This window comes from Salmo trutta, chromosome 13 (assembly GCF_901001165.1).
Source record: "Salmo trutta chromosome 13, fSalTru1.1, whole genome shotgun sequence".
Lineage (NCBI taxonomy): Eukaryota > Metazoa > Chordata > Actinopteri > Salmoniformes > Salmonidae > Salmo > Salmo trutta.
In genome coordinates, this window is record NC_042969.1 from 53438907 (window position 1) to 53559259 (window position 120353).

General features: G+C 43.5%; 6 protein-coding genes and 1 non-coding gene across 12 annotated transcripts; all 7 read left to right on the forward strand.

Moving 5' to 3' along the window:
* Window positions 1–1450: 1450 nt before the first annotated feature.
* LOC115206783 (calpain-3-like) lies at window positions 1451–15015 on the forward strand. Its single transcript, XM_029773983.1, has 5 exons — window positions 1451–1647; window positions 10040–10158; window positions 14310–14426; window positions 14531–14589; window positions 14732–15015. Exons 1-5 carry the CDS (start codon window positions 1451–1453, stop codon window positions 14756–14758), a joined length of 519 nt encoding a protein of 172 aa, XP_029629843.1. The 3' UTR covers window positions 14759–15015.
* A 1679-nt stretch (window positions 15016–16694) lies between these two features.
* On the forward strand, window positions 16695–26523 carry LOC115206018 (synaptosomal-associated protein 25-like). Of its 2 annotated transcripts, XM_029772541.1 has the most exons (9): window positions 16695–17575; window positions 20826–20900; window positions 21674–21853; window positions 22689–22730; window positions 22967–23015; window positions 23853–23964; window positions 24254–24391; window positions 25326–25470; window positions 25566–26523. In XM_029772541.1, exons 3-9 carry the CDS (start codon window positions 21770–21772, stop codon window positions 25629–25631), a joined length of 636 nt encoding a protein of 211 aa, XP_029628401.1. In that variant the 5' UTR covers window positions 16695–17575; window positions 20826–20900; window positions 21674–21769; the 3' UTR covers window positions 25632–26523. The 2 variants fall into 2 exon arrangements, with proteins under 2 accessions (XP_029628401.1, XP_029628402.1); XM_029772542.1 differs by lacking the exon at window positions 20826–20900.
* Window positions 26524–26589: 66 nt separating this feature from the next.
* trnar-ucg (transfer RNA arginine (anticodon UCG)) lies at window positions 26590–26662 on the forward strand. Its single transcript has one exon. It is a non-coding gene; the product is annotated as a tRNA-Arg (tRNA).
* A 310-nt stretch (window positions 26663–26972) lies between these two features.
* LOC115206017 (uncharacterized) lies at window positions 26973–30677 on the forward strand. Of its 3 annotated transcripts, XM_029772540.1 has the most exons (6): window positions 26973–27159; window positions 27479–27607; window positions 28101–28314; window positions 28527–28991; window positions 29113–29166; window positions 29258–30677. In XM_029772540.1, exons 3-6 carry the CDS (start codon window positions 28176–28178, stop codon window positions 29731–29733), a joined length of 1134 nt encoding a protein of 377 aa, XP_029628400.1. In that variant the 5' UTR covers window positions 26973–27159; window positions 27479–27607; window positions 28101–28175; the 3' UTR covers window positions 29734–30677. The 3 variants fall into 3 exon arrangements, with proteins under 3 accessions (XP_029628400.1, XP_029628397.1, XP_029628398.1); XM_029772537.1 differs by lacking the exon at window positions 27479–27607 and having other exon boundaries at window positions 26974–27159; XM_029772538.1 differs by lacking the exon at window positions 26973–27159 and having other exon boundaries at window positions 27253–27607.
* A 59-nt stretch (window positions 30678–30736) lies between these two features.
* Window positions 30737–33275, forward strand: LOC115206019 (ras-related protein Rab-1A-like). Its single transcript, XM_029772543.1, has 6 exons — window positions 30737–30967; window positions 31413–31485; window positions 31765–31860; window positions 31980–32075; window positions 32191–32322; window positions 32509–33275. Exons 1-6 carry the CDS (start codon window positions 30954–30956, stop codon window positions 32731–32733), a joined length of 636 nt encoding a protein of 211 aa, XP_029628403.1. The 5' UTR covers window positions 30737–30953; the 3' UTR covers window positions 32734–33275.
* A 721-nt stretch (window positions 33276–33996) lies between these two features.
* On the forward strand, window positions 33997–62025 carry LOC115206020 (mitochondrial import inner membrane translocase subunit TIM50). Of its 3 annotated transcripts, XM_029772544.1 has the most exons (11): window positions 33998–34270; window positions 35318–35477; window positions 35806–35837; window positions 43829–43850; window positions 48644–48702; window positions 49683–49802; window positions 50695–50799; window positions 51996–52094; window positions 60468–60624; window positions 60742–60848; window positions 61096–62025. In XM_029772544.1, exons 1-11 carry the CDS (start codon window positions 34034–34036, stop codon window positions 61192–61194), a joined length of 1197 nt encoding a protein of 398 aa, XP_029628404.1. In that variant the 5' UTR covers window positions 33998–34033; the 3' UTR covers window positions 61195–62025. The 3 variants fall into 3 exon arrangements, with proteins under 3 accessions (XP_029628405.1, XP_029628404.1, XP_029628406.1); XM_029772545.1 differs by lacking the exon at window positions 51996–52094 and having other exon boundaries at window positions 33997–34270; XM_029772546.1 differs by lacking the exons at window positions 33998–34270; window positions 43829–43850 and having other exon boundaries at window positions 35387–35477.
* Window positions 62026–71415: 9390 nt separating this feature from the next.
* dlc (deltaC) lies at window positions 71416–77429 on the forward strand. The gene is made up of 9 exons (XM_029772547.1): window positions 71416–71710; window positions 71809–72048; window positions 72621–72681; window positions 72916–73173; window positions 73577–73938; window positions 74047–74263; window positions 74875–75577; window positions 75812–75929; window positions 76052–77429. Exons 1-9 carry the CDS (start codon window positions 71660–71662, stop codon window positions 76055–76057), a joined length of 2016 nt encoding a protein of 671 aa, XP_029628407.1. The 5' UTR covers window positions 71416–71659; the 3' UTR covers window positions 76058–77429.
* Window positions 77430–120353: the final 42924 nt, after the last annotated feature.

The following is a 120353-nucleotide window of genomic DNA, read 5'->3' on the forward strand; positions in this document are numbered from 1 at the left end:
GGGGAAACCGAGGTGCTGCTCCCTGAGCTCCCTCAGATAGTGACCACTCGCAGGTAAGTTCTCCATTAGTGTCAACATAGATGTCTGTATCCTCCATCAGTTCCCCATCTGTTTTTATAATGCACACCAGATGTGCATTGAAGACTGCAAAAAAATGGCATAATAACTTGTAACAGGTTATAGTGTATTACAGTGCAATAATTGTATCCTTTATGAATATTTCAGACAGTGAGTGATCACCACGAGGTAGCCAAGCATTACATTAAACTAACATTGCTTCTGTAACCATTCCCTTCAGTAAACATTCAAATCATTGATTCTTAAGTTTTATTTCGGAAGTTTATATAGTCGGGTGCCAGACACACACAGTCCTACTTGGCCTCTGCTTAATTAATGATCCTATGGATGTGGAACCTGACAGCTGCTTTTTTGACAATGGTCAGCCTTTTCATGGACGGGAGTAAGCTTTAAAAATGTAACTTATTTTTTTTTAAATAAGCTTGTCCTCATCCAGAGGGGCCTGGATAGGGTCCTGGCTGGGTGGTGTTGATGGTTGACCCTCCGATGCCTTCCTTGCTACAACAAGGACCCCATTTCTCGAAAAGAGTAATTGGTTTCTGGGGTGGGACTCGTCTCTTGACAGAGGCTTGTGGCTCAGAACTGGGAGGGAGCACTGAGTTGCTTGTGGTTGACCACGTCCCTCACCATCACTATCCTCACTATCTGATGCTGCGGCTTCTCCACCGCTCATCCTCCTCCTGCCGCTGCTACTCCTGCTTCTCCTCTTCCGTGCTTCTACACCTGCATTGCTTGCTGTTTGGGGTTTTAGGCTGGGTTTCTGTACAGCACTTTGAGATATCAGCTGATGTAAGAAGGGCTTTATAAATAAATTAGATGTGATTCCTGCTGCTGCCAATGCTGCTCCTCCTCTCCCTGCCACTGCTACTCTTACTTGTCCTCCTCCTGACGCTCCATGGCTGTCCGTTGCTCCCCTAACCCCTTCAGCAATGTTGGAAGTGGTCTGGCGGGACTCAAAGAAGAGGTTGAGGAAACTCATGACAGCCATGAAGCGCCATGACTGGTGTTGCACTGTGGCACAGCAATCTAAGAAAAATATCACTGTTGGTGCTGACAGTCGACGCAGCAGTTCGTTTCTGTACAATCTTCCAAACCTGAGCGGTTCTGCACAACAGGTATGCAAAGTGTTTTTTCTGACAACATTGGGCTACCACCCCAAAAATGACAGGCTAATTGTCACGATGATGGGCAAGTCAATCACCACCAAACTGATTCCACCAAAGGATCAGAGGGGAAAGAAAGCTTCAGCGAGCAAATTGAACATGAATCCAATCCTGCAACACATTGAGTCCTTCCATCCCAAACCAGCCACTACAGACGAGAGCATGCCCCACGTCTCCTCTACCTCCCTAGTTACATCAAGATTCGGTTCATGCATAATGACTACAAGGAGAAGAACAAAGATGCCAGCTGCGGTTACGAAATCTATCGCAAGGCGGTAAAGGGAAGGAACATCAGCTTTGTGAAGCTTGGAGAGGAGGAGTGCGAGCTCTGTTTGGTGCAGGGTCATCATCTGAACATGGAGCACAGGGAGAATGAGGCCAAGCCTGCCAAGACAACAGCCATGCGGCACCTGAATTCACCATCACCAACTGCATGCGATGTAGGGAATATGAGGAACATAAGAAGTCTGCAGGGCAGAGCAGAAGCCACTATCAGGCTGATGCTGTCACGCTCTGACCTATGAAAGCTGTTTTTTCTCTGGTTAGTTAGGTCAGGGTGTGATATGGGTGGGCAGTCTGTTTTGTTCTTGTTTTTCTATTTCTAGGTTGAGTTTTGGATGAGCTCCAATTAGAGGCAGCTGGTTCGTGTTGTCTCTAATTGTAGATCATATTTAAGTTGGGGTTTGTCTATGGGGTTTTGTGGGTAGTTGTTTTCCGTTTTGTGAGTATCGCCTGACGGAACTGTTGGCTGTCGTTTTGTTGTTTTTGGTATACGTGTTATCATTAAAGTAAATATGAGCACTCTACACGCCACACCTTGGTCCCCATTATACGACCCACGTTACAGATGCACAGAAAGATTGGCCTGAGGACTGGTCTGTGAGGAGTGTTGATATGCAAAAAGTCATCATGCTCCCTCGCATGCCAGGTGTGAAAACAGCATTGTTCACAAGAATCGTTGCCTATCATGAGACATTCGCCACCATTGGAAAGAAATCTCAAAAGAAGAAAACAATCTCAGTGGTATAGCATGAAGGAACAGCTGGTCGGAAGGTAGAGGAGATTACTTCATCTTACGTAACAGCACTGGAGAGGGAGAGAGATGTGGATAACTGCACTTCAACAAAAAAAGCAGGTGCCTCCTAACATCACTGGTGAGTGTTGTCAATGCTGACTCAACTTTGATGGAGGACATCACCCACAAGTTCTTCGAGCCAGGACACACCTTCATGAGTGCAGACAGTTTCCACCATGGCGTGGAACAGGAAATGAAAGCTTGACCTGGAGGTGTAGTGTACGACTTCGGCAAGGTGGAGGTGGTAGAAATGAAAAAGGAAAACATCCTGCCATGGAAAGCTGGCCATTCCATTGTCAAGCTGAAGAAGGCAGCAGCACCAAAGCTAGCAGAGATGGCTGAGATCCAGTTGAGGCGTGGATCCAGGAGCCTCGTCTACAAAGTCTCCCATGAAGAAAAGGACTTCACAGAGCATGAATTTATCATGAAGAAAGTCACTCTAGAGACACCCTCGACACTATGTACACAGGATAGAAGAGTCCAAGAAGATGGACATAATCACCAAGCTGTGTCCTCTGATGCCTACCAAGGCAGTTCTGGAATGCCTTGGCTGTGAACAGCATTGCTGAGGATGAGGAGTGATATGGAAGAGCACTGAAGAAGTTTTACTTAAAAATGAAATGTAACTACTCAGCATTTTATCAATTGTAGCTAAATGTCATTTGGGTCCTCTTATGAATATGTAAATATGTTTAAAATGTATTCTTAAAGCTGTTATTTATTCATTCAAAAGTATAATTTGAAAAAATACATTTTATTTTATTAGCAATCTCATGGTCATTTTTTATCATTTGTATTACCCTACGTCATACTTCTATCATGTTCCATCATTATATATTACAAGACAGGTAATCATTTCATGTAATTCAAACTATTGCAGTGCTGCTTTTCACATTTTTTCTTATAACAAGACATGGGCTACTTGTCAAACACAGTATGTAATGTGACTGACGCAGAACATACATCTCTATGTAAATGCAACTGGTATCTTAGTTGAAGACACAAAGGATGCTGTTTCAACTCTTTTACACTGTCAGTAATTACACTGCTCTTGTATTAATAGCGTAAATGAGAAGTATAGTAAACTAACTAATGAAAATGGCAGATACTGCTCTTCGCTTTGGTATTACCCTGCAATTTATAACATATCATGCCAAGGAAGAAGGCAGTAACTGCCATTTAAGGGTCAAAGGTCATGTCAGAGGTCAGGGTCAACATGAATAAAAAAATGTACTCATAGTAAGGCAACAGATCATTACATCTCCAATGATCTCTCTAGAACTCATTTGGCTGGACAAATAAAACACTTTGAAGCCATTTTCTCAGTTCCACTCTGAGCAGTTACTGCCTTTTTGCTTGGGTGGGCAGTATGAAGAACAATTAAACAATTTTGTTAGTTTTCTAACAAGATCATAATTTTCATGTCCTTTGCACATTAACTAAGCCACGCCTCGAATGAGGTCAGAAGAGTGTGTCAGTGTGATGGAACTGCCCTTTTAGACCAGAGTGCTTTAAAGGACTAAGAATTAACATACCAGACCAGCAGACTTGAAGCATGAGCTAACCATTACAAATGGTTGAATCTCCAAGACCAGAAAGCGTGCAGCCATGGTCCACACGTTGAAATGGTTGGAAACTCTGAAACTCTTAGCCTCAACACGATGCGAAGAAGATAAAGACTAGACCTTAACATTGCCAGTCTGCAGCTGGGCAGTAAAAGTGGTCCTAGAACTTTGACTAAAGACAACCATTGGTACAACCGAAGACCTGTTCTATTTCAACCCTCCACTACAAGACCAGGACAACTATGAAGAAAGAAAATGGTGGCCTCTGGATGTAAGCCTTTGGTTGTGCACCATCGAGCCATTCCCCATAGAAGGATCGATTGGTTTCAACAGAGAGACGACGAACAAAGACATCTACACGTAAATACATTACATTTCTTACCCAAACGGGTTCTTGAGCAAAGTATTACTACTTTGAGGGTAGTTTCCAAATGTACGATACCCTTTGTCTCTCCTTCTCTTTATCTACCCTACCCTCTCCATATGTGTAATAAGCCCTCATATCTTGTCAGTCCACTAGGGAATTCTGTCTCTTGTAAGTGTGTAGGTGTATTCTGTGTTATTATTAGTTAGTAAATAACTATTTAAATACATTAGTGTAGTACTGGATAATCATTAAAGGCTGGGGTTCTTTCGGATTCAAGAAGTCTGCAACGTTCAGAATGAGACTGATATGAGATAATGATTAATAAGTGACTGTTATCGATAGATAAATATCTTTTAGAGTTGAATTTGGGAGATTGTAACTCTATAAAACAACTTATTCTGTGGTGCCCCAAAATCCTAATAAGTGTTAAGATTAATTTAATATGGTAACAATTAAACATAGTTTGTTATTTATCAAATCAACTGTCATCACATTAATGAAAGTATGTCACGACAGCACCATAAAATTAAATTACTTTCTACTCAATCCATAGGCTTCATTGATGCCATTCAGAGTGTCTTGAAGTCAATAAAACCGGCTATGCTAGCTGGGGTTTATAGCTAGCCAGCTAGCTAATATTGACATATTTAATATTGACATAAACGTTATGTTATTTTATGAAACCCACCAGGGACACCAACAACTTCTGCCACATTAATCCACGCTGCATTTTTGTGTGTGTCTCTACATAACAAGGGTGACAGAGTTCTGGCAACCACATCACAGCAATAATAAATTTCTCCTCCACTGTTCTTGTTAAATCTAGTGATGGACACGTGGAAACAACAGAACGTTGATTGATGGAACTAAACTTTATATTTTTGACAGAACGGAATATATTCTAGAAGGACCCCTACAACAACCCCTGTGGTAGGTCATCGCCCAGTTTTAGCTAGATGATTTACATCCAGTTTCACATCAAGACAGCCTGGTTTGCTGGTTCTCAAGAGTCCCTAAAACATTATTAAACAACATTAATTAAAATGTCTAACTCATGTCAAAATGCCCATAAAGCTACCTAGCTAATGTTAGCTAGTCAACTAGCTGGTTAAATAGCGATTTTTGTAAATGTATTTTATGACCAAAAAATATGCATAATCGTTTCTCTACATTAACTAACATATTCCTCTCAATCAGAATTGTTTTGGCATGATTCGCTATGACGTTATAATTACTTATAGAGGTCGACCGATTATAATTTTTCAACGCCGATACCGATTATTGGAGGACCCAAAAACCCCGCTACTGATTAAATCGGGTGATTTTTATTATTATTTATTTGTAATAATGACTTAACACTTATTTTAAGTTAATATAATACATCAATAAAATCAATTTAGCCTCAAATAAATGAAACATTCAATTTGGTTTAAATAATGCAAAAACAAAGTGTTGAAGAAAGTAAAAGTGCATTATGTGCCATGTAAGAAAGCTAACGTTTATGTTCCTTGCTCAGAACATGAGAACATATGAAAGCTGGTGGTTCCTTTTAACATGAGTCTTCAATATTCCCAGGTAAGAAGTTTTAGGTTGTAGTTACTATAGGACTATATCTCTCTATACGATTTGTATTTCATATACCTTTGACTATTGGATGTTCTTATAGGCACTTTACTATTGCCAGTGTAACAGTATAGCTTCCGTCCCTCTCCTCGCTCCTACCTGGGCTCAAACCAGGAACACACCAACAACAGCCACCCTCGAAGCAGTGTTACCCATGTAGAGGAAGGGAAACAACTACTCCAAGTCTCAGAGCGAGTGACGTTTGAAACGCTATTAGCGCGCACCCGCTAACTAGCTAGCCATTTCACATCGGTTACACCAGCCTAATCTTGGGAGTTGATACGCTTGAAATCATAAACAGCGCAATGCATTGCGAAGAGCTGCTGGCAAAACGCAGTAAAGTGCTGTTTGAATGAATGCTTACGAGCCTGCTGCTGCCTACCATCGCTCAGTCAGACTGCTCTATCAAATCATAGACTTAATTATAACATAATAACACACAGAAATACGAGCCTTAGGTCATTAATATGGTCGAATCCGGAAACTATCACATTTATTCTTTCAGTGGAATACGGAACCGTTCCGTATTTTATCTAAGGGGTGGCATCCATAAGTCTAAATATTCCTGTTACATCGCACAAGCTACAATGTTATTTCATAGTTACGTAAAATTCTGGCAAATTAGTTCGCAACGAGCCAGGCGGCCCAAACTGTTGCATATACCCTGATTCTGCGTGCAAGGAACGCAAGAGAACTAACACAATTTCACCTGGTTAATATTGCCTGCTAACCTGGATTTCTTTTAGCTAAATATGCAGGTTTAAAAATATATTGTATTGATTTTAAGAAAGGCTTTGATGTTTATGGTTAGGTACAGTCGTGCAACGATTGTGCTTTTTTCCGCAAATGCGCTTTTGTTAAATCCTCCCCCGTTTGGCGAAGTCGGTTGTCTTTGTTAGGAAAAAATAGTCTTCACAGTTCGCAACGAGCCAGGCGGCCCAAACTGCTGCATATACCCTGACTCTGTTTGCAAGAGAAGTGACACATTTTCCCTAGTTAAAATAAATTCATGTTAGCAGGCAATATTAACTAAATATGCAGGTTTAAAAATATATACTTGTGTATTGATTTTAAGAAAGACATTGATGTTTATGGTTAGGTACACGTTGGCGCAAAGAGAGTCCTTTTTCGCGAATGCGCACCGCATCGATTATATGCAACGCAGGACAGGCTAGATAAACTAGTAATATCAACCATGTGTAGTTAACTAGTGATTATGATTGATTGATTGTTTTTTATAAGATCAGTTTAATGCTAGCTAGCAACTTACCTTGGCTCCTTACTGCATTCGTGTAACAGGCAGGCTCCTCGTGGAGTGCAACGTAAAGCAGGTGGTTAGAGCGTTGGACTAGTTAACGTAAGGTTGCATCCCCAAGCTGACAAGGTAAAAATCTGTCATTCTGCCCCTGAACAAGGCAGTTAACCCACCGTTCCTAGGCCGTCATTGAAAATAAGAATGTGTTCTTAACTGACTTGCCTAGTTAAATAAAAGGTATAAAAAAAAAAGTTTTTCGCCAAATCGGTGGCCAAAAATACCGATCGTTATGAAAACTTGAAATCAGCCCTAATTAATCGGCCATTTCGATTAATCGGTCGACCTCTAATTACTTACAGTTGCTTCAATCCTAGTATTTTTGTCCGACATCTTTGCTGAAGAAAGTCTCCAGTGTTGAGTCTCATAGCGTCAAAATTTGTCATGGGGTCGCCGCTGGTGATTTGCATGAAGTTGGGAAATGTTTAACTTTTTGTCCTCCTCCCACGCCACCTTCGCACTGCCCAAAGGTCCCCGGCCTCTCACCGCTTTCCTTCCATTGAAAATGAATGGGAAGCTGTTTTACCGCGTTCTAGTGCGCTGTGAAATAATGCTCTCTCAACACACACACACACACACACCCTCCTCCGGCCCTCCCCACCATTCACTCATATGGGGGGTGATAAGTGCCAGAATTAAGTCTAATGAAGCTACTGATACCTCTCACCAAGTCACCTAACGTCTTCCTAGCGCCATAAATTAACATGGACTGTCAAAGAAGACAAGTTTTTTTTCTAAGGCGTCAAACTGCCGACGCATTCACGTCATGTGACACGTCATGTGGACATAATGTGGCACTGACGTCACGTGTCGGTTTGCTTGCAAGTTTATGAAAGCTCTTACCATGAACGTCTCAAAAATGTCTACCTGTGTTACGTGTTAGTTTAAGTGTCTGTTAAGTCTATTATCAAAGATCTCACCACGTACATGATTTTGTACAAAATATTTTCATTGCCCGAGTTATCTAATCAATTTCATTTGTCGATTTAGCTAAAATAGGCATATCAGCCCAATACAAAAATTATTAGGCTAGTTGATATCACAGCCAGCCACCATTACTGTGTAGATATGCCTATTTCTCACATCAATACAGATACAAGGGCTTCTTTGTTGGTGGTAGTCCTATTAAGAAAACAAGAGGTAGCCTAGGTCTCTAGTGGTGCAATCATAACAACTCGGAACTCGGCAATCGCTGACTTCTGAATTCAGTGCGTTCAAGACAACTGGGAACTCAGGGGGGAAAAACCAAGCTCAGACTAGGATTTTTTGGGGTTTGAACGGTCATCCAACTCGGAATTCCAATTCAGAAACTCTGGCATCTTTCTCTGACCTGAAAATCACTGCTGTCATGATTTGACCCCGTTTTTCCCTAGAGTTCCCAGTTTAACAGACAATCACTGTCACCATGCAATCCTTAGACTATACATTTCTGTGATGTCTTATGGTTAAAAGCAGGGCTCGAATTGAGGGGGTATGTGAAGATATAGGCCTAACCCTTGTTATAGAGACAGTAAAAAAGCATATGCTACCGCTTATTTGCTTAGCCTTAGAAAAAATAACGGTCCAGATTATATAAAGCGATCTAGGCTATAACAATGATTAACTCCACTATTATTTCCACATAGTCTAATAGCCTATCGAAGGTCTTGCTTAGCCTCAACATCACAGGAAAATTTTGTTGGTTTATTAAATGCGCCGCAATTTAGAATTGGATTGAATCAGGCTATTCATTTTAGTGCAGTTGCATTGTTACGCATAACCTTAGCTTAAACAGAACCCAAAACACCCCAGCCTGTTTTGATCACAGATCATGATGAAGCCTGAACAGGTCAGTTTTTTGTAATTGATTTAGCCCACAATCGCCTACAGATTTTATTCACACGAAGACCTATATTTAATCTGGATTTGACAAACAATAGCTTGACTAGGATCCTTACTAGGATCCTGACTCTTCCGGGTTAGAGTCCCGCTCGTTGAAAGCGGCAGCTCTAGCCTTTAGCTCAATGCGGATGCTGCCTGTAATACATGGTTTCTGGTTGGGGTATGTACGTACGGTCACTGTGGGGATGACGTCGTCGATGCACTTATTGATGAAGCCAATGACAATTGTGGTGTACTCCTCAATGCCATTGGAGGAATCCCGGAACATATCCCAGTCTGTGCTAGCAAAACAGACCTGTAGCTTAGCATTTGCTTCATCTGACCACTTTTTTTATTGATCTAGTCACTGGTGCTTCCTGCTTGAATTTTTGCTTGTAAGCAGGAATCAGGAGGATAGAACTATGGTCAGATTTACCAAATGGAGGGAGAGCTTTGTAGTCATCTCTGTGTGTGGAGTATAGGTGGTCCAGAGATCTTTTCCCTCTGGTTGCACATTTAACATGTTGATCGAAATGAGGTAAAACTGATTTAAGTTTCCCTGCATTAAAGTTCCTGACTACTAGGGGCGCCGCCTCTGGGTGAGCGTTTTCCTTGTTTGCTTATGGCGGAATACAGCTCATTCAATGCTATCTTGGTGCCAGCCTCTGACTGTGGTGGTATGTAAACAGCTACAAAGAATATAGACGAAAACTCTCTCAGTAGGTAATGTGGTCTGTAGCTTATCATGAGAAACTACCTCAGGCGAGCAATGGCTCAAGACTTCCTTAGATATCTGCACCAGTCGTTGTTTACAAAAATACATAGACCGCCACCCTGTTCTGTGAAGCATAAGATGTTACAGTTTTTAATGTCCCGTTGTTAGTTTAATCTTCCCAATAACTCATCCATTTTATTGTCCAAAGCAGAATTGAGGGGAGTGGGGGTTTATTTGATCGCCTCCTACTCCTCAGAAGGCAGCCCGCCCTCCGGCCTCTCTTTCTCCTCTTCACGCAGATCACTGGGGTCGGGCCTGTTCCCGAGGGAGCCAGCCTTATATCCTCCGGCCGGGCCTCATCAGAGTCATGAAAGAAGAAAAAGGATTCTGCTAGTCCGTGGTGAGTAATCGCAGTCCTGATGTCTAGAAGTTATTTTCGGTTATAAGAGACGGTAGCGGCAACATTATGTACAAAAACAGTTTAAAAAAAATAAAGTTAAACATCGCAGATAAACTAACAAAAAAAACACAATCGGTTGGGGCACGTAAAACGTCTGCTTCGGCGCCATTTTAGGTGGAGTTTCAGTGATAAAGTACGTTATGCAAAAATAGCAATAGACAAACACTAATTCAATCACACATTTTTTATACTACAGTATATGCAATGATTTGATATACAATTGCATTGTTTACCTCGGTAAATAGCTGCGGCTCCCGTCCGTACAACAGGGGATAGGGTGAGTACTCTGGAGGCTGCCTGTCCTCCCACCATTCATGGTACCCGTCAAGGCCAAGGGACTTGCCCATGGCAGTCCCGTTGGTCCGTACATCCAAACCTGGAGTCACCATACATCTACACATTCACATTATATAGAAAACTCACTGTCCTATCAATGTCAATTTAGAAAAAACTATAAATTACTGGAGGCCGATGTGAAACAATGCATCAACCACTACATTATTAACATGTAAGCTAACATTGACTGAAACAAACTAGCTTAGAGCTAACTAGCTCTTAGCCAGACTCAATTTGGTTAGCATCAAACTAGCGAACTGTTAAACACTATTTTCGTAAATTCAACGACATCTTAATCCCTTCTCTTATAACGTTAAAATTACATGTAAAACCATTAGCACTCTAGCCAAACTCCATTACTTACAATGGGGAAAATACCAACCAGTTTTTCACTTAACATTAACACTCCCTTCAATTGCCTTCCAACCTCATTGACTATGTAGTTAACCATGTTACCTCAATATTTTCAGAGTCATATTGCACTTTTGTAGGTTGCATCTGAATTAATAGGGTAAATTGATTGTTCGTTTTCAGTAGTAGTCAATCTCCAAGATTGAAGAAGAAACCTCCAAGACCTGACGATCTCACTATCGCACTCAATTGACGTCACAGCTCCCCCTAGCGGCAGTAATCATATACATACATTAAATGTAAATACCTGGGAGGCCTAGAAAATTATACAAGGGATGACGCCATAAAATAACAAACAAAATAAAACATAAAAAATATGACCATTTGTGTGTGTCACATATACACATGGCATATGCTTGGGTACCACCTTGACATCTCTGATATGTTTGCCTCAGTAAATGAATGCTAGAACAGTCAGGATTAGCTGTTTGTATCTAGTCTCTTAATAATTGCATAACGGTGCAAGTTAGACACATCTTATCTTTTGTTTGCATGTGAGCATGTCTTTTTTGTTGTCGGTCCTGTCAATGTTCAGTGATCACACATGCCTCAGCACACAAAGGTTACTTTGCCAGCTTGCAAATGTGTGCTAAAAGTGGGGATGTTTCATAGTATTTTTCGAATATCTTAACTCCCCACCACCAATGAACAATTTTTTTTAAATTTTTTTACAGAAAACCACAGAACCACCACTGCAATATAGGCCTACACTCCGATAAAAAGGTGCAACCTAAAAGGATTCTTCCACTGTCCCCATAGGAGATCCCTTTTTAGTTCCAGGTAGAGCCCCTTCTGTGTCTAGGTAGAACCCTTTTGGGCTCCATTCCACAGAGGGTTCTACATAGAACCAAATAGACCTTTGAAGGTTTTTGTCGACTTCTGCTCAGACTTAAACAGCAGCGTTCCAAGAACCTCCACCAGGGGTGACTGTAGTGTCCTCAAACGGACAAAAAGAAGACAAGAGGGCACCTCACACTCATTTTAGATCCCAACGGGTCTTTATTTTCATACTATATGCCCTCACTCATCACTATCTCCATTTGCCATCTTCTAATGTCTTTTCTTGGAACTCCATCCATACACATACACACAAAACACACACACACACATACACTACTGTAGCATCTTGTTTACATTTACCACATTTTAGGCATCCAGCTTTGGCCCTGGATGGATAATGTTGCAATGAGATGGGCACAGAGGTATGTATGTATGTGCAGTCCTTTTCAGTGTGGCGGGAAATTAATTGAACAGGAGAAGAGGATGTGGTTGCTTGTGGAGGAAGTGCTGTGTGGGTGATAGGTAGAACAGCTACAATGACGCTGATTGGTTGCTCTGACTCATCACTTCTTGACTAAAATAAATGTAGATTTTGAAATTAGTTCGACCTTGCCATAGTTCAACAGCTGAAAAGCCTTCGTTAACATACTTCCAGAGATAGGCAGAGTTGCAAAGAAAAGCCATATCTTAGACTGGCCAATAAAAAGAAAAGATTAAGAAGGGCAAAAAAACACAGACACTGGACAGAGGAACTCTGCCTAGAAGGCCAGCATCCCGGAGTCGCCTCTTCACTGTTGACGTTGAGACTGGTGTTTTGCGGGTACTATTTAATGAAGCTGCCTGTTGAGGACTTGTGAGGCGTCTGTTTCTCAAACTAGACACTCTAATGTACTTGTCCTCTTGCTCAGTTGTGCACTGGGGCCTCCCACTCCTCTTTGTATTATGGTTAGAGCCCGTTTACGCTGTTCTGTGAAGGGAGTAGTACCCAGCGTTGTACAAGATCTTCAGTTTCTTGGCAATTTCTCGCATGGAATAGCCTTCATTTCTCAGAACAAGAATAGACTGACGAGTTTCAGAAGAAAGTTCTTTGTTTCTGGCCATTTTGAGCCTGTAATCGAACCCAGAAATGCTGATTCTCCAGATCCTCAACTCGTCTAAAAAAGGACAGTTTTATTGCTTCTTTAATCAGGACAACAGTTTTCAGCTGTGCTAACATAATTGCAAAAGGGTTTTCTAATGATCAATTAGCCTTTTAAAATGATAAACTTGGATTAGCTAACACAACGTGCCATTGGAACACAGGAGTGATGGTTGCTGATAATGGGTCTCTGTACTCCTATGTAGATATTCCATAAAAAATCAGGCGTTTCCAGCTTCATTAGTCATTTACAACATTAACAATGTCTACACTGTATTTCTGATCAATTTTATGTTATTTTAATGGACCAAAAATTTGAATTTTTTTATTTTATTTTTTTAAACAAGGACATTTCTAAGTGACCCCAATCTTTTGAATGGTAGTGTACATTATTTACCTTCAGAGGTGAATGTATCAAACCAGTTGCCGTGTTAAAAGTGTTTTGTTGTTGTGCACTCTCCTCAAGCATGGTATTTTTTCACTGTAATAGCTACTGTAAATTGGACAGTGTAGTGAGATTAACAAGAATTTAAGCTTTCTGCCCATATCAGACATGTCTATGTGATGAGAATTTTTCTTGTTACTTACAACTTTATCCTAATCACAATAGCGCTCGTTAGCTCAACCGTCCCGTGGGGTGGGACACCGATCCCATAGTAGAGGTTTAGATGTGTCTGTTACTTGAACTCTGTGAAGCATTTATTTAGGCTGCAGTTTCTGAGGCTGGTAACTCTAATGCACTTATCCTCTGCAGCAGAGGTAACTCTGGGTCTTTCTTTCCTGTGGCGGTCCTCATGAGAGTCAGTTTCATCATAGCCCTTGATGGTTTTTCTGACTGCACTTGAAGAAACTTTCCAAGTTCTTTAAATTTTCCGGATTGACTGACGTTCATGTCTTAAAGTAATGATGGATTGTCATTTCTCTTTGCTTATTTGAGCTGTTCTTGCCATAATATGGTATTTTACCAAATAGGGCTATCTTCTGTATATCATCCCTACCCTGTCACAATACAACTGATTGGCTCAAATGCATTAAGAAGGAAAGAAATTCCATAAATTTACTTTTAACAAGGCACACCTGTTAATTTAAATGCATTCCAGGTGACTACCTCATGAAGCTGGTTAAGAGAATGGCAAAAGTGTGCAAAGCTGTCATCAAGGCAAAGGGTGGCTACTTTGAAGAATCTCAAATATAAAATATATTTTGACTTCTAAAAACAGTTTCTTTGGTTACTACATGATTCCATATGTGCTATTTCATAGTTTTGATGTCTTCACTGTTATTCTACAATGTAGAAAATGGTAAAAAAAAAAAAACAACAAAAAGAAAGAAAAACCCTTGAATGAGTACGTGTGTCCAAACTTTTGACTGGTACTGTATGTGTTTGGTCTCATTGGTTTTTCTCTCCTGTTATGTCCGTGTGCAGGCTTCCCTCTCAACGACCAGCTCTTCCAGTTGATCATTCGCAGATACAGTGACGAACAGGGCAACATGGACTTTGACAACTTCATTGGGTGCTTGGTCAGACTGGACGCCATGTGTCGTAAGTGAATCCTCAATACTCCCCTGCTCAGTTCGATTATGTTCTTGTTTTCAGACTATTTACTTTTCATTACCCTTCAGTAATAGTGTTTTGTGCATTTCCAGGAGCCTTCAAGACTCTGGACAAAGATAATAATGGAAGGATCAAAGTCAACATCCAGGAGGTAAATTAGTTTTCACTATTTCCTCTGCATTTAAACGGTGTGTTTAGGTTTAGGGTCCATTTTTAAGATTAATGACTGGATATATGCACTGAAATTAAACCTAAATAACCACACCTCTTATTGTGTTTTGCTTTCTCCCCAGTGGCTTCAGTTGACCATGCACTCATAAAGCATCAGGGAAAGCCTACAAAAAGTCTGCATTAATTTCTTCATTCATCTCTATCTCTCTCTCTCTCTCTCTCTCTCTCTCTCTCTCTCTCTCTCTCTCTCTCATTAAGATTTTTATTTCAAAGTACCATTGTTATTATTGTTTGCAGACATTCATACGTCGTTCAGTCATGAATGTTAATTACATTTATCACTAGATGGCAGCATTTGCAGCAACACCGGGAAAGCACAAATCTACTTTCTCTCCATTAGGCCAAATGAAACAAATATAGAAAGGTAGTTTAGTTTTGTGTTTTCCTTTTTTTCATCTCTCTCTCTCTAATTTAAAATGTGTATTTCATATTATTATTGTTTACAGATGTTCATACGTCATTCATTTGTAACAAAGCTAATCTGAGAACAAGGTTACCTAAATTCTACCAGCATATCGATTGCAGTACACGAGCGAGTAACACACTCGACCACTGCTACTCTAACTTCCATGATGCATACAAGGCCCTCCCCTGCCCTCCTTTTGGAAAATCTGACCATGACTCCATCTTGTTGCTCCCCTCCTATAGGCAGAAACTAAAATAGGAATCGCCTGTGCTTAGGTCTAGCCAACGCTGGTCTGACCAATCGTATTCCACGCTTCAAGATTGCTTCGATCACGTGGACTGGGATATGTTCCGGTTAGCCTCAGACAATAACTTTGACGTATATGCTGATTCGGTGAGCGAGTTTATAAGGAAGTGTGTAGGAGATGTTGTACCCACTGTGACTATTAAAACCTTCCCTAACCAGAAACCGTGGATTGATGGCAGCATTCGCGGAAAATTGAAAGCACGTACCACCGCATTTAATCATGGCAAGGCAACTGGAAAAATGGCAGAATACAAGCAGTGTAGTTATTCCCTCTGTAAGGCAATCAAACAAGCAAAGCATCAGTATAGATACAAAGCGGAGTCGCAATTCAACGGCTCAAACACGAGACATATGTGGCAGGGTCTACAGACAATCACGGATTACAAAAAGAAAACCAGCCCCGTCGCGGACATCGACATCTTGCTCCCAGACAAATTAAACAACTTCTTTGCACGCTTTGAGGACAAGGCCCGCTACCAAAGACTGTGGGCTCTCCTTCTCAGTGGCTGACGTGAGTATAGTATTTAAACGTGTTAACCCTCGCAAGGCTGCCGGCCCAGACGGCATCCCTTGCCGCGTCCTCAGAGCATGCGCAGACCAGCTGGCTGGTGTGTTTACCAGCCAATCTCTCCCTATCCCAGTTTGCTGTCCCCACATGCTTCAAGATGGTCAACATTGTTTCTGTTCCAAAGAAAGCAAACGGAACTGAACTAAATGACTATCGCCCCGTAGCACTCACTTCTTCATGAAGTGATATCACCTCCACCCTACCTGTCACGCTAGACCCACTCCAATTTGCTTACCGCCCCAATAGATCCACAGACAATGCAATCGCCATCACACTGCACACTGCCCTATCCCATCTGGACGAGAGGAATATCTATGTAAGAATGCTGTTCATTGACTACAGCTCAGCATTCAACACCATAGTACCCTCCAAATTCATCATTAAGCTTGAGACCCTGGGTCTCGACCCCGCCCTGTGTAACTGGGTCCTGAACTTCCTGACGGGCCGCCCCCAGGTGGTAAAGGTAGAAAACAACATCTCCAGTCCGCTGATCCTCAACACTGGGGCCCCAGAATGTTTACATATCTCGCATTACTCATCTCATATCTATATACTGTATCCTTCACTATCTATTCTTTACTATCTATTGCATCTTCGCCGCTCTGTCACTGCTCATCCATATATTTTGCACGAATATATCCTCATCCCATTCCTTTACTAGATTGTGTGTATTAGGTTTTGTGGAATTGTTAGATATTACCTGTTAGGTACTGCTGCACTGTCAGATCTAGAAGCATAAGTATTTCGCTACACTCGCAGTAACATCTGCTAACCATGTGTGTGTGACCAATAAGATTTGATTTGATTTGAATGTTAATTAAATTCGTCACTAGATGGCAGAATTGCAGCAACACAGGGAAAACACAAATCTACTTTCTCTCCAATTGGCCAACAACTCCCTTTTTAGATTTCAAATATTTTTAAGTTTTGTGTTTTCCTTTTTCTCCGGCAACACACTTTTGGTCAAACATTCCATACTGCTATGTAATGTAATATATAAATGATAGTGCTCAATATTGGTGTAATATTACCTAATACTTAAAGCTGTCATTTATTATAATTTAATTAAAGAAATGTTCTCTCATATGTTTGTAAATAACTTTAATATTTCTGTTTTATTGTACCTATTTGTTTGACTTTTACAAACCAAGTCAATAATAAAGCTGATTGTTATTATTCATCAGCACCACTCTTGACTTCCACCTCTGCCGACTAATAGCCAAATCTTGGCTGCCTGTTAACTTAATTTACACACTGCATGGGAAAAAAGGAGAATGACACTGAAGAACAGCGGCTGATGATTTGCACAGGTACCAGGGCCGTTTCCAGAGCAACTGTTCAAAAGGGCGTTATCGAAGAAGAAGGATTTGGAACAGAGCCAAGAGAATAAGAGCGTCCCTTGTCGGGGTGTAAAGTCGTCGACAGAGCCACCAATTGGGTGAGCGGATGGTAATCGGGGCGTGTCATCGGATTTACCTCCGGGCAGAGCCGACTTGGAAGGAAGGAACAAAAACCTCCGAGATGATGCTGAGGGACCTTGTAGATCAATGAATAAACAGGTGACGGATGTTCCAGTGGATTGTTGGGCAAATTCGAGGCCAACACGACCTCTCATTTAAGTTAAAGGTAAAGTTACAGGTTTGTTTAACTGTGTTTATCACTTTATAGACGTAGGCTTAAGTTTTGCGTGATTTCTATATTAAAATATAGGCTATGTGGAGGCTAAGATTGACCCATCGCATTGACACTGTTTAGCTATTTATTTATAGCCAAAAATAGTTACAACAAAGTATGGCAAAATCTATTGTTTGATAAAGGTTAAGTTATATTGAAAATCTAAAATATCAGTATCTAGTATTGATGTAAACAAACATGCAGGTTACTTGATATTATGGAAACATTACAGTTATAGGTCTTGCACAAGACAATGTGCTGAATCCTCCCATGCCTTGTAGCTGAATCCCTTCCTGTTATCAATGCTCTTCCTGAAAAAACAGGTTTTGAAAACATAATATTCTCTTATTAGTGTTTTAGTGTAGGAGGTAGATTATTATTCTAGTGGGGATGTACAATGAATGGTATTTACTCATCAGTAGTAATTACTGTGGCATAGCATTTTCAATGCGCCCTCCACCCGGCAGTCCTCTTCAGTGGGTAACCATGATCCATGATAGCATGACCTGTTTTCTGACGTGACCAATCATCTCTGCCCTTTTCAGGGGCCATGCAGGTTGACATTTACAGCAGGTTAACGTTAGATGAATATATCGCTCTGAGCATGTTGGCAAACAAACATATACTTTGTGATCAGAAACAGACACTGTATGATACTTTCACAAGTTTGTCAGCTGTTGAATTTGAGGGAAATCAAATATTCAGATATGTCCCTTCTGATAGGTTATGCATTGGTTCTGTAATGTACAGTCGTGGCCAAAAGTTTTAAATTACACATTAATTTCCACAAAGTTTGCTGCTTCAGTGTCTTTAGATATTTTTGTCAGATGTTACTATGGAATACTGAAGTATAATTACAAGCATTTCGTAAGTGTCAAAGGCTTTTATTGACAATTACATGAAGTTGATGCAAATAGTCAATAGTTGCAGTGTTAACCCTTCTTTTTCAAGACCTCTGCAATCCACCCTGGCATGCTGTCAATTAACTTCTGGGCAACATCCTGACTGATGGCAGCCCATTCTTGCATAATCAATGCTTGGAGTTTGTCAGAATTTGTGGGTTTTTCTTTGTCCACCCGCCTCTTGAGGATTGACCACAAGTTCTTAATGGGATTAAGGTCTGGGGAGTTTCCTGGCCATGGACCCAAAATATCGATGTTTTGTTCCCCGAGCCACTTAGTTATCACTCTTGCCTTATAGCAAGGTGCTCCATCATGCTGGAAAAGGCATTGTTCGTCACCAAACTGTTCCTGGATGGTTGGGAGAAGTTGCTCTCGGAGGATGTGTTGGTACCATTCTTTATTCATTGCTGTGTTCTTAGGCAAAATTGTGAGTGAGCCCACTCCCTTGGCTGAGAAGCAACCCCACACATGAATGGTCTCAGGATGCTTTACTGTTGGCATGACACAGGACTGATGGTAGCGCTCACCTTGTCTTCTCCGGACAAGCTTTTTTCCGGATGCCCCAAACAATCGGAAAGGGGATTCATCAGAGAAAATGACTTTACCCCAGTCCTCAGCAGTCCAATCCCAGTACCTTTTGCAGAATATCAGTCTGTCCCCTACATTCAGTAGGGCTACACAGCACAGTACCAAAAACAAAATCCCACAAACTAAAGGTGGGAAAAAAGGCTGCCTAAGTATGATCCCCAATCAGAGACAACGATAGACAGCTGCCTCTGATTGGGAACCATACCCGGGCCAACAAAGAAATAGAAAAACTAGAATGCCCACCCAAATCACACCCTGACCGAACCAAATAGAGAAATGAAAAGGCTCTCTAAGGTCAAGGCGTGACACTCAGTTTATAGAGCATGGCTAGGAGTCTCCTTTGGTGTTGGTTACAGGCGGATGGTGGGTGGGGATGGTGGGTGGTATGACAACTTGCACTTCATCAAGCAACTGTGCACTCATGGAAGATAATAATACACGCTACACTGGTCAATTATGAACATTTGAACATCTTGGCCATGTTCTGTTATAATCTCCACTCGGCACAGCCAGAAGAGGACTAGCCACCCCTCATAGCCTGGTTCCTCTCTAGGTTTCTTCCTAGGTTTTGGCCTTTCTATGGAGTTTTTCCTAGCCACCGTGCTTCTACACCTGCATTGCTTACTGTTTGGGGTTTTAGGCTGGGTTTCTGTACAGCACTTTGAGATATCAGCTGATGTAAGAAGGGCTATATAAATACATTTGATTTGATACACTACCAATGAATCAGCTTTTTAAAAGGCATCGAAAGCGTGCCCTCCCCACAGTACCAATTTTCCCATGGCTAAGCTATGAATCAGCGTGCTTGTCTCATTTCAATCCTTCTCTTTTATTCATTCATGGCTAAGCTATGAATCAGCGTGCTTGTCTCATTTCAATCCTTCTCTTTTATTCATTCATGGCTAAGCTATAAATCAGCGTGCTTGTCTCATTTCAATCCTTCTCTTTTATTCATTCGTCGAAAGTGTAATGAGGACACGCTAACTTTACACACTGTGCTGTTGTCTGTCCCAATAATGTTTGTACCATGGTTTTTGCCGCTACCATGTTGTGCTGCTGCCATGTTGTGTTGCTACCATGTTGTTGTCATGTTTTGCTGCCATGCTATGTTGTTGTCTTAGGTCTCTCTTTATGTAGTGTTGTGGTGGCTCTCTTGTTGTGATGTGTGTTTTGTCATATATTTCAATTTTTAATCCCAGCCCCCGTCCCGCAGGAGGCTTTTTGCCCTTTGGTAAGCCATCATTGTAAATAAGAATTTGATCTTAACTGACTTTCCTAGTTAAATAAAGGTTAAATAAAAAAAGAACTACCTCTGCTTGTCATATAACTGTGCTGCGTGCGACTGTGACTTTGTTTCTTTTATATTTGTTATTTTCTTCTATTTGAGCATAGAAAAACAGGCACGTTACACACAATACTTCACAGCTTATTTAGTAGAGTACGTTCTGTGTCTGAAAGATAGGCAACCCTGTTATGTCTCCTTCATGAGTTGTGGAAATGGCTGTCATTACCATCAATGACGTGATGCGTAGGTGGGGCAGTAGGAGTGCAACAGGAAGCCTTTGGTTAAGATGTATGTCTCATTCTCATCTGTCTATCTGGTACAGCAGATACCGTTCTCATTGAATCATGGCAGGAGACGGGGACTCTGCATTGAGATAAAAGAGCTCTGGTTTTTCTTTGGCAACTAAGTTCTCAAAGTCTCATTCCAGGTGTGACTCCCCAGAAAACCAGCTTTTCCTGTGGGTCTCCTTATACTACAACTTCTAGCCGTCATCATATATACAGTACGTGTTGCAATCTTTGCAGCCCTTCATTCCCAGACAAAACATACTCTTCTTACTTCTGGTTGTCTCTTTTCTTTCCTTCGGTCTTTCTTCCTCCCCCACCTCTCTCACTCTTTTTCTCCCTCCATTTCTTTCTCTCCCTCTCCTCTTGCCTTTCAGCGTGAGGCAGGTGGTGATTAATGATAATTATAAGGATGCTGCTCCATGGCGCACTGTCAACTCCCTCACAACAGAATGGAAGGAGTGTAGGTGGGATGCATGTAGGTGTGAGGGTCTGAGGAACAAGAGAGGTTTTGTGAAATGAGCAGTAATTATGTTAAGCAATGAATGGAATATGATCTGAAAGGATAGGCAGTAGAGGCACAGAGTCGAGTGGGGATGAGAGGGGTGAGGAGAAAACAAGCAGGGTAGAAAATTCACTAATCAAACTGACATGCCAGGTGAAAATGTTCAGGTTTTCAGAACTATGGGGCTCCAATTGCGCACGACAGAAAGACTGTGTAGCCACAGTGTTGAACCAACAGGCCATGTTGAAATCATGATTGATCCCATCTGTCCTTAATAGTATTGTTCCATGTCCTCAAGCTCACTCAAAGAGCAATGGGTAATTTAGAGGGCAAATTTCATTCAGTTAATGGCATTCCCTTCCTGAGTCAATGTTAAACCACATTACTGGGTGTAAGGTTACCATGTCAGAGTTTCTGGATGATACTGCCTAGATTTTCTATTTACTGCACTCTGTACTGTTTCACTGTTTTCATTGTCTTAACCAGGACTGTTGTCAAAGCCACCTGATGCACTAGCCTTGCGTCTTGGGAAAGAGGCTACTGAGCAAACCAGACTGTGCTGTCCTCCCGCGGCTGCTGTAGATGTCAGGAAGGATGGCTGCCGACACACCCGTGAGGACAGAGCATGAGGAGCTGCAGAGGAGGGCCAACCAGGTGACAGATGAGGTAATGTCACATATCGTCTAAAGAGCACAAACTTATTTAACTTTGAAATATCAACAACAGAAGATTCAGTTGAACTTTTAAGATCAATACACAATGTCCCCATAGCCGTTGGCTGTTGACCATTGGCCCCCACAATAAAGGGTAAATCATGCCAGGAGCTATAGAAAAGGTTACATGCCATACCCGGGCATTGTTTTGAGTTGGAACATTCAGAGATTACACAGTGACATCACCCTAAGCCTCTCTCCCAGAGGGTTTCCCCTTGGGTAAAGGTTACTTACTGCACATCACAGCCATTTCCCAGTCCCATTACCTCAGCATCAGGAAATACCTTGGAGAAAGTCCCCAGCTATCTGTACAAACACATTCTTGGCACACAGACCACTGAAATGAGTCTGTTTGTTTTATAGCCTAAGCCTTGTTGTGTGGAAATATAACAGGCCATTAGATCAGTACAGGATGTTTCAATCTCCATAGCAGTTCTATGAAAAACAGGAGAAGGGGCAGAAGTCAATGAGATGATGTCACAGTGTGTCTTCTAAGATTGATTATCAATGGAAATACTTTCACTGAGAGAATAGTGTTGTAATTTGTTTACTGTTCCATATTTGGGCAATACAAATACTGTTGTAGCTATAAAGACAGAGCCCTAAGACAGTGCAACATGTATAGTATTAAAGATGACTCACACTGAGTGACCTTGATTAGTGCCTTTCATCTGTGGAAGTGGACAGTTTTTCAGCCTCACCCTCAGGATTTGAAATGTTATTAGTCCTGTATCTAAGGTAACTAAATCCTCGAATGGTGTCCTGTCTCTCTGTCCCTCATCATCCAGTCCCTGGAGAGTACTCGTCGTATGATGCAGCTAGTAGAGGAGGTATGTGAGTCTCTGCACCTGTCACTCACTCTGCCTCGGTTGACCAAGCCCTAATAATGACATGTCGTCGTCATTATAATCACATCATCTCTGGTTGATTTTTTTTTTTTTGCAGGCGGCTGCCTATTGATAATGAACTACATTTTAACTTAAGAGTCTTCATTTGATTCAGTTGAAATGCAAAATCATGAACAGCAACATTATGGTGAATCTAATGCGATTTCTGATCTCAACAGAGCAAAGATTCAGGAATCCGGGCCCTGGTCATGCTGGACGAACAAGGAGGTAATGGAATGGATGTTATATAATTGTTTTCTCTCATTGGAAGATGTGGACATAACATCAATGTCAATCGTACAACCGCAACCTTCGATGGTCCTTGTTCTTGTATATTTATCCATAAGTGAGTGCTCGTGTTTTTGTCAGTATACTAGATGTGTGTAAGCTATGTGTGTGTTTGCTTTTGTGTGCATGTACTGTATGTGTGTGTTCCCTCCTGTGTCTCTCCTATCCACCCTGCCCATGCTCCCCACCTTCCCCATATGGGCAGAGCAACTGGACCGCATCGATGAGGGGATGGATCAAATCAACAAGGATATGAAAGAGGCTGAGAAAAACCTAACTGACATGGCCAAATGTTGTGGCCTGTGCGTCTGGCCCTGCATCAAGCAGGTCTGGCCTGCTCTGAGGACATCTGTCATCTGTGTGTCACCTGAGTGCCCACCAGGCCAACTGGCAACTAGACCGTCTGTCTGTCCATCCATCCTCTGCTCCAGGCCATGATTAATTTTGTTTTGTGTTTTGCTCCATTGTGAGATTGGGTGACTAGAAGTCTGCACCAAAGTTAACCACAGGAAAATGATGGTCATGTCCCAAAATATGTGTGTTTTACAAACGGTACATCTTCTACCCACACAATACCAGGCATTTTATGGACTTGTGCGGACCATTATTACATAATTTGTGTCCTGTTCTCAGTTTTGGAGTTTGCACCGCCGGCTTTTGTCAGTTGGGGGCTTTGGTGATATAACAGTTTTGTGTTATATTACGTTCTCCCTCATTCTCCCCCCTTTCCTCCACCTCTCCCATTCCTACCCTTCCCTCACGTTTTGCATTGTCCAGAGCAACTGGAGCGGATTGAGGAGGGCCTGGACCAGATCAACTCGGATATGAAGGAGGCTGAGAAGAACCTCACAGACCTGGGCCAATGCTGCGGTCTGTGTTCCTGTGATAAGTAGGTGGTGGGAGGGGTCATGAGCAGATTGGGAATACATGGTTCCTTCCTCAAGTATTAATGCGCATGTTGGTGTGCCAGTCTTTACACTTTGTTTGCCAGTTGCCACACATCAGACTCCTACTCGCTTTCCTTCCTCAACATGCCAGGGCTTAGATCAGGAATTTTGTTTATTTCATGCAGGTGACCCTTTGTTGTACTCTGAGTTAAAACAATGTACTGTGATATGAAGCTCTGTGTGTATGGCTGTGTGATGTGCTCTATCCTGTCTGACTCTGCATCTGCATAGGCTGAAGGACTTTGAGGAGAGTGGGGCCTATAAGAAGGTGTGGGGGAACAACCAGGATGGGGTGGTGTCCGGCCAGCCGTCCTCACGCGTGATGGATGAGAGAGAGCAGATGATCATGAGCGGAGGCTACATACGCAAGTAATAATGGTCAATGGCATGACAAACCCAATAGCAAGGCAACCAATCCCAACCAATGGAATATACTCAAAGACGTGCACGTGCCCTCACAATTCCTAAGAGAACGACAGCTTATTATTGTTGTACACACACAGTATATATCACACCATTATGGATATGGGCTAATAATTCCTGGGTTTCTTTGCATAGAAAAGTCTTGGGCGGGCTGCCTAATCCTTTTTTGGGACGCTAATTCCAAACAGTGTAAAGACAAAAACAATGAATTCAGGAGTATTGATTTTGTTGTAATGTTTGAGCATAAGAACACAAAAATATGCTTTAAATCAACTACATTTCTCTCAGCTCCATGGAAAAATGTGTATAATTGCTGGAAAGTGGCTTTAAAAACCCCAAATCCTTTCCGCCACCAAGATAGCCTAATAACAATTCTAGCCCAGGGCCTTGACCGATAGGCTGACCAAAGCCCCTTTTTGATGCAGAAAAAACCCTGAACTGTCTGCCTGCAGTCTGCACATATTCTTTTGGTTTACAAATATTTTCTGATGAATCTGGCCATTGCATTGATTTGAGATAATCCAGCTATGCCCAAAACAGGTTTGAATCCCTACAACTACTACTTTCTCATTTACTGTATAGCTTCAATGACTATGTACATAACAGAGGCTGTGTGTGGCAGCTAGTGGATATTTACTCTTGTCTATAACACATTGACATGTAGAACCAGTCACCGGTCATGTTCTGTAGGAGTACCTGGCCAAACAGAGGACATTTATAAAAACCTAGCGCACCTCCCTGGATGCAGGGAGAATACTCCTTGCAAAAACAACAATGTACCGTAAACTTCTGTTAAATGTACAAACTGACGACTGCAAATGATACTTTCTGTTGATGTGTTTTCTCTTTATAAATATCTGTCTGTCTGTCTGTCTATCAGGGTGACAAATGATGCACGCGAAGATGAGATGGAGGAGAATCTGGGACATGTAGGCAGCATCATAGGCAACCTGAAGAGCATGGCACTGGACATGGGCAATGAGATCGACACGCAGAATGTCCAGATTGACCGCATTCAGGGCAAGGTCAGTCCTATAGTACCTGCCATGCAGCCATTTATTCAATAACAATAGATGACCAATTCTGTATTGAACATTAATCTAATGTGTTGTTTTTACAGGCCATTCACAATGTATACCGCATTGATGCTGCCAATCAGAAAGCTAACAATCTAATGAAAAGATAAAGAGGAAGATTGTCCTTCTCTGCTGTGAGATCTTATCTACTCCCTGTCTGTCTTTCTGTGCCAATATGCATCCAGTGACCATCCACCCACATAGAAAACCTGCCAAATGATTGTGTATGCTGTATCATAAAGCCTGAGCAGCAGGGTACACATCATTATTCATGCCTGGCTCTAGATTGATCCTAGCCTGTTTTCCAGTCTGTGCCACATGAGGAAGAAGAGTACAAGGAGTGGAATGCTACCGAGACTTGTACCCAGATAGCCTGGAGACCACACTGCTGCCATCTGTTGGCTAGATTGTTTTCTAAAAACTAGATGCACATCCTCTCTGCTCTTTCACCATCCTCCCTATCCTTCCTCCGTCGATGCAGAATGGAGCACCAGTGGAATTGGGTTGCTATGCCTATTGTCACCAGGAAGACTAAAGTAAATAGGAAGGAATCAATATTCTGTGTCTGCTTTGCTTTTAACACTTGAATGAAGTTTGCCTGTCAATGATGACTATAGTTTTTAAAAGGCACTTTATAGCTCAGTTTTCGTTTTTATTTATTTAACTCAACAGTTGCATGATGGTCAACACATTCTCCCATGTAGGCTGTGTTGAGATTGTGGACTGGACTTAACATCTACATGTGTCTAGCAATTGATATGTTTTAGTTTTGGTTAGACTATATTAGCGCTTCAATATAGCTGATGTCAAACTTGGTTTCCATCACACAATTTCCTAACTGTCATAACATCAAGTAGACTCACATCACCTTCCCCCTATTACATCCCTCTGACGTTGTGGTGTTGAACTATATAATTCATACAATTTTGTATACAAGATAAATATGGACTTATATTGTAATTCTGTATATAAAATATTAAAATGCATAATTATTTATGTTAACGACTGTATGTTTTTGTTACATAGCTAGCTACGGTTAATTTGAGAGTAAAGAAACCAGAGGTCATAGACCGCGTGGCCTAATGGATAAGGCGTCTGACTTCGAATCAGAAGATTGAGGGTTCGAGTCCCTTCGTGGTCGGTTCATTTCTCAAGTCTTACTTATTGAAACAGGTTCCCACTGTGATTACATAGGTCATGTTTCTTGTAGCCAAGAAAATGTAGCATCTCTGACATGTAACGCATACTTTGTTTTAGATTGACTGGTGTACGATTTCCGCTCCTGTACGCTATTTTCTTATAATTAAGTAGCCTAGTATTTAAATCCTTCGTGTGTTTTAGTAGCAACATGACTTGGTTGAGAAATGTCACCACAGGTTGTGTACTCGTTCAACCAATGAATGTACGTTATTCTGTAACAATAGTAGCAGTGATTGATGCACGTTGAACTGTAACTTGGCCATTCCTGGCATCGTACCAAATTCCTATTCTGGTAAGATTTCGTACATGTTGCGCTCGTGGCCGCCGTGGGTCATGGAAAAAGCGCGATCAGAGTCTGCGCAACTCAGCGTTCTTCTCGTCTGTGCGAAGTTTATGAAGCGACACTGCAAGAGAAAAGAAAAACATTCGTCAATATTGGTAATGCCTACTATATCCAATGTAACACAACTTCACAATTGTTATTGTTAATTGCTATGCTAGTTAAAGTGTTTATATATATATATATATATATATATAAACAATCTGCAAACAAACGCGGACGACCTAGCTAGCCAGCCAACCAGCTAACGTTAGCTAGCGACCGACATTAGCCAACGTTCCTTCAAAATGTTAGCTACTATAGTTAGGCAGAATGCATAGAACGCTCGCAATTGTCTTATCAGTGTATCTCTAACACATTGGTAAAGATCTCCGTTCGTTTTCTAATTTGTATTTTGTCCCCTTCGTTGCATGGCAGGATGCACGTTTACCGTGGTTGAAAACACTGGCCTTCGACGTTGTTCCGCAAAATAGCTACTGTAGCTGGTTAGGAGGGGGCTCAACAAAGAACCAGGAAGCATAATGCTCATTGGCCTAGCAAGAGAGTGTGAGATTGAAGCTACTAATTATACAAATGGTTAATTTAAAGACAAATACCCACATTTAATTCCCATGCAGAGTTGTATTTTTATTTTTTACAATGAACTGTTGTCAGGTATTCTCGTCAATAGTAAATCATGGTGTCCTCACTACATTTTTTAATGTAAAGTGATTGATTCATTACAGAAGTATTGTTTTAGGCACACTTAGGGATGGATCCCTGGAATACCCATTGATTACTGCATATTATTTTCCCACAGAATAAAATCTCCCCCAAAACATTCTATATGCCATTTAGCAGATGCTTTTATCCATAGCAACTTAGTCATGTGTGCATACATTTTACAAAGGCATGGCCCTGGGAATCAAACCCACAACCCTGGCGTTGCAAGCACCTTGCTCTACCAACTGAGCTACACAGTCTCTTATAACCATAATGTCTTTACACAGGGATTCCTATCAGTGGAGTGCACTGAGGTTTACATTTTGTTCTCCTGCAGGCTGGCAGTGCCAGGGTGCCCTCACAGGTATAGGTGGCTATCTCTTGGGTGTGTAAACAGGCCTAGGGGTGCAACATGAATTTCAAATTCACCTATAGCGAAATAGAGGAACTTGGGGGCAAGTTGCCCATGAAGAAAAGGAAGTCACGCTTCACTTTCGATGAAGTCCATCTGCTGCTGTCTGAGGTCAAAAGAAACAGGCACATCCTCGTAAGTAAGTACCTCCACTCAGTGTGTACTGTGTGCACAAATTACATGGATTTGATCATTTATGAAGTTTATGCATGGTATTATGTGAGGCCTTTGGTCATGATCAGCATGAAGCACTCAATAGACATATGTTCACTTTGCATTTGTTTGTCTCTTTTATTCTCTGCTTGCCTTTTATTCCTTGGAGTGCTTTATCTGCATTTGTCACCGCCACAGGCAAGTTCAACCAAGGCGCCTCGTCAGACCTGAGGAAGCGAACATGGGCGGACATCGCGATTTGCATCAACAAAATCAGCGAGTGCCAAAGGGAGGTCATGGAGATCGTCAAGAAGTGGGCGGACCTAAAGTGCGACGCCAAGCGCAGGATGGTGGCCATGCGAGGGCCTAATGGTGTCCGTATCTCCCAGAACCTGTCGCCGGTGGAGAAAATGGTGCACGAAATATTAGCCACGTCCCCTCCGAACAAGGCCACCATGGGCAGTATGAATCATGAACCTGAGGAGAATGACTTTGGTGACATGTCAGAGATGTTGACTCGCTCCTCTGGCACTTCTAATGGTATGGCTGGCCTTCATCATATGGGTATGCCTGGCACCAGCCCCCACGCCATGGGCTCGTCTATGTCACCTTTCTCAACTCAAGATAAAGATATTGGCATGTTTTCTCGGATGCCATTTGGCCGTGAGTCTTTCCTGTATTCAGAACAACATTTCTCCTCTTCTCTTCGCACTCAACACAATATGTTGTATTGATTTTTATCATCTCCCTTGTCATATTTTTTATTTATTTTTTGTCCTTTTAGGGGATCCTTCTCAGTCGTCTCATGATTTTTCATTCATGACACCAGTCGATGAAGGTAAAACTATTTTCTCTCTCGCTTTATTGTTGGTAAATGTGTTTGCACCCATGTTTCTGTGTGTATCACATTGTTTGTGTATTACCCATAGACAACAGTCTGGGATTTGAGGACCTAGAAGAGGAGCCGCGGCACATGGGCTCCTTCCGCCCTCCTGCTGAGCCTCGTCGCACCTACTCCAGATTCGCCACCTCTTCCACCGCTGTGTCTTCCTCCATGGCTACTTCCTCGTCCTCCCTCCCAGCTCCCTCTTCCTTTCTCCCTGCTCCTCCCTCCTCTTCTACCTCTCCAGGGTCAGTCATGGGGCAGGGGGCAATCCGGAAGCAGCTAGCCCACAGTGCTTCCCTCAGTCTCAAGGAGCAGCAGGCCACTACTGCCCTGCTAGGGGCCGTGTCGGGGTCTCTGGGGGCCCTGGCCCAGTCTGTGCAGCAGCTGGTGGAGTCGCAGCAGGAGTTTGTACGCGACTCCCTGGAGATGCAGCGAGAGACTGTGAGTGTCCTGCGAGACTTCTCCACCAATGCCCTGGCTCTCCTGCGGGACAAGGTCAACGGCCACCCGCCTTCTTAACTCCCAGTTCACCTACAGAACCCAACACAACATACACACGGACCCAACCTGTGAAGTGCTTGCCCGTGGACTGAGATCATGTCATTAATACTGTTTGCGTATTCACCTTGAGAATGAGTATGCTGCCACTAGTATAGAGTACTGAATAGCAGGAAGCCAAAATAAAATTATGAATATCTTTATATACTGGAGATGAGCTTTCTAACTAGTGACTGTTTTGTGATACTTTTGATGATAAAGAGCAATGCATCCACGTGTCATGGTTCCAGAAATATGGTTAATACATTATTATAATTTTTTTTCTGAATGGAACAAGAGTGGACATTGCAAGGATGTCTGTCAAAGAAAAACTTGTGCAATACTCTAAAAAATATTTTCAAGGGTAAGCGAACTGTTTATCTGAGCCGGTTTTGTTTTACATGGCCTCATTTGTAGTATAAAAAGACTGGTCATCCACACACTTCAAGCATAACCAGCCACATTTCTAGATTAATTTGGGTCAAATCGATTAGATTACAAAAAAAGAGCAGCACATGTGGAAAGTATGAATGAGTTTTCGTCTGCCAACCTCTCATATTACTATCCGAAGGTTAGGTGGTTTGGTTTTTAAACTGGCAATAAATCCCACTACAACTACGAGACGACTAAATAGAAACTGGCCATATTTGTAGCATTTGCACTTCAATTTAATGTATTTTCATTTTATATTGAGTTTAAATTATATTGTGTCCAACTTTTTAGGAACGTTTTGAGAATGTTTTAGATATATTTTGTCAATGCTGAAGAAATGTTTTTATGAAAAACTAACCTTTTCACTGAACTTCAATTAACTTTTGTTCTTCCAGACTGAATGATTTTTAAAACATTCTCTAGACAACTGTACTGTAACATGTAATATGTGACTCCTTCAACCAAATCTTGAGAATAAAACAACCTGTTTTGAACTTATTTGTTCCTGGAGGCAGTGAATGAATGTATGGGTTGTGATCAGTCAGTTCCCAAGCTAAACCAGGCTACAGCTTTAAGACTCAGGTAATGACAGCATTGAAACATGATCTTAGGTTTTAATAAATGATAGGACTCCCGGCTCATCATACAAGGTGCTGTCTGAAGAACGTCAACACAACGCATCTGTGAAAGGCCCAAGATAACACAGGCATTCTGTTCACAGTTGTATTTTTTTCTGTTACATTCTGCCCTCTGGATCCAGCTATCTGGCCATGATTCCTGAATAGTAAGTAGTGATGAGTTGTGAGTGACAATGGTGTAGTATTATTTGTACGGTTGTCGAAGCGTGATGTGTCATGTTTAAGTAGGTTATTGTCTTGGATAACATTGTAGCTACATTTAAAGGCCCCTTTAGGTTTTTGGGACAATAAAAGGCTCTGAATTTGGGACACTTTTTCCCACTTAGGGCAATGGATGTGGTGCAATTGGAGTCAACCCAAACAAATGTTTTATTTTGTTGCTTTGGAAAAGCACAAAGAAACTCTGGCCCTCGATAACTTGGCCGAACCAACCAATACTAAAGAGATGGCAGGCCGACAGCTGTGTGTGTGTGTTTCTGCAGAGCTTGTATGTTATAACAATAGTGCATCTTCCATTTATCAATGGTGTGTTTCTTAATCCTACTTGATGATATATAATCAACCTAAATAATAATGTAATGTATTCCTCAGCGACTACCTGTTCAAACTTCTTCTTATTGGAGACTCTGGTGTCGGCAAGTCTTGCCTGCTCTTGCGGTTTGCGGTAGGCAAAGCTTTTCACTACACTCGCAATAACATCTGCTAAACGTGTATGTGACCAATAAAAATTGTAGTTGATTGTGTTAAAATAGAATACACACAATCCTTTGTGTTGTCCCATATGTCAAGGAGTCTAGAGTAAACAGAAAACGAAGGCCATTTCCTTTGTGGAAAGGACACTGCAAAACGTCATCCAACCCAGTAATTAACCACTGTTGGAATGTTTGTTCAGCCATTCTCCCATTGTAAATAATAACACTGCTAAGTTGTCTCTACACCTCAGGATGACACCTACACAGAGAGCTACATCAGCACAATTGGGGTCGACTTTAAGATCAGAACCATTGAAATGGATGGGAAGACTGTCAAACTACAAATTGTAAGTACATGTTTATAAGACAAACTGTATAGCTCTGTAAAATGTATAGTTGTACATTTTGGTAATGGGGATGTGGTAAGGCTTGTTTGTAATTTCTAACTGTTTGATCTCTCTGCTAGTGGGACACAGCCGGACAAGAGAGGTTCCGGACCATCACATCCAGCTACTACAGAGGAGCACATGGGATCATCATTGTGTATGATGTCACTGATCAGGTAATGCAGTGTATTTGAACTCCCCCTCTCTATGGGCTGGATTGACCATATTGCATCAAAATGTACTGGAGTTAGAGATAAAACTATATGTACGAGATTTCAACTATTTTGCCAGGAGTCCTTTAACAACGTGAAGCAGTGGTTGGAGGAGATTGACCGCTATGCGTGTGAAAATGTCTCCAAATTGCTTGTGGGAAACAAGTGTGACTTGGTCTCTAAAAAGGTAGTGGACTCTGCCACTGGTCAAGTAAGTGTCTGTTCTCACTCATAAAATGCTTGTGCCACCAATGCACAATCGATTCTTCATTAACTACAAATCACTGTTAACCATAGATAGACATGCTAATCACACGTTATTGTGCTTTTGTTCTGGTGTGTCGTGATAAATGTCATACAATTCTGCTCTCTCTCTTTCTTGGTACAATTGCTTCAGAAATTTGCTTCATCCCTAAAGATTCCATTCCTGGAGACAAGTGCGAAGAATGCTGATAATGTAGAGAAATCATTTTTAACCATGGCCTCTGAAATACAGAAGTGTGTTGGAAGTGATGGTGTTCAAAGTGAGGCTGCTAAAGTGGGTAACAAGATAAACAGTGCACCCCTTTGGCCCGGGGGGAAAGACGAGGCTGCTACAGAGGAGGGGAATTCTTGTTGCTAGTGCCATACACAAACTACAGCATATGACAATCAATGAGTTTGGACACTATATGCATTTCCTTTTGTTTTGTTCAGAGATGGTAATTGATCCTTGTGTGAACAGCTATGCAATAGTTATGCGGTAGCCTGTTCCAACAGTGCAGAGAATGTGACCCGCGGAAAGGCACCCTTTGAATTAGTCTGGGTACCAGTCTATGTAACATTCCACTCCTTGTGTTATTTTCCAAAGAGTGTTGGCAAGGAGTGGAATGTAATAGCTGAACAGAGACAGCAACCATGCTATCTTTGAATGGTCTGGGTATCGGACATGTGACAAAAAACAACAGTTGATTTACCCATGTGGAGATCCAGGATAGGTGAATGTTTGCTTGATGTTTTGAAATTGTAAGGTGAATTTAGGGTGTAATTTTATCTGTAACATTTGTGAAGAACTGATTGTTTTGGTTACCATCGGTGGTCAACAAGTATTTTTTTCTTATGTTAAACACTTTTTGATTAACGTTTGTTGTTTAATGATGACAATAAATTATATATTTGTCTTAATTTGTTTTCCTGATTGCTTTTATGCATAATGCACTGTTGTTCCATAATGAATGCACTGTTGTTACTTGAAACTTGTTGATGTATATGAACAATTTGATCAACTGAACACTTAATAAAATAATATGATGAGTAATGTGGAATGTCCACAAATAGAGTGGTGCACAGGTACAACTGTGGCAGGTCACTCTGGTACCGTCGGTGCAACCGTAGAAATAGAATCATTCTCGTCCTGCGGGTGCAACACCCAAAATCTGAAGCAGATGCTGTGTGTTGTTATGGCTACCCTCTAGTGGTCATTAATATTAGATATAGAAAAGCAAAATAACCAACATGAAAGGATGAAATTATGATAATGATTGTTGCTATGCTCTACGAAAATCATAATTAATTACATCATAGGGGCCTAAAGGTTTAACATTTGAAAGACAAATCAGTGCAAACTAAGTTTGCCATGTCTTATAAAATACCAAATGAATTTTATACAATTTAGACTGGTCGAAGTTGTGTGTATTAGGCTACAGTAAAAACCTACAGGGCAGGTGATATATTTTTAACATACTTTGGGCATTGCCATCAGTAATGATGGACATTTTGGGGTGCATTCGAAGGTCAATGAAATCTTTGTTTCGATTGGAGAAAAGCTGTAAGTACCGCCCTATTTTGTTCCACATGACCTTTAACGATTTTTATTGCACCTTATGGATGTTGCTCAGAGTAACATAAGCCAATCAGGCGCCTTTGTCCTTTTCACTCGCGCTATGGTCACCGGCTCTTTCCCATTCAAGATGTCGGCGACGTCGATGTTCCCCATGTGTGTCCGGGCGAGTAGGGGCCTCCTCACGCTCAGGAACTGGAGCAGACGTGGCTCAACCCCTGTAGTGGTGGACTTGATTCGGGCACTTTCCACGGAGAAGCCAACAGGAGAGGGCAGTGCTACAGGTGGACTCGCTCAAGCAATCTTGCAAGAGAGGCTTAAGCAGCAACAGAAGAGTCAGGTGAGTCAAGCAGGCTAGGTAACGTTAACTGACATTCCCCCTGCCTGGTTGGGTAATGTTAGCTAGACAGCCACAATTTTATCATGCAAGGCTACAGAAAAACCAGAGACATTCAATAAATCAGCTGGTTTGGTTTTCATGTTGTCATTTCCAGTTTGTTGAACCTCCGGGTCTCTCACGACACTTTTCCATTTACACCCTATTATGTGGCTGAATATATGAACTCGTCCGATTAGCACGTTGAGCTAGGCTAGTCTGTCATCCAGGTCAGTGCAATCCAGGTTCCTTGACCATACCCTAACCCTTAGCTAAGCCATTTGCATTTCACCTTCAATTGGGTAGTGACGTCTGGAGGATCCCAGATAGCACGGACCCTGTCAGTCAGCTAGCTAGCCTAGTGTCTTTGCTACTCGCCGTAATAATTCGCTAGTTAGCTAGCTGCATATCTTTTATCAATTGCCAGTGAGTTAGTGTTACGTAACTTGTTAGCTTACTTTCACATGTCACACACCGAGGCATATTCCAGGAGATATACTAGCCAGCCAGCTACCAAGGAGGTAGTGGATTCATCCCCTAGCCAAGTAGATAACTAGCTTTACCTAGATATCCAGCTAGCTAGCACTTATACTCCCACCGTCTATTTATTTATTTACACATCAAGGCTAACATTATATATATATGGTAACATTATCTGTCAAGGTTTTTCTAGATTTTTGAAGGTCAGGTAGACCCTCCGCCCCCAATGCATTTCCTGCAGACGCTCATTAATCTTATTGTCAAAGTTTAATAACAGTGCAGGATATTTTACTTTAAATTGAATCCCAATCTTTTGAATCTATGACCCCTGTCTTACATCACTGAGTTTGTTTTTATTGATTTGGCACTACCTATCTGTGTGTGTGCACCTGATCTCATTTCCCTTTAAAATACTTAAATTCCTTATTTTCCAAGCTATTCTGTATTATAGCTATGTATTCCCAATATAATGTCTAGCTGACTTGTGTGAGGAAGTAAAAAGGAATCTGATCTGGCTATTTGCTTTGACAGTGTCAGCCCCCTCCAGAAGGGGATGGGGACTCGGAGCAGAAGCGGGACCAGGGAGAGGACAAGAAACAGAAGGAGAACACAGCCTATGCCAAGAAGATGGTGATGCGGTTAGCAGGCCTGATGGGGATAGGGGGTGCGGTCGGCATGGTGTACGTATTTGGTGAGTCCGCCTGTTCCCTCCACTCTGTCAGAGCAGCAGCGTGTCAAGGGCTGACACTGAACCAGCAGCCATAGTGAAGGTCATGCTGAAGATAGTGGAGTGATTTGGGACACCCTCTCCGTGCTCGGTGGAATATTTGTCAAAAGGAATGGTTGAATGTTTCACGGGTCTCTCTTTTCTGAAACGCTTGACACTGCGGTGCCATATGCTTTTCAGAAGTCATTTGAATTGTGAATGCATGGCATCTGATGCAATAAATGTGCATGTTTTTTCAAAGAAAATAGATCTGTAATATTATCATAAGTAATGTTTTTCTCCCTGTCTACAGGTAGCAATTCAGTGGATGAACAAGGAAACACGGTATGTTTTAATGAAAACATGTTTCGGTGCTTGTGGTTTATTGCCTTGTAGGACCAATTATTGAAAGTAGAGGTGAAAGATTGCCAGATGAATTTCTGTAAAACTTCTAAGCAGACTGGCTTGTGCCAGTGGGTTTTAAAGTGTGCAAAATGAAAGGTGGTTACTTCAAGTGACACTCTTATCACACTTCTCTGGTAGATCCCGTGTAGCTCGTTAATTGGTTCAAGCTAGTGCTTGCGGTGTGAATTGTTTCCCACAAGGCACATCAGGGACGAGAGGTGTGAGTCTGGGAAGGTGGCTGCTTCAAAGAGCACACTTCTTTAAACTTTCAGGTGTGGTCCTGTTGTCCACTTCAAAGGGCACACTTGTCAGCCTACTGTAAATAGTCTGCTAACTGCCATGGGTTGAAGGTATGGGGTTGGGAAGGTGGGCATTTGAAAAAGCACACTTCTCTCACTTCAAAGGGCACACTTGTCAGGCTGCTGTGAGTGGCGTGTGCCAGACCTCTGCGTGCTGGATCCCACACTTGTTCCCCTCAGACTGGAGGAGCTGTGTTCATTTGAGGTGATTGGTTGTCACTGTGAGAAAAGGAGCTAGATCCTGTTCTCATCTCTATGGCTTCCTGTCAGGGACCAGAGGAGCCTAAGGTCTTGAACACCTTTCCAAGGCTCAGCCTTCATGATGTGAATTGTCAATCTCTGAGTGAATGATGTCCATTTACACGTTTTGAATGAAAACCTTATTATAGTACATGAGATGACTGGCTACTTACCTAATATAAAGTTTTTTTGTGCTTACAGCAATGTATCACAATTTTACTATAAGTTACACCCATAATAAGGGTAAAATATAATCCAAAAGCCACCAAAGGAGCCTGTCGCAAGGTGAATATGCTGTAGTTGGCTGAGATGACTCTTGTGGTCACTGTCTATTTTTCAGTGGCATTTGTTTAGCCAGGTTGTGTGGAATGAGAACAGGATTGGGGGCAACGTCCTCCGTAGGGCATATGTCTCAGGTAACTGTGATATGTGCAAGGGGTTAGAGCTGTGGGTTTGGGAACATGGACACTTCTTTTGGCTCACTACATCACCAAGACTCTAGTTTGGTCTTTCATAGTTAAATACCTGTGGCCACATCAAAGGGCACATTTCTCAGGCTGCTGTGATTTGAGGGATGTAGGCCTTACGTGATGTGTGGCCTTCTGCCACAGGTTAGAGGTGAGGGTTTGGGAAGGTGTGCACTTGAAAAAGCACACTTATCTTACTAATGTAAATGTACTTCAAAGGGCACACTTGTCAGGCTGTTGTGAGTGGAGTGTGCCAGGCCTCTGCGTGCTGGATCCCACACTTGTTCCCCTCAGACTGGAGGAGCTGTGTCAATTGGCGGTCTTTGGGTGTCACTGTGAGAGAAGGAGCTGGACCCTGTTCTCATCTCTATGGCTTCCTCTCAGGAACCAGAAGAGCCTAACGTGAACGTCTGGCCCACCTGTCCAATGGAATAGTCCTAACGTAGATTAAGACAGTTGCATACCAAGGCAATCTTGTACAGCAGCATATTTGGGCTTTGCATTCATCAGTAGGTTCTAAGGCTGATCGTGGTAGTGAAAACTTGACTTGTCATCTACCCTTGAGTTTCTGTGGGGAGGAAATGAGGTGTTCATTCTGCCTGTGTGACATCAGTAGCTCTACAGCCAAGTCTTAGGTTGTGGTCGCTTTGGATTTGGTCAGATGATATCCTGGTCTGTGGTTCTACAGCTCTGGCACACTTCCTCATGAAGTGTTGCCCATCATGTCCTGCCTTAAGTGAGACTAAGTCACCAAAGGGCACACTCCTCTTGAGATTGTGGTCTGTGTCAGTGGGAATAGGGCACTTCAAAGAGCACACTTATTTCACTTCTGATGCCCTGCTGTTCACTTTACAGTTGAAGCTTGTTCCCACTTAAAAGGCACACTTGTTAGGCTGCTGTGAGTTGTGGCCCTCTGCCAGTGGTTAGAGCTCTGGGTTTGGAACTTTGGGTAGGTGGGCACTTAAAAGAGTACACTTCTCACCCATCACCCACTTCAAAGGGCACTTGTGGGCACACTTGTTAGGCTGCTGTGAGTGGCGTGTGCCAGGCCTCTGCGTGCTGGATCCCACACTTGTTCCCCTCAGACTGGAGAAGCTGTGTTCGTTTGAGGTGTTTGGGTGTCACTGTGAGAAAAGGAGCTGGACCCTGTTCTCATCTCTATGGCTTCCTGTCAGGGACCAGAGGAGCCTAAGGTCTTGAACACCTGTCCGATGTTAGAGTGCAAAGGCTAGATTAATGCAGCTATATTTCAAGGCCAGTCTTGTACAACAGCATATTTTTGTCTTTGAATTAATGCAGTTGCCTCAAGGTTCTAAGGCTGAACATGCTAGTAAAGGCATGACTAGTCATCTACACTGAGTTTCTGGGGGGATAAAATAAGGAGGCACTCATTTTTGCACTGAGTGACATCAGTATCTAAAGCCTTCTCGTCAGTCAAGTAGAATTTCGATTGGGTTCTGTTTGGCTCCCTTTTACCCCTGTTCAAATTAGATTAAACTATTATCCTGGAATATGAGAACAATTTTGTCATTCCAGGGCAGTGGTCACCAACCGGTCAATCACGTTCTTCAAGGCATTCCTTGTATAAAATAAATAAGTAAAAATGATTAGGATCCCTGTTAGTCGAGGCCAATGACCAGAGAGTGTCAAATACAGCAAAGAGCTGCTGTTTTAATGAGTGAGTTCATGTCTAAGTTTTTATTCAGCACTGTCAACACTGTTTTTGTTCAACACTATTACAAAACATAAAAGTGCTTGTCCCTACTACAAGGGTAGCTCGTCGTGTCTTTTAATATCAAGGAATATTTCACTTTATCTGGTCATAGGAACGTGAATTTGTGCATGAGGCTGATGTGGTGCAATTCGAGTTTCGCCGTCAGGTGGAAGTCGGTGTCCCCTCTCTCTGGTCAGTCTACCTCTGCTTAGACTAATGCCATGTTCAAAACAACTGGGAAGTCGCAAATCTCCCACTTCAGTGCATTCAAGACAACTGGGTACTCCGGGGGAAAAAACAAGATCCGACTGGGGGAAAATCTTTTGGAACGGTCATCAACCTTGGAATTTCAAGTTTGAAACTCACGTCTTTCTAGAGCTCTGACTTTCCGACCTGAAGATCACGGACGTCCTGATTTGGCCTAGGATTTTTTATTTTTAAGAGTTCCCAGTTGTCTGGAAAGCACCATGACCATCAGCTGCAGGTACCATCAGTCCAGCAAATTATTTGCTGATTTCAATTTATCCTCAGCTGTGCCTCGCAAGTGCTACACCAACTAATCTACTTTATCCAAGCTTGAGTTTTGAAATATAATATGGTCTAAAATGAACAATATTGGTAGGCCAGGCATATAGCCACTATGCTGCAATGTATTAGGCCTACTGCACGAACCTCATGCCTACAGAACTGTTTTTATTAGGTTCATGTTAAGTCATGTTTTAAAAAAAAAATATATATATATATATATATATATATATATATATATATATATATATATATATATATATATATATAATTCTGAGCAGTAGATCTCTGCTTGCTTTTTGATTGCAAAAGTGATCATGACTTGATGACCACAGCTCTAGAGGTTGGACTAGGTTGTGCTGCATTTCCATAACAGATGAGTGCATTTTGGAACTTGGTAGTGACAACCAATTCTCATTCATTTCACTAGCTAGAGCAACATCTCTTATAATGGGATTTGCCCCTCACCAGTGTGTTGCTGTGAGGGTCTATGTTCTCATGCATCCATATTGTACACGGCTATTAGTGTGGGAACTATTTTCATCTCTCAGATCAATGAGTGGCCACCTCTGTCTGGTGAGAGTTCCCATGGCCATCCTGTAGCTGGTTTGGGAACAGGGCCTGCCCCTGGTCTCCCGGGCCTCTGCCCCATTGTTGTGACGAGGTGTGAATTACCCCTAAATGAGCATTCGCACACCTCGTACCCTGTCAACTTCCTCTGAAAGTCCAATTTGGAAGACCCAAGTCTTGTTATAAGTTAATTCACTGCTCTGTGTTATAAGAAGTGGTTCTTGAGAGCGATGTTTTGCCCATTAAACCAATCTGTTCTAGCAAGATTGTGTTTTTATAGTTCCATATTTAGCGCTTTGAGATTAACCATGACTATCATGCAATTAAATTAATTAGGCAAATTATATCTGAGACAGGGCACTGAAATAAGATCAATTAATTCATGATTTTTTTCATGAATTTCAACAAATTTCCTGAACCCTGACTAGCTTACGTGACACTATTGGTTTAGGAAAGGAGACCGGCGATGCTGGACACTGTACTAGACGATACGACTCAGTCATTTACCTGCCTTCCTTTTCTAAGCATAAGCTTATCTCTGACTGAGATGTCTAGTGTTTTTTAAGAGGATAGCACCCGATTCCAAGGTTGTCTGCCAGCAAAGTACATCTTAAGGGCTGTACATAGTCTATGCAAATGGCGCTGATGAAGGAGATCCGTTTCCGTCGCATTCCAAAAATTCTGTCAGCAGCCAACCTTGGAATCTGGGGGCGAGCCTCTTAAAACAACTCTAGGCCTATTTCATTCTCATTACAGAGCCACACTGGCCCATCCCCTTACCTTTGCCCTAATATACAGGTTTACCTGGCACATTATGAAACTAATCTGATAGGCAGTGTGCTTTATCAGCTGTTATCTTTTGTTAATTTAACCTTTATTTAACTAGGCAAGTCACTTAAGAACACATTCTTATTTACCAAAAGGCCTCCTGCGAGGACGGGGGCCTGGGATTAAAATAAATAACTAAATACAATATAAATATAGGACAAAACACATCACAACAAGAGAGACAACACAACACACGAGACCTAAGACAACATAGCAAGGCAGCAACACATGACAACACAGCTTGGTCACAACACAACAACAACATGGTACAAACATTATTGGGCACAGTCAACAGCACAAAGGTCAAGAAGGTAAAGACAACAATACATCACACAAAGCAGCCACAACTGTCAGTGTCTGTGATTGAGTCTTTGGAAGAAGAGATAAAACTGTCCAGTTTGTGTTTTTGTTGCAGCTCGTTCCAGTCGCTAGCTGCAGCGAACTGAAAAGAGCGACCCAGGGATGTGTGTGCTTTGGGGACATTTAACAGAATGTGACTGGCAGAACGGATGTTGTATGTGGAGGATGAGGGCTGCAGTAGATGAGGGTTGCAGTAGATATCTCAGATAAGGGGGAGTGAGGTCTAAGAGGGTTTTATAAACCAGTATCAACCAGTGGGTCTTGCAACGGGAATAAAGAGATACCAGTTTACAGAGGAGAATAGAGTGCAGTGATGTGTCCTATAAGGAGCATTGGTGGCAAATCTGATGGCCGAATGGTAAAGAACATCTAGCCGGTCGAGAGCACCCTTACCTGCCGATCTATAAATTACTTCTCCGTAATCTAGCATGGGTAGGATGGTCATCTGACTCAGGCTTAGTTTGGCAGCTGGGGTGAAAGAGGAGCGATTACGATAGAGGAAACCAAGTCTAGATTTAACTTTATTCAGCAGCTTTGATATGTGCTGAGAGAAGGACAGTGCACCGTCTAGCCATACTCCCAAGTACTTCTATGAGGTGACTACCTCAAGGTCTAAACCCTCAGAGGTAGTAATGACACCTGTGGGAGAGGGGCATTCTTCTTACAAAACCACATGACCTTTGTTTTGGAGGTGTTCAGAACAAGGTTAAGGGCAGAGAAAGCTTGTTCAACACTTAGAAAGCCTTGTTGTAGAGCATTTAACACAAAATCCTGGGAGGGGCCAGCTGAGTATAAGACTGTATCATCTGCATATAAATGGATGAGAGAAATTCCTACTGCCTAAGCTATGTTGGTGATGTAAATTGAAAAGATCGGGGGGGCCTAGGATTGAGCCTTGGGGTACTCCCTTGGTGACAGGCTGTGGCTGAGACAGCAGATTTGCTGACTTTATACACTGCACTCTGAGGTGTAGTTAGCAAACCAGGGCGAAGACCCCTCAGACACCAATACTCCTTAGCCGGCCCACAAGAATGGAATAGTCTACCGTATCAAAAGCTTTGGCCAAGTCAATAAAAATAGCAGCACAATGTTACTTAGAATCAAGGGCAATGGTGACATCATTTAGGACCTTTAAGGTTGCAGTGACGCGTCCATAACCTGAGCGGAAACCAGATTGCATACCCGAGAGAATACAATAGACATAAGAAAGCCAGTCAGAGGATTATTGACATGTTTTTCCAACACTTTTGATAAACGGGGCAGAATAGAAATTGGCCTATAACAGTTAGGATCAGCTTGATCTCCCCCTTGAAATAAAGGATGAACTGTGGCTGCCTTCCAATCAATGGGAACCTCCCCAGAAAGGAGAGGGGCTTGGCGATGGTAGAGGCAGCAACCTTAAAGAAAGGGTCTAAACCATCTGACCCAGATGTTTTTTGGGGGTCAAGTTTAAGGAGCTCCTTTAGCACCTCGGACTCAGTGACTTCCTGCAAGGAGGAACTTTGTAGCGGGGCAGGGGAAAAGAGGGAGAAGCATCGGGGATAGTCGATAGAAGGGGTGGGAGATGAGGAAATGTTGGATGGGCAAGGAGGCATGGCTGAGACCAAAAGGAATCCTGACTTAATAAAGTGCTGATTTAAAGAGCACAGCCATGTGCTTCTTGTCAGTATCAACCACATCAACATTAAGGGACATGGGGTCCTAGCCAGGCCAAACCCTAACCCGGATGACGCTGGGCCAATTGTGCGCAGCCCGATCACGGCCAGTTGTGATAGACTGGAATCGAACCAGGGTCTGTAGTGACAGCTCTAGCACTGAATCTCAGTGCTAGAGGTGTCGGCCTACCCCGACGCAGTAATGACCAACACAGTGAACTGTCACTGATCAAATGATCTACGTTATATAAGGAAAGTTCATAACCATGCACAGGCAGCAGAGAGCGTAGTTGAGCAGTGTCTCTTCAACCACTGCAACACATTCAGGACAGCCTTGATAGGGAGGGAGGGGTGTTGAGGGGGATGAAACAGCTCCAGCCTACCCCCTCGGTTCCCATGTAGTGGCTCAAGCGTGCAGCATGTGGTGTCCCACTCGACCCCCGGCTGGCTCTCTCTCTCTCTGTCTGCCTTCTGCCTGTCTTGGGCAGGCAGACCCCCAGGTGGGCCGGGCCAGGGACCTGCTGGCAGATGCAGCTGAATATTCATCAGCTGAGAGATGAATTGGTGGGCTGGAGAGTGTCACCGTGAGGGAGGGGCCAGGTCTAACACGTAGGCATGACAGCACGTAACGCACAGAGACAAGCAACAGGGCTCCTGAGTGGGGCAGCGGTCTAAGGCACTGAATCTCAGTGCTAGAGGTGTCACTACAGACCCTGGTTTGATTCCAGGCTGTATCACAACCGGCCATGATCAGGCGGCACAGTTGGCCCAGCGTCGTCCGGGTTAGGCCGTCCATTGTAAATAAGAATTTGTTCTTAACTGACTTGCTTAGTTAAATTAAAAAAATATATACTGGACACTACTACACAGTGCACAATGCCTGGACAGCCCAGCATCTGTGTGGAGAGTAGAATGTGAGTGGCCCCTTCGACCATTTGCACTGAGAAATCAACCTGCGTCTGAATCTATTTGCCTACCCCTGGTGTTGATGCATAGAGAGATGAAATGCTAACTAACCTGGAAGGCTATCGACTTCAATAAAGGAATATTCTGTAGTATTTGAGAGGTGTTGTGGCTATTTGGACCTAAACACCAACAGCTGACACTGACATTTGAACGTCAACACAACCACAAAATGTCACGTTATTTACCTTATGCATTAGGCCGTAGTGTAATTCATGTCAAGTTCTGTCAACAGTACCATCTGACACTGACCTGGCATACACAAGCCTGTGAAGTGGACTATTTCTCACCTTCCTTCTGTCTTTTACAGATTCCAGATGAGTTTGATAACGGTGAGTTGTTTTCCTTTTTTGTTTCCTCAACGACTGAGTCCCTATGGTATTTTGGAGAGGTTTTCTTTTCTCAAAGTTGAGTTAGCTTAGAGATGAGCGTTTTATTAATGCCCCCTTGGTCTCCGAGGCTTTTGGCACACCTCTGCCTTCCCATAAATCTGGTCCTGGGCTGTAAATGGATCTCGATTCACATAACTGATGTAATCTTTTATAGCTGATGCAAAGGCTATGTAAACATGGAATAACAAGGTTCAGACAGCTGTTGGTGGTTAACTTGTGAAGTCTTCGCCTCATTTAGGTTCACCTTAGATTTCTCAATAAAAAGGTGCTGTTTGTTTGCCCCCTCAGGCAGACCTCTAGCATTCTAATACCTAACATATCCATACCACGTTTACAACTTGACCACCCATTCACTGACAGTGATCCAGATGAGCCCGGCTTGCCTGTTCTGTCGTCAGCCTAGGACGACGGGCAGGAAGGTGGGCGTATGATCAATCAACCCACTGAGAAATGCCACCTTGCAACGTACAGGCAATGCCAACTGCCCCCCCCCATATGCCTCTGTCATCCCTATAAACTGCCAGGCTGACAACCTGGTGAAAAGGGCCTCATGATCAGACCGACACAGGAAATTGGCCATTTGATTGTTTCTCTCCATTTAAATTTAATAGTATTAAAACCCATTGGTTTCCCCAATAGATTTGTAGTCCTAGCTGTGTGTGTTTCATTGGTATTTTGATTGACATCCTCTCTCCCCTCTGAGTGCACGTTTGGCCAGTGTGGAGCTCAAAGGGAATGTGTAGTGTTCTCCTAGGACTGGCTCTGCTGTTGAAATGACAGAGCAGGGGGACTGAGTCGCGAGGTGCCTCCCCTCCCTGCTTCAAAGCTATGCTAATGCCGGGGACAGCTGTGGCCCTTTCCAGAAGTGTTGATTTTATAAACGCATAACAATCACCCTGTTATACCAATAATTGCTTCATTAATTCTTCACGCTGTCACGCTCCCCAAAGTCCTGTCTCTATCTGGCACTGCTGCTGCGTCCCTTTATTTCCGTCAGTATCCAGAGTGCTGCTTCGGCTGCTGCTGTTATTGGCCAGCCCTGATGCACCCACAGTGTTCAATACCCCTAATGAAGGCCATTGACGGTCTAAGGGGCCCACGGGGGAGCGTAGAGGGAGCATTCGAGCCCCCTGCCCACGCGCCCCTCCACCCCAAGTGGCAGAAGGCTAGTGGGGGGGATTGGGGTGGGGGGCAGCCTGGACGCCTCCGCTGGATGGGTCCTCAGGGACCTGGGGCGATGAGGTCAGGCGTGCTCGCCAGATCTGTGTCGCCATGCCAAGTGATGGTATTCAGAGCCAGGGGCGTTATGCGGAGGAGCGTTGGACGCTGTGGTGGTGATGACCTCCCCAAAGACCACGCTGTTGAGGTCACACTGGGGTGTAACAAGTGCAGGACTGCTTTTAAAGTACTCACTGAGGTTGGAAGTTGTTGCTTTCTAGTGTGTACTGTGGGTCTATTAAACGGTCTTGATGCAGTATGGAATCAATCAGTACACACACCAGATGTTTTAGAGGGAGAGAATGCATTTCTCTTCAAGCACTATTATTAGGCTTAAATAACTGACTTGTAATTTTTGGAGGCGTATCAAGACTTGGAAGACATCTTTCGGTCCATTTTATCACATCATTCATCCTCCCATGTGTCCCAGTTAGTATCCTGCAGCTAGGATCCTCAGAGCCGGTATTTGGCTTTGACTTGATGAGGGGCCGTTCTGTACGACCTCCATGTTTGCTCACTCTGACAGACTTACAGCCCCTAGGAGGATAGAGACCACCAGTGCTCCAAACAAACAAACAAACTAACCAATCCAGCCTGCCTCCTACACCTACCGGCCCAACCAATAGCATATGTCCCTAAACAGATACTCTAATAGAGCCCCACCGCAAAGAGCGAGGTCGGACGACTGTTTGTCACGGCCCAAGAAAGAAGCGATTGACAGCGCGGGCCAAAAGAGAAAAAGAAAAGCAAGAGCCCCCCCCCCCCCCCCCCCCCCCCCCCCCCAAATAAAAGAACAGGGAGAAGAAAGGCAATTGAGTAATAATGGCCTTAAGCAAACTAGCGGAGCATATGCCCCCCCGGTCGTGGATTAAAGGAGGCCTTTGTTGTGTCCGGAGGCACGGCCATCGATCTTTCTCGCCCTTCCTCCCTTGTTCCCTCCCTACTTCTTGCCTGTTTAAATGGACATCCCTTCCGAGAGCAACGTAGCCTTTCCACTGGCCGCAATGGCCTGCCTCTATTACATCGGCAAACAAGGTTAGGACAAGAGGCTGCCTGACCAGAGTGCTCTGCTGCTTGTCAAAGCCTTCTTTTCTGGGAGCCTTTGTTTTTTAGTTTGTAACGGTCTTCCTTTCAGAGTCGATGTCAGTCCCAACTGTTTTTGCCATAATGGGAGTTAATGTGATCACAGTCACTATGACATCCAACAGTTACCAACGGAGAAAATGGAATGCCTATGTCCCTGACTATATGGCTAGATCCTTTGCCCCTTAGAGGTAGCTTCCCCACCTCTCACATCATTGGAGGACCCACTGTGGCCTGGCTGACACATTAATCTCGTCACCATCCTTTACCTGTCATCCTCCTTTCAATCTCATCCCACCACTACTAACCCCCAGCCCCTTTTATTACCATAAAAGCGTGCCTTGATCCGTCCTATCCTCACAGTGACTCTGAGGCACAAACACAGGGGCACGCGCACAGACACGAACGTATTACACATTTTGTGCACACGTACTCGCATGCATACACACTCCTCGGCAACCCCCGTCCCTCTCCAGGGGGTTGTAACGATCACCACCCACCCCCAGCCTGGCTTGGCTCTGCTTTCCCAGGGGAGAGGTTTGTCAACAGGGCCGGTCACAGTCCCACGCTCTCTGGAAGAGTATGTTCCGCCCAGGCCTTATAAAACACACATACGCAGGCAGGCCGGAGGGGTAGGGGGGGTTTCACCAGCTCACCCACTCCCAGGCCTGCTATTACTCGGCTGGGGGACCCAGAGGGGCCTGCCTGGTTATACACACTGTCCGGATGCTATAGGCCCATAGAGAGCCACTCCATCTCTCTCACTCTGTCTCTGTCCCAAAGGACTTCACATCCCAGAGGCCCCTGGCTGCATGCTTTAGCTGAGTGGAGAACTAGCCTAGGAGCATCTGCCATCAAATTGCTGAGATGTTATCTGTTGGGACCAATGCTGTGGTCCCCTACAGAGATGCCTTTCTTAAAGCGGCAATCAGCTGTAGAAACAATAAAGCGGTCTCCCTGGTTCGTTTAAAAAGCTGGAGAAATTGAACCACTCTCAAATTCAGCTATGGATGCGAGGACTAACCATCCATGTTATTAAAATTATAGTTTTAACCATGTTTTAGATTTTGTTTACAAACATTGGAGTAAAACAAGCTTATTTTAGATTCTGATGGGAAATGACTGAACTAAGCTCATGACGTATTTGTTATATTCTTCAATAATCAATGGGTATATATTAATTTGTCTAAATGTATACTGAACAAATATAAACGCATCGATTTCATAGACTTTAACTGAGTTTCAGTTCATATGAGGAAATCAGTCAATTAAAAAAAAATTCATTATGCCCTAATCTACGGATTTCACATGACTGGGTAACACCCCCTGGGCTCCCGAGTGGCGCAGCGGTCTAAGGCACTGCATCTCCATGCTAGACGCGTCACTACAGACACCCTGGTTCGAATCCAGGCTGTATCACAACAACCGGCTGTGATTGTTAGTCCCATAGGGTGGCGCAGAACTGGCCCAGCGTTGTCTGGGTTTGGCCGGTGTAAGTCGTCATTGTAAATAAGAATTTGTTCTTAACTGACTTGCCTAGGTAAATAAATAAATACAAATCTGTTGGTAACAGATACTTAAAAGAAATGGGCCTCAGGATCTCGTCACTGTATTTTTGTGCATTCAAATTGCCATTGATCAAATGCTATTGTGTTCTTGTCCATAGCTTATGCATGCCAATACCATAACCCCACTTGCCATCATGGGACACTCTGTTCACAACATTGACATCAGCAAACCGCTCGCCCACATGTGGTCACATGTGAGGCCGGTTGGACATACTGCCAAATTCTCTAAAATGACGTTGGAGGCGGCTTATGGCAGAGAAATTAACTTTCAATTCTCCAGAAATAGCTCTGGTGGACATTCCTGCAATCAGCATGCCAACTGCACGCTCCCTCAACCTGAGACATCTGTGGCATTGTGTTTTGTGACAAATGCACATTTTAGTGGCCTTTTATTGTCCCCAGTTCAAGGTGCACTTGTGTAATGATCATGCTGTCTAGTCAGCTTCTTGATATACCACATCTGTGAGGTGGATGGATTATCTTGGCAAAGGAGAAATGCTCACTAACAGAGATGTAAACAAATTTGTGCACCAAATTTCAGAGAAATAAGCTTTGTGTGTATGGAACATTTTCTTTGATTTAAAAAAAAATGTCAGTACATGGGACCAACACTTTACATATTTTATATTTTGGTTCAGTGTATGTAGAAACTGCTGATTGCCCCCTTTTTTAAAAATGTAATTCATTAGGACTACAGCTATGTACAGTCTACCAACAACGGAGTTGGCTTGAGATGCTCAATAACTCCTATGTCCTATACATGCATGCACCACAACTCCCCTTAGGCTCAGTGTTCAGTCTTGAGTATGGCGTGTTGAGAAACGATGCTCACTCCACACTGTTTATAGCTGATCTCTCTTACAGACGCACCGGTTATCCAGCAGTTGAGAAGGACGTTGAAGTATTTCCAAGACTACAGACAGGTGGGTGATGATAAACGAACACAAGACGGTTAAAACGGCCTTTGCCACTCCTGCTGTTTAATGTAACCTGATCAGTGGATGGCTCCACTCTACAGTTGGTAGTATGTGCTATGTGGCTGATCTAGTCAGCCTTTTCCTCCTGTGGCTGGTTCAGGGTGGTAGAATAGAAGGTCCTTGTCCACTAAACCCCTGGGTTAACCGCTGGATTGGGATTTTTACACTGGGAGCCATGTTAGGCTGCTTGTCTGTCTTTACTGAAGCAGAGGCAGGTGCAGCCAGACTGCTTAGAGCAGGAAGGCCTCTCTGCATGGGCCTGCAGCTGCTGTTCAGTTAAACCCCCCACCCCTACACACACACACCAAAATCCATCTCCCTCATAGCGCTTTGATCTCTTCAATGGAGCGTGAACAGCCCCCTGTCTCCTTCGTGTGTGTGTGTACACACGAACGCCCACCCTTTTTCCACCCTGCATATTGACAACACACACACCCTCTCCTCCCTGGTCTCTTGAACATGTCAGTTCTCTCTTCCACGCGTCCCATCTCCCTCTTGCAGCTGGTTCTTATAGGATTCTGGTTTTCTGGGGTTTGCAGTGATAAGGCCAGCTAAGAGCCAACAAACGAAATAAGGAAGCAGACCACCATCTTTTAACGCTCCTGCAGCCAAATACAATCCCCTCCAATTTTACTCCTCCTGCGAGCCGGGAGTGATGGCCTCCGTGTGTTTTACTGCAACTTGCTTGTGACCATGTTGACATTAGACTAGTCTTCAACTCTTAGGAAAAACACCCTTATGAAGGACCTCAAGTATTAAAGGGATAGGCCTCGTTCACCACAAAATACAAATTGCATACTTTTTTTTTATTGGAGCTTGGCTGTTGTCAATTGACCCACATAGTTCTGATGTGTCACTTGTTCCTCCCACTGCAGAATCGTGTTTTTGTATAGTTGTGTGACGACGTCATATCTGTGCGTCCCCAGATGATCATTGAGCCCACAAGCCCCAAGCTGCTTCCTGACCCCCTGAGGGAGCCCTACTACCAGCCTCCCTACACCCTGGTCCTGGAGCTCACAGACGTCCTGCTGCACCCCGAGTGGTCGGTACGTACCTCTCACCCAGCACCTCACCCTGGCCTCCTGGTACCAGTGACTGGCTGGGTGACCTGGATGCCTTCTCTCAGTATCGCCAAGAACACAACAAGATAAAACATGTATCGTCTCATTCCTTGGGTTTGATTGTACATTAATCATTCATAAGTAGAATCGTTTTTTTTATTTGTTTACTTAGGATTTTACCTCGGCCTCCCCCGTCCCTCTGTGTGTGGCGGGCGGCCATCTGGCCTGTGGGTCGCTGGGGGCCCACCACCTGTTTACCTCCACTATCTCTAAAGACCATCCCATTACCTGTGGCTTCCACCTGGCCACCTCAAAGCCTGTCCCAACCCCTACTCTAACACCACCTGCCCCTCCTAGCTGAGACCCTCCTACCTGAGACACTACCTACTCGTCCTTCCCTGAGTGGTATCATGCTCCCTCCCCCTATGACTCCCCCCTACGAGTGGCGCGTGCATAGACAGGTGAGGTGTGGACGTAACCCGACACCAGCAGTCAGCCACCTGGCGGCCCTGCACAGGCTTTGATTTCTGATGAAAAGACTACAAGTGGCCCAAGAGGTCATCCAAACGCTTCATCTGCCATAAGCTGCTCAATTTAGGCCGTGGAAAAAGCAAAAAATGTGTACCTGTGAATATACCACTTGATAACGTGACGACAAACTGAGTCAATCATTCATTGGGTATTTGTGGATTGGATAGTGGCTCTCAAAAGATGCTCTATAACATAATAAACTGATTTTTAAATTGATTATTCACTGACTATTTTTGTGGATAGTTTTCAGTGAGTATTCCAGCCATAATACACGTATCCCATTGTAGTTGGGAGTAGTTAGTATGTCTTTATGCATGTGAAGTGGACTGGTTTGTTCTCCCCACAGCTGGCTACAGGCTGGCGCTTCAAGAAGAGGCCAGGCATCGACTACCTGTTCCAGCAGCTAGCCCCTCTCTACGAGATAGTGATCTTTACTGCAGAAACAGGCATGGTGAGTGACATCACTCTGCAACACGAGGGTTTGAACGCTGTTCTGGCACGGGCCAATGACGACTTTTACAAGATCTTGTCACAGTGTTATTGTACCGTCATTGTTTCAAGTAAAACTTTGCAAGTCCTATGTTGACAAATAGTCTTCTTTGAGACAGAATTTCCCTTAAATCCCCCACTCACCCTTTTGTACCTTTTTCTGAACTTGTCTCGTGCCAATCAACACTGCAATTCTATAGGTGTCGCAACGGACAAATCATTAACTGCTACCATATGTCACATTTCAGTGAAGAAGCATTTTGGATTGGTTAAGGCGTAGACCTGCCTGCCTCACTTACCTAACAACCACCTGCCACAGCTTCCCTCCACCACAGCCAATCAGGGCCGCTCTTACCGCTGGGTGAAGCTTAGAAAGTTTGTTGTGACTGCACCTGTCAGCACCTCGATTCCCCTGTAGACGTTTGTTCTAATGGTCACCTCAAAACAAATCCATGACGTTTGAATGTGTTATGCCACTCCAAACTCTCACTGATTCTTGATCTCAAACAACATCCCTAGTGTTGTTGCGTTTTGACTTTTTGTTGTTTTGGCACCAATACGCCTCGCCCCTATTGTTTGTCCTAATAACCTACGTCTTGGCCGACAGGCGAATTCAGAATGGGTTTCCTTTTGGGCTCCAAATGCCCCTTTTATTCATGGCAACATGTATATGCAAATGAGCCATGCTCCGCTCAAGGTCTAATTGGCCCCTTTTTTAGATGTGGACTGTTTTGTTTTCTCTCGGTGAAGGTCAGTGTTGTGTTGACCTGCAGCAGTGACTGTGCCAAGTCAAACTGAAGTCTGTCTGTAACGCTGCTAGCTGCAGATTGCCCTACGGAGTATGGATCATTAACCCATCAAAGTTTCCTGTGCTTCACATTGGCACACGTATTCTCCACCTACCCACTGCATTAGTGCTGACTAAACCATATAGTACTATGAGAAGCTGTTACTTCAGATTTTCTAATGCGAAGAGATTTTAAGTGGGCTTTTATGAGTCGTAACCAGGAAGCTAGACCCCATGCAAAACAATCAAAGGTCTGAGCCAATCCTCAGCCCAACTCTAGCCATGTAACCGATGGCCATCATGCATATGCAGAAGCATCTAGCATGTCAATGCTGTGTGAGGTTGTGATGTGATGCGGGTCCTCTCACCAGACGGCGTACCCTCTGATTGACAGCATCGATCCCCAGGGCTTTGTCATGTACCGCCTCTTCAGGGACGCCACGCGTTACGTGGAGGGACATCACGTCAAGGTAAACAAATCATCAGGCTGACATTCCACCATGGCCACCGTGTGTGTGTACACACAGTTTAATGTACACTGCATAAGCCTCCAATAACACAGCATTCTGTGAATTGAATGTTTTCCATATTTCTGAATTTAAAACAAATGTCATGTTAGTGTATAAAATCCATCATTGTTCAGACAAATGCCCTGTTTGTTTGATTTGCTTTGCTTTAGTTTGGCTAGACCAGTGTATGCGCTTTCGCTTTCTCACTCTTTCACTGTCTCCGTTTCTTTGTTATCTAAGACTTTTCGTTGAGTTTAAGACTCTGAGACGTTAGTGTGCTCCTTTTCAACCCCGCTCCTCTTGGGCCAAGCCCCCAGCCCAGATCCCCCGGTGCTCCCCTTTCCACTGTGACCCAGTCGACACAATGGCGCCATACCCCCCGTGTCTCCACTGCATAGCCGCCTTCTGCTCCAGCATTGATTCTCCTATGCTCCGACTCCATCCCTCTTTCTTTCTCTCGTTCTCGCCCCCTGACAATAGGGGGGTTCTCTTCCCCCCCACCCCCCCTTCTGGGCCTCATTAACCTTATGCCTGCCTCTCTCCAACAGCCAGTCTGTCTCCATGCATGGCTGAAGTACAGCAGTGTTAATGACTTTGCTAAACTAAGTTAACCTAATTTGTCATCTGAGGGAACTTCTAACGCAATGCTTTCTAAGATGGCTGCTGTTGCTTTACTCCTATCCAGCATCTATTAAATGGTTGTATATTACTGGCTGTATCAGACCGTAACATGGATAGCCTACATCACCATGTTTCAGTGGAGTGCTTTTGTAATGCATGAGGAAACTAGATTGGCCTGGTAGTGAAAGTGGTTATGGTCCCTACATTGGCCTAGCTGTTGTGATGTGTATGGCTGACGTGGTGGGTAGGTTTTATAGGTATACCTTTTCTATGTGATGATGCATGGCCATGGGTTATTCATCGGGGTCAGTTCTTTCCATGTTAATCACTCATTACTAAAACTCGTATTCATCGGGAAACATGAGTTGATGAGGGTAACCTGCTACCCCCTGCTATACAGAACTTGAATGTATTTATTTGGTGATTTTAGTCATCCTGATTCTAACGTTACATAGAGGATCTCCTCCTGTGTACTCACCTGAATTCACGTGTGTCCTGTCCTCATCCCCTTCCTTTGGTGACCTTCTGCCCATATCTGTCTCTCTTCACCCCCTCTCTCCTCCCCCTTCCTCTCCCCTTCTTCGCCTTCCATCTGGCCCTCTGAAGCGCAACAGGGAGGCAGAAAGAGAGTGAGGGAGCGAGAGAAAGGGAGGTCTGAATAGAGAGCCGAGTCCCCCAAGGCACCAGGCGTCTGTCCAATGGTGAATTTCGATGGTGTCCCCCCCCCCCCCCCCCCCAAAAAAAAGTTTTCAAACAATGTGGAGTCACAGATGCAAGGTGCCAATAAAATCAGCGGGCCTATCTGACGACTCACATTATCGGCCGGTCTGTCTAATTAACTGTGATAGAACCAGGCTGTGGTAGAATCAGCCATTGATGTTGATGACAAGTCCAACTTTGAGGGAACCCTTGAAGACAGAGGGCAGTTAGTGGAGGGCACGACCTTCTGTCACAGGTGGACCAACTGGATGGAGTTGAAAGACTGAGTGCTCGACTGCCACACCAAATTAGCGTTTCAGTTTTTATTTATTTATTTTAGTTCAAATTGTCATTCTGTTCTCCATGGGAGAGTCAGATTTAAGTTGTCATACTAGTGCAGTGTGTTTATCTGCACACCTAACATGTGGGTAGGGGTGTGTCACCCTGTGAGAGGGTGTGGGGGTAGGACACATGCCTACTCTGGCTTACAGCCTGTTGCTTTGTTAGGGGATCACAGAGCACGGCTGGCTGTGAAACTGGAGCCCTACAATGCCTTTAGAAAGTATTCATACCCCTTGACTTATTCCAAATGTTGTTTTACAGTCTGAATTCAAAATTTTAAAAAAGAGCACTCATTTACACACACTGTCATTATGGGGATAAAGTGAAAACAAACATGTTTTTTTTATTTATTGAAAAATGGAATACAGAAATGTGTATATTACCGGTCAAAAGTTTTGGAACATCTACTCATTCAAGGGATTTTATTTTTACTATTTTCTACATTGTAGAATAATAGTGAAGACATCAAAACAATAAAAACACATATGGAATCATGTAGTAACAAATATTTTTTGACATTCTTCAAGTAGCCACTCTTTTCCTTGATGACAGCTTGGCATTCTCTCAACCAGCGTTATGAGGTACTCACCTGGAATGCATTTCAAAGAAAAAAAAACCCGTTCTTTTGTAATTTGTTTGTACCATCTTTGAAATGCAAGAGAGGCCATAATGTATTTTTTGGCCACTAGATGGCATCAGTGTATGTGCAAAGTTTTAGACTGATCCAATGAACCACTGCATTTCTGTTAAAAAAATTGTCAAGACTGCCCAAATGTGCCTAATTTGTTTATTAATAACTTTTCATGTTCAAAATTGTGCACTCTCCTCAAGCAATAGCATGGTATTCTTTCACTGGAATAGCTACACTAAATTGGACAGTGCAGTTAGATTAACCTGTTAGGGCTAGGGGGCAGTATTTACACGGCCGGATAAAAAACGTACCTCGATTTAATCTGGTTACTACTCCTGCCCAGTAACTAGAATGTGCATATAATTATTGGCTTTGGATAGAAAACACCCTAAAGTTTCTAAAACTGTTTGAATGGTGTCTGAGTATAACAGAACTCATATGGCAGGCAAAAACCTGAGAAAATTTCATGCAGGAAGTGGCCTGTCTGACAAGGAGTCGTTCTTCTTGTCTCTGTTTATTGAAGAGTGGGGATCTTAGCTGTAACGTGACACTTCCTACGGCTTCCATAGGCTCTCAGAGCCCGGGAAAAAGCTGAACGATGACGAGGCAGCCCCAGGCTGAAACACATTATCGCCTTTGCCAAGTGGCCGATAAGAGGACAAAGGAATTAGGCGCGTGCCCGAGTCGACCCCGTGCTGTATTTTCTTTCGGCTGTTTACCTAATTGCAGATTCCCGGTCGGAATATTATCGCTTTTTTATGAGAAAAATGGCATAAAAATTGATTTTAAACAGCGGTTGACATGCTTCGAAGTACGGTAATGAAATATTTAGAAATCTTTTGTCACGCGCACTTCGTGACCCTTATTTACCATTGGGATAGTGTCTTGAACGCACGAACAAAACGTCGCTGTTGGAACATAACTATGGATTATTTTGGACCAAACCAACATTTGTTATTGAAGTAGAAGTCCTGGGAGTGCATTCTGACGAAGAACAGGAAAGGTAATCAAACTTTTCTAATAGTAAATCGGAGTTTGGTGAAGGCTAAACTTGCTGGGTGTCTAAATAGCTAGCCCTGTGATGCCGGGCTATCTACTTAGAATATTGCAAAATGTGCTTTCACCGAAAAGCTATTTTAAAATCGGACATATCGAGCGCATAGAGGAGTTCTGTATCTATAATTCTTAAAATAATTGTTATGCTTTTTGTGAGCGTTTATCGTGAGTAATTTAGTAAATTGTTAGTAAATTCATCGGAAGTTTGCGGGGGGTATGCTACTTCTGAACGTCACATGCTAATGTTAAAAGCTGGTTTTTGATATAAATATGAACTTGATTGAACAAAACATGCATGTATTGTATAACAATGTCCTAGGTGTGTCATCTGATGAAGATCATCAAAGGTTAGTGCTGCATTTAGCTGTCTTCTGGGTTTTTGTGACATTATATGCTAGCTTGAAAAATGGGTGTCTGATTATTTCTGGCTGGGTACTTTGCTGACATAATCTAATGTTTTGCTTTCGTTGTAAAGCCTTTTTGAAATCGGACAGTGTGGTTAGATTAACGAGAGTCTTGTCTTTAAATAGCTGTAAAATAGTCATATGTTTGAGAAATTGAAGTAATAGCATTTCTAAGGTATTTGAAAATCGCGCCACAGGATTCAACGGGCTGTTACGTAGGTGGGACGATTTGGTGCCACCTGCCCTAGAGAGGTTAACAAGAATTTAAGCTTTCTGCCAATATCAGACATATCTATGTCCTGGGAAATGTTTTTGTTACTTACAACCTCATGCTAATCACATTAGCCTACGTTAGCTCAACCGTCCCGTGGAGGGGACAACGATCCCAAAGAAGTTGTGTTTCAGCCTATCAGTTGTGTTGTGACAAGGTAGGGGGGTATACAGAAATTAGCCCTATTTGGTAAAAGACCAAGTCCAAATTATGGCAAGAACAGCTCAAATAAGCAAAGAGAAACAGTCAATCATTACTTTAAGACATGAAGGTCAGTCAATATGGAACATTTCAAGAACTTTGAAAGTTTCTTCAAGTGCAGTCACAAAAACCAAGCGCTATGATGAAACTGGCTCTCATGAGGACTGTCACAGGAATGCAAGACCCAGTTACCTCTGCTGCAGAGTATAAGTTCATTGCAGTTACCAGCCTCAGAAATTGCAGCCCAAATAAATGCTTCACAGAGTTCAAGTAACAGACACATCTCAACATCAACTGTTCAGAGGAGACTTTGTGAATCAGGCCTTTGTGGTTGAATTGCTGCAAAGAAACCACTACTAAAAGACACCAATAAGAAGAGACTTGCTTGGGCCAAGAAACATGAGCCTTGGACATTAGACCGGTGGAAATTTGTCCTTTTGGTCTGGTCCAAATTTTAGATTTTTGGTTCCAACCGCTGTGCCTTTGTCAGACATGGTGTGGGTGAACGGATGATCTGCGCATGTGCATTTCCCACCGTAAAGCATGGAGGTGGTGGTGTTATAGTGTGAGCAGCAAAGTGCCCCCACACTGTCTGATTTATTTTGAATTCAAGGCACACTTAACCAGCATGGCTACCACAGCATTCTGCAGCGATACGCCGTCCCATCTGGTTTGGGCTTAGTGGGACTTTCATTTGTTTTTCAACAGGACAATGACCCAACACTCCTCCAGGCTGTGTAAGGGCTATTTAACCAAGGAGAAAGATGGAGTGATGCATCAGATGACCTGGCCTAAACAATCACATTCTTGTTCTGAAGCCATTCCAGTGTTACTTTGGCTGTATGCTTGGGGTCATTGTCCTGTTGGAACATAAATCTTTGCCCCAGTCTATGGTCCTTTGCAATCCGAAGCTGGTCCTCATCAAGGATTTGCCTGTATTTGTCTCCATTTATTGTTCCCTCTATCCTTACCAGTCGCCCCGTACCTGCCGCTGAAAAGCATCCCCATAGCATGATGATGCCACAACCATGCTTCACGGTAGGGAAGATGAGCTGTGTCTGGTTTTCTCCAGACATAGCGCTTTGCATTCAGACCATTTTTTGTGTCCTCAGACCACACTCTTTTGGCTTGTGATCTGTCTTTCACGTTCCTTTTTGCAAACTCCAGGTGTGCTGTTGTGCCTTTTTCTCAGGAGTGACTTCCATCTGATCACTCTCCCAGATGGTGAAGGGCTGTAGAGACTTGTCCTTCTGGCAGGTTCTCTCATCTTCGCCAAGGAACTCTGTAGTTCTGTCAGAGTGGTCATTGGTTCTTGGTCACCTCCCTGACCAAGGTCATTCTTGCCCAGTTGCTCAATTTGGTCAGACGGCCAGCTCTAGGCAGAGTCTGGGTAGTTCGATTTTATTTATTTTTTCCCAATGATGGAGAACACTGCGCTCTTGGAAACTTTCAACACTCTAGAATTGTTATTGTTTTTTTACCCTTCCCCAAATATATGCCTCGTCATAATTCTTTCTCTGAGATCCACAGACAGTTCCTCAGACTTCATGGTCTAGTTTCTGCTCTGACATTGTCAACTGTGGGACCTTATATAGACAGGTGTGTTTCATTCTAAATCATGTCCAAACAATTGAATTGGCCACAGGTGGACTCCCAATTTTAGCTACATATCAAGTGTGATCAAAGGAAATTGGATACACCTGAGCTCAATTTGGAGTGTCATAGCAAAGGGGTTTCTGGATTTCATTTGCAAAAATGTCTAAACATGTTTTCACTATCATTATGGGGAATTTTGTGTTGATGGGTGAGAAATACACATCTTTTGAATTTAGGCTGTAACTCACGTGGAATAAGTCAAGGGTTATGAATACTTTCTGAAGCACTGTATGCATCACACGGCCCACCAGCCCAACTCTCAACTACACATGTGCCAAACACACACACTATATTTATCTGACTGAAATAGTAAGTTATCATAAAGGTTGACCAACTGTAAGCACAGACATCAATACATCACTCACAAACTTGTTACTGCACCTCACACAAGGGCTAATGTAGAAACACACACAATTCAATATACACATATCCACACACATTCTCTTGGGGATTGGGCCCTGTCTCAGAAGGAAGGCAGATGCCGATTATTTATTGAGAGTGCTGGTTCTTTCCTATACCTCTAGAGACACACACACACACACACACACACACACACACACACACACACACACACACACACACACTGCGGGCACCTCAGGGGGATCCAGATAACCTCAGTGAGGTGGAGAGCATCCCTCTCCATCTGCTCCCCAGGTCTACCACTGAAACTGACTGCACAGGGCAGGCCAGCGGAAGTGGGTTTGTTCTCCCCTCTACAAATGTGTGTACAGTGCATTCGGAAAGTATTCAGACCCCTTGACTTATTCCACATTTTTGTTGTTACAACCTCATTCTAAAATGGATTAAATTGTTTATTTCCCTCATCAGACTACACACACTATCCCCATAATGACAAAGCGAAAACAGGTTTTTAGAAATTTTAGCTAAAGTATAAAAGAACTGACATTTACATAAGTATTCAGATCCTTTACTCAGTGCTTTGTTGAAGCACCGCCGATTACAGCCTCGAGTCTATTTGGGGAGTTTATCCCATTCTTCTCTGCAGATCCTCTCAATCTGTCAGTTTTGAATAAGAAGCGTTGCTGCACAGTTATTTTCAGTTCTCCAGAGATGTTCGACCGAGTTCAAGTCCGAGCTTTGGCTGGGTGACTCATTGACTTTCGGAGACTTGTCGCGAAGCCACTGCTGCATTGTCTTGGCTGTGTACTTATGGTCGTTGTCCTGTTGGTAGTTGCCTTCGCCCCAATCCGAGGTCCTGAACGCTCTTCATCAAGGATCTCTCTATACTTTGCTCCGTTCATCTTTCCCTCGATCCTGACTAGTCTCCCAGTCCCTGCTGCTAAATAACATCCCCACAGCAAATGCTGCCACCACCATGCTTCATCGTAGGGATAGTGCCAGGTTTCCTCCAGACGTGATGCTTGGAATTCAGGCCAAAGAGTTAAATCTTGGTTTCATCAGACAAGAGAATCTTGTTTATGGTCAGAGTCCTTTAGCTGCCTTTTGGCAAACTCTAACGGGCTGTCATGACTTTTACTGAGGAGTGGTTTCTGTCTGATTTGGTAGAGTATTGAAAGATGGTTGTCCTTCTGGAAGGTTCTCCCATCTCCACAGAGGAACTCTGGAGCTCTGTCAGTGACCATCAGGTTCTTGGTCACCTCCCTGACCAAGGCCCTTCTACCCCTGATTGCTCAGTTTGGCCAGGCGGCCAGCTCTAGGAAGTCTTGGTGGTTCCAAACTTCTTCCATTTTAGAATGGAGGCCACTGTGTTCTTGGGGACCTTCAATGTTGCAGAAATGTTTTTGGTACACTTTCCCAGATCTGTGCCTCGAGACAATCCTGTCTCGGAGCTCTACGAACAGTTCCTTCGACCTCGTGGCTTGGTTTTTGCTCTGACATGCACTGTCAACTGTGGGACCTTTTGTTTTTACATAGACAGGTGTGTCGGCCTTTCCAAATCCTGTCCAATCAATTTAATTTATCACCAGTGGACTCCAATTTGTAGAAACATTTTGAGACGATCAATGCAAACAGGATGCACCTGAGCTCAATTTCGAGTATCAAGGGTCTGAATGCATATGTAAATAAGGTATTTCTGTTTTTATATTTTTAATATATTTGCAAATATGTCTAAACCTGTTTCGCTTTGTCGTTATTGTGTGTAGATTGATAGGGGAAAAAATGTTCTAGTAAATTTTAGAATAAGGCTGTAACGTAACACAGATTTTGGGGGGGATAAAGTCAAGGCGCCTGAATACTTTCCAAATGGCTTGCAATCATCTTTTTTCATCAATAAATGTAATGTTTGCATATACAAACATTACATTCATTGATGAAAAAAGGTGATTGCAAGCCATTTGTGTATTTCTTCCAATTGTCACAATTACCATTAAACAATGAAAGGGATAGATTTTTTATTTATTTTTTTATCGAAACTTTAGATAAATTCCTTCAGAGTGTCTTGTAACTCAACTCTTTCCCCCCCCCTGTAGGACGTGTCGTGTCTGAACCGGGACACTTCCAAGGTGATAGTGGTAGACTGTAAGAGGGAAGCTTTCAGCCTGCAGCCTTTCAATGGCATGGCTCTGACGAAATGGGACGGCAACTCAGAGGACCGAACACTCTATGACCTAGCTCATTTTCTCAAGAGTAAGTGTGTGTGTGTGTGTGTGTGTGTGTGTGTGTGTGTGTGTGTGTGGTCAGTGTGTGTGTTGACCAACCTGTTCCTTCCCAGACACGCTATTCACTCGTGTTTCTCTCTGGCAGCCATTGCTCTCAGTGGAGTGGATGACGTCCGCTCCGTCCTGGAGAACTATGCACTGGAAGATGACCCCGTAGAGGCCTTCAAACGCAGACAAGCGCAGTTAGCACAGGTACAGTCTAAACAAACCCAATGTATAGGAGCAATGGATGACAACTAACAAATACACTAACATTACCAATATTATTAACATAAGAGAAGTGTCCTCATCCTCAAGAAACATGACATTTTCTGTAGGGAAAAACCTTTTCACTGTTGATAGCTTGATGCCCTTTCTCCAACTGTTTTGCGAGAGCTTTGGAGCAATAGTCCATTGTACTGATGTAACTGTAGATTTTGTTTTGTTTGTGTGGGGACAGGAAGAAGAACAGAGGTTGGCAGAGCTGACCAAGCAGAAGAAGCAGGGCATGTCCTTGGGCTCAATCGCCGGAAGGTTCTGGCGTTCCAAACAAGAGTGAGTGGCCCCCTCACTCGCACCCACCAATCGCAGCCCACCCCTCCAGTGTCAGGCCAAAAGGATGGCAGGCCACAGTCACTCGGCAGGGTGGGCGGCGGGTGTCTCTGGAGTGGGGGAGGAGAGACCATCCAATCAGCTGGACTTTTGACTGTCGCAAGCATGTCTTTGGGGGGATGAGCTGGAAAGGAGCAAGGCTCCAAAATAACATTCTCGTACCTCTGTCGCCAGCGACATCACTTCCTGGATGTCAGATGCTCTGGTGTTGGCACTGACATATACAAAATGGTGCTGAGTGGTTAGACATTACTGATTGAACCGTTTCAGTCCACATTAGTTCATCCACTTCTACTCACCAGCCGGTCATACAGGGAACTGACCAGAGAACAGTGCTCTTATCTGCAACTCCCATGCACTTGGATTTGGTGCTCTGGAATGGAGTTTGATCAGCTTTGAACAACAGCGAATTATTTGTTTTGCTTAGTGCATATCTAAGACTGAGCTGGTCAGGGTAAAGGATATTAATATTAAACATGGTGCACTCTGAGACTCTCTAAGCTTATCTCCACCAATGAGAAGTCATGCCTTGGACAGGTACTGCCGATGCCAACGGGACTGTGTGCAACAGAGGCTGGAGCTTGCGCTGTAGGAATGAGTGGGAGAGACATTTTCAGCAAATCAAGCCAAGGCAAGCCATGTGAAATTGAGCTGATGCCACACATACTAAGTGAAAATGGATCGACATGTCTGAATATATGCTTGTTGAATGTTCTATTAGATTCATTTTGTGAACCATTCACAAAGTCCCAAATAAAGAAAAAAAATATGAAATCTAGCATCTTGTGTGATTTGGCACAAACAAACATGTCATGTGAACTACATCAGTCAGGTGCTTTCATGGCAATATGTTGAATCTACTGAGCCTCATTTTGACTTGTTTTAAGGACATTACATCAAAGTTGGATCAGCCTGTAGTGTGGTTTTCCACTTTAATTTTGAGTGTGACTCCAAATCCAGACCTCCATGGGTTGATAAATTGGATTTCCATTGATTATTTTTGTGATTTTGTTGTCAGCACATTCAACTATGTAAAGAAAAAAGTATTTAATAAGATTATTTCTTTCATTCAGATCTAGGATGTGTTGTTTAAGTGTTCCCTTTATTTTTTGGAGCAGTATATTTGAGATTCAAAGTAGCCACCCTTTGCCTAGATGGCAGCTTTGCACACTCTTGGCATTCTCTCATCCAACTGGAATGTATTTCAATTAAAAGGTGTGCCTTGTTAATTTGTGGAATTTCTTTCCTTAATGCGTTGGAGCCTATCCGTTGTGTTGTGACAAGGTACTGTTGGTATCCAGAAGATAGCCCTATTTGGTAAAAGACCAAGTCCATATTATGGCAAGAACAGCTCGATTAAGCAAAGAAAAATGACAGTCCATCATTACTTTAAAACACGTAGGTCAGTCAATCTGTAAAATTTCAAGAACTTCAAGTGCAGTCGCAAAAATGACCCACAGCACACCTCCAGGCTGTGTAATGGCATTTTGACCAAAAAGGAGAGTGATGGAGTGCTGCATCAGATAACCTGGCCTCCACAATCACCCAACCTCAACACAGTTGAGATGGTTTGGGATGAGTTTGACTGCAGAGTGAAGATAAAGCAGCCAACAAGTGCTAAGCATATGTGGGAAGTCCTTCAAGACTGTTGGAAGAGCATTCCAGGTAACTACCTCATGGAGCTGGTTGAGAGAATGCCAAGAGGGTGCAAAGGGTGGCTACTTTGAAGAATCTGAAAAATAAAATAAATTTTGATTTAACACTTTTTTTGGTTACTACATGATTCCCTATGTGTTATTTCATAGTTATGTCTTAACTATTATTCTACAGTGTCGAAAATATTAAAATAAAGAAAAACCCTTAAATGAGTAGGTGTGTCCAAACGTTCCAACTGGTACTGTTGGAAGAATACTCCACAACATCGAACGTTTTTCAACCATAGGCCGGATTGAGTGAGTGTGCCTCTACCAACTCCTATTTACAGTTGTGGGTCAGACAATGGGCTGGAGGTAGTCAATGGCCATGTGCCAGAGCATCTCAAGTAGGACTTTAGCAAATGACAAATAAGGTCGTAATTGAGTATTGTGACGATTAACTGCTGACAAACACTATGAGCCTCTTCAGTATTTGGCACTAGGGTATTTGCAGTTTAAACGCAGCTGATCTCGGCACAAATATTTGCAATGCTAGATTAGGGTCGATCAATGCGCCTCGTCCTCTGATGGATATTTATGTTGGGTTTTAAGGTGTCTAAAATCCTTCTTTATTTCTCTATTTGAGAATGATACTTATTTTAGCGAGGATTTAAAATATATTTGTTTGAGGGATTGGACGTCATTTGTGAAATCACTAAGCCTGAAGTCCCTGTTCTTGGATTTTGCACAAACTAGGAGAAAATGTGTTCGTTTGACAAAATGTATTGTTTTATTGTATTATGAAAACATATTTGCTGTAACCTGTTGCTGTAAAATAGCATTGCCCATAGTGTGGGCAATTAATAGAACATTCATCAAGAGGGGAAAAAAATCGTTTGAATAGACTTTACAGAAACACATGACTTTGTGTGACGCCAATTGGAATACAGCTAGATGATAATGCCACCGTTTGAGAGTAAGGTGTGAAGGGAGCAGCATGTGATGGCTCAATTCACAAATGCCTGCAAATTGTGAGGTGTCGGGGCTTTTTGGTTCCCCCCTAGACAGACGAACACGTGCCAAAATACAAATGGCCACAGGCTTTCTTGTGAAAATGAGTGAGAGTTAATCTTTATTTTAATTTCATGGTTATTTACTTATATACTTAACGAAGTATTGATTTAATCTGCATATTTTAATAGAATAATATCTTAATAATTAGTAGAACTATCAGAAGTAGGCTACTGGGTTGGAAGATAACGAAATTCGATTGAATGTGTCACATTTTAAATTGAATTACACTTTCCCATGCGTTATAGTTCAAGTAATAAAGAACTAGTACTACCAATCAAATGACTATAGTGACATATTGTTTTGTTGTTTACTAAGCATGTGACAAATACAATTTCATTTGAAGTGACAATTACGTAATGCACTAGGGATGTCATTTACATAGATCTGGACAAAAGTAGTTTTTTTTTCTGTCTGCTTTAGTGAGGTAATTTTTATTACCAGCAGAGTTTGACCTTATTTGAGTAGGCTAGGATAAGTTGGGGGTAAGAAATGAATAGGCCTGTCCATGTGGCATGCAAAGGGCAATGTGCCATTTCATTTAGACCAAGCAAAATCTGCTCGTGGAAAGGTGCGACCAAACTCTACGAACATAAAGTGCCACCTTAAACTGCTATTTAATGAACATGCACGCGGCAGAAAGCCTGGGAATCGGCCTGTGGTGTTACACTTGACACCTCTACAGAATGAGCAAATTCACATTTATAGGCGCCCTATGCCTTCTGCCACCGAGTAACACCTCTCCAAATGTTCTCGCAGTGCGTCTTTCCGCTCCTCCAGGTTGTTCCCTCTTTTACTCCTCCCAGTTTTAGCACCACAGGTCAGACACACGCCACACTATGGCAAAAGCGACGAGTCCTACACCATTTGGACTTTGGGCACGTGTGGCGAGTTGAGTGGCAAGTGCTAGAACATTTGCCCAAAAGCTGTTCCTATATGGTTGAAGAAATAGCACAACATTTAGATGCAAATCGACCAAATATTTTTTATTTCATAACATTAACATTTCTGACAAGCTCGTTCCATGGACATTATGCATGCTAAATACTTGTTAAATGCGTGCTGTCATGTCCTGTCGAATATCTGCCTCTGCAAACATAGGCAAATTACAATTATGCACATATTCGATCGTGCCATCTGGCCATCGACTTATTTTACTATTCTTTCTCCCTTCGTCGAATTCCTCTCATGACAAGTCACGCGCGCGACACCTGCGTAGGCCTTTCCCTAACAATTGTATCTGATATTCATTTGCATAATACTAGTGCTTGACTTGGGATGGTAGAAGTGCAGGAGCTGTCTTTTTCCAAGTCGGTCCATTTGTTCACCGAAATTCACTAACGACATTATGGTATAGAAACCTCTGATTATTCACTTTTAACGGTTTATACACATGTTCCATGACCTCCATGGCTTTCAACCAAATTTCCATGACTATTATTATAGCCTACATGAAAAAGTAAGCATTTTTGACACTGGAAAGCTGCTGTGTCTGATCCCATGTAGACCTATCACCTCCTGCCGTTGTGTCCTTGATCAAGGCACTTAGTCCCCCACATAGAACTGCACTGTTATAGTCACATGTTGTTAACCTGTGGTCAACCCTCCATCTGGAGAGCTCCTGGGTGTGCAGGATTTTTCAACATTAATGTGGGCTATTGGGAATCAAGGTATCTATCTAGACATGTTTATGTATAAGGCTCAAATACTCAGGTTGCAGGGGAGATCTATGCACAGCAAGTTATTTGTCCATTAGGCTATTCTTAGAATATGTTTAACGTTTCCGCAATTGCATGGCTACTGTTTAATCTTGGGAATCCCAATTTTCCAACGGTGCAGATTTATTTAGGCTCAACAGTGCTGGTGGAAAGGTAACAACAAAATGAATACTTAATTAGCTATAGTTAACTACCGAGAACTGCTACAAGTTATGTTTTGATTTTATTATTTTTTTAATTGATTGATCATATTTAAAAGTGTGCTTTTATGAATTACATTAATGACAATTATAAAACCAATTTTCATGACTTTTCATGACCTTACAAACCCTCAGTTGTCAATTTGTAACCGCGCATCATGCCATTCATGCTGGCACATTTTCAATCTGCGAAATCTTGAACAGCCTATACTCAGTCACTCACACATTCACAGACTAGCGGCAAATAAACTTGAAACATAGCGGAATCAGGAAATGAATATCCATCCTTCACTGCTATTCAATGAAGATCCCGCCTTCATTCTGCATTGATCAACCTTTTTTGCCTCGGTGTGTGAATCTGCCAGAAATAGGCTACTTTGTTTTTATACAAGAGCCAGTATGCAATTCCACCAAAAATGGAAGTGCCGGTACGGCGTTCCGGACAGCTTCCGCCCAAGTCAAGCACTGCATAATACCATGCTTCTACGCACGCACACCACCTTCTCTGCAACAAAATCAACGAGTGTCAAGAATTGGGCGCAATTTTTCCGACTATAGTGTTTGACGCATTTGACTATAGCTCCCATGAGAGCGTAAATACGCAAAACAAAATGTGCATTGGATGTTACGTATGCTGTCATTGTTTCAGGCAATTATCTGCTTTCACTGACTCAAATGTGTATTGGATAGAAGGCTTAGTGCCATGGACCTAATAAAAAGGTCATTGTTGACATTCATATCCTATCAAAAGTGTCATAACACAACATGCTGTCGTATTAAAACCACACAACTTGCATTGTTGTTTTGGTTAAAGCAATCTCATACAAAGGATGCGTTCCGTCCGGTTGTGGACACGCATGATGGCAACTTTTATTGTTTACAGAGAACAGTTCATATTTATTTATCCGGTCTTTTGTCCCGAGTTGGAACTCAAGCCGCGAAAGCACCCAATCTGGATAATTATCCAACAAAATAATGACAATAGAGGTTCATCTGTACCCTATTTTTTTATTTTATTTTTGTGACGCGGTTCAGCCGAAGCGTGCCTGTGGTAGTCAGGGCCAGCCGAGGCACGCGCGGCCCTCATTAGCATTACAATAGACGAGCGCCGAAGATGAGCAACAGTTTGCAAAGCTGCCCATTGTCTCTGTAGATCCCCGCAACAGCAAGCACACGCAGTCTACTGACACACATTAGATTGTAGGCTACAGATAATGTCGCTGTCGTGTGGACTTCAGATTTATGGTTCTTTTTGTTATTCCTTTACGTTTTTAATTACGCCTTTAAATGTTCATTGTCATTTTTTGTTTCTTTATTTAACCTTTATTTAACTAGGCAGTACAGCGTCAACAAGGAAATGTTCTAGGCTAAAGCTATTAGACTACACTCCCTTCATCTGATTATTTAGTAGTTATTCCATTGCAATAGCCTTCCTTCAGAGGTTTGGATAGAACGAACGACCGGACAACTGTTCATGTTTTCACAGAGAGAATATGGCGGACACAATCCACTTGACTGGAAGCCACTCGAGGGCCATCGGCACCATTACAGAGATACATAAACAGACAGCCGTACCCAAAACGGTATATCACAGATTCTATATGCCTACCTGCTATGTGTAGTTGAAGCTGGAACAGTTACAATCAAATAATCACATTTTATTGGTCAAATACAATACAGTACCAGTCAAAAGTTTGGCCCCCATACTCATTCAAGGGTTTTTCTTTATTTTTTACAATTTTCTACATTGTAGAATAATAGTGAAGACATCAAAACTATCAAATTACACACATGGAATCATGTAGTAACCAAAAAAGTGTTAAACAAATAAAAAATATATTTGAGATTTGAGATTCTTCAAAGTAGTCACCCTTTACCTTGATGACAGCTTTGCACACTCTTGGCATTCTGTCAACCAGCTTCATGAGGTAGTCACCTGAAATTAATTTAAATTAACAGGTGTGCCTTGTTAAAAGGTACTTTTGTGGAATTTCTTTCCTTAATGTGTTTGAGCCAATCAGTTGTGTTGTGACAAGGTAAGGGTGGTATACAGAAGATAGCCCTATTTGGTAAAAGACCAGGTCCATATTACGGCAAGAACAGCTCAAATAAGCAAAGAGAAATGACAGTCCATCATTACTTTAAGACATGAAGGTCAGTCAATCCAGAAAATGTCAAGAACTTGGAAAGTTTCTTCAAGTGCAATCGCAAAAACCATCAAGCGCTCTGATGAAACTGGCTCTCATGAAGACCACCACAGGAAACCTCTGCTGTAGAGGATAAGTTAATTAGAGTTAACTGCACCTTAGACTGCAGCCCAAATAAATGCTACAGAGTTTAAGTAACAGACACATCTCAACATCAACTGTTCAGAGGAGACTGAGTGAATCAGGCCTTAATGGTTGAATTGCGGCAAAGAAACCTCTACTAAAGGACACCATTAATAAGAAGAGACTTGCTTGGGCCAGGAAACAAGAGCAATGGACAGTAGACCGGTGTATATACAGTGTATACAGTACCAGTCAAAAGTTTGGACACCTTTATTTTTAGGAATGTTTGCAAATTTAGTCAAAATAAAAAACAGAAATACCTTATCCACATAAGTATTTTGGAGATAATCTAAATTTTGCTATGATACTCTAAATTGAGCTCAGGTGCATCCTGTTTACATTCATCATCCTTGAGATGTTTCTACAACTTGATTGGAGTCCACCTGTGGTAAATTCAATTGATTGGACATGATTTGGAAAGGCACACACCTGTCTATATAAGGTCCCACAGTTGACAGTGCATGTCAGAGCAAAAACCAAGGCATGAGGTCGAAGGAATTGTCCGTAGCGCTCCTAGACAGAATTGTGTCAAGGCACAGATCTGGGGAAGGGTACCAAAAAATGTCTGCAGCACTGAAGGTCGCCAAGAACACAGTGGCCTCCATCATTCTTAAATGGAAGAAGTCTGGAACCACCAAGACTCTTCCTAGCGCTGGCCACCTGGCCAAACCGAGCAATCAGGGAGAAGGGACTTGGTCAGGGAGGTGACCAAGAACCCAATGGTCACTCTTACTGAGCTCCAGAGTTCCTCTGTGGAGAAGGGAGAACCTTCCAGAATGAGTTTGCCAAAAGGCACTTAAAGGACTCTCAGACCATGAGAAACAAGAGTCTCTGGTCTGATGAAATCAAGATTGAACTCTTTGGCCTGAATGCCAAGCGTCACGTCTGGAGGAAACCTGGCACCATCCCTACGGTGAAGCATGGTGGTGGCAGCAAGCTGTGGGGATGTTTTTCAGCGGCAGGGACTGGGAGACTAATCAGGATTGAGGGAAGGATAAACGGAGCAAGTACATAGAGACCGTTGATGAAAACCTGCTCCATAGCGCTCAGGACATAAGACTGGGGTGAAGGTTCACCTTCCAACAGGACAACGACCCTAAGCACACAGCCAAGGCAATGCAGAAGTGGCTTCGGGAAAAGTCTCTGAATGTCCTTGAGTGGCCCAGCCAGAGCCCGGACTTGAACCTGATCCAACATCTCTGGAGAAAATAGCTCTGCAGAAATGCTCCCCATCCAACCTGACAGAGATTGAGAGGATCTGCAGAGAGGAATGGGAGAAACTACACAAATACAGGTGTGCCAAGCTTGTAGTGTCATATCCATGAGGCTGTAATCGCTGTCAAAGGTGCTTCAACAAAGTACTGAGTAAAGGGTCTGAATAATTATGTAAATGTGAAATTTCAGTGTTTTATTTTTAATGTGCAAACATTGTGAAAAAAACGTTTTCGCTTTGTCATTATGGGGTATTGTGTGTAGATTGTTTTTAATCAATTTTAGAATAAGGCTGTAAAGTAACAAAATGTGGAAAAAGTCAAAGGGTCTGAATTCTTTCCAAAAGTGTGCAAAGGTGCCATCACGGCAAAGGGTGACTAGTTTGAAAAATATAAAATATATTTTGATTTGTTTAACACTTTTTTGATTACTACATGATTCCATAGGTGTTATTTAATTGTTTCGATGTCTTAACTGTTATTCTACAATGTAGAAAATAGTAAAAATAAAGAAAAACCCTTGAATGAGTAGGTGTGTCCAAACTTTTGACTGATACTGTGTATATTTAGACAATATGGATAGAATATATCCACCCGGCAGCCTCAACGGTGCCGGGTGGTAGTCGTCTAGTGACAGTGACTAAAGTTCAAGACAGGGTACTGGGCATGGGCCAGCTAGTGTCGTCTATTTAACTGTCTGATGGCCTTGAGATAGACGCTGTTTTTCAGTCTCTCGGTCCCAGTTTTGATGCACCTGTACTGACCTAATGAGGGACAGGATTTATTCATATTGACTTATATCATGCTCATCTCCTGCCTGCACGCTCGCGCGTAGACCTAATTGTAGCGATCTTCATGGGCCTACATTTTAATTATACAAAAGTGGAATGGATTGTATGCTACTTACTCTGCCTGGACCCGAGCAGCATGAGATACGGTAGCCTATCCTACATCATTAGCTGTGCTGTGGTGTAGGATAGGCTACCCCCTAATCTGTCCAGTCAAAAACAATGCTATTTACCCATGGAAATGATTCACTTTTCCCTTCTCTGACATTGGGTGCTTATTACGCAGCGATGTTGTGTAGCCCAGCCTATGGAAGGAGAAGGTGGGTTGCATAGTCAGGTGCCGTTGATTATCATACAGCTGTAGTCATGACCCCCCCCCCCCCCCCCCCCCTCCTTCATACAAAAGCAATTATCTGACATTTCCAGTGCTACCCCTCCGAATCTTTTGATGACACAATAAAATATCTCGCTCCGAAGTCTGCCGGTTTGAGGCCTCACGCGTCAGAACAATTACAGTTCTGGGGCTGAATTAAAGTGGTGTGCGCGAAGCCCCCTCCTCCCCTCCACCGTACACCGCCATTGTCCTCCCTCCCAGGAGAAAAGGACGAAAACATCCATGAAGAATAGGGTGGCACGCGGCACGCCGAAGAAAACAAAAAGAGGAGAAAACTAACCACTGCTTAATAGAAGTAAAGTCACTGGGGATTTTTTCATGGCCAATCACATTATGACCCTATCACGCTTACACAGCAAACCTACATTTCCCCATCGACAAAGTGTATTCAACATTGCATGTATCCAGTCCTTTAATTTCCTACGTCTTGAAATTAATGTCTAATCATAGATCAAAATATGTTTGTTTTTTAAATCACACGAGTTTAGGTTAGGTCTCTTCGCAATCATGGTGCGCAGTTCTTTCAACGCGTATATATATATATATATATATATATATATATATATAGCCTATTTCTTCACATTTCCGTTCAGGTATGTGGCTGAAGTGTCCATAGAGCCTTAAACTTAAATGGGTTTGCATTTCGTTATATTACCCTATCCAATTTGGTGACACAGAATCAAAGCACATCGTAAACAGTCCCCAAATTGCATCCAAGTCTGCACAGCCTTTGACACACACCCCTTCATTCGCGCCCACTTCCTCCCCCCTCATGCTGGAAGGCGGTATAAAATCCCTGGTGCACGTTCCACTTCACGTAACTAAAGGTAGAAGTCCAGAGTGCAACTGCTCCGCAGAGCAAAGGGATTTTATTTTCGTTGTGAGCTCCATTTATATTAAGTATTGTATGAAGACTAAAAACATCTGACAAGAAGTGCGCTCTATTGTTACATTTCGCACGTGATATTTTTTTTCTTGTTTTGGGATACAATACATTTCCCCTCTATATTGGATATCTGGCGCTGTCTGCTAAACTTTCATAGCAGACGAAGAAACACTTCCCAGAATGGCTCATTTGTTATTAACGTGTTTTTTGGCGTTGATATCAACGCCACTGGTGAGTACCCGTACAAGATTGATAGAGTTATGTTATGAGTTAGTAACCTGTGCAGTCGCGCCTTTTACGCACTGATATGTACTTATTATCTCCTGTAGGTCGAGTCGTCCGGTGTGTTTGAGTTGAAAGTACACTCCTTCAGTAGTACCCGTAGTGTCTGTAAACGGTCTAGGGACTGCCAGATATTCTTCCGAGTCTGCCTTAAACATTCCCAAGATGTCATCTCACCTGAGCCCCCCTGCACTTATGGCATGGGACTGACCGAAATCTTCAGTGCTGACCCGAGCTCCATCTCCAGTAGCGTACCCATCAGAGTGCCTTTCCATTTCAAGTGGCCGGTGAGTAGCCTACTGTACACATACTCAATATACCATAGAGCTGATGGGAAATTAAAGGTCCAATGCAGCAGTTTTTATCTCAATATCAAATCCTTTCTGGGTAACAATTAAGTGCCTTACTGTGATTGTTTTCAAATAAATGGTCAAGAAGAAACAAAAATGTCTTCTTGGTAAAGAGCAATTTCGCATGTGAGAATTGTGCTAGGACTGACTGGGAGTGGGGAACTCTCTTATTTGTCTATTAACTAATGTACCACCGGGTGATGTCATCAGGCAGGCCAAAACTCCATCTCACCGAAACAGGCTGAAATTTCAGGCCGTCTTTACAAACACCTCTTAAACTAAAACGGCATTATCATCATTTTCACAATGTCACTGTATTATGGAAGTATATTTAAAACAAAGGGAAATCACGTTTTTTACAGCACTGTGCCTTTAATGGTTAATGCCTTGTGGTACATTTCATAGATTGGGTAATGGCATGAAGCTTTTCATGAAGAGTTTACACTTTAAATAATCTCGCCTTTTACAGCTTTTTGACAAAGTATATATTTTTCCTGTGTGGATTGTAGGGTACATTCTCGCTCATTGTTGAAGCCTGGAACGCAGAGTCCTCCGACGGCCAGTCCACAGGTAGGTAGCCTTCAGTCACGCTCCCTCTAGAGGACGGAAAGTGGCTTAGATATTCCTCTAACAGTCATTCCCAGCACAAGCGTTTGAGTATAAACACGTTTTACGTATTTGCAAAAATACGGTCATATTTGATTAGACAATATATATAGATTTTTTTAAAGCTATTAACTCACAAGATTGTATTTTAGGAATGTATTTTCTTTTTCGTCTGCTCAATGTCTCTCTCTTTAATAGAAAACCAGAATAACTTGATCAGCCGCTTGGCCACCCGTAGAAGACTAGACATTGGCGAGGATTGGTCACAGGATGTACATTTTGAAGAGCAAAGTGAACTTCGTTATTCTTACCACGTTGTCTGCGATGAACACTACCACGGTGACAGCTGCTCAGACTACTGCCGTCCCCGTGACGACCCATTCGGACACTATACTTGTGATGCCGCGGGCACCAGAATGTGCCTGTCGGGTTGGAAAGGAGAATATTGTTCAGAACGTAAGTGTACAGAAGGACTACAAAGTTTTTTAAACGATAAAGCCAAGTCTTTTAATTTTTTTTTAAGGTTGTTGTTCAGAATTCTTGAAATAGTTAATTCAGACATTTCAACGACATATTCTGGTAAAAAAATGTGCTTCTGTCTATTCAAATATAGAGTTTGCATCTTTTGTTCGGGCCAACCATGGAAGCTGAGTGTATGGTTTAACAGCGACACGCGTTGGAACTTAATGTGCGCTCCCTTGCGTGAACAAATATGGCATGTGTTCCTTTTGTGTGCGTACCAGCTGCTTAGTTTAGTACTTAACAAATACTTGATGTGTCTGAGCTCAGTGAAGGGGTGGTTGTTTTGTGATTAGAAAGGGAAACACTCATTCAAAAAAATTTCCCCCTATCTCTAAAGCCATCTGCTGGTCTGGCTGTAGTGAGAAGCACGGTTATTGTGAGGCCCCTGGCGAGTGCAAGTGCCGCCTAGGGTGGCAGGGACCCCTCTGTGACGAGTGCGTCCGCTATCCTGGCTGCTTGCATGGCACCTGCGGCCAGCCGTGGCAGTGCGACTGTAAAGAGGGCTGGGGAGGACTGTTCTGCAACCAGGACCTCAACTACTGCACCAACCACAAGCCCTGCATGAACGATGCTCCCTGCACCAACACAGGCCAGGGCAGCTACACCTGTACCTGCAGGCCGGGCTTCAGTGGCAACAATTGTGAGATCGAAACCAACGAGTGTGACAGCAACCCCTGCAAGAACGGAGGCAGCTGCAATGTAAGTTCTGTGTTGCATTTATCTCTCAGGATTAAAAGCTGCTACTCACAGTCCAAGTCTTTAATTGTCCACTATGAAACGCAAACCTATCCCTTTTTATATTACCAGGATCGGGAGAGTGACTACACCTGCACCTGCCCCCAAGGCTTCTACGGGAAGAACTGTGAGATCAGTGCGATGACCTGTGCCGACGGGCCCTGCTTCAACGGTGGCACCTGCATGGAGCAGGTGACCGGTGGTTACTCCTGCCGCTGTCCTGCCGGCTACATGGGCTCCAACTGCGAGAAGAAGATTGACCGCTGCAGCAACAACCCCTGTGCTAACGGTAAGCATCCCCCTAACAGCACAACCACTGTCTTGGTGAGGGAAACCTACCAGGACTTCTGATTGTTATGTTGGAACTGCTCACAAACTCTTATCTGTCCGCCTGACGACATAACTCAACCTGTGCTGTGACACATTCTTTGGCAGTTACCATCATGGGTTTTTAGAAATGTTTTCTTTTTTGCACGTAAACTCAGTTTTGTTTTGACATGCATCCAGTCCGAGCCTAAAATGTAAAAAATGCAGCATAGGCATGATACAAAAGACACTTGGCTCTTGGCTCAGACTGATATAAGGGGTGAGATAAAGCTGTCATTATGAGGTGGAAAAAACTAGTCTTAGAATGTTGTGGGCTGTTTTGTCCCCCCTGGGTCCTCATTAGCTACACTGTACTGTACTTCATGTGGGAATGAGCACAAGCTTATCTGTAATTGGCTAAATTCCTGTTGGTGTAGGAAGCAAATATGCACAGTATATATTTGCCTTCCATAAGAAGCTTTGCCACTCATACCTGCACTTCAAGTTTTGATAAACATGTTGAGTGTGCAGTGATTAGAACCCCCCCCCCCCCCCCCCCCCCCCTCGCTCTGTCTCTGTCTGTCTCTGTGATAGGTGGCCAGTGCCTGGATCTGGGCCACAGCCTGATGTGTCGTTGTCGTCCTGGCTTCACTGGGCCGCGCTGCGAGATCAACATCGATGACTGCGCCCGCAACCCCTGCCACAACGCTGGGACCTGCGTGGACGGCGTCAACGACTTTACCTGCACCTGCACCCTGGGCTTCACCAGGAAGGACTGCAGCGTCCGCGCTGATGCATGCTCCGTCTTCCCCTGCCAGAATGGAGGCACCTGCTACACCCACTTCACCGGACCTGTGTGCCAGTGCCCGGCCGGCTTCATGGGCTCCCGATGCGAGTTTAGCCTCAAACCCACCGCCAAGCCCAAGGCAGACGGCTTGCCCGCAGTCCTGGTTGTCTCCTTCGCCCTGGGCCTGGTCACCCTCACCCTGGTGGTGTGTGCTGCCATCGTGGTCCTAAGCCAGATAAGGCGTGGGCGGAAGGCCATGGCGTCTTCCGTTCGTAACGACCTGGAGACGGTCAACAACCGGCCCATAGGTGGTTCCAACCCCTTGTCCAGCCTCCGAGAGAAGGAAGCTTTCCTCATTCCCGGCGGCCATTACAAGGTGTCCAATAAGGACGCAGCGCTGACCTCGGGCCCCGCAGACAAAAACGGAGACAAGGCGGCCTACAAGCAGAAGATGGTTGACTACAACTTGGCCAAGGAGGAGGACCGTCATGCCAAGAACAAATTTGACCAGTAAGTATGCCTCGTCAAACTCAAACGGCATTGTGCCAATGAAGCAGAGAGTACGTGATCACCAGTGCCCTAGAGTTTGGAGTGCTTGTATTGAACCCAGCAACATGTTACAACTTGATCTCTCACTATGTGACGCTCAGGCTTTATCAGATTTTTGAAACCCTCATGTATGATTCCATGGCGCCTATGGAACCAAACCTGACCTCCTTTCCCTCCCTCTATCTCTTTCAACAGGAAATCAGAAGGCAGCATAATGGTTCCACCAATGAGCTTCCCTAAAGAAGGCTTGTACCACCCAGTTTTCATCATCCAGACTGAACAGCAAGCTGAACAGTGTGTCTTTGCTACTGAGGTAAGCAGCTCCTCCCATTCAAACAGGTTATTATTAAGTTTATGAAGGAAGTTATTGTCAACTAACTTTTTCAAGATTTGATTGGTAACTTTCTCCCTCTCTCTATAATTTTCCCACCTAAGGTTTAACACAGTATTCCGACACCAAGAGTACTGTGACCAACAAGGGCTTTGCCTGATCATGTTTACAATCTTTCAAAGACAATTCAAAGAATTGAAGAGGATATATTAAATCAACATGTATTATTTAATATTTATTCATGCTGCTCATTAAAATGAACTTTTTCACAACATTGACAATTTTGGATACAATAAGTGAAAAGTGGGGGTGGAGAGTAAAAAGAATGTTCCGGCATAATTTGCACTACATTTTTAAATCTAATATAATTTGCTTTGTGTTAAATTTTAACAAAACAAAAACTTTCTTCGGAAGAGTGCCAAGGATTCACCATTCACAGAGAAGCAGGACCTTTTTCTCTCCTGATGCCTTATCGAAAAGAAAACGACATCTCAATTAATCTAGAGGGGCCTTTTTACAAACTATGAATAAGATATCACTGCAATCCACTTGAGAATCAAAATGAACAGCAAGGACATTTTCGTGGCCTATTTGTTTTTTGTTTTTTTTGGTGTCAAAGTGGGAAACAATGTTGAAGCTATTAAAGAACTGAAGACTAAGGTTTACTGAAAGCTTAGATGGACAGTTGTCTATAAATATCTGAGTTTGTAGTGGCCGTATGTCATATCTAGGCCTTCAAGTCCCTAAACTGGACTCCCTTTCCCTATGGAAATAAATCACCAATGTGCCCCATCTTTCAGCGCATTACATGTACAGTATACTTAGGAAAATGTTATCAAGTGCCTGATCTTTAAATTATGCTATGACTTAAGGAAAAATGGTACTGATCTTACACACTGACATTTTGTATGTGTCCTTTTGTGTTTGTTTGATACTGTACATGTTTTTTTCGGTCTCTTCCGGAGTATTTTTTTATTTTTTTACAAACATACCAGAAAGTCTTATTTGAACCAGTTGAAAGTCGTAGTACATGTCATTTGTACAGTTTGATTTTCTCAATGTCTTTCAATTTACAGCTTCCATCTTGCCAAACACCCAGTGCTTTTATGGCATTCCCTTGACTTGAATGAAGTGCATTATGCATAAAGTCTGCTTCCCCGATGACAAAATATCCTAGTTTTTTTTAACCGACAGTGCTGGATCTTTAAAAATATGTTTATTTTTTAAAGAGTGAAGGACTCCAAAGAGGTTGTTCTTTTTAATTTGAAACCAAATAGATGTTTTTTTTTTAAATATTTGTATTATTGTCCTCTTTAATTTAACAATGCAATGTGTACATAACCATGAGATATTCTTTCTATTTAATTTTTTTGTACATCATTTGTATTTATGAAGAGAATTGTATATATGTCTATGTTGTGACTATTGTCACAAAGTCCCCCAAAATATATTTTTTTCATAATAAATCAGAGAAAACAGTAATTCGTGTGTTGTCTTCCACTGGGGGTTGGGGTCTTTGGGCTGCTTGCTTGATAGTTATGGTAAGTAGATGGGACATGGTGCTCAAGTCGATGGGGCCCATTTACTTTTGTTGCTGGGCCCCTTGAACCCTCCTAGATAGGCCAACCCCTGCTATCACAGAAAGGGAATCACGTGGATGACACTAGCTAGCAGATTGTTGCCTAGGAGGAGGCTGCGGTGCTGTTTGGAGATGCATCATCTAGGGATTCATGTGCCAGCCTAGAAAAGGGAGAGATCCTACAGGGTGTTTTCTCTAAAGCCTGGGGCATAGTTCCCACAGCATACATTATCTGGCTCTAAAGACCAGCTCTAATCCATCTCCCTGACGCCTGTATACATATGCTAATTCTCTATCACTTTCTCCACCACCCCCCCCCCTTCAACGAGACCCTGTATTGTGCAAAATAGATCCAAGGAGAAGCGTATGTTAACAAATCTGCACCACTGCTCCTAGTGTCGTGTGCACACATCTGCTGACTGCTCATGAGGTCGGATTTCTAACATCAGTTCTGAAATCTGTTTTATTTTCTGTATTTTACTCAAGCAATAAGCATCATGAGAAACTGAAATTGAGTGTTCCTGTGTTGGAGGAAGATCCATTGAGAATAACCTGCCTCTCAAGTACTCAATTTGAAAGCAAATTCTTGTGAAATTCTGTCCATCTTGCCATGTCTGATATTTGAGTAACTCAAACATTACAACAAAGTCTATGGGTTAAAAAACGTTAGCTGACATGGGCTAGTTGATCTGACACGTCATAAATAGTGCTCTAAGGTATGCAATGACTGACATTTTAGAAATTGCACCTTGTGGATTCTACTATTACAACTTTCAAGGGTAAGTGAAATCCGGACTGAAACCCCCCCCAAAAAAACTCTGCCCCCCCCTGACCTCTCATCAGGGGGTGCGCCCCACAGTTTGTGAACCACTGATTTAGCAGATGCTCTTATCCAGAGTGACTTACAGGAGCAACTAGGGTTAAGTGCCTTGCTCAAGGGGACATCAACAGATTTTTCACCTAGTCGGCTCAGGGATTCGAGCCAGCGACTTAACCGCTAGGCTGCCTAATCACTTGCATATGTACTATGTACTCTCAACTGCCATCCAGGTCATTTGGCTGTGCTATTAGAGAAAGCACAGCGATAGCACATAAACAAATAAATAATCTGACCTTGTGTTCCCATTTGAGCTTTGTTGTGTGTTTTAAATGGTTGAAAGCGCAGTGAAAACCCATTTGGATGAAAACGAAACCAAAAATCTGACATTGTTTTTGGAATTTGCTTGTGCTTTTAGCTGGTTGAAAGCATAGTGATAACACATTGGGTATACAACAAACTTCTGGCTGTCTTTTTGAGTGGGTGAATAAAGGTCGAAATCTCATTGATCAACGTCTCAACCAAATATTACCCACATTTCCACGTTGAAATGACGTGATGTGCCCAGTGGGAAATAATCCGATCTAAACATGGTCCAATTAACTATTATTGATCTGAAGCCTGATACTCTCCTCTCTTTTTATCACAACACCCCTCCCCTCCGTTTTCTCCCTCTTCCTGCAGCTGTCCAGCCTGAGTAAAATCTTAACAAATCCTCTTGTCCATTGGTGCTAAAAGTGGGGGTTAAGATGAGCAAGCTGCTAAGCTCGTTGGACATGGTGTTGTTGAGTACACTGAACTGTGAGAGAGAGAGAGTGTGTGTGTGTGTGTGTGTGTGTGTGTGTGTGTGTGTGTGTGTGTGTGTGTGTGTGTGTGTGTGTGTGTGTGTGTGTGTGTGTGTGTGTGTGTGTGTCATGGGTGAGGGGGTATTGCAGAGGGGCGTGTGGCTCCTTTCATCGCACTCTGCGAGCGGAACCAAAACAGAAAGCAACATGACTGTGTATTAAAATGATAGGAAGTCGCAGTCATGCCACTAAACTGCTTGTGTAGAGAAGAAACCCCTCCCAACATGTCATAGTACTGTACATGACTTTCATTTATAGTGAAATGGGGCGTGCACAGAGCAGATAGCTTCGCTCACAGCCTAACTGTCAAGGGCCTCTGTTACATCAAACAGTGGCAACCGAACCATCCTTATAGTTAATCAGTTCCAAGTGCCACGTGTTCAGACCCTGTTAGAAAACAGCAGAGGAGTGGAGAGACTTCAGACCTCAGGCTTGCCTGCTGTTCACCTGGCTTTATTTAAAAAAATCTTGCACTAAAGTTTGAACTTTGAACATTTGTTATGTCATCTGGGGAGCGAGGAAGACCAACCAAGTCTTTCCCATTGACACTGCCTGCTCCTGGAGTGGAAGAGAGAGGGTTTGACTGAGTGGTGGCCGTCTGAAGATGGCTGCTCTGGATTGGCCAGAGCGCTGGGTCAAAACAGGATGTGGTTGTATACACAGGTCTGGGAGTGGCTGAGACGCGCAGCTGGAGTCACAGAGTACCTCTGCGTCCTGTTTACCCCGCCGAGCAGAGGCTGCAGAGAGGGGGCCTGCCTGCGCCCCTCAAAAGTGGCCTTCCCTAGTTTCCTGTGGCTGATTGCGCCCTGTGCCAACTGATTGTGGCGCTACTTGTCAAAAGCCATCTCTTCAGAAAACAAACAGAGCCCTCTGCGCGTGATTCTCTACTTCCCTTATGTTCTTCTTGGGACGGGGCGAATGCTGTCAATGGGCTACTCATGCTCATTCCTATCAATTAAATGGAGATGTTTTCTATGCAGGTACTAAGATAATCAGCGATTCCTATCAACATACTAAAAGCTCTTTCAATTTCACCCTGTTTTTATCCATCTATTTATTTAGTGTTTATGTTTGTTCAACATTCTTTCAAATGTTTTGTCACAACAGAACAGCTTGGTTTCTGTGCATGAACGAAAGACCACTCCCTAATAATTTCATCAGAAAGTGGTTGAAATCTGGTTGGGAAAATGGTTTTCAGGGAGGTCTCAAGTTCAATTCAAATGATAAATACAACTCCTGAATGAGTGAGTGTTTATTCCCGGAATCCCCTTTCCTCTTGGTCAATAGCGGGGGGGGGGGGGTGAGTCGGTGAGTCAGGTAAACACTGGTGAAAAACTCCAGCCTTCTCTCTGTGCTCCTGGCTTTGGGTGACACCAGGCACCGGGGCAGGAACTCTACTGTTGCCACTGTTGTCTTTTCCTTGTATCCTCTTCAACGGTCAGAGGAGGAGGATGAGGAGGAGGGATGAGGAGGAGGGATGAGGAGGAGGGATGAGGACGAGGGATGAGGACGAGGGATGAGGACGAGGGATGAGGACGAGGGAGCTACACCCCATCCTCATTTGTTCCTGTTGTATTACTGCCGTGGTGCGGAGTGGCCTTTAGCTCAGCAGGCTAAGACAACGGAGTGGTCAGGGCTGTAATATAAAGTGAATGTCCAATCCGAGGAGTAACTTTCATTGTTTTACGTCTCACAAGAATGCCTGAAGATAACTCCCGTACTGCCTTACAACATGCCGTGACACTGTCGTGCATACTATGATGTCTTCTCCTTTAACTTTCACACATTTCCTTTGAGCACTTTCTACAAATGAGTGTAACCACAATGAAGACAACTGTACTTCACAACAGCAATTAACAGAGACACAGTTACTGTAAAGGTTTTGAAAGAACAATAAAGCGATGCAAGATTTCACATGTACATTTCTCTTTTTACCACGGTTTGTCCCGGCGGTAGCAACTGTGAAGGTCTCACAGGGGCCTGTGAAGGTTGGTTGTAGTAGAAGGTTCTGTTTCCTCTTTTCCAATGCATCCTTTAGCTTGATGTGTTTTTTTTTGTTGGGCCTCTTAGGTTGGGAGTTGTGTTGTTTTTTTGCATGGGATTGACCTGCACAGGAGAACAACCAGCAGGTCTTTCTGCTTTAGACTCTTCTTCACAGTCTGCACCTACCCTGAGGGTGGTGGGGCCAGGAAGTAATGTGCTTAAAGTCAAGCTGCTTTGCCATTTCTCAGTTACTCAAGAAATGTGAGTAACAACTAATCAGCAATGTCATACCTTGTGGAGGTTCCTTTCATCTTCATGGTGACCTGTGTGTTTGTGTGGTATCTTGATGAACAGTCTGATATGATTTTTATTTACTTATGCAAGTCAGTTAAGAACAAATTATTATTTTCAATAACAGCCTAGGAACAGTGGCAGAACGACAGATTTTTGTCAGCCTGGGGATTTGATCTTGCAACCTTCCAGTTATTTGTCCAACGCTCTAACCACTAGGCTACCTGCCGCCCCACATGATCAGATAGTTTTGTTTGTCACGCTCACGTAGATCCAGAGCAACTCCTTTCTATGGTCTGTCGGGGAGTGACATAGAGATTAGTGGCTCGTTTTGTTGTGCCTTTCTAAGCTCACAACAAGACTGATATGACAGGATCTTTTTCTTTACCACTGATGAGATCCCCGGCCACCATACTGAGGCTTTCAATCACCATTTAGTCAGACCCAGTGGTGTAAAGCACTTCATAAAAAATACTTTAAAGAGCAACTTAAGTAGTTTTTGGAGGTATCTGTACTTTATTTGACTATTTCTTTAAGAAAATAAGGTACTTTTTACTCCATACATTTCCCCTGACACCCAAAAGTACTCGTTACGTTTTGAAGGCTTAGCAGGACAGGATAATGTTCCAATTTACGCGCATATCTGATCTGTCAGACTCACTAAATGCTTCATTTATAAATTATGTCTGAGTGTTGGAGTGTGCCCCTGGCTATCCGTAAGTAAAATAAAAAACATAAATTGTGCCTTCTGGCTTGCGTAACATAAGGAATTTGAAATCATTTATACTTTTACTTTTGATACTTAAGTATATTTTAGTAATTACATTTTACTGAAGTAGTATTTTACTGGCTGACTTTCACTTTTACTTGAGTCATTTTCTATTAAGGTATATTTACTCTTACTCAAGTATGACAATTGGGTACTTTTTCCACCACTGGTTAGACCTTGATGTCCTTTGTGTATTCTATCAACAATGTCTGCCCTCTGTGTCTGTGGCATTACTATGCGGTTCCCACAGGAGATTTGGTGGCACCTTAATTGGGGACAACGGGCTCATGGTAATGGCTGGAACGGAATGTGTGGAACGGTATCAAATACATCAAAAACATGGTTTCCAGATGTTTGATGCCATTCAATTTGCTCCGTTCTGGCCATTATAATGAGCTGTTCTCCTCTCAGTAGCCTCCTGTGGCGGTTCCCCCTGTGACTTCCCCATTGTACTCTGACAGTTCTGTTTCACTGGAAAAAAATCTCTGACTGTGGCTGGGGTTTTGCTCAGACCAGTCTGACCTGATTTACTTGATCATCTACTGCAGGGGCAACTCTGATGTTCTCCATTTTTGTCTGTGTAGCAGGTATGTTGTTGATGTTAGCTGCGACGTAACGCTCAACGTGTGTGTGTCTGTCCTTTTTTTGTGCGTGTCAACGGACTCCTTGACCGTGTCCGCCACGACCAAGGTTTTTCCTGGTGCATACTCTGCTGTGGGTTTAGTCTCTGGCATGGTAAAGCCACATTATCCAAGTCTTTGCTGTTCATTACTGGGACCAAGGGCTTGTGGTCTGTCACTAATTTGAAGTGCTCCAGGCTGTATATGTATTTCTCAAACTTCTCACAGGGCCAAACAGTCGCCAGACGCTTCTTTTCGATCGGCACGTATCTGGTTTCTGCCTCTGTGAGCCACCTAGAGCAGTACGCCATTGGCTTCCCCTCTCCATGGCGCTATAGTAGTACACTGCCAAGCCCATAGCTGCTTGCGTCTGCTGAGACTGTGGTGGCTCTGTTGCTGTTGTAGAACGTCAGGACGGGGGAAGTCATCAGAAGCTCTGAGGCGCTGGAACACCGTCTGCTGTGTGTAGTCCCATGTCCACGCTGGCTTTGACTTCAGGAGCTCATGCAGTGGTTGGCCCAGGGCGGAAAGGTTGGGGATATACTTCCCTAGGTAGTTAACCATCCAAAGAACTCTCTTCAGCTCCAGAACGTTCTCTGGTGGGGATAGCTGCCTGTTGACCTCCCACTTTCTCTGGATCAGGCCTGACTTCTGATGGATTGATGAGGTGTCCCAGGAAGTGTAGCTGTGTTTCCCTGAGGAAACACTTTTCCTGTTCAACTTTAGTACGGTTGACTATCTTCTGCAGTAGTCTCTATCGTCGCTCATCGTGCATCTCCATGGTATTTGCATATACCAAAATGTTATCCATAAAAATGGCAACTCCCTCTAGGCCTTGCAATGTCTCCATCATTTTCCTCTCACCAGCTTGAACATGTTTAGAAATAAATGTTTGTGCAACATCTTGTTTCAGTGGATGATAGCAGAACATTTGACATTTTGGTTGGTAGGGAGCAGAGGCAGGACAGGAGGGAGAGAGAGAGGAAAAGGAGAAACATGGAAGAGAAAATTGAGAGGGGAGGAGGAATAAGGAGAGAGGGGGAGTGAAGAACACACACAGATGAAAGACACACCTGCCATCACTACATCAATACTTGCCTGACCCTTCTTCCTCTCGCCGCCTATTTTGGCTACACCCCGTCTGGCTACAGTCCTGTGTGACCGAGAAAAGGAAGCGGAGCAGGAAGGCTAAAAGACATGAATCAAGACCTCCATTTTGTATACACACTTACCTTCTCAGCTCCAAATGAGATTTCCATCATGCATTCACATGCTACGCTCCATTCCAGACAGACACCATTATATGGGATGGTACTAAGGTGCTCAGGGACTGTCATTTCATCACCTACGCTAAGACATGTTTGCAGCATAGGAGTAAGAAGTCCAAACAGTTATCAGGTATCTCAGTTTCCCGGACACAGACTAAGCCTAATCATGGACTAAAAGTTTTAAGTTTCAAGTTTTAATGTCACATGCACAAGTACAGTGAAATGCCTTTCGTGCAAGCTCTAACCCCAACTATGCAGTAATCAATACCAACGTAATACTCAAAATAACAAGGTAGAACAAAAACACACAATATATAGAAATAAGAAGAACACAATAAGGTAAGTAAGCATACTATATACAGGGTTAGTTCCAGTACCATATTCACAATGTAGATTGGTAGACTGGTACTGGATTGGTAGAGGTGTATATACAGTGCATTTGGAAAGTATTCAGACCCCTTGACTTTTTCCACATTTTGTTATGTTACAGCCTTATTCTAAAATGGATTAAATAATTTTTTCCCTCATCAATCTCCACATAATACCCCATACTGACAAATCATTTTATTTTTTTCAAAACTGAAATCACATTTACATAAGTATTCAGACCCTTTATTCAGTACTTTGTTGAAACACATTTGGCAGCGATTTCAGGCTTGAGTCTTCTTGGGTATGATGGTTCAAGCTTGGCACACCTGTATTTGGGGAGTTTTTCACATTTTTCTTTGCAGATCCTCTCAAGCTCTGTCAGGTTGGATGGGGAGCGTCGCTGCACAGCTATTTTCAGGTCTCTCCAGAGATGTTGGATTGGGTTCAAGTCCGGGCTTTGGCTTGGCCACCCAAGGACACAAAGAGACTTGTCTCGAAGCCACTCCTGCGTTGTCTTGGCTGTGTGCTTAGGGTCGTTGTCCTGTTGGAAGGCGAACCTTTGCACCAGTCTGAGGTCGTGAGCGTTCTGGAGCAGGTTTTCATCAAGGAACTCTCTGTACTTGCTCCGTTCATCTTTCCCTCGATCCTGACTAGTTTCCCAGTCCCTGCCACGGAAAAACATCCCCACAGCTTGATGCTGCCACCACCATGCTTCACCGTAGGGATGGTGCCAGGTTTCCTCCAGACGTGACGCTTGGCATTCAGGCCAAAGAGTTCAATCTTGGTTTCATCAGACCAGAAAATCTTGTTTCTCCTGGTCTGAGATTCCTTTAGGTGCCTTTTGGCAAACTCTAAGCGGGTTGCCATGTGCCTTTTACTGATTTTACAGGTCTGATTGGTGGAGTGCTGCAGAAAAAGTTGTCTTTTTAGAGGAACTTGGGAGCTCTGCAAGAGTGACCATTGGGTTCTTGATCACCTCCCTGACCAAGGCCCTTCTCCTCCAATTGTTCAGTTTGGCTGGGTGGCCAGCTCTAGGAAGAGCCTTGGTGGTTCTAAACTACTTCCATTTAAGAATGATGGAGGACACTGTGTTCTTGGGGACCTTCAATGCAGCAGACATTTTTTGGTACACTTTCCCAGATCTGTGCCTCGACACAATCCTGTTTCGGAGCTCTATGTACAATTCCTTCGACCTCATGGCTTGGTTTTTGCTCTGACATACACTGTCAACTCTGGGACCTTTATATAGACTGGTGTGTGCCTTTCCAAATCATGTCCAATCAATTGAATTTACCACAGGTGGACTCCAATCAAGTTGGAGAAACATCTCAAGGATGATCAATGGAAACATGATGCACCTGAGCTAAATTGAGTCTTATATCAACGGGTTTGAATACTTATGTAAAGGTTTTTTTATTTGTAATAAATTTGCAAACATTTCTAAAAACCTGTTTCCGCTTTGTCATTATGGGGTATTGTGTATAGATTGATGAACATTTTTTAATTAATACATTTTAGAATAAGGCTGTAACTTAACAAAATGTGGAAAAATGAAAAGAGTCTGAATACATTCCGAATGCACTGTATGTATAGCCAGCAGCTTATATATTGATTGTATGTGAGCGGATGTGTATAGAGTCAGTATACATGTACAGTGGCAAGACAAAGTATGTGAGCCCTTTGGAATTACCTGGATTTCTCCATAAATTGGTCATAAAATTTCATCTGATCTTCATCTAAGTCACAACAATAGTCAAACGCAGTCTGCTTAAACTAAGAACACACAAACAATTAGACATTTTCATGTCTTTATTGAACAGACCGTGTAACATTCACAGTGCAGGGTGGGAAAAGTATGTGAACCCTTGGATTAATAACTGGTTGACCCTCCTTTGGCAGCAATAACCTCAACCAAACGTTTTCTGTAGTTGTGGATCAGACCTGCACAACGGTCAGGAGGAATTTTGGACAATTCCTCTTTACAAAACTGTTTCAGTTCAGTAATATTCTTGGGATGTCTGGTGTGAACCACTCTCAAGGTCATGCCACAGCATCTCAAATCGGGTTGAGGTCAGGACACTGACTGGGCCACTCCAGAAGGCATATTTTCTTCTGTTGAAGCCATTCTTTTGTTGATTTAACTTCTGTGTTTTGGGTCGTTGTCCTGTTGAAGCACCCAACTTCTGTTGAGCTTCAATTGGCAGACAGAAAGACTTACATTCTCCTGCAAAATGTCTTGATAAACTTGGGAATTCATTTTTCCGTCGATGATAGCAAGCTGTCTAGGCCCTGAGGCAGCAAATGAAGCCTAAATCATGATGCTCCCTCCACCATACTTTACAGTTGGGATGAGGTTTTGATGTTGGTGTGCTGTGCATTTGTTTTCTCCACACATAGTGTTGTGTGTTCCTACCAAACAACACAACTTTAGTTTCATCAGTCCACAGAATATTTTGCCAGTAGCACTGTGGAACATCCAGGTGCTCTTTCGCAAACTTCAGACGTGCAGCAATGTTTTTTTTGGACAGCAGTGGCTTCTTCCGTGGTGTCCTCCCATGAACACCATTCTTGTTTAGTGTTTTACGTATCGTAGACTCGTCAACAGAGATGTTAGCATGTTCCAGAGATTTCTGTAAGTCTTTAGCTGACACTCTAGGATTCTTCTTAACCTCATTGAGCATTCTGCGCTGTGCTCTTGCAGTCATCTTTGCAGGACGGCCACTCCTAGGGAGAGTAGCAACAGTGCTGAACTTTCTCCATTTATAGACAATTTGTCTTACCGTGGACTGATGAACATCAAGGCTTTTAGAGATACTTTTGTAACCCTTTCCAGCTTTATGCAAGTCAACAGTTCTTCTGAGATCTCTTTTGTTCGAGTCATGGTTCACATCAGGCATTGCTTCTTGTGAATAGCAAACTCAAATGTTGTGAGTGTTTTTTATAGGGCAGGGCAGCTTTAACCAACATCTCAAATCTCGTCTCATTGATTGGACTCCAGGTTAGGTAACTCCTGACTCCAATTAGCTTTTGGAGAAGTCATTAGCCTAGGGGTTCACATACTTTTTACAACCTACACTGTGCATGTTTAAATTATGTATTCAATAAAGACAAGAAAAATACATTTATTTGTGTGTTATTAGTTGAAGCACACTGTGTTTGTCTATTGTTGTGACTTAGATGAAGATCAGATCAAATTTGATGACCAATTTATGCAGAAATCCAGGTAATTCCAAAGGGTTCACATACTTTTTCTTGCCACTGAATGTGCATATTCTGTGTGTGAGCAAATGATGGAGTGAGTGTTTGTATGTGTGTTGGAGCATCAGTTTGTAGGGCCCTGTGAGTGTGCATAGAATAAAATACAAAGGTCAACACATAGTCTGTGTAGCCATTTTGTTAGCTATTTAGTTAGTTAATTATCAGTCTATGGCATGGGGATAGAAGCTGTTCAGAAGCCTGTTGGAGTCAGACTTCATCCACCTGTATTGCTTGCCGTGCGGAAAAAGAGAGAACAGTCTATGGCTTGGGTGGTTGGAGGCTTTAGCAATTTTCCGGACCTTCATGAAGCTCCTGACGAACAGTCCTATGGTGTTTCCATAGATAGGGCTTGGTTTAGATGTTCCTTATTTAGTTAAGCCATGACACAGCCCACATCTTCTAAATGTGTGACACAACCAGGTCTCTGAAGTGAGACCAATTTGGTCGCATATGCGATTAAATATTTTGTTATGCGACCTAGAGTTTTATTATGGGGGAACCAGTGGGACTAAAAGAAAATCCAATAAAACATAAATTCAAATGTGATTTTTAGTAGTAGTATTTATTAGTATCCCTAATTAGCTGCTGCAGAGGCAGTGGCTACTCTTCCTGGGGTCCAAACAGGAAACTAAACACAACAAATAAAATACATAGAATACACTACATGGCCAAAAGTATGTGGACACCTGCTCGTTGAACATCTCATTCCAAAATCATGGGCATTAATACGGAGTTGGTCCCCCGTTTGTTACTATAACAGACTCCACTCTTCTGGGAGGTGCACGGGGGAATTGTCATGCTGAAACAGGAAAGAGCCTAACCCAAACTGTTGCCACAAAGTTGGAAGCACAGAATCGTCTAGAATGTCATTGTATGCTGTAGCGTTAAGATTTCCCTCCACTGAACCAAGTGGCCTAGCCTGAACCATGAAAAACAGCCCCAGACCATTATTCCTCCTCCAACAAACTTTACAGTTGGCACAATGCATTGGAGTAGGTAGCGTTCTCCTGGCGTCCACCAAACCCAGATTTGTCCGTAGGACTTCCAGATGGGGAAGCGTGATTCATCACTCCAGAGAACGCATTTCCGCTGCTCCAGAGTCCATTGGCGGCGAGCATTACACCCCTCCAGCCGACACTTGGCATTGCGCATGGTGATCTTAGGCTTGTGTGCGGCTACTCAGCTATGAAAACCCATTTCATGAAGCTCCCAATGAACAGTTCTTGTGCTGACATTGCTTCCAGAGGCAGTTTGGAACTCGGTAGTGAGTGTTACAACCGAGGACAGACAATTTTTACGTGCCTCAGCACTCAGCATTCCCGTTCTGTGAGCTTGTGTGGCCTACCACTTCGTGATCGAGCCATTGTTGCTCCTAGACGTTTCCATTTCACAACAACAGCACTTACAGTTGACCGGGGAAGCTCTAGCAGGGGAGACATTTGACGAACTGACTTATTGACTTGTTGGAAAAGTGGAATCCTATGACGGTGCCATGTTGAAAGTCACTGAGCTCTTCAGCAAGGCCATTCTACTGCCAATGTTTGTCTATGGAGATTGCATGGCTGTGTGCTCCATTTTATAAAACAGGTGTGGCTGAAAAAGCCGAATCCACTAATTTGAAGGGGTGTCCACATACTTTTGTATTTATAGTGTGTATAATATACATAACACTACATTTACATCACAATTTAGTCATTTAGCAGATGTTCCCATCCAGAGCAGCTAGTGCGTTCATCTCACGATAACAAGGCGATTTAAGGCCCCTGTTAAACACTGACCAAAACTTTGGTTCCTACTCATAATTCATAATTCCTACCTGGCTTTTTCATTTCCTCTCATGCCAAATTACAATCATAGAATTAGAATAATCGTTAGATTTTTGGGGCCATATCTTGCAGCGCTACTTACAATTATTTGTATTTATTAAGAGTCCTGCACATAACACTGGTGAAGTAGCTTAATCTTTTGACACACTCACTCTAAGTACCTCTGTGGTCATGCTTGTGCCCTGCGAGCCCTCTGTTGGGGCATTGGCTTTACTTTGGACTAAAAGACAAGTGGAAAGAAGTATGACACGCCACCTGCTCTTCTGGTCCTAAATGTGATGGGTATGTGAAAAGTACACCTCTGCTGCTGCCTACTGCCATGCATAGGAGAGCTCTGTCACAGGCCATCCGATGCAGATATCAGACCAGTTTACTTTCATGTTAGATACGATCTTATAATGAGAAATACTCTGAAGTAAAAACATTTTTGCAACTGAAATGGCTGAGGATAGAGTGTGTAGGTTTTAGAATGCTTCAGTTTGTTGGAGGTTGGTTAGTTGTGTTAGGAGCCTGCATGTGTTTTGGTTTTATTGTTTGATAGGGGCATAGGGTGTGTATTTGTATGATGTGAATGTTAGGTGTTAGTGTTGAGGTGAAGTTATCTAGGCTTGAAGTTGGCCCGCTATTTCATCCCGGTTAGCTTCCTGTTTTCCATGTATTTATAGGCCCTGACATGGGAAGGGAAGTGAACCCTGTTCTGACACACGCGTCACTCCTCAGCCTCTATTCTTTATTTTCAAGTCAAAAGGAAATGGAACGTCTTCCTGGCCACACACACACACACACAAAGTTTTGTGTCCATAGGTTTGCATTTGTGTGTGTGGCCAGGCAGGAAGATGTTCCATTTCCTTTTGACTTACCACTGGTATGTAATATACATGTGCTGAAATTTCTTCATACAGCATCATCATTGTGATAAACAACATTTCATAATAAACAGCACGTTTCCAAGGGTGTTTCTTGTAGTCTGGGTGGTAGGTTGGTGGGGCAATGCGTAGAGCCGGGGCCCCACCAACCCACACTCTCTCTCTCCCTTCCTCCTTCCAAGCTATTTAAGAGGTCAGGCCCTGACACCACCCTCTGCCCCTCAGCTGCTGAGGACCGGTAGGTCAAAGGTCAAGACAAATAGGAAGTGACCAACACAAATATAGACATAACAGACAGGGGTGATTCTCATGTGGATGTAACCGGGGGGAGTTTTTCAAGCGAAGGCTATGAAGGAGACAAGGAAGTTGGAACAACAAAACAGCAAAAAAACAACACAAAAAAAGAACCAGCAAAAATCAATTAGAGGGAAAACAAGCTAATCGGAGCATCTTCTCTCCTCCTCCTCCCCCTCTCCTCCCCCTCTCCTCTCCTCCTCCTCCCCCTCTCCTCCCCCTCTCCTCTCGGATTGCATTCTTTGTACAGAGCTGAGATCCCTGGGCTTTCCAGACTGTTTGTCTCGTGAAATCTACAGAAAAAATGAAAACAAAACAGCCTGTAGACTACTATTGTATGCACGGCTGAACATTTGTCTCTGTGTGTGCGTGCACGGTATGTAGCCTCCACGTTTACATGCTTTTGTTTCTGTGAATGTCCATTTCTGTCTGTGTGGTTATGGAGCCCAAAGGTAGAGTATCTGCTTCTAACACATACTGTTATGTTTGTGGAAGATTTATCAAAGCCTGGTGGTATATGCCACATGAGAGACCACACATAAAGAGAATAGACCTAAGAACATTCATTGAAGGGTTGAAGAAGAATGCCATTCAACCTAGTGGCGTTTGCCAAGTGGTTTGCATATTTGAAAAGAACGAGTGGTGGCTGCATCGTTAGTTTGTAACCTGCTTGTTCACCCCGTTGAGTTTCTACTTGGTGCTAAGTAGGATGCACTGATGAATCACCTAACCATAGCGGCATGTTCATAGGCCTCAGCCTATTGTTGGGACTGTAGGAAAAATCATCTCCCAGCATTTCCATCAATCATAGAGGACATGAGAGGTTTGTGTTTGGACTAATGGGGGTTTCTCAAGTCACGTAGCTGGAAAATAAACACTTCTCCTCCTTCCCCTGTGGAACAGATGGGAGATTCTTCTCTCCTGGGCTCTCCTCCTTCGCTCTCCCTAGGAAAACAATAGCAGCATGAACTCCTCACACACATAAAACAAAACCTGAACAGCAGGACAACACCGTAGCAGCCTCCCTTTAACCCAGCCCTAACCTTAGAGATGCACTTTCACTGCGAAAGAAAGGGGCATACGTTGTTATGTGCCACTGAACACTTAGCTAAGGCCAAAGCAGAGCAACACAACAGCAGCAAGATGTGCTCTCTAACCGTTTTAAATGACTGTTTCAATCCCACACCACCACACACACCCACAACACACTGTGTAGTACGCCCTCACTGGTTTCTGAGACAGGAAACAAATGAGTGAAATACATTTGGAGACTTGAAACATCCATAAGAGATGGTCTAAGCCACGTTCCCCAACCTGCGACCCGTGGTTTTATTTGCACAAAACCAAAAAAAATCAAAATAACATTTTGTGGAAATGTTGTTGTTGGACATAAAAGACTGTAAAAACACAAGGAGATCAGCTCCAAGTGACTAACATTTTGTAAATCTGTTTCCAAGTATTCCCACACATAATTAAGAGATACGTGATCGTATACAAAGTAAGCAATGTTTGAATTGATTCAGTTTTAGCCAGAGATTATATCTGTTTGGGCTTCCTTGGTCAATTTGCATCTACAAATTATTTCTATATTATGTTCCGGGCCCTGATAATCCACTCAAGAAAAAATGGTCCCGCATCTCAATCTAGTTGATGATCCCTGGTCTAAGTGGACTGACATGACATATTACCTGATAGTTCATGTGGTGGTGGCTCAGAAAGTTCCCTATACGGAGGTGAGCATGACTGTAGAGGCCAGTTTCTGGTGTTTGGGGGCTTTAGACTGGGAACCCCACATCCGGCTAAGCACTCCCCTTTGACCCTTGGCAGCGTGGGAAAGGGTGCGAGGAGAGAACCTGCGTGACCATTGGGCATTAGTGCAGATGACTCTAGCAGACCTGCCCCACACCTGTCCCCACCCCCTGCTCTAACAGGACTCTTCTCACTGAGGCTTCCCAAGGAGGGGGAGGGCGGGATGGGCAGAGGATGGGCTACTGCTGGGGTAAAGACCCACACAGTCCCCATTGCCTCCTGTCTCCCACCCATCTCTCTTACAGAAGCTGCACTGGTGAAACCCGACACCCCTGATAGGAACAGGAGATGACAAGGTGGATTTGTTGTGGGTAATCAATCATATGCCCTGGGAAATGGTGAGTGCCCGTTTTTAGCTGGTCACAGGGGTTTAGAGATGTGCAGACAAGGCTCAGGGCAAACCTGGACAAGCAAGAAATCACATAGGAGTATTGGGTAACATTGCTTCATTTTAGGGCCTTTATAGAGAGCAGCCATCTGCAGCTGATTAAACTACCAGCCATTGTTACTGTACTTGACATGACATCAGATATTGTATCTGTACTGTTATGAGTCTTATTTGCTTGGAAAATGACTACCAACAGACAGAATTGATTCTCAAGCAATTCCTCCATTTTGATCCGTTATGGATTTCAACATTTCATTCAGTCACAGTGAATAACAGTGTTTCTAATGTTACGTAAGAGTGCTAGGAGAATGCTGCTTGTGGTGGTGATGGAATAGCCTGCTGCAGTGGGTCCAGCTGCTTTATGTACAGTACACTCGGTGACACTCAAAAGAGCACTCACTGGCACTCACCATTTCCACACACCACCCACAAAGACTGACTGTTCCAATATGTAATTGGCTGTTTTTGTATCAGCTCTTTGAAACCAGCTCTGGGGTTTGTCATGTAAATCATTGTATTGTACTCCCATGCGACAACCCCGTGTACCAGCCAGGTTGCCCGAGTCAGAGATGGCGGTAGTGTCTGACCCGCTCCACATCGACCTCTGCTGACCATATCCTGCTGGTCGAGTAGACTAGCGGACTGACCGCCCGACCTTTGATAAATGTTGTCGACGGGCAGTCGGTTCGATGATGGACAGCTCCGTCTCGCAGCACAATAGGAGCCAAAGTGTGGGAAAGGAGGAAGAGGAAGGAAGTTGGTTTCATTCGCGCTGGGAGAGGGTGGTGATAAAGATCTGCAAAAAGGAGCAGGAGGCTTTTCCCAGGGGGAAACACACAGTGGGACAGGGAGGACTGACCTCCCTCACATCACATCAGACCAGACCAGGGCTCAGGAACCAGGAACCAGCAACCAGGAACCAACCCAGGCATTCTTAACTGGGTGACTTACAGCCAACTCCCTCGTTGGTCTGCTCCACCTCAGTGAAAGCGCTGACGACCTTGTCGATTCCTTGAAAAGTGATTTTTTATTTCTTTAGTTTCATTGGACTTTTGCCATTTGTTTTGTCACAAGTCTATACAAGTCTATTCACAAGCTATTAGGAAATGTGTAACAGCATGTTGAGTTGTCAATTTTCAGTAGATCTGGTGGTTACTGTTCCAGAAACATTTATATATATCCCCTCTTCATTTCCGGTCACAGGGGATTCAGTTTCTCTCTCTCTCTCTCTCTCTCTCTCTCTCTCTCCTCTCTCTCTCTCTCTCTCTCTCTCTCTCTCTCTCTCTCTCTCTCTCTCTCTCTCTCTCTCTCTCTCTCTCTCTCTCTCTCTCTCTCTCTCTCTCTCTCTCTCTCTCTCTCTCTCTCTCTCTCTCTCTCTCTCTCTCTCTCTCTCTCTCTCTCTCTCTCTCCATCCAGAGGCTGGTCTATGAAGGCCACCCTTGACAGCCCACACGCCAGGGTGAGAGGTCACTTCCTGTACAAGGCCAAGCTCGGCCTCAGACCATTCTCTAAAGGAGATGATGATGGCCACCATTTTCTTTGTTGTCTGTGAGAGGATGACAGGTGTGGTGGTAGCATATTTTATCATGTCCATGAACGCAATGTTCGTTGTTGCGTTCAACAACATCTGTCTAGCCTCCCGGGTGGCGCAGTGGTCTAAGCCACTGCATCGCAGTGCTAGCTGTGCCAGCAGAGACTCTGAGTTCGAGCCCAAGCTCTGTCGCTGCCGGCTGCGACCGGGAGGCCCATGGGGTGACGCACAATTGGCCCAGCGTCATCTGGGTTAGGGAGGGTTTGGCTGGCAGGGATATCCTTGTCTCATCACGCACTAGCGACTCCTGTGGCGGGCCGGGCGCAGTGCACGCTGTCCAGGTCACCAGGTGTACGGTGTTTCCTCTGACACATTGGTGCGGCTGGCTTCTGGGTTGGATGTGCATTGTGTCAAGAAGCAGTGTGGCTAGGTTGGCTTGTGTTTCGGAGGACACATGGCTCTCGACCTTCGCCTCTCCTGAGTCCGTACGGAGTTGCAGCGATGAGACAAGACTGTAACTTCTACTAATTGTGGAGAAAAAAGGGGTAAAACCCCCCCAAAAAACAACATCTGTCAATTCCAGGTCAGATTAAGGTTGGTTGTTTTCACATGGGCAGGCAATGGAGGATTGCTATGTGATTAGGGCAGGCTGACTTATCTCCATTGAGTTTTACCAGTAGGAAAAACTACAACTTTCAACAAAAATAGTCAAGTAATTTTAGTTTAAATGATGTAATTTCTTATGCAATTGGACCAATAAGGGAAAGGCATATAGTATCATGACACTGATTGGACAGTGAATCTGTAAACATCAGGGGCCATACTGTAGATTTGGGCTATAAGGGAGCACTGCACCCACTTCCTCTGCTATGGCATTGGGGTTCGGTTTTACTGTATGTAGGTGAAAGGGGACAGCAGCCCACCACTCGTAGACATTTTGTCCAGCAGGCGGGTTACGGTCAGACGGGAGTGTGTTCCCGTGGCTGTATAGCAGCCCGATGGGGAAGTGGTGGAGAAGTTCCCACAGTGGCAGCCCCTTGTTCTCCATTTGCCTGTCTGTCCCCAGTCCCACACTCACACATCACAGAGGAGGTAGGCTACCTCTTGGCCCTGCGCCTGAGGAAGGAGAGGTTTGAGCAACGTGTGCCACCACCGCTCCTCCTCTCCTTCTGAGACTTCAAAGGGCCCCACCACAGAGTCTGGGGGCCTCCTGCTAGCCACAGCCAGTCATCAACAGCACTGTGTGAAAGTGTGCCAGTCTGTGTCTCTGTCCTTCCTTCTGGAGGCCAGCCAGACGGCAACACCCAAACAGAACGGCCTCTCGTGAGAGGACAAATGTCACATTCTACAAGAGCGTGAGTGTTGTGGGTTTGTCCCATATATCGGCTGACTTTTCAACAAAGAATAGCCTGCCAGTTGTGGTTAACAGAAAACAAACTGTGGTTATTTGTTCACCAGAATCAACACAGTCTGTGCTGGTAAGAGTACACTACACATTTTCAGTGACATGCTTCCTTCTGTCTTGGGACAATACAATAATTTGTGGTTTTACATGCAACTGACAAAGTGGTTACCAGAAGGCCAATATAAACTAATTTCCCCTTTTCTGTACAGGAAATGTGATCGAAACTGGGCTTCTGAGCAGTGGAGTAAAGTACTTAAATAAAAATACTTTAAAGTACTACTTAAGTACTTTACTATTTATATTTTTGCCAACTTTTACTTTTACTTCACTACATTCCTAAAGAAAAGAATGAAGTGTGCCTGCTGTCAACACACTCCTGAGCCAGGCCCAAAAGCCTCGGTCCTAAGGTGAGGACTGAGGAGCTCCTTTTATGTAACAGGGGATTGAGTAAGGGGAGGCGGGGGTAAGAGGTAGTAAGAGGGGGGTTAGTGATTCTCATAGATGATGGGAAAAGGGGAGAGAATGGGGGGGGGCAAGAGAATCACCTCTTGTCCACATCAAAGGGCTCCATCCAGTATTCTGCTTTAGCCACAACTGGTTTCCCAGGCCAACACAGCCCATTTATGGAGGAAAGACCTGCAACTTCAAAGGCAGCAGAGCCTGTGTGAAGAAATACAAAAGGCTATTCAAATGAAAAGTAATGGCGAAGTTTAGCTAAGATATTTAGAGGGTCTTTTAAAACACATACAAGTCATGGTAATGGATGTCAATTTAGCTGCGAACTAATCCCATCATTGCTGCTGCTGTTTAAGACACTTTCCCTTTCTTGCCTACCTGATTGTGCTCAAAAGTTTGGTTGGGCTTTAAATGTAGAGTATTGAAACACTGTTGCCGCAAGGACTTGATTGTATACCATCAACGAAGGAGAAAGAAGAGAGAGAGGGATTATTGAGGTTGTCAGTTCTACATTTCAACACATATTAGACCATAAGAAAGAGGAAGAAACTGATATATAGAGAGAAAGAGAGAGACATTGTTTTATTGAAGGGACTTTGCAGTGTGATATGGCTCCTCAATCCTTTTAACAAGCTGTTACTAGGGAAGGTTCAGGGCTCCCAGAGGATATCCTGCTATGGTCATTGTTCATGGGAGGAAAGCACAGCCAAGCACTTCAGCTATGAACCCACACGTTCCGTGGCGTCTGGAATCTGTACCATACAATATCATTACAGGGCAAGTCCACAATGTTAAAGAATCCCAATGCTCACGGCTTCGATTGTGTTCCTTTCAATGTACAGTACCAGTCAAAAGTTTGGACACACATACTCATTCTTTATTTTGACAATTTTCTACATTGTAGAATAATAGTGAAGACATAAAAACTATGAAATAACACATATGGAATCATGTAGTAACCAAAAAAGTGTTAAACAAATCAAAATATATTTTATATTTGAGATTCTTCAAAGTAGCCATGCTTTGCCTTGATGACAGCTTTGCACACTCTTGGCATTCTCTCAACCAGCTTCATGAGGTAGTAACCTGGAATGCATTTCAATTAACAGGTGTGCCTTGTTAAAAGTTCATTTGTGGAATATCTTTCCTTCTTAATGTGTTCAAGCCAATCAGTTGTGTTGTGACAAGGTAGGGTTGGTATACAGAAGATAGCCCTATTTGGTAAAGACCAAGTCAATATAATGGCAAGAACAGCTCAAATAATCAAAGAGAAACGACAATCCAACTTTACTTTAAGACATGAAGGTCAGTGAATGCGGAAAATTTTAAGAACTTGGGAAGTTTCTTCAAGTGCAATTGCAAAAACCATCAAGTACTAGGATGAAACTGTCTCCCATGAAGACCGCCACAGGAATGGAAGACCCAGAGTTACCTCTGCTGCAGAGGATACATTCATTAGAGTTACCAGCCTCAGAAATGGCAGCCCAAATAAATGCTTCACAGAGTTCAAGTAACAGACACATCTCAACATCAACTGTTTAGAGGAGACTGTGTGAATCAGGCCTCCATGGTCAAATTGCTGCAAAGAAACCACTACTATTTTATTTTTGTATTTTTATTTAACTAGGCAAGTCAGTTAAGAACAAATTCTTATTTACAATGACAGCCTAGGAACAGTGGGTTAACTGCATTGTTCAGGGGCAGAACAACAGATTTTTACCTTGTCAGCTCAGGGATTCAATCTAGCAACCTTTCAGTTACTGGCCCAATGCTCTAACCACTAGGCAACCTGTCACCCCAAAAGGACTAAAGGACACCAATAATAAGAAGAGACTTGCTTGGGCCAAGAAACACGAGCAATGGACAGTAGACTGGTGGAAATCTGTCCTTTGGTCTGATGAGTCCAAATTTGAGATTTTTGTTTCCAACCGCTGTGTTTTTCTGAGATGCAGAGTAGGTGAACGGATGATCTCCGCAGGTCTGGTTCCCACCGTGTAGCATGGAGGATGAGGTGTGATGGTGTGGGGGTGCTTGCTGGAGACACGCTCAGTCATTTATTTAGAATTCAAGGCACACTTAACCAGCATGGCTACCACCGCATTCTGCAGCGATATGCCATCCCATCTGGTTTGCACTTAATGGGTCTATCATTTATTTTACAACAGGACAATGACCCAACACACCCCCAGGCTGTGTAAGGGCTATTTGACCAAGAAGGAGAGTGATGGTGCTGCATCAGATGACCTGGCCTCCACAATCATCGAACCTCAACCCAATTGAGATGGTTTGGGATGAGTTGGACCGCAGAGTGAAGAAAAAGCAGCCAACAAGTGCTCAGCATATGTGGGAGCTCCTTCAAGACTGTTGGAAAAGCCTTCCAGGTGAAGCTGGTTGAGAGAATGTCAAGTGTGTGCAAATATGTCATTATGGCAAAGGGTGGCTACTATGAAGAATTTAAAATCTAAAATATTTTTTGATTTGTTTAACACTTTTTTGGTTACTACATGATTCCATATGTGTTATTTCATAGTTTTGATGTCTTCACTATTATTTTACAATGTAGAAAATAGTAAAAATAAGAAAAAACCCTTGAATGAGTAGGTGTGTCCAAACTTTTGACTGGTACTGTACCTGACAATGATGTCTGGTCTCTGGTGCCACTAATCAATGACAGTTAAGAGCGTTGGGCCAGTAACCGAAAGGTTGCTGGTTCAAATCCCCAAGCTGACTAGGTGATAAATCTGTCGATGTTCCCTTAGTAAGGCCCTTTACCCTAATTCCTCCTTTATGTCACTCTGGATAGGAGTGTCTGCTAAATGACTAAAATGAAATGAAACCTTATTTATGTAAAACCATGCTTCAGAATTCCCATTCTCATCCCCGACCCATTTTTTAAAAACATATTAGTCATTTAGCAGATACGATTATCCACTCCCCCCGTCAACCCCTTATTAGGGGGTGCACCCCACAGTTTGGAAACCACTGATTTGGTAGATTTTCTTATCCACAGTGACTTATAGGAGCAATTAGGGTTAAGTACCTCGCTCAAGGACACATCAATAGATTTTTCACCTAGTCGGTTCAGGGATTTAAACCATCAACCTGTTCTTAACCGCTAGGCTATCTGCCGCCGAGATCACAGAAATCTAATCCTGTGGTCTCTAACGTATAAAACGTAAGTTATCCTTTGTATTTAGGGCTTGTAGGAAACGGAAAGGCTCCTATTTCCCCAGTCTCATAATCCACTCCTCTGAACCCTTCCTGTACCTCACAGGAGGTAGTGATGACATCATCTCCTCCAGCAGCAGTATGATGAGACATTTGGGAAACAGGTTTGTAATAAGGTAGCCTGTCTGGTTCAAATCCCAGGTTGGTTCAGTCTCTAGCTGCTTGTAAATCTGGAAGAGGAAATCACACCGACAGCTATTTGACATCATGCAAATTACCCAAGAAGATGTTAAAGTATAAGAAACATAATTATATTACAATAATTCGATATGAAATACAATGTTCACTCCTTTTTCACCATTACAGTGAGAGTGGATGACATGTCAGTCATGACACTTGATTTGCTGTATGGCAATGACTTTAGTAGCAGAGCTTGGCCAGATCATCGTTTACAGTCTATGATACTCAGGACATGGCTAAGTTATGATAAGTCAGGCCTGTTTGGTGGCTCATAGTGTTAGTGCAGCGACAGAGTTTAGGTGGCCTCTCTCTCTCTGGTACAGAACCAGGCAGCCTAGTCTCTTATCTGTGAGATTAATAACAGGAAAAGCAGGGGTCATTTCCACCACTGCTGGGGGGTTCAGGCCCGAAACAGGCCGTTCCCGCTCAGTAAAAATCTAACGGGAGTCCTGACAGCTGCTTCTCTCTCACTGCGCTCTTATTGGCCAGTCCAGGGCCATACAGAGAGCCCTGTGACCTCTGACCTCTCTCCAGGGTGCTAAGCTGCCAACTTTCATCGGGAGTTAGAGGAAGTGATTTATCCTCTTGGGGTTCAGGATCCTGCACACACAGCAGCTAGAAAGAGAAAGGTGAGAAAGGGGACTCCATCTTCAGTTTCCAGAGTAAACATAGAATAAAGGGGAATTTCAACATAATGGGCTTGTTTTGGGGCGTTACGACACCCATTATGTTATGCCAGTATTCTTTAGACTCAATACGAAACTAACATGATAGGACAATGACCTTAGGAAGTGAACAGGAAATGGTCATACAAGCACATTATAAGCCTCAATGTCAAAACAAAAGTGAGTTCAGGTTTGAAGTGAATGGGTGTAGGTGAAAGAAGATGACTTTGTTAGGTCCAATGAGGGTTGTAGTGGGAATTCAACTTCCATACGGTGTGGTGACACACGGAAGGAACCACATCTGCCCTCTACCTCGATTAGAATTGAAATGACATTTAGACATACAGTATATCCTGCAGTAACCTTGCCTGCCTTTGATTATGACCTCTTTTAAACTGGTTTGGCTGGTGGCAATCCCCCTCGTCTTTGGCAGGTGCATAGATCAGAACACAAGAAGCCATTGTTCGTCACGTCTGATATGAGTGTCACACATTTCCGTTGGGATAGAATGTAAAATTCCACGGGCTTGCAGAGATGGCAACTCTGATTAAAATCCTCTCCCAGTGCGTTTCTCAGCTTGTCCATAGCATGCACAGAAACATACATTACGCACGCACGTACCGAACGTGCACACACACACCGCCAGTACTGTCCCAACGTCTAAGTGATCTTTGACAAAACATCCGGTTTATCTATTTTTATTTTTATTTTTTTTCACCTTTATTTAACCAGGTAGGCAAGTTGAGAACAAGTTCTCATTTACAATTGCGACCTGGCCAAGATACGGCAAAGCAGTTTGACACATACAACAACACAGAGTTACACATGGAGTAAAACAAACAAACAAATACAGTAGAAAAATAAGTCTATATACAATGTGAGCAAATGAGGTGAGATAAGGGAGGAAAAGGCAAAAAAGGCCATGGTGGCAAAGTAAATACAATATAGCAAGTAAAACACTGGAATGATGGATTTGTAGTGGAAGAAAGTGCAAAGTAGAAATAGAAATAATGGGGTGCAAAGGAGCAAAATAAATAAATAAATAAATACAGTAGTGGAAGTGGTAGTTGTTTGGGCTAAATTATAGATGGACTATGTACAGGTGCAATGATCTGTGAGCTGCTCTGACAGTTGGTGCTTAAAGCTAGTGAGGGAGATGAGTGTTTCCAGTTTCAGAGATTTTTGTAGTTCGTTCCAGTCATTGGCAGCAGAGAACTGGAAGGAGAGATGGCCAAAGGAGGAATTGGCTTTGGGGGTGACTAGAGAGATATACCTGCTGGAGTGCGTGCTACAGGTGGGTGCTGCTATGGTGACCAGTGAGCTGAGATGAGGGGGGACTTTACCTAGCAGGGTCTTGTAGATGACCTGGAGCCAGTGGGTTTGGCGACGAGTATGAAGCGAGGGCCAGCCAATGAGAGCATACAGGTCGCAGTGGTGGGTAGTATATGGGGCTTTGGTGACAAAACGGATGGCACTGTGATAGACTGCATCCAGTTTATTGAGTAGGGTATTGGAGGTTATTTTGTAAATTACATCGCCAAAGTCGAGGATCGGTAGGATGGTCAGTTTTACGAGGGTATGTTTGCCAGCATGAGTGAAGGATACTTTGTTGCGAAATAGGAAGCCAAGTCTAGATTTAACCTTGGATTGGAGATGTTTGATGTGAGTCTGGAAGGAGAGCTTACAGTCTAACCAGACACCTAGGTATTTGTAGTTGTCCACATATTCTAAGTAAGAACCGTCCAGAGTAGTGATGCTGGATGGGCGGGCAGGTGCGGGCAGCGATCGGTTGAAGAGCATGCATTTAGTTTTACTTGTATTTAAGAGCAGTTGGAGGCCACGGAAGGAGAGTTGTATGGCATTGAAGCTCGTCTGGAGGGTTGTTAACACAGTGTCCAAAGAAGGGCCAGAAGTATACAGATTGGTGTCGTCTGAGTAGAGGTGGATCAGAGACTCACCAGCAGCAAGAGCGACATCATTGATGTATACAGAGAAAAGAGTTGGCCCAAGAATTGAACCCTGTGACACCCCCATAGAGACTACCAGAGGCCCGGACAACAGGCCATCCGATTTGACACATTGAACTCTATCAGAGAAGTAGTTGGTGAACCAGGCGAGGCAATCATTTGAGAAACCAAGGCTATTGAGTCTGCCGATGAGGATGTGGTGATTGACAGAGTCGAAAGCCTTGGCCAGGTCTCAAGAGCCTCTGCACAGCGGATTAGGCAACACATATTTCTCTTTGAAAATAAATTGGAAATCTACCAGCAATCAGCGTTTCACTGCTTGAGAAACACGTTGGGAAAGCCGACAGTGAGTTCTCCATATTTGGGATATTTTTGGCACTTATGGTGCCAGATTACCTTGAATACACACAGAACGTATGACTACTAGCCCTTCCAGGCGTGGAATGTTGTTCATATTTTTCAGAATTTGAGAATTAATAAACATAATTAAAAGAAATTCAGAAAATCCAAAGTTTCTATGTCAAACAATTTTGTTTTATTTCAGTCTTCTGTGATGTATAAAGTATTATTTTGGGATGCAAACTCCAAATTGAATACATTTCAACTCTATATCTGGTACAGGTGTTTTCCATGTTTTAAGCCCATAACCATGTGTGTGAGGTGTATACTTTTGTTTCAAAATAGATTTGTTGTAGACTACCAAGAAACACTTCGTGTGACCCTGATTTAGCCCACTGCAGTGAAAGGTTAAGTAGCCTCTCTCTTCCAAAACGTATAAGGTAGGACACACTGCATAGTATTATTGATAGCCGACTATTATGAAGCTGTTGAAGCCTCACGATCATCATGCCCTTGCTATTTCTACAGTAACGGCCCCTGTCCACACCTGTAGTGTAGCAGCAGCCCCACTTGGCCTTGACCTCCAGTCATTTCAGCACAAACAAGACAGGAATTCAGAGAATGTGCTCGTGGAGCAAAGGCCCTGGCGGCTGCTGTGTTGGCCACTGGCCATCTCCCCAGACACAACTGAAGACCATAGGCAAGACAGGAGAAAATAGTCAAGAGCCCCAATCCTACAGCTTCCTGCATAAATGTGTATAGCCTCGGCGCACACAGGCAAAACAGGATGCATGTTGAAAAATAACAAGAGGCAGTGGAGGCTGGAGGACAGAATAGGTGGGAAGTGGTCCGTACTAATGGATAGGAGTTAATGATGCTGCTGTTGAGTGTGTTTCCATAGAAATAGAACCATTAGAACCATGGAAATTTGACTACATCGTCATGGGTGGTACACTCAATATGGCCACCAACCCACCTATCATGAAATGTTGACTTGAAAGTGGATATCCATTAGAGTAATGCAATTTCTATGATTTCTTCTACTTGGTTGGGATGCACTGAGATGGTATGCCATGGGAACGAGGTATCCTACAATAGATTTGATGCAATTTCATCACTGAACAAGGATATCGAATCCATTTGACTTCCTTTGCTTTTATCACTCCCAATATCCATCTCTCACACTGATCTTTATGTGGGATGAGTTACTACATTTCCAATAGCCTGTATTTCAGAAAGTAATATACCACGTGAATGCAACGTTCAAGGGTGGAAACAAGGGACCAAGTAGGCGTTTGTTCTCTGATCCACTGAGATACTGTGCTGCTTGTTCCAGACATAAGGTGCATACATATCTGAGAGATTTATAAGCATATCCACTCAGTTTAGAGAACTCTCGTATAGGATTTTTTTAATGGTATTGTGGCAATAATTAAACATGGCTATGCAGCTCAATGCAGTAACTTGCTTCACTATATCTCTATGGCAGAACACAGAGGAATGCGACGCTATTTGTTTTCACTCCCGTGCCAATAGGAAGTGTAATTTTCTTTGTCTCCTATCTCCTCTCATCCTTTTCTCCTCCACCAAAGGGGTTCACTTTCTTTTCCACCTCTGCTGAAACAACTCGCTCCCGAGTGGCGCCGCGCTCCAAGGCACTGTATATCAGTGCTAGAGGCGTCGCTACAGACACCCTGGCTCAGCGCTCCAAGGCACTGTATCTCAGTGCTAGAGGCGTCGCTACAGACACCCTGGCTCAGCGCTCCAAGGCACTGTATCTCAGTGCTAGAGGCGTCGCTACAGACACCCTGGCTCAGCGCTCCAAGGCACTGTATCTCAGTGCTAGAGGCGTCGCTACAGACACCCTGGCTCAGCGCTCCAAGGCACTGTATCTCAGTGCTAGAGGCGTCGCTACAGACACCCTGGCTCAGCGCTCCAAGGCACTGTATCTCAGTGCTAGAGGCGTCGCTACAGACACCCTGGCTCAGCGCTCCAAGGCACTGTATCTCAGTGCTAGAGGCGTCGCTACAGACACCCTGGCTCAGCGGTCCAAGGCACTGTATCTCAGTGCTAGAGGCGTCGCTACAGACACCCTGGCTCAGCGCTCCAAGGCACTGTATCTCAGTGCTAGAGGCGTCGCTACAGACACCCTGGCTCAGCGCTCCAAGGCACTGTATCTCAGTGCTAGAGGCGTCGCTACAGACACCCTGGCTCAGCGCTCCAAGGCACTGTATCTCAGTGCTAGAGGCGTCGCTACAGACACCCTGGCTCAGCGCTCCAAGGCACTGTATCTCAGTGCTAGAGGCGTCGCTACAGACACCCTGGTTCAGCGCTCCAAGGCACTGTATCTCAGTGCTAGAGGCGTCGCTACAGACACCCTGGTTCAGCGGTCCAAGGCACTGTATCTCAGTGCTAGAGGCGTCGCTACAGACACCCTGGCTCAGCGCTCCAAGGCACTGTATCTCAGTGCTAGAGGCGTCGCTACAGACACCCTGGCTCAGCGCTCCAAGGCACTGTATATCAGTGCTAGAGGCGTCGCTACAGACACCCTGGCTCAGCGCTCCAAGGCACTGTATCTCAGTGCTAGAGGCGTCGCTACAGACACCCTGGCTCAGCGCTCCAAGGCACTGTATCTCAGTGCTAGAGGCGTCGCTACAGACACCCTGGCTCAGCGCTCCAAGGCACTGTATATCAGTGCTAGAGGCGTCGCTACAGACACCCTGGCTCAGCGCTCCAAGGCACTGTATCTCAGTGCTAGAGGCGTCGCTACAGACACCCTGGCTCAGCGCTCCAAGGCACTGTATCTCAGTGCTAGAGGCGTCGCTACAGACACCCTGGCTCAGCGCTCCAAGGCACTGTATATCAGTGCTAGAGGCGTCACTACAGACCAGCTTTGCCTGGATTATGGTTTGGCCTGCGTAGCCCGTCATTGTGAATAAGAATTTGTTCTTAACTGACTTGCCTAGTTAAATAAAAATAAAAACAGTCAGAAAAAGGAAGCTGGAGACTTGCTCTCTCTAGGAGGGGGACTACAGGAAAGAAGGTTAACAGAGTTTTTACCTGTCTCTATCCTGTCACTGCAGAGGGGGCCTAAAATAGGACTGGAAGTAAAACTGGGAAGCGGTCTCTTCCTGTTGACTCGTTTCCTGTCAGCGATAGAGGGCAACTCCGTACCCTGCACCAGCCCAGCCATCTACTCTGGCTCTATAGACCCACAGACATGGCAGATGATCATGGACCGTCCTGTGACCTAGTACAACATCCTTTGACATCAGCATTGGGCCTATGACATCACACTACATCCCCCATGTCCTCTTTTGTGTGGTCATCTTATGACATGAACGGTAGGTCACGTTACATCATGTATCACCCAGCTGTGTTGAATATCAATGGACATCAACGATCAGTCTGTGACAGCAAGTGATTTAAGTGGAATTATTATGCATTGCCATAATACAGATACCTATGCTGAAAATCCTAGTCTTGCATATTTCTGTTCTACTTTGCCACTATGTCCTTGGTAACAGTCCAAATGGGCAAAGTGTCAAAGTGAAAGTGGTTCTTCTGAATAAAGGCCAAAAGATGAACAATTATTAACCTAGCGTCACTGTGTTGCTCCCGGCTTCCATCTGTTAACAATAAAATGACCATATAGTTCATTTATTATACTGGTTCTTGAGAACAACGGAAATCACAAGCAGGTATAGTAACCGCTATGTAGAGTAAATCATTCCCTCGTAGCTTGCATGGTGGATCTGTTCAGTAAGTGGATTACTGCTCCACTGCTCCTCAGTTGGCACCAATCTGACATCTCCATATTTCCATGTGCATTAAGCCTGGGAACCAGTGAACAGGATGAGTGACAGTGGACGGAGGGAGAACCCCACTCTCGCCCTAGGGTCCCTAATCTGATGGTGGTAATTGAACACAAGGGATTTGCGACAGTGGCCATGTGTCCAGAGCTTTAGTAGGATCCCTCTTACTAACCCAGCTAAGGATAACCTCCGTTCTCACAGAGACAGTCTGTAGAGCCACATACTGATGTTGGTCTTGAGTGGGTACAGTATGCAGACAATGACATACAACACTAGGTGATCTCCAGGTGTCACTCATTGATGCAACTCCTGTCGGGAGCAGCTTTCAGATTTGAGCCATTGGAACAGAGACTGATTATACTGCACTGTCCCTTTCTGTGGCCTACTTATACACTGAGGGTACAAAACATTAGGAACACCTGCTTTTTCCATGACATAGACTGACTAGGTGAATCCAGGTGAAAGCTATGATCCCTCTTGACATCACTTGTAAATACACTTCAATCATGGTATATGAAGGGGAGGAGACAGGTTAAAGAAGGATTTGTAAGCCTTGTGACAATTGAGACATGGATTGTGTATGTGTGCCATTCAGAGGGTGAATATGTAGGACAAAAGATTTAAGTGCCGTTGAACGGGGTAGTACGTGCCAGGCACACAGGACAAGACCAGAGAACGTGGAGATCATTCCCACATTGAAATGGAGAAGAAATCTACAAACTAAAGAATCATTATTCAGACTGCAGCTGTTTAAATACTTTAGTCTGGTAAACGTATCCGATTCTAAGAACAATTCCGGATGGTTCTCTGAAGTATCCATTCTAACTATGACAGACTGTGACTTCTGGGGAACGCAACCAGATACTTTTCGGTTGAATCTCTCCAGCAGATGGACTTGCGATTACAGAGAGAGACAACAAGACATACGCTCGTAAATATGTACATTTCAATTTATTTTCAAATGAGCGGTTGTTCATATTCAAAGTATTAGCTATTCAAAGTTATCAGCTATGAGTCTCCCGCTCTTGAGCTGTCCCCACCCCCTTTCCTTTGTCTACCAAGCCATCATATCAGTTTCGTCCGCTAGGGACTTTTTCTTTGTATCATGTAGCACCCAATGTATAACTAATTGTGTGTGTGATTATGTAATTCTGTGATTGATTAAGTTAGTCAGTAAATAAATAACTGAACCAATTTTTATATCGCTGATTCATGATTTAGGCTAGGGTTTGTGCAGACATCCAAGGGTTTGCGATGTTCAATAATATGACTGATGAGGTAATAATAATACATTAACACAAGACTGTACTCGACAAGATATGAAAATATCTGAAGAGTTATATTCGGGAATTGAAACTCTATAAACAACATATTCCCGTGGTGCCCCGACTTCCTAGTTAATTAAAGTTACATAATTAGTTTAATCGCGTAATTAAATTACACATAAAGAATTGACTTGATAAGATACAGTATCCACATTTAATGATAGTCAACAACACGACACTGATAAAGCATGGACTTGGACACAACCCGATTATTTAAACGTAGGCTGTTGATGGTGCTGCTTATAGCCCTTCCAGTGCTATTATAGTTCCCAACACAACTCAATGTGTCTGTTATTACTCCGAACACTACCACCAGGCTCTCTTGTATGTAGAGCAGTCTTTGCTTGGTGTTTCAATAGTCTCCTAAACTCTCATGTATGCTTTTGTGATTGTTAAACAATTCCTACAAACATGTTTGAATAGTTACTTCCTAGATGCAGGGAAGCTGCCGCAGGTGTAGCACACAGGCCCTCTCCTTGGTACGGTCTGGATGGACCATAGCTCTGGTCCAGGGCGTTAGTGCGCGTTCCTTTACTAACAGTTAGTAGAGGAATGAGCATGGTCACACTTTATTTGGATAGTCTGATGGACTATCCAGACGGTGCGTCCTTTATTTAAAGGGGGAGATCAAGCTGATCCTAACTGTTACATACCAATTTATATATTTCCCTGTTTATCAAAAGTGTTGGGAAAACGTGTAAATAATCAATTGACTGGCTTTCTTGATGTCTATAGTAATCTCTGGTATGCAATCTGGTTTCCTCTCAGGTTATGGCTGTATCACTGCAACCTTAAAGGTCCTAAATGATGTCACCATTGCCCTTGATTCTAAGCAATGTCGTGCTGCTATTTTTATTAACTTGGCAAAGCTTTTGATACGGTAGACTATTCCATTCTTGTGAGTCGGGTAAGGAATATTGGTGTCTCTGAGGGGTCTTTGGCATGGCTTACAAACTACCTTTCCCAAAGAGTGCAGTGTGTAAAGTCAGAACATCTGCTGTCTCAGCCACTGCCTGTCACCAAAGGAGTACCCCAAGGCTCAAACGTAGGCCCCACACTCTTCTCAATTTACATCAACAACAAGCTCTCTCATCCATTTATATGCAGATGTTACAGTCTTATACTCAGCTGGCCCCTTCCCGGATGTTGTGTTAAACGCTCTACAACAAAGTTTTCTTAATGTTCAACAAGCTTTCTCTGCCCTTAACCTTGTTCTGAACACCTCTAAAACAAAGTCATGTAGTTTGGTAGAATAATGCGCATAGCTGATGTTTTGGAGGTGTCGGTGGTGTAGCTGTGTTGGAGCTGCCAAGGCGAATTTACCACTTCTGTTGAAGAGGTCTTCATACCACGCGTGCCAGAGGTGAGTCACATAGAAATGGAAGATAACACGTGTCAGAAATCATCCTAAACAAAGTGTAGGGTAGGGCAATATATTTCAAAAACATTCTATGTTCTAGATCTTGGGATTGGGTTTTCCTGTGGCCTTGGTCTCAACAGTTCTTTATGGCATAACCACGGTGTCATAATCTTCGTCATCTGAAGAGGAGAAATCATCGGACTAATATGCAGCGGGTATATTGCTCATCTTCGTATTTATTGAAGGCAAACACAATTAAACAAAATAACAACGATAACAGTCCAGTAAGGTGCACAGACTAAACCGGAAACAACCACCCACAAACACAAGTGAAAACAAACACACTTAAATATGGCCTCCAATTAGAGACAACGACAACCAGCTGACTTTAATTGGAGGTCATTGAAAAAACACAACATAGAAATAGAAAACTAGAAAAACCACATAGAAATAAAAAACATAGAACATAAACCAAAACCCCGAAACACACAAAACAAACACCCCCTGCCACGCCCTGACCAAACTACAATAACAAATAACCCCTTATACTAGTCAGGACGTGACACACAGCCGTAAACTTGGGCCAATTAGGCCTACAGTATGCAAGCAGTAAAGAAACAACTTTTGAGTTAATAACAACTGTATAAATTAGATATTGACGATTGATCTAACATAAACCAGGTAATTCATATAAGTAGCCTAATGCAATGAAATGTTCTTTAACTTTTGCATATGGGGCATGACAAGCGTTTAAAAACGAACTAAATACCTAATCGCCATGTGGATCGTGAATCTCAGGACAATATTTCTAAATATAGTTCAACCAGTATAACTCCGACTCTGTGGGAATCATCTAAATTCCACAGTTGTTGCAATTAGTGGTTCTTATCAAAACAACAACAACAACATATATTCAGATAAGACTAGATAGGCTACAGTCAAATGTGACATGATAAGTTGTTTGGTTCACCCTTTGGTCTTGGAGAACAGTGAAGCACTATGAGTTGATATCAAGCAGCGTTAAGTTCCTTGTAATTACCCTGATTATTCTACGCCTTGCCTCTACTTTCAAGATCCAGAAATTCCAGATAGGCTTGGCAGAAACAAACACTTTGGTGTCTCCCACGAAATGCTGTCATGAAATAGATGGCCACTGAGGGGAATCATCTATTTAGGTGTTCGGAGTGTGTTTCAGAACTGAGGACATACCATACCAAACCAAACCACATACCGTAATGGCCGCTTGCATGTTATGAAATGTAACCCAGTATGATCATTCAATCTAACTCCTAATATCCTGCTCCAATGGCAATTCAAAGCGTCGTTCTTCATCTCCTCACCTGTTCTCACCTGTTCTCACCTAGCTCACACATAGCCCTGAGTTTTAGAAGCACACCTCTGCATTATGCAACCAGTCAGAGATGGAGAGATTTAGGTTAAAGTGCATCCATCATTGAGATTGTTCCTTGGAAAGATATCGCCCACAGGCGAAGTGTTGTCACCGAGCTCCTTGATATCTCAGTTTTCTCTCTGACTGTACTACTAACTTTCCGCTATTCTCTCTTTACCATGCGTGACACAGTGAAGAAATCGCACCAAAGCGCTGCTGCCCTTCTCTATGCAGGTAGATACTAAGATATGCATAAAGGTATGCACACGCAAGCATTTGTGCACACCTACATTTATTTTCTGTGTCGGGAAAGGTTGATTATATCACGTGTCAATGAACTGCATAAAGGTTGAGAAAACAGGTATTTTACATCTATTAATGCTAAAACATCATTAATAGATGTGTAATAGATGATTATTACATACTGTAATATTCCTCAAATATTCCTCAAAGCTATCTGGTTCACCACATAGCTTTAATAGTGGTGTAATGACTGTGATGGCTTGCAGGGCATTTATGTTGACATTGTGGTTGGAAAATCCAATACTTGTAAGGGTCTTCCCAGAAATGGGAAGGGAGGGGGATCTTATCACAATGCAAATTTGTAACTATTCGTAGAAAACAGGAAGTAATGTGTTGCTGACTCATAACTTGGTCAACATCCAGAAATCGTTTATGTGAGACAAAGACACTGTATCCCTGTGCTTGTAAATATCCATTAAACATGACATGACATAAACATAGCTGTTAAGATAGCGAGGAGGTTAAATACCATGCCACACTGAAAACATTCAGCCTCATAGCGAAACTGAGATGCAGAAGATTATAGCTTAGCATAAAGTCTGTCTTACATACAGTAGAAGTCAGAAGTTTACATACACCTTAGCCAAATACATTTAAACTCAGTTTTTCACAATTCCTGATATTTAATCCTAGTAAAAAATTCCCTGTCTAAGGTCAGTTCGGATCACCACTTTATTTTAAGAATGTGAAATGTCAGAATAATAGTAGAGAGAATGATATATTTCAGCTTTAATTTCTTTCATCACATTCCCAGTGTGTCAGAAGTTTACATACACTCAATTAGTATTTGGTAGCATTGCCTTTAAATTGTTTAACTTGGGTCAAACGTTTCAGGTAGCCTTCCACAAGCTTCCCCAATAAGGTGGGTGAATTTTGTCCCATTCCTCCTGACAGAGCTGGCGTAACTGAGTCAGGTTTGTAGGCCTCCTTGCTCGCACATGCTTTTTCAGTTCTGCCCACAAATGTTCTATAGTATTGAGGTCAGGACTTTGTGATGGCCACTCTAATACCTTGACTTTGTTGTCCTTAAGCCATTTTGCCACAACTTTGGAAGTATGCTTGGGGTCATTGTCCATTTGGAAGACTCATTTGTGACCAAGCTTCAACTTCCTGACTGATGTCTTGAAATGTTGCTTCACTATATCCACATAATTTTCCTGCCTCATGATGTCATCTATTTTGTGAAGTGCACCAGTCCCTCCTGCAGCAAAGCACCCCCACAACATGATGCCGCCACCACCGTGCTTCACGGTTGGGATGATGTTCTTCAGCTTGCAAGCCTCCCCCTTTTTCCTCCAAACATAACGATGGTCATTATGGCCAACAGTTCCATTTTTGTTTCATCAGACCAGAGGACATTTCTCCAAAAAGTACGATCTTTGTCCCCACGTGCAGTTAAAAACCGTAGTCTGGCTTTTTTATGTCGGTTTTGGAGCAGTGGCTTCTTCCTTGCTGACCAGCCTTTCAGATTATGTCGATATAGGATTCGTTTTACTGTGGATATAGATACTTTTGTACCTGTTTCCTCCAGCATCTTCACAAGGTCCTTTGCTGTGTTTTGGGATTGATTTGCACTTTTCGCACCAAAGTATGTTCATCTCTAGGAGACTGAACGCGTCTCCTTCCTGAGCGGTATGACGGCTGTGTGGTCCCATGGTGTTTATACTTGCGTACTATTGTTTGTACAGATGAACGTGGTACCTTCAGGCATTTGGAAATTGCTCCCAAGGATGAACCAGACTTGTGGAGGTCTAAAAAAAAATCAGAGGTCTTGGCTAATTTCTTTTGATTTCCCCATGATGTCAAGCAAAGAGGCAGTGAGTTTGAAGGTAGGCCTTGAAATACATTCACAGGTACACCTCCAATTGACTCAAATGATGTCAATTAGCCTATCAGAAGCTTCTAAAGCCATGACATAATTTTCTGGAATTTTCCAAGCTGTTTAAAGGCACAGTCAACTTAGTGTACGTAAACTTCTGACCCACTGGAATTGTAATACAGTGAATTATAAGTGAAATAATCTGTCTGTAAACAATTGTTGGAAAAATTACTTGTATCATGCACAAATTAGATGTTCTAACCGACTTGCCAAAACGGAATGGTTGAAAAACAATTTTTAATGACTCCAACCTAAGTGTATGTTAACTTCCGACTTCAACTGTATACCTGTTTTAGTAGGACTAAATGTCCAATGAAATCCCTATGATATGCTTGAATAGTTACACAGTGCCATAGGTAATGATAGTGTGGAATAACTAAACAGACATGGAACAACATTACTTATTAATGTGGCCAAATGTATTCATTAGGTCTAGGTTAAGTATGTTGCCTTCAGCAGCTTGTTATGAGAATATCTAAACAATCTGAGTTCTCTTTGGAGGAGGAAGCCTTGGCAGGAAATCTGAGAGTCTCAGTTTCAGTCCATGTTCCTTCAGGACAACCATCCCTCAACAACACCCCTTTAGCAACGTTTTAACACCCGTTGCCCTGGGCTTTCTTCCTTTTCCCCATCCACTGTTAGATGGTTGTCTGGTGAGTCAATGCTGACGGAGTCATAGAGGAGTCATAGAGGAGTCAAGTTAAACCGGAAGTTGTTGTTTAGTCTTCGGAGACATTGCAAACCCATTTGTTTTTTGATTCCTAACTGTATCCCGTAATTACTACTTATTGTAAACCACAGCTCTAACTGGAGCACGTTACATAAAGTAACCAGTTTCATCTGAAGGGACTTGGAAAATCCCTCTCGTAAGGTGTTTTTTGTTTTTAAACAGGTTGATGTGTAGATGATAAAGGAAGAGATGTTTTTATGCCTCTTTATGGAAGTACGTTTTTGTGGCTTCGGTAGCCTCCCACTGTTAGACGTGGCTGACTGTATACCTCTTCAAGTCAGATGCCTAATCATAAAAAACTCACATCCACTAACTCAAGAAAATATCAAGACCTATGGCTGGATTCAATCCGTATCGCTGATGTTCAGCGCTCTCGCACTATTGAAATGTGAAGGTCATTTTAGATTTGAGCCGACAGCGTTTACCATGAATGCAGTCTCCGCTATCGCGGGAACATTGCCTTTAATTTCTATCACCCTGTAGAGCAGCTCTTCAGTGCTATGGATTGAAACCAGACCCTAGTACATGCAAGCCTACCTACACTTCCCCTGTGTCATCCATATGTAAGCCATTAACTCCGCTGTTTACTTGGTCGATGCTTACATATTTGCTGAAAATGCAAGTACAGGTTTTTCCAGACATGATGGTAAAAGTTGTGACTGTAAAAGCATTTTCCACATAGAAAAATAGAAAAAGTTATATATATGACCAAGTTTTTGACATACAGTGACCACCCACAGGGCACAGACGTCAATCCAACGTCTGTTCCACATCGGTTTAACATAAATTCATTGAAATGACGTGGAAACAATGTTAATTGTGTCCAAAAGCCCCAAACAGGAAAAACCTGTGTAGTTTACGATTGATACACAGTGTGACTCATTACAAAGGAACATTGTGGTTTCCCAGTACTGTGATCAAGGGACAAATACCTTTGTTCAACATCAGATCTAAACCCACGTCCACCACATGCTAGGTGCTACCACAAATACCCAATGATGTGGACGGGATTGTAGGGGCTTCTTTGGCCACATTGAGGACCTGTCTTTGAGAATGTGTTGAAACATTTACAGAAACGTTGAGACATCCAAATGAGAGCAACAAACATGAATATCAGTACCGTGCTGACTTGGTGCAACCCAGACATGGGAAATTATCCGGAGTGCAAGGAATGCCAGTGTATTGATGAAGAACAGATGCTATTTACTCAGATATATAGTGGTTACGGATGAGTAGATCACTAGTTTAGTAATTCAATCTGGCCCATGGAGGACGGCTTAATTGGAAAAGGACCTAATCCGACCGGAAACATTTCGGGAATGAAATAAATCACTGGAAGTCTGAGGCCGTTTTACATTGAAGTTAAACATGATGCAATGCTGATCAGTGGCCTTTTTTCTCTTTGAGGATTGTTTCATTCCTGCCTAATACATTATTCACACAATAACAATTAAGTGATTAGGAAAGCAGAAGGAAAAAGGCTTTGCACGCTAGTTTGCCCTTTAGTGGAGAACAACCCATGCCACAGAAAGCTAGCTAGTGTTAAAACCAATGACGTGCGCATAAATCATTGGTTTAAACAGACTGAACCAAAACTATAGGAACAACACAGCTTTTGCTGTCTCTCCCATTGGGTTCCGAACGTAACGCATTTATCCAATATTGTCTCTTCTTTGACCCAGTAGTATCCCACACTCAAGGCCTAAAGTTACATAAGTGTAGGGTCATTCATTTTCCGTAACGTCTCTTTTTCTTCAGGGCTTGATTCCTGTGGGGATACAAGGGCGTAACCCCCCCCCCCCCCCCATCTTCCAACACCCACCTCCCGTTCTGCAGTAGGCCAGTGTGGTGGTGGGGAGGTGGGTTGGCAGTGACGGTGCTCCAGCAATTTGCGCAATTAGGGTCAGGGCAGGGCTGTCAGCCCCCAGCGCAGCGCGGGGAGAGTCCATGTCAGCCTGCTCCTCGCTAATGAGCTGAGCGCCTTCCATTCAGACGCTCAGTAATTAAGAGCTGGTCCTATTCCAAGAAACCTTCTCCTCCCCCACCATCTGTCAGCGTGGCAAGCAAGGAGCCCACTCCGTATTGTTCTCTCCTCAGCTCTATTATGCATCAGTTTCTTTAACACTTTTTAAGCGCCAACTTCCAAATGAGAAGAGGAATCTCAGCCTGGCACTGAACCGTCCCCTCAGAGAGGGGGTAGCTGGGTTTGGACCCATCACAGTCATGTTAAGCACTTTGATTTTGAGGTGCGTTTGTGTTGAGGAAGGAGGAGTCATTTTATAATCCATCGTTTGGCACGGGGAGAGAAACTTCTTCAAACTGGGAAATTAGTGTAAACAAGCAACCCTGCCCAACCCCCTACCCAGCAGCGCCTCTCTCATCTCCCCTTTCTCTCTTCCTTTTCTCCTCTCTTCTCTCCTCCTCTCCTTCCCTCTCCTCTCTTCCTCTCTCCCCTCAGTGAGGGCCCTGTCTGTCACAGATGGGCCATGCTCCAGGGCATGTCTTGATTAAAAGGGCTTCCACAGTGTTCAACACCCAGGGTCCCAGTCCTGGGGCCTGGAGAGCCACCTACCTCCCTTCCCACCTGGTGGCCCCAGCGCTCCTCTACCATTCCATTTAGCTACCTTCTGTTAGATGAAAACTTAATCATTAGCTGAGGGAGGTGGGGCGGGGGGGGGTTGTCTCCTTACAAGCCCCGGGAACCCCCCGGCCTCAACTCGTGCCTCCCATGGCTGCCCTTTCATCTGGATGGCAATATTAATTAGCCAGAACTGCTCAGTGCATTGTGGGGACAGGGTGGTGTCTGATGGGCCTCAGGATGGTGGCTGGGGTTTTGGATTTAGTTTGTTGTAAATTGTAGTTTAGATATGCTGTCCCAAGACAGGCTGGTGGATGGTTATGGTGTGTTATGGTTGTGGTTTTGGAGTGTGCTCTGTATCCTGGTGGCCTTGGAGTGTGGTCTGTATCCTGGTGGCATTGGAGTGTGCTCTGTATCCTGGTGGCCTTGGAGTGTCGTCTGTATCCTGGTGACCTTGGAGTGTGCTCTGTATCCTGGTGGCCTAGGAGTGTGGTCTGTATCCTGGTGGCCTTGGAGTGTGGTCTGTATCCTGGTGGCCTTGGAGTGTGCTCTGTATCCTGGTGGCCTTGGAGTGTGGTCTGTATCCTGGTGACCTTGGAGTGTGCTCTGTATCCTGGTGGCCTTGGAGTGTGCTCTGTATCCTGGTGGCCTTGGAGTGTGCTCTGTATCCTGGTGGCCTTGGAGTGTTCTCTGTATCCGGGTGGCATTGGAGTGTGGTCTGTATCCTGGTGACCTTGGAGTGTGCTCTGTATCCTGGTGACCTTGGAGTGTGCTCTGTATCCTGGTGACCTTGGAGTGTGCTCTGTATCCTGGTGGCCTTGGAGTGTCCTCTGTATCCTGGTGGCATTGGAGTGTGGTCTGTATCCTGGTGACCTTGGAGTGTGGTCTGTATCCTGGTGACCTTGGAGTGTGGTCTGTATCCTGGTGACCTTGGAGTGTGCTCTGTATCCTGGTGGCCTTGGAGTGTGCTCTGTATCCTGGTGGCCTTGGAGTGTGGTCTGTATCCTGGTGGCCCTGGAGTGTGCTCTGTATCCTGGTGGCCTTGGAGTGTGGTCTGTATCCTGGTGGCATTGGAGTGTGCTCTGTATCCTGGTGGCCTTGGAGTGTGCTCTGTATCCTGGTGGCCTTGGAGTGTGCTCTGTATCCTGGTGGCATTGGAGTGTGCTCTGTATCCTGGTGACCTTGGAGTGTGCTCTGTATCCTGGTGGCCTTGGAGTGTGCTCTGTATCCTGGTGGCATTGGAGTGTGCTCTGTATCCTGGTGGCATTGGAGTGTGGTCTGTATCCTGGTGGCCCTGGAGTGTGCTCTGTATCCTGGTGGCATTGGAGTGTGCTCTGTATCCTGGTGGCATTGGAGTGTGCTCTGTATCCTGGTGGCATTGGAGTGTGCTCTGTATCCTGGTGGCCCTGGAGTGTGCTCTGTATCCTGGTGGCATTGGAGTGTGGTCTGTATCCTGGTGGCATTGGAGTGTGGTCTGTATCCTGGTGGCATTGGAGTGTGGCCTCAAGTAAAGAAAGTAAAAGGGGATCTTGTTTAGACAAGGTGTCTGAGGTGAGGTTTTGGAGATAGGTAGTTGTAGCAGAGCGGCACCCGCTCACTGTTATTTCCTGTGTCTGTCACATTGAGTCTGGTCTCTCCTGCACTCCACTGGTCCGGAATGTTCTCCCTTCATTATCAGCCTGCCCCAGCCCAGCAGGACACCCCTTCCTCAGCTCCAAGTCACTCCCCCACCCAGCCCCAGCCCCAGTTCCAGCCGCACAGACGAGGGGGGGGACAGACAGGCCAACAGACTCCCTCTCCAGCCAAGGTTAATTGACCCAGTTTGCGGCTGAGCATACTTGAGACGGTAGCGGGTGTCCTCTGCTCAAGTTGCATGACGGGAGTTGGCCAAGGATGGCGCTCAGATGTGTGAGGGTGCCAGCGAGGACCACCAACAGAGGGAAAGGATGTGGAGCACCCTGGTGGAGCGCCATCCTCTTGCATAATGCATTATTATTTACCCATATTAATATTGGCCATTGATTTTGGTTAATCAAAGGGTAGCCTATCATTTAGACATATTGATTTTTAACTGTGAGGTATTTTTCTCATTGTTATTAAATTCTCAGGAAATGCAGGGGGTGTAAAGAAGACAACTGGCTGACAACCTGGTATGACACTAAACGTTGAACTGCGCTTCCTGTTTTTTAAAGTAACATAACATCATTTCTATGCTTAACCTGCCATGACATACAGGACAATTGAAAATGTCCTAGTTTTCCAGTTCAGACAGACTGAGAGGGCTCTCTGCCTGTGGTGCCTTTAGTTTGAGATGAATGGAACACGGTTGACCTTCCCATTCACTCAGACTGGGGATGGTGTTTACAAGTCTTTTATCATCCATGGCAGAGCGGGGCCAAAGTTCAAATAGCCAGCAAAGCTTCATTCTCACCCAATTGGCACACTGCCCAACCAAGTCTCTGACATGCTTTCACTTTCATTGCTTGTGGCACCAAGGACAAAACCGCCCCGATAGAAAGTTTGTGGAAATTACTCAAAACGAGAGAGGTGGGCTTTCATCAGTCCGCTTTTATCTTTTTATTTTTTTCTCTTGTTCTGTTAATCTGTTCTCTGCAGTTAGAAGTTTCTTTGGACAGACAGGTTCCAATCAAAGCCGTCTTGTTGGTTATTCCTTGCTCATTAAAGAGCCATTCGTCTTAATTCATTTGAAGGTTAAACGCAACAAATGGCCAAACAAAGTTCCCCATGGGTGACTTCTAGACGGCTGGAATAAATGTGAATCTTTGTGTGGTGTCACCTTGTCAGTGACCCGTGACACATGTCATGAAACGGAACCTAAGAGCCTAGATAGTTTCACTTCGCTGGCTGGTATCAGAAAGTGAGATTCAAAAGGTGTGGATTATAGGAAAGAAGAAATATAGAACAGAAATGAAAAACAAACATGGAATCATCTATCATAGAATAAACATTGTGAAAGAATCTATAAATACTTTATCTATGGTGGTGAACAACTATCGGCACAGAACAATGCATGCCTGTCAAGAGTCCAGACTGCTCAGTTTACTGTACTACAGCTAGGTCAACACAGCTTTTCTTGATTCTGCAAAGTTATACTGAAGGCAACTCACTCCTTTGGCTGTTTGAAATACTCTTGATTTATTACTGTACATAGTTCAACATCTGATAGGGAGAAAAAAAGTAATGGGGGCTCTGAGTTACTGGTCTCCATTAAGATAAACAAACTGTAAGTGGTGAAAAAGGAGATGTTATCTGGGAAAAATTCCAGCTCTTAAAAATGAAGAGCCTGCCATATGTAGAGGCTGCTTACTTGTGTAACAATAATAATAAGCATTTTTATAAGCCCAGGACTCAATCTGAGGCATGTTATACAGCAGCACACTGTGCTAAATTTGAATCTGACTTCAAATCAAATCAAATCAAATTTATTTATATAGCCCTTCGTATATCAGCTGAAATCTCAAAGTGCTGTACAGAAACCCAGCCTAAAACCCCAAACAGCAAGCAATGCATGTGAAAGAGGCACGGTGGCTAGGAAAAACTCCCTAGGAAAAACTCCCTAGAAAGGCCAAAAACCTAGGAAGAAACCTAGAGAGGAACCAGGCTATGAGGGGTGGCCAGTCCTCTTCTGGCTGTGCCGGGTGGATATTATAACAGAACATGGTCAAGATGTTAAGATGTTCATAAATGACCAGCATGGTCAAATAATAATAATCATTGTAGTTGTCGAGGGTGCAACAAGCACGTCCGGTGAACAGGTCAGGGTTCCGTAGCCGCAGGCAGAACAGTTGAAACTGGAGCAGCAGCATGGCCAGGTGGACTGGGGACAGCAAGGAGTCATCATGCCAGGTAGTCCCGAGGCATGGTCCTAGGGCTCAGGTCCTCCGAGAGAAAGAAAGAAAGAGAGAAAGAGAGAATTAGAGAGAGCATATTTAAATTCACACAGGACACCGGATAAGACAAGAGAATACTCCAGATGAAACAGACTGACCCTAGCCCCCCGGCACATAAACTACTGCAGCATAAATACTGGAGGCTGAGACTTCTTCTTTGTGTGTGTGTGTGTGTGTGTGTGTGTGTGTGTGTGTGTGTGTGTGTGTGTGTGTGTGTGTGTGTGTGTGTGTGTGTGTGTGTGTGTGTGTGTGTGTGTGTGTGCGTGCGTGCGAGTGTGTCTAGTCTGGAGGAGACAGATGTGTTAACATCTAGTGAACCACCCTGCATGTTCACCTCTGCCACCAATGAGGAATTGAACAAA

Bases quoted from the DNA above. Each gene is read 5' to 3' on its own strand.
- LOC115206783 (XM_029773983.1), top strand. From the start codon at position 1,451: ATGCATAATGACTACAAGGAGAAGAACAAAGATGCCAGCTGCGGTTAC. The intron at 10,159-14,309 runs GTGAGTAATCGC...GTCCGTGTGCAG, and splicing joins AAGGATTCTGCTAGTCCGTG to GCTTCCCTCTCAACGACCAG. The intron at 14,590-14,731 runs GTAAATTAGTTT...CTTTCTCCCCAG, and splicing joins TCAAAGTCAACATCCAGGAG to TGGCTTCAGTTGACCATGCA.
- LOC115206018 (XM_029772541.1), top strand. From the start codon at position 21,770: ATGTCAGGAAGGATGGCTGCCGACACACCCGTGAGGACAGAGCATGAG. The intron at 21,854-22,688 runs GTAATGTCACAT...CTCATCATCCAG, and splicing joins CCAACCAGGTGACAGATGAG to TCCCTGGAGAGTACTCGTCG. The intron at 24,392-25,325 runs GTAATAATGGTC...TCTGTCTATCAG, and splicing joins AGCGGAGGCTACATACGCAA to GGTGACAAATGATGCACGCG.
- LOC115206017 (XM_029772540.1), top strand. From the start codon at position 28,176: ATGAATTTCAAATTCACCTATAGCGAAATAGAGGAACTTGGGGGCAAG. The intron at 28,992-29,112 runs GTGAGTCTTTCC...TTGTCCTTTTAG, and splicing joins TTCTCGGATGCCATTTGGCC to GGGATCCTTCTCAGTCGTCT. The intron at 29,167-29,257 runs GTAAAACTATTT...TATTACCCATAG, and splicing joins CATGACACCAGTCGATGAAG to ACAACAGTCTGGGATTTGAG.
- LOC115206019 (XM_029772543.1), top strand. The intron at 31,861-31,979 runs GTAAGTACATGT...TCTCTCTGCTAG, and splicing joins AGACTGTCAAACTACAAATT to TGGGACACAGCCGGACAAGA. The intron at 32,076-32,190 runs GTAATGCAGTGT...CTATTTTGCCAG, and splicing joins TGTATGATGTCACTGATCAG to GAGTCCTTTAACAACGTGAA.
- LOC115206020 (XM_029772544.1), top strand. From the start codon at position 34,034: ATGGTCACCGGCTCTTTCCCATTCAAGATGTCGGCGACGTCGATGTTC. The intron at 50,800-51,995 runs GTGAGTGACATC...TCCTCTCACCAG, and splicing joins TTACTGCAGAAACAGGCATG to ACGGCGTACCCTCTGATTGA. The intron at 52,095-60,467 runs GTAAACAAATCA...CCCCCCCTGTAG, and splicing joins TGGAGGGACATCACGTCAAG to GACGTGTCGTGTCTGAACCG.
- dlc (XM_029772547.1), top strand. From the start codon at position 71,660: ATGGCTCATTTGTTATTAACGTGTTTTTTGGCGTTGATATCAACGCCA. The intron at 72,049-72,620 runs GTGAGTAGCCTA...TGTGGATTGTAG, and splicing joins CTTTCCATTTCAAGTGGCCG to GGTACATTCTCGCTCATTGT. The intron at 72,682-72,915 runs GTAGGTAGCCTT...TCTCTTTAATAG, and splicing joins CTCCGACGGCCAGTCCACAG to AAAACCAGAATAACTTGATC.